The sequence below is a fragment of the Rhipicephalus microplus genome, chromosome 3 (genome assembly GCF_043290135.1).
Source record: "Rhipicephalus microplus isolate Deutch F79 chromosome 3, USDA_Rmic, whole genome shotgun sequence".
Taxonomy (NCBI): domain Eukaryota; kingdom Metazoa; phylum Arthropoda; class Arachnida; order Ixodida; family Ixodidae; genus Rhipicephalus; species Rhipicephalus microplus.
This window is the reverse complement of record NC_134702.1, coordinates 10,167,254-10,280,976: the sequence shown is the minus strand read 5'-3', so window position 1 is coordinate 10,280,976 and position 113,723 is coordinate 10,167,254. Positions and strand designations below refer to the sequence as shown.

The 113,723-nt window shown below is 46.3% G+C and overlaps 2 protein-coding genes and 1 long non-coding RNA gene across 8 annotated transcripts; 1 reads left to right on the top strand and 2 right to left on the bottom strand.

Annotated features, from left to right (window-relative positions):
* Nucleotides 1-220: 220 nt before the first annotated feature.
* Naa35 (N-alpha-acetyltransferase 35) lies at nucleotides 221-4,746 on the bottom strand. The gene is made up of 3 exons (XM_037433433.2): nucleotides 3,603-4,746; nucleotides 1,879-2,635; nucleotides 221-1,087 (listed from the first exon to the last, which is right to left on the bottom strand). The coding sequence occupies exons 1-3, from the start codon at nucleotides 4,715-4,717 to the stop codon at nucleotides 752-754; spliced, it is 2,208 nt and encodes a 735-aa protein (XP_037289330.2). The 5' UTR covers nucleotides 4,718-4,746; the 3' UTR covers nucleotides 221-751.
* Nucleotides 4,747-5,496: 750 nt separating this feature from the next.
* LOC119160109 (uncharacterized) lies at nucleotides 5,497-10,189 on the top strand. Its single transcript, XR_005108244.2, has 2 exons — nucleotides 5,497-6,054; nucleotides 8,239-10,189. It is a non-coding gene; the product is annotated as an uncharacterized LOC119160109 (long non-coding RNA).
* Nucleotides 10,190-15,945: 5,756 nt separating this feature from the next.
* LOC119182738 (solute carrier family 35 member G1) lies at nucleotides 15,946-98,098 on the bottom strand. Of its 6 annotated transcripts, none has more exons than XM_075888858.1 (4): nucleotides 97,944-98,089; nucleotides 64,532-64,827; nucleotides 22,381-22,721; nucleotides 15,946-18,074 (listed from the first exon to the last, which is right to left on the bottom strand). In XM_075888858.1, the coding sequence occupies exons 3-4, from the start codon at nucleotides 22,635-22,637 to the stop codon at nucleotides 17,228-17,230; spliced, it is 1,104 nt and encodes a 367-aa protein (XP_075744973.1). In that variant the 5' UTR covers nucleotides 22,638-22,721; nucleotides 64,532-64,827; nucleotides 97,944-98,089; the 3' UTR covers nucleotides 15,946-17,227. The 6 variants fall into 6 exon arrangements, with proteins under 6 accessions (XP_075744973.1, XP_075744974.1, XP_037289332.2 ...); XM_075888859.1 differs by lacking the exon at nucleotides 97,944-98,089 and adding an exon at nucleotides 97,538-97,882; XM_037433435.2 differs by lacking the exon at nucleotides 64,532-64,827 and having other exon boundaries at nucleotides 97,944-98,098.
* Nucleotides 98,099-113,723: the final 15,625 nt, after the last annotated feature.

Genomic DNA, 113,723 nt, shown 5'->3' with positions numbered 1-113,723 from the left:
AGATATGAAAGATGACGGTCATGTGTGAGCAGGTCATTGCAGCATACTAGCAACTCTCTGGGTTGCCTCGTACCATGCTAATTTTTGCACAGACTAATACGACAGCACATCAAGCGTCTTCTCTGCTCACACTTGGAAACACTACTAAAAACCTAGGAAAACACCCCTATAAACCCTGAAACCAACAGACAAAAGAACCTGCAAATTACTGACAATGCTCTAAAGCTATTGAATATATTTATTTTTCCTTAGTGTTTTGTGATAGGATCTTCTTTCAATAGAATAAAAAATTATAAGAAAGATATATCACATTATTAATCATTTAAGATACAACTCAGATAATGCCAAATACCTTACATGACTGCAAAAATATGAACAAATATTTGACTATGTTGGTATGTACATGGAAACCTTAGTTTTACCTTATGACAGTTTAGACAACTTAAATTTTGTTCATGTTTTTCTTGAATAGTTCAACTGTAACAAAGCAATTCTGTTGCAACTGCTTTTAAATTAGGTATTGCTTAGTGCACAAAATCACTTTTACGATAATGGCCTGAAAATACTCACAATGTCACCATGATGGCCATTTTTTAAACATAAGAATGACAGTACCGCTGCAAACAACATTCCTATTTTTGCTCAATCCTCTACAAACCTGAGCAATTTTGACGACGTGCAGCAACCCTTTAGAATGTAAGAGTTGTGAACTGCACTAATATAAAAAATGCAGTGTGTATAATGCTATCATTCAAATTCTGATAATGGGAAAGTTCTTGTGCTGGCTGAAGTCAAACTCTGGCAGCATTGTAGAATCCTTCTTGTGGCCACTGAGCAGAAGTTTGACCACAACAAAGTTTGTCTTGGCCACTTTCATAACACTAGTCAGTTCACTGCTGAGGTCAGGCAAACTGTCGAGCAACATACGTGCATTCTGGAAGCACTTGCATGCTGCCATATACATGTCCTCAGGTGTTGGATCTAGCTGATATTTGTATGGGTCAGTCATCTCCTTGTACTGGCCATACTGTACAGGAGGTGGTGTCAGGATGCTGTTGAAGGGTGCAAAGCGATGTTCATAACGCACCTGGAAAATACATGCTCCGAATCAAAAACACTGCTGTAACTGTGCAAGTCAGTGTCCTCCATTCGCACCCTTGTTAGCATGCTATAAATCAAGTCCTGAAACCCAACAAGACAACATACTTCACCAAAAGTCAGGACTAAAATACGCAAGGAGTTTTACCATATTCACAAACTTCACTTCAGTGGACAGAACTTCAAAGATGACTCGCCAGATATGATCATCAATGCTTCCATGCTCATTTCAACAAACTTGGCCAAGTTCGAAATCACAGAGGCGGACTTGACTAGGCTAGTGCATGACACTTTCGAGCTCGAGCCGATCCAGGAAAATTGCTTCATCCTGTACTTCAGCTCCAGCTGTACTGCTCCAAGCAGATACATGATTTGTTACATACTTTGAACTCTCCGATTATCATTACCTGCCTTGGACTTTCCCACCTTTTCCTTCAGAGCAGCAGTATCATATTACCGTTTTGCCACTACAATAAACACACTACCATACACCTCAAAGTGTTAAGACTGAGGACAACAGCTCATTGAAACACAGGGATCAGATCATATTCACCGTTTATATTCATACACTGCCTTTTCATGGAAGGCAGCAAGAGTGCTAAGGTTTTGACTACAATAATATGTGGACCATTCGACCATATGAAAGTACACGTCTAAGCATACAAGTACATACCTAAGAGGCCAAGACACTTTGCAAAAACATGCACAAGAGGATTGGCTTTTGTTGAGTTCTGTAACTTAAAAAGCCTTGCCCAATTTACCCTGAATTATAGTGCATACCTTTTCCTTGTCGAACTCTGGGCATGGCCTACGCAGCTTGCCGTCCAGTGTAAAGCCTGCCAGAGTCTTGTAATAGCCACCACACAGATTTTGGTATGCCTGGCTTATCACAATCTCACGGCTGTGGGGGCAGGGCTTTTTGCGACGTTTGCCTTTCTTCACAGGGCGCCCAGTACGTTGCTGTTCAGCACGTGCCTCCTGTTCCATCAGGAATGCATCAGCGCGTGAAAGTGCCGAGATCATCCAGCCATATAGGAACTCATACAAGTACCAGTAGATGTAGCCGTATTCATGAGCAGAGTACAGTTCAAGCTCAAAGCCTGAGAGAAGATAGCGAATCATGGTGCGCAAAACGTGGTGCAACACCCAAGTGGTGAAGCATGCCAGCTGCTGTTGTGGCTGGTGGGGTAATGATGACTCCATCTTAAGTGAGATGCTATGCAACACTGTGTCCAGGCGATCCGCTTCGTCCTGTAGCACAGCAAGCTCCTCTAGAAGGTGTGTCAACTTGTCTCGCTGACGTGCCCTGTTGTGGCCACTGATGTGCACCATGGAGGTGAAGGGCCGCACGCAGTGGTTGAGGAAAGCATCTACAAGCTCTCGAGCATGCGGATGGTTGCCAAGGGCATTGTTGCCACGCTGTGACAGCACAGGTGGTCGTATGAAAGCACGGACTGACTCCTTGAGGACGTCCACCATAGTCAGGTTGCCAAGAACCTTGCCTGGGCAGGGCAAGTACAAAAGCTGGACCACAGACCTGCGTGCACACAGAAAATGCCAGGTCACGAACACCACCTTACACATTGTTGGTGCAAATATTGGAATAAAATGCCAGAGGCCTGTAAACGACAACACCAGCACAATCCGGGTGGTCAGCATTAAACACTTTTAAAGGAGCATTGCAAGTAAAAGTTTGGTATGCTACATTTTTACTGGACATAATCTGATAATGCCAAAATTGAATTGTAAATGCTATAATGTATTGTATAATTAGTGCTAACATCATTACTTCTGACCAAGTTCAGCATCACTTCAAAATGCCTGCTTAGAACTAAGGAACTAGCGCTCCACAGCAGAGGAGTGCCTGAGACCACGTGCGGTCAAGCTTACTTTATGCTGAATGTGCAGTTTTCAAATTGGGGGTATCCGCACACGGTGAAAAATGAAACGATGTAGGTGCTTCGAGTGTGTCTTCCTCAAAAAAAAGAAAGGCATTCCTAGCGTAAGCAGCCCAAACCACCTTGAGAGCAGCCTGGCAACCGAGCAAGAGGGGTGCGAAACAAGAGCCCACATTGGATGCCAGTCATAGTTTCATGTGCACCCCATCAATGTTCTGCAACATTGACAATGCTCACATTTCTCTGTGTGTGTGGCACGTCAGAAGGGGCCTCTGTCTACGTCCTACTAGTGGTGATGTTATGAAGAGCTGAAAACTCAGATGAGCACTCACGCTTACTTCAAACCCAATTTAACATCGCTTACAGGCAATGCTCATTAATATTAATTTGGGGAAAGTGCCGGCACATGCAAGACTATCAAACAAAACAGGCATTCTGAGTTTCTAAATTTGGTGTCAGGGGTCCCTCAAGTGAAACAACATAAAGAGTTTCTAGTCACCATGTTGCTGGTCACCAATTTCTGTTGAATAGCTAGTACACGTTTCAAGTTGTTCAGCATTGCTAGCAGCCACAAACTGTGGGAATGAGTCAATATGATTAGCGTACCTAGAGAGAACACACGGCCAGGTCTTGCTGAACTCTCCAAGGAAGTCGATGGCCGAGTGAAAAGATGAGCAATTCACGATTCGGCAAACATGACGCAGCCGACCTATCAATGCTTCCATGTATTCCATGGTGTCCTCGCGTGGCTTTATTTTCGTGTAACGGGGAAAAGTCGGGGGAAGTAGCCTCTGGTTAACCAATGGCTCGAATCCCATCACCGTTGGGTAGTCGGCACGATTGGTTCCTTCCGCATTGGGGTCCGGCTGCACGCCCAAGGCAATGGTGCGCCTCAGAACGGGAAGCACCTCGAGGCACTGTTGAAGAAGGCGCTCCACTTCCTCGACGCCATCGCTTCCCTTCTTGTTGAAAACAACCAGTGCCTGCTGGAAGAAGCGACAAAATTTGATTCTTGAGTACACAGCCACGGCTTCTTCGTGGCAGGCCAGTTGCGCCGAGTCGAGCTCTTCCCCGAGCTTTGCCCTGGTAGCCTTGACTTTTTTGGAGAGTTCGTCTTCGATCTCCTTCATCATTCCTGCAGCCCGGACTTCGGTGACATCCCAGGCTAATTTAAAACCGTACACAACTGGTTGGAAGTCTTCTTCCTCGAATACGGCAGCCTTGGTGACGAAGTTTTTAATCATGTCTACCATTTTGAGGACACAGACAGAAAAAGCCTTTATCACCTTGTCTTCAACTTGGTGTGGTTTGTGTAGGTAAAGGTTAGTGAACACGGTCTGTGCCAAAGAGTGGCCCTCCAGCCAAGTGACGAGGCAGGCGAGGGTCGAGTCGATTATGCCGATGTGTTCTGCCGGGCTTAGATCGGCTATCTTGAGGGCACCCGCACTCACAGCTTGGTCAAAATTCATCACTTTCTTGTTGCCAAAGTTACACATCATTCCAGCGTCCATTTTTGGATCCATCATCTCGATCGCCGACATGGCCTCGAATAGCGTGAACGAATCGTCGTGGACGAGCTCACCAAGTTCAAGCTCCCTCGTAGCTTCTCTGAACTCCTTCGTGATGTCTTTCCAGCAGTAGGTTGGTGCTGGCGGCTCATTTTTGCACAAAAGTGTGTTCTCTCTGCCACTGTTGAGAAACGAATTCTCCTCGTCAGCCATTTTAGATGATAACACTCTCGATGGCGCTGTCGAGATGCCCCTCTAATGCTGAAAACTGCCCAAAATATTGTCAGTTAGTTTCGCTTTCATGACACGTGAACAATACTGAAACATATGGCATATCTGTATAAACTCCGCAGTGAGAACTTAAGTCGCTGAATTTCATCGCTTTACTGTGGCCTCACTGCATTCTTGAGTTGAGTAACAAGAAAAATAAAACGCATCCTGTTTTGTTTCGCAAAAAAACGTTGCGTTTATTAGTTTATGTGTTTTTAATGCAGTACCGCGTGTGTGAAATGGTCATCAAAAATTCTTGTCAAAACTAAAAAAATAAAGTGCTGTAAAAAACAAAACCAACGCCTCCTAGATATCTTGTGCCTGCCGGATAAGCGCGAAACGCCGGTCATTTTGGCGGCGCTGCCTACGTAGGAATAAAAGTCAACGTACTTGGCCTTTGAGATCGGCAATTTGGGCTTTTGCTACTAACTTTAGAGGATGCCTTGTATTAAAAAAGTTGCTTGCCAAATGACGGCGTCACTTACGTAGGGTTAATTATAATTACGCTTACGCCTTTTTAAAAGTTTTTACGTTATTTTTGTTGCCTATAAGCTCCAAAACGTAAAAACCTATTTGAAGACACCCCTACTTGAGTAGCGCCACCAACGTAGTTCTGACGACCGCCGATAATCCGGCAGGCACGGTAAATCTAGGAGGCGTTGACAAAACAAACAATATTCTCAGCTACGACGACGACTGTTGTCGCTGCTGAAAGATTTCTGTTGCCGCTCTGCGGCAAAAGTGAGAGGCACTTCACATAACACATAGCCTTTGTGATTTGTGCGGCGTGATAAAGCTCGAAGGCCATGTATGCGAAAGCCGATGAGCGCGAAACTTCAAATAACGCCCCCAGCTAACGTAATGTCAAGCATCCGGGCAAGAATGTGTGTATATTGTAATGTTTTCCTTTGCATAACATGTTTCAGGGCACTGTGTTATGGTCTTTTGGCGACATGACAGAATTTTGCTGTCGAGAATCGAACTATCGTACGATAGGAGGCCGAGAAGCTTCCACTGCACCGTGTCACAGAGACTGTGTTTGCTGTGATAACAACTATCGTTATAAGACTGGCAGCCGAGCTGTGCGTATTGCACCTCCAGCCACGGCGTCTCTGCGGTAGCAACTTGTTTAAGCTTCATCATATATCCCCAAACGAAGACCAGGGACGGCTGTGGATTTACAGAAAGAACTTTGTGCCATCTGCTTGGACTCGCGTCTGCTCCGACCATGTTGTTCCCAGTAGACGTTCGGTATGCCAAGCCTGGGATACCCGCGAAAGGTGCGTGCGTGTGTCCTGACTTGTGGAATTTTTTTGCCCTTGTGCTGTCTTCGTGTGGGGTGTTCAAAGTATGTGTGGCAGAAAGGCCCGCGTGGCTTAATAATGGATGTTTGAGCGCTGGTTGGTCAGGCATCAGTAACCCTTTCGTACACATTGTCAACAAAAACATTTTCTATATTTCAGATGCGGGTCATTCCTGAAGAACATTTGGGGGCAAAGATTACACCCAAAAATACGGTTTTTCGTTTTACGGTTACGCTTTCAATGCACGGTGACCACACGGGTGCCTTGTGAAAGCAATGCTTTAGAGCAGTCATATGGCTGTGCTCCTCGCGCACTAGCTATTTTTGCAAAAAAAAATATATATATATACATATGGCGAGGATAGTTGCGTGCAGGCCGCGCGCCGCAAGCAAGGTGGTCGCGAACCGCGTGTTTTAGCCAGCTGTGTGGCGTACGTAATCTTACCGCTGTGTGGCGCAAGTAACGCCATTCTTTTAACCGAGCCGCCGCACATTCTTCTCTCTCGCCTCTCGGGCCGCGACGAGCGTCGCGCGTGTTATCAGCGTGACGTAGCATTCTTGGCAGGAAAGTGGCACGACCCCGGTAATAGGGCCGGCGCTCGCACGGTGGCTGTTCGGGAGAGGATATAGATTAGGTCTGGACGCTTGGGAGAGGTGGGTTGGACACTTTGGAGAGGATATGGAGGAGAGTGTCGCTACTTTCTCTATATTAAAGGGCTTTATGCCAATCTAGAGTTACTGTATATGCTACCTTTAGGTAGCAGAGTTGTGCCAAGGTACGCCATTTTGGGTTCAAATGTCTTGCGAGAAAGCCACTCACCACCCACGTAGGAGCAGCGCTTGCACTTAGAGCGTTGCTTTATTTATTTTTTTTGCTGTCTTTTCTTCCTGTTTTTTATGAAGGTACGAGACAAACTCAGTTGCTCTGGTGACGCCTGGAAGCCTTGATTTTATGTTTACGTTTTTGGTAGGTAATAATGAAAAAAACGTACTTCAGCTCATTGAACAAGTGATACATATGTATATTCATAGTAGGCCACACATTAGCTTCGGCTTCTTTTGCACTCTTTTTCCCATGTACATGTATAAAATTATTTTTCACTCTTGATCGCTATGAGGGAGTTAGAGATGAAATATTTTCACTGCGTTGGGCTCGTTTGTTAACTGTGTGAGCTAACCAGCTAAAGCTTTTTAGTCTTCAACTGAATCGAGCTGGATAGCCATCGAGAGTGGCCGTGCGACGCCCGCGTTACGAGCGACTCTCGTATTACGTTCGTATTACGATCGCGGATCATGACAGTTGATGTGAATCGTTGTTCAACAACGCTGTCGTGTCCAACATTCCTTTCGCTTAAGTTTTCAAAGCTTCATTCAATTCACGACCTAGCAGCAACACCTTGCCAATTCTAATAGCTATAGTTTAAGTTCTCCCTTTAATTTTAGCGTTTTAACCGCCACACTGATTTGGACGTATGCAGCTGACGCGCGCTTGCCAAGTCTGCATGTGTAACGTATTCACTTCTGCATTTGTGGTTAATACAAATAGAGCAAGTTTTGCGGTGCCGTGGACAGAAAAAAAAAAAAAAACGAAGCCCATGGGCGTCAGCAGAGAAGTGGAAAATGGGCACTTGCCCACCTCAAGCCACAACAGCCACACCGAAGCTAGACCAGCGCTCTCGCTCTCCTTAAACCGCGATGCAACAATGGTTTGCATTCCCCAAGAGAAAATCCTGCAGACGACAATGGCCAAGCATTTATTCCTTCCGACTGAACACTAATCTTTCTATAGCAACACCCGCGTCTAATCGCATGGGCTCTACGTAGTACAATTCAACACAGAATGCATTTGCTGCCGAATTTATCGTGACCAACAGGCAACATGGCTACATTACCGAATAAGCGCGGCGAGAATGACGGCAGCCGTTGTCAACCCCGCTTGATCTGCCCGGAATCTGCGTAGCATTGGCTTCTTCTCAGTGTAAATGAACCACCTATGACCACGTGATGGCGCTCGGCGAATAGGGGCGCTGAACTCCTGCAGGCGGAGCGAGCGGCGGCCGGAAAACAGTGGCGCAACTCTGCTACCTAAATGTAGCATATACAGTGCCAAACTAGAGTTGCTGAAAAAAAATTATTTTCCCCCTTTTCCCTCTTTTTCCAGTGACTATGCCAAACTGCTTGTATGCGCCACCTGGCGGTGCGCCATCTACCGTCGACCGCAGTGCCAGGCCGGAAACGGTCCTTCTTGTTACTTACTGGCCTTTCAATTTTCTATAGATACTGACACTTAGCTAATGGCTAAGTCACTTTGTGATAAAGATTGCGACTGATAACTGTTATGTTCGTGAAGTGTTGTAGGGACATACGCACGTAGACGCAAATACCAAGAAGGATGTCGCGTTAAAAAGTGCTAGGAAAAAAATAATTTGTACCGAGACAGAAAAGAGACAGGCCATAGAATAAGCGAGGGATGCTAATCGGACACTGCGGGGCTGTCGACCGCCGTTGACGTAGCGGATGTGTTGCGAAGAAGCTTTTGATTACGTGCTCGCGTAGTCTGTAAATTTCTGTGGTTGGCTGTACATGAAAAAAAAAAATACAGAATACTCACTACCAGAATCTTAAATAAACGTAGGAAGGACTCACCCTCGAAATTCGTAAACGGATGTGCAAGCTGGGGTGGTAAAGGGTCATTGGTTTGATTTTTTGATTCCTTGTTTGATTCCTTGTTAGATATTGTGTAAGCATTGTCATTTACACATTGTTCTCGAGTGTTGTACGCATGTACTGAATGTGATTTGTTTTTCACGTTTCAATTGTATTTTTTGTCTTCTAAACCCACTCCCCTCTATAATGCTGTATGCCCTGAGGGTACAATAAATAAATAAATAAATAAATAAATAAATAAATAAATAAATTGGTCTTGCGGCGCATCATCATCAGCCTGACTACGCCCACTGCATGCAGGACAAAGGCCTCTCGCATGTTCCTCCATTCAGCTCAGTGCTGTGCTTGCTGTTGCCACTTAATACCCGCAAAGTTCCTAATCTCATCTGTCCACCTAACCTTCTGTCTTCCCCTAACCCGCTTGCATTCTCTAAGAATCCAGTTAGTTACCCTTCAATGAATGACGAGCGGTTATCCTGTCTACGTGCTACATGCCCGGCCCACGTCCATTTCTTCTTGCTTTCATTTATTATATCCTTAACAACGGTTTGTTCCCTAATCCACTCTGCTCTCTTCTTGTCTCTTAAGGTTACACCTACCATTTTTCTTTCCATTTCTCGCTGCGTTGTTCTCAATTTAAGCTGAACCCTCTTTGTAAGCCTCCAGGTTTCTGCTCCGTTGCTAAGTACCAGCAAGATGCAGCTGTTATATACCTTTCTTTTGAGGGATAATGGCAATCTACCAGTCATTATTTGAGAATGCTTGCTGAATGTTCCCCTTACCGATCTTATTCTTCTATAGTTACTTGAATCTCGTGGTTCGGCTCCGCAGTTATTACCCGTTCTATAAGTAGACGTAGTTATTTACAACTTCAAGTGCACTAGTATACCTATCTCGAAGCGCTGCTCCCTTTTGAGGTTGTTGTACATTACTTTCGTTTTCTTCAGATTAGTTGTAGGACCTACGTTTTTGCTTTCATTGTCTAATTTAGTAATTATGAGTTGAAATTCGTCCCCTGAGTTACTCAGCAATGCAATGTCATCTGCGAAGCGCAGGTTACTATAGGGTATTCTTCATTACTTTTTATCCTTAACTCTTCGCACTCTAGGCCTCTGAGCGACTGCCACCACAGTGATTCATAAAGAAAGCGACAGAATACCAATGAAGAAGGGTGTAAGACAAGGGGATACGATCTCTCCAATACTATTTACCGCGTGCTTACAGGAGCTGTTCAGAGGGGTACACATTGGAAGATGAATGTCATTTACAAAGCGGCATCCTTAGCCGCTGAGTGTGACGCTGTTGTGCCGATATCTGAATCCTATCACTTGAATAAATAGCTCGTGTTATCTTGTGTGTGTGTGTGTGTGTGTGAGAGAGAGAAAGAGAGAGTGTGTGTGTCATCAGATTTTGATGCAAATTTAAATAAAGCGGACAAACAGCCACCCTTTCCACCGGGGGATTCCATGCACTTCGATTCCTTTTAGTATTAGACGAAGTCGTTACGCTACAGTTCAAAATCAGATTATGCCCCTTAAGACGTGACCACACGCCCTACGTGGCGCTGTGCCCTCTCCCTATTGAGAGAGTGGGCGTGCAGCTTCGTGCAGCCAAGCCACTCTCTCTCTCTCTCTCCAATAGGGAGCGGGCGTGGCGCCGCGTCAGAAAGCGTGCACGCGCTGCAACGGATACGTGTGGCCTTTATGCTTTTCTTGAATAAATAGCCTGCGCAAGTATTTCTTGAACATGTCCTAACACTTCAGCTACAGTTAGCTGAAACAGTAAGAGTAGGAGCTGAATTTTCAATACGAAGCTAAAATAGGTACTCGTAAATAAATAAAACTTTTGATAGTTATCCGAGTTCAAAAATATCTAGATCTAGCTACGAGATAGCAAAATCGGCAGCACTGCGCGCCGGTACATTTTCGTCGAAACTACGTTCATTCTCACTTGTCGGTATACTGTCATCATGGTGACAGCCGCACTCCCCCCTTTTTTTCTTCTTCTTTTCTCTCCCCTGCGGCCACCTGAGTGTCGTGAATGATCGCCCTGCGTTCGGTAAAGCTAGCTCGTCGCGTGCGCTGTTCGTAATGGTTCTGAAGTACTCGTAGCAAGAAAGAAAAAAATAAACTGCAATGTTGCCGGAAACGGGCACGGTTTCGACGCATCGCGAGTGGCGAGCCTAACCCCCGTATTCTAGAACTTCCCTTCACTCAACGCTTCGCCTTCACTTGAGAAAGCCGATGGGAGCGCCATCTCTAGGTACGGTAAGTCACTGCATATCAGCAAAAGTCTGCTGCGATTCTTAAGTAGCGCAGCGTCATTTTCAGCCGAGCGGTGGCGCAGTGCTCAACTGTGTCAAATGAAGGGTGAAAACCGAGTCGAGGAGCGTTTGTGAATACGGGGGTAAGTATAGTATACACGCCGTGCCGCGTTTCCCCTTGTCCAGCACGCTTTTTTTCTATTTTATCTATTTGTTCGAGTGCTGAAGCCAGCTGAAGTCCTTGCATGGGCCGTAGCCAGGAATCGCTTCTTATGAAGGCGGAGGCCCTAGGCCAAGCGACGATACGTTACGCCCAGCGACGACGACAGCATTCGACAGCCTGTCTCCCTAGGGTTCCTTCTCGTCCTTCTTGTTATCGCGCTGTTTTTTTTTTTTACTATGAATGTGCACCGACAAGCTCATCAAGTTCACACGATTCTGAAACTAAGCGTTATGCGCGAGAACTGCATTGAAATCGTATTCACCTCCGATATATCGATATCCTCGGTGCACCTGTACGGAAGTCTCGTGCGGCCCGCTGCCGCCCGTTGTTTAATTGCGAAGCTGACAGCTTAACAATGGCTTGCCACTGCCTTCCCACAGGCGAAGCGTTGTGGTTTCGCCCGTGTACCGCGAGGAAACACCCATCGGTCGTGACAAACCGGCACGGAGGTGAAACTTCGAAGGTGGTGTACGGCGCTGCCGCGGCGAAATGACAGCGTGCTCGTAAAGTTGGCGTGTAAGTGAGAAACGCGTCAAATTTAGCTGAGGCCTCGAATTCTGATAGTAGTGGAACCAGAGGAGTTATGTTTTGCGTAGACTCTCACATGTGTTGGATTTGCAGGCGACGATGCCTGCGCATGCAAGAATAACTATATTTGTATCTTGTCTATCGCAGTATTGTGTTCTGTTCTGCCCGTGTTTGCATACTTTAACTACTTTTTTTTTCGAAAAGTATCTGCAGCTCTTGGTTACTACTAATATGAAAACCCGCAATCTAGGCAGTATTGTTCGGTATGTATTCTTCTGCTCCTCAAAATTTATAATAAGAATAATTGTTTAATTAGTCATTCATGTTTCAAAAGCGCTCATACATCAATGTGAAGCCAGTATCATTGCAGCCAAAGAGCTTAAAGTGGCCCTGCAACACACTTTAGCACGCCCAGAAAACACAGCCGATTGAGCCTCTTGAGAACACGCGAATGGCTCGTAATTTGCAATATTTCTCAGTCAGCTATAAATAGCTCTCTCTTCTTCCAACAAATGATACCATATACCAAAATTCAGGGCCATTGGAAAGCTTGAGCGTCGCGAGCACGGCCTCCGAGATGGCGGGCGGGCGCGTAGGGTTCTTGCCGTGCGCCCGTTATCTCGGAGGTCATGGTCGTGAGCATAGCCTACTATAAGTGAGCTGCATAGTTAGCACAGCCGCCACGGGAAGCCGCCTTGTGCCTGCGAGCTCACTCGTGATCCCAGTGATAACAAACAGCGCGTTCGAGAGAGAGAGAGAGAAACAACTTTATTCAAAACGACAAGTTTCCGAGGAATTAAATCCTCGCCCCTAGATGGCAGCTAAGAGTTCCTGGGCCTTAGCGGCATCTTCGACTTGCCTGACAACTTGTAGCTGGTCCTGGACGTTTAAACTAAGCAGCGCGTTCGAAAGAAAAAAAAAAGTAAAAGGATCAAGTTTATGACGTGAACGTGACGTAGTTTCCTGGGGCGTAGCCAGAATTATTTTTCGCGAGTAGAGGGGGCACCTTCGTGATATCGGGGGGGGGGGGGGGGAGGGAGGGGGGTCCTTTTTGAAATGGTGATTTTTCGTCTCCTAAACTGTGGCAAAACATTTTCGACGGGGAGGTGGGGGCACGGACCCGGTATGCCACCCCTTGGCTGCGCCCCTGGTATTTTCCCTCGGTGCTTAGATTTCAGCAGGCTCGCATGGACGAGGGAAGAGCGTGGGACAAATCTCGGTAACTCCCCTCGTACTTGTCGGGTTGTAAAAGCTTTTGCCATGGTAGGTTCGGGCACGAGGCAGTGGACTCCTTCAGCGAAGTCATTAGTTGGTTACACAACCAGATATAAGTACAAGATATACTTGTATCGTGCCAACACCAACTATAGCTCTCTCAGATGATCGCCGCGTGTGTCGCAACGCCCTTGACGCTGAGAGACAGTCAGTCTTACCTTTTTCGTGGCCATCGTCCTCGTGAATTCGATGACAAAACGAGAGAATAGCATCACATATTTCAGAGCGTCGAAAAAGGGTTCCCTTGAAAAAAACGACGACAGATCTGTGTCGCCGCGTTAGATGACGCATCGCGTTCGTAAATTCACTGCTCTTTCTCGGCCTTGACACTGTGGCAATCTTTTTTTTTTTAAACTAAGTCGTGAATGCCAATTATTAGGATCACGAGCGTGGTAACAGTTTCCTCGGGTTCATGAAGACCGCAACAACGCTAGGTTACGACTAGCGTCATTGTTGGGGACTACGGTCTAAATTTGACCCCGTTGGGTTCTTCGACATGCGCATGAATCAAGTACGTCATTGTTTTCTCATATCGCCGTCATTAGAATACCGGAGCCTGTGAGCTCATACTTATCAGCGGAACGCCGTAACCCCCATATATGTGTATATGCATAGACCGGGGGGGGGGGGGGAGCATGAGGGCGGCCGTTTTTTTCCCTTGTCGCCTGAGATGAAGGGGGGCGCACTCTACCACTAGTATGACTCATAAGGAGTGGGGCAAACTTCGCCCTCCCCCCTGACCTGCGCACACTTATGTGCACATAGCTCTAAACTGTGAACCTGGGCTGGGAGATGCATGCATCCTGCAAGAATTGGGTAGAGAGAGAACACAAAGCGTTTATTCTTTACGTACCTGACGCCTTCTCTTGGCGGCAGCGACTGCGTCCTGTCATAACTTAATGGGAAAAGCGAAAACAAAAATATGACGCGCAGTGTCTGCCCTGAGTATTCTCTGAACATTAATAAAGTTTTCATCATCATTATCATCATCACATCTTTTGAAAACTGGTAGTTATCAAGAACGACTCCCGGAAACCCTACCGGTACTTCTTGGTAAAATCGCAGCATCGCACTTTTAACGCGCCTTTTAGAAACACATGGTGCCACAACTGTAAAACGGACGTTTTATTAGATATTACCCGCTCAATAACATCAAAATGTGGTTACAAGGAAAGTGAACATAACAGCGCTACAAGTGTGTTAAGTAAGCACCGGTAACAAAAAAAGGGGCTAAAGTAATGTTAGTAACAATGAAACTGTAAAGCTTAAAAGCATGGTATCACTTCTCGGGTTGAAAACAACTATTTACAAAACACGTATGTGGCTTCTATAAATATAGCTTCTAAACCATGGCAAGCAACGTGGTTTGTAGTGCGACACGGTAGATTTCACACAATGCTCAAATGAGTCGTTCTTGAGAATTATATCTTTTTTTCGTCAGGTATGATTTTTTCCCCACTAATTTCCCATTCAGTTTGGGCAGGCCACCGCTGACACCAACGAGGGATATGCCAATCCTGGTCATGGAGCGGAATAGACTCAGACAGACACGTTCAGTCAAAAGGTGATTAAGTGCTGCGAACTGATTCGCCAGAATTGAAATGTTTCATATTGCCTATTAGCTTGCTCCTCCTATGCGTTCTGAAATCCTTCAAAGTATAGCAGACATATATTATTCTTTCATTCTGTCTGCTCCTTTCTCTGTGCACTCGTTCCCTCTCTTTCTCTCCCTCTCTCGCCTGCTATCTTTCTCTCTCTTTCCATCTTCACCTTTCCCCTCTTCTCTCTCCCGTCAGAGCTATCACATCCCACGGCCGACTATTCGGCGCAGGTGTTCTGGAAGCGATGCAGTAGATGGAGAGGAGGACGAAGTGTGTGCGTGTCGTCTCGATTTCCAGGTCGGGTCACGTGGCGTACCCAAAAGCTTATTACAGTTCCGCCGTAATACTCGCGACAAATGCAGGATCACAAATTTCCGTGCATTTCGTTAACACTCGCTAATACACAATTTACCCAATAATGTCGACCAAATATGTAAATGTTATAGGATACTGTATAAATCTGGCCCTGCGTTAATTTGTCCTATTAAATTTTTTTTTCTATCGTTTCGGCAAAATCTTTTGTTCTTTCTCATATTCTGCAGCCTATAGTTCTTGTGAAGTGCTGGCAAACTTGGTGAAGAAAAAGAAATGAAAAGTAACATCTTTCTTTTTCTTTCAGAAACGTGCGTTCCAATCTTCAGCGAGACTGTTTCACAAACTGTGCGCGATATTCTAAGATTACACGTGAATTTTTTGTGCTTTGATACTGCCACACTAAATACTGAATAGGTTTGTGTTCTAGTTCCGTCTTTATTTTCGTAGAATCGTGTGTCTTATCTATTACGAATTTATGTTCATGTGGTGCACAATTACGTTCCATGCGCCGAAGTCGAATTGCTCCATAAAGCTAATCTTTCAGCCCAAATTGGCGCTCCAGTGGTTCTGTTCACTGCTAACCAACAAAAATGACTGATCAATTGATTGATTGATTCTAAGATCGCAGACAATAGGAACCCACGCTTGTAGTCATCTTTCAACCTGCGTGTAGCTTTAGGCCGGTATATGCGAAGTGCTCTGCTGCAAACATTCGTGGCACAACAAGAATATTTCGAGGGGAAGGGTTCAACCACACTTGGTGTTTGTATGTGTATACATGTATACACACGCTTGCAAGATTGAAAAATAGGAGGGTATACAATGTCTCCCTCCCCTTCTGGCTACGCTAGTGACAGATAGCGTTCCTTTGTGACGTGCACTCATTTATTATTTCTACACGGACACGTGTGACACGTGTACCAAACAGTGTGTAACGAAAGCACCGGGGGCAATGCTGCGGAAATGAGATGGTTGAACAAGCAATAAAGCACGGCGTTTCTAACAAGCGTCAATAATTCTTTATTTTGTTCTCATCCGCGGACACAAGCATATCTTCTCAATATTATCACAGCTAGATCTGTACGGAACGTACAAGCACGATATGTGAGGCGCTGACTACAAGAGGCGAGAGCGCGTATCCAGTACCGCGAGGAACGTCGTACTAAGGTCGACCCGGGTCGCGGATGCAACTTCTACACACACCACGCTACCAACACTGCCGAAAGGCGCTAGAGAGGTTCGTCACTTTCAGCGGCGACATCGTACTTATATTGACGTTATCCAGAAAGTAAACTCCGCTTACGAGAGTCCGAGGAACGCCGACCATGACAAGAGATGGCGGCACTTGTCCACCGATACACACAACACTGAAGTTGACTCGACCAGAAAAGGAAACGCTTCTGCTTCTCTGTTTAGAAGCCATCATTTTTGCGTCTTGATGCATCGTGGCAGCCTCACGAATACAGCGCGATTATATTGACGGTATCGCCAGCAGACGTTGACTAGTTGCGGAACGTGCAGTAGAGCAGCTTTAAGCACCAAGGAGATCTTGCTCTCCTGACCACATGCACATGTTGCAGCGCGTCAGCGTGTGGAATTTTGACGCCGCGCCCTTTCCCTATGGAGAGAGTGGGCGCGTAGTAGCCACGTGCCCTCTCTACAGGAAGAAGGCGCCACGCCAGGAAGCCCCGCGCTGACGCGCTGCAACAGGTACGTGTGGTCAGGCCTTTATTCTAGAGCGTCGATGGGCGTGGGCATTTCAAGACAGCTGTGACAAAAAACAAAACGTAGCCTGTAATCGCGTAGCCCCAAGTCAGACCATTGAGAACCTACATCTTGAGTGCACACACCCAAGAGAAAAGCATGCCCAGCTCTACGTATCTGGTAGCAAGCTCTCCGACGCGATAAAACAGCAACAACCGCGCGCCAACGGATCGACGGGAGTGCGCAGGGCATGTGTGTCTTGAAATCCGTTACTCGTGCAAAATGTTAGCGCCGGACCGACATTCTTGTCTTCGCTCTCATGAACGCTATCGCGCGGCAAGCAGCCACCATTTTGTAGAAGGATCGATAGGCGGCGATCGCATGTTGTGCACATGTTGGTGACACTGATGGTTTGTCTAGTCACTCTTGTTTGCCCGATCTTTTGGAAACATCTGCGTGGTCTGAGTGAATCGTTGCAGCACAGTGGTTTGCCTGATAGTGCCCGGAGTAAGCTTTTCTGACACTCGCGAGCTTGCGTTGCTCTTCAGCCAACATGGCGATGCGCCGCGTGTGATCAAGAGATGAGCCAGGCGAGCCTGGCTCTGGTGGCCGAGCTCTCGGGCAGCGTGAGCGCCCACTTGCGCAGGCCAGTGAGGAGCACGCAGGCGGTGACGAGCACGGCGCCGGACATGGTGTACCGGTCGGGCACCTCGCCGAAGAACGCCACCTGCCAGACGAACACGAACACAATGTCGGCCGCCGACCGCACCACGGACACGGGGCCCGCCTGCTCGAGCTGCAGGGCCCGCGTGAGCAGCACCTGGCCGCCGAAGCTGAATGCGCCGAGCACCACGAGAAGCCACCGGTCGACGCCGCAGCGGGGCAGCTCCAGCTGGCCGACGGTAAGCAGCGAGATGGTGGCCGTCTCCAGGATGGCGACCCAGCCGAAGTTGAACATGATGACCGAGTGGTGGACGCCCTTGACCTTGCGCACCACGATGTACACGCTGGCACCGAACACGGTGGACGACAGCGCGGCGATCACGCCGCGCGCCTGCACGGGCCCCTGGTCGCCCCCGAACAGCAGCGGCACCTTGGTGATGAGCGCGAGCCCGACGAGCGTGACCATGACGGCGGCCACGTGAAAGAAGCCGCACGGCTCCTTGAGGAAGAGCTTGGCCAGAGCCGACACGAACACGGGCACGCTGAAGATGATGACGGACGCGTCGGCGATGGGCATGTAGTGGATGGCGTAGAAGCGCAGGAACAGGCTGGTGGCGCCCAGCAGTCCTCGCAGCACCAGCAGCCGGCGGACGCCCCGCGGCCCGAGCGCCGACTCGCGGCTCAGCACCACCAGTGGCGCCGTGAACACCAGGATGCCTAGGAAGCGCACCACAGCCAGCTCGGCCGCCGATATGTAACTGCGGCCGACACCAGGTTATGAGGACAATGTTTACGAAATCGAATCGTTATGCTAGTCATAACACGATGCTGCACGCGTGGGATGGTAATATATAAAACTCCCCCCTCCCACACAGAAAAAGAAAATGCAGCACTTTTCGCACAGTGTTCCGACTTCTCAGACTGTAATCTTGACGTAGCTTTGCATGGCACTTATGTCATAATATAGGTATTTCAGTGCTTAATTGCATAGCCATATTCCCTGGTGCACCAATAGAGGCATCTGCCTGGTTCTGCTAGAAAAAACAAAACAAAAAAAGGTTTTGCCCAATGAATGCGATCGAAACAAACTTGAATGTTCTATGAAGTGAAGATATATTATATATATATATATATATATATATATATATAAACGAAAGAACATGTTGCATGTTATAGACGGTTTCGCCAGAGCCTGCCGGTTTCTTGCAACATTGTGCGTTCAGCGGAAACCACCCCTGAAAACTTCCGTTTTAGCTTGTTCTTACGTGGTTTTAGCGTTTGTTGCTGGCCGCGGCTGCTTGTGTTGAGACGTTTTATGCACATAAAATTATTCCGGTGAAGCGCTTGCAACTCGAGCACAGCTGTGTCAAGACAGGATGCAGTCTGCACCCCTGAATTAATTTTATATGCCAGTCAAAACGTTGTTTTCTGACCGATGACGATAGAAAGAGTGCCTGCATTGCAGCGATCACGCAAAAAAAAAAAAAAACTGGAATCTCGCTAAGGGCACGTAGGTTTGTTCTGCCCACTTCGTCAAAGGCAGCGTAAAGCTGAGCGCATACTAATGGCACAGAGGCGATACTCAGACGTTAGACTATAGTCGAAGGCCCCCGGTTACCGGGAACACACCGGTCGCTGTCCTCTTCCACCCGTGGCAAACAAGCGTACTGACGCCTCAAATAGGTAGCGAAACGTGAAAGCTAACACTGAAAATTCATCGCAAAGCTGTTCATCTTATAGTTTGAGCGATATCAATGATGTGTACTGTTCGACACAACACGGGACGCAAAGTAACCGCGCCTATAACACGAATCGCCGCACAACATGTACGCCGTGGTGTCCACGTTTCGTTGTCGTTGCATTTGATTATTTTTCAAGTGATGCCGCGTCGAGTGGGCTCTCATCAGTGCGAGCACATATGGCTCATCGCCTGTCTTTCTGCCGCTATGGAACATCGCCGCATTCAAGCTAATTTATATTTTGGGTATGAACATAGACTGTAGATTTACGTAGGTTCGACTTGAAAGTTTGATTCATGAATAGCTTACTCGCGAGTAAACCAAAATAGTTATTGTGACCCTGCAGCCGCAGTTGACTTGTCACATCAGCACATTTTATAATTTTTCAGTCACACGTACACTTCAGATTGCGAGCGATTTTGATCGCCGCTGATCTCTTTAAAAGTGCTGTAACGGTGGTCTAGTGGCTAAGGTACTCGGCTGCTGACCCGTACGTCGTGGGTTCGAATCCCGGCTGCGGCGGCTGCATTTCCAATGGAGGAGAAAATGCTGTAGGCCCGCGTGCTCAGATTTGGGTGCACGTTAAAGAACCCCAGGTGGTCGAAATTTCCGGAGCCCTCCACAACGGCGTCTCTCATAATCATATGGTGGTTTTGGGACGTTAAACACCTCAAATCTATCTATCTATCTATCTATCTATCTATCTATCTATCTATCTATCTATCTATCTATCTATCTATCTATCTATCTATCTATCTATCTATCTATCTATCTATCTATCTATCTATCTCTTTAAAAAGTGTGGTGTGACAGAGACGCAGAAAAAAAGCGTTTTATCCTGAGGTTGCGTGCTCAGACGAAAACACAAATATGTTCGGGGTTCAAAAGAAGGAAGACTTGAAGTTCTAGTCGAAAAGCTGAATTGAACAACTTTACTATGAATCGAGCAAGTCTTCTCCTGCATGTCGACGGTGCGGGTGCGCTTTGAAGACGCGGACAGGAAAAAGACAGGTGTGCGCTGTCAATTCCCGGTATGCATCTTCAAAGCGCATCCACATTGTCGGCATGCAGAACCAACTGGCTCAATTAAGCTCGCTGACAAACGTCTCCTGAAATTTATGCATTTTCTGTTTGTATAGGCGCGACCACTCTCAGAGCAGGCCACACGGAGCAGGCGGAACGTCACGACGTGTATTTTGCAAGGCGCCCGTCGGCCATGCGCTACGTCAAGTCCCTTCATGTAGCCGCCAGACGTTGCTTTCCAAACACATCCTAAGGAATGCGCGAGAAATATTAGCCCAGGAAACTGAAACACACCACGAAAACCCCAGCGGGACCTTTCCAAACCACCATGCCTGCCTATATATATATATATATATATATATATATATATATATATATATATATATATATATATATATATATAGGCAGGCGTGGTGGTTGAGTGGCCGTAGCGTTGCATATAGTCTAGTAGATCCTCCGTGAGCGGTCACAACGTGGTTTATTTCGACGTTTCGGCCTAGAGTCTGGCCTTCATCAGGAATATATATATATATATATATATATATATATATATATATATATATATATATATATATAGTGGTTCAGCGGCCGTAGCGTTGCAAGTAGTCAAGTAGATGCTCCGTGAGCAACGTGGTTTATTTCGACGTTTCAGCCGGACTCTGGCTGAAACGTCGAAATAAACTTCGATCTACTATATATATATATATATATATATATATATATATATATATATATATATATGTGTGTGTGTGTGTGTGTGTGTGTGTGTGTGTGTGTGTGTGTGTGTGGTGTTTTCAGAAATATGTCCAATCCTGTTAAAAAATCAACAAAAGACGCTATTTGTTCGCTGTCTTCACAGTTGCTTATTCACATCATTTGGAACAGTAATTAGGAAATGTAAATTAATTTTTAATTAGTGGAAAGCAATTAAGTCAAACGAGAGAATTGAAGTTCTTGATGCAAAGAACCCATTGCCGCATTGAGGTTTCGGGAAAGCGGCCTCTAGTAATAACTACGAAACAATGAAATTCTCGTAAATTTTGCGGTGAAACCGAAACCAAAGGACAGATTAGCGCGACAAGCAGATGACTACAATGACGTCACTGTTCAGTAGAACAGCTGTAAAAGAGGTGCAGTTTTTCCCCGTTCGTTAAGGTAAGTGCGTCATGCATGCTGTACTTGCGAGCGCTGCCTACACAACGATCGATGTTGGTTGATGGTTGATATAACAGCGTCCCTCATTTCAGTTGCGCTCTTTCGCGTGTTGGTTTAGTTTTCACCGTAGGATTCGGGAGAATTTCATTGATTCGCAGTTATTATTAGAGGGTATTTTCCAAAAAAAATCAAAGCGGCAATCGCTTCTTCGAATGAGGGACTTCAATTCTTTCATTGGACTTAACTCTCTAACCACGCTAATTAAAGTATAAATAATTTCGCTTTCCTAATTACTGTTACGAAGGATGTCTTCAACCCTCTTGAGATGCTTGCTGCTACAGAAAAGGCAGCGGTGAAGACAGCAAATAACTATTGAGTATAGTCGCTGATTTTTAAACAATATTGGACACATTTCTTGAAACAACATGTACATATACCATCGTGCAGGCGATCGCTTCACCGCTGAGTGATGAGAACAAAGTACGTACAATGGCATGATATATGCTGTAGATGAATCGGGCTATTTCAGCAATATATTCCATACCGTTCAAGTATACTTGAACGTACTTGAAAAACAGCGCACACAACGCGCTCACAGAACGGACAAACCATGGCGCTGTCCCTTCTTTCCTCTGTGCCCGCGTCCTGTTTGCGCTGTTTTTTGGAGTATATTCAACACAAAAGTATAAGCCGTTTGCTGATTTCCGTCAAGACCGCGCCCGGCTGCTCAAAGTACGCTGCCTGCCAGAATTACGCAGCTTCCCTCCCTCCGGGACCCTTCTTACCTTTCGCGCGATGGATACGGCTGGCACGTCTTCTCTCCGCCCAAGCCGCTTTTGTCGGCTGCCCTGACATTTCACTCGCACATATAGAACATGGGACGCGAGGGCGCCTCCACATAAATGCGCCTCCCTACTATTGCTATATCGTACTATTCAAATACACCGTTTTCCTGGCGGATCGCTTTCGTTGAGATAAAAGACGAAATGCCTTATTGGACCTGTTTATCCTGCTACGTAGCGTTTCGGGATCAGTTTCCAAACAGAAATGGCATAACAGGTCTGTCAGGCGATGACTTAACAGGTGGTGTTTTCAGCAAGGTGCAACGCATAGGTAACACGGAGGCGAAAAAGCGTGCGGCACGTACTTGAGTCTCTTAACGATGACGGTGCATATGGAGAAGAAGAAGCTTGACAGTGAGGAGAAGGCGAGGCCCTTGTACAGCTCCCACGAGTGGCCGGACGAAGAAGAGGTGGTGCCGTCTTCGTCTTCTTCGTCGACCACTCCGTTCGAGTACGTCTTGCCGCCGTCCGCGGTGGCAGTGGCGGTGCAGTAGCCATCCTGCTCGTCGTCGGCCGTCTGCAACAGCGGCAGGGCCAGCGAACACGACGAGGAGGTCGGCATGGGCCGCCGCCGCCGCCGGCTGTTGGGGGAAGAAGCCTCCGACTGGCCCGACGCTGCTCAGGACGCCTCATCGCCGCAGGCCATCTGCATCAATCAATCAATCAATCAATCAATCAATCAATCAATCGATCGATCGATCGATCGATCGATCAATCAATCAATCAAACAAACAAACAAACAAACAATCAAACAAACAAACAAACAATCAAACAATCAAACAAACAATCAACAAGCAAACAAACCTTCAATTTTCTGGGAAGAGACAGGGAGCACGAAAATTGGAACCGTTCATATGACCCTCGCATAATGAACAAAAGGAGGGAAAGGGTTCATATTTTCTTTGTTAGACAGAACAATGATTTTGATATTCGCAAGCTACCACGAGTGTGGAAGCTACACCGTGCATTTTGTTTCTTTTGCGGCGTGATTGATTTAGCTGACCTTACTTATTCCTCTTTGGAGCACTGCACAATGGCCACCACTAGAGTTACTGTCATTTATTTATGTATTCATTCATTCAGAATAACCCTAAGGGCCCTCCTCTTAGGAGGGTATTACATAGGGGGTGTTATAACACATACAGGTACATGAAATGATTAATAGGACCAGAAAACACGCAAACTAAACACCATACAGCTGCTAAATAGATTAGAGTAAATATAAGGTCAATATTCTTACCGCCTAGTCTTAAATAATCAGAATAAATAATATTAGTCAAACAATAACGAAACTATAAAGATACTTCAAAATTGATCTAAACAAGGAAGGAAATAGAATCACAAGAGTAAAATAAAACACAATCTAGCTTACTACAAGCACACGCGCCATTAAAGCATAAAATAACGATAACATCACCAATAGCACGTGTGAAATACTGAATTAGGCAAACACAGCAAAAAAATGACACGAACCATGAACATACGCAGTTCATACAGAAAGCACGGTTTGCAGAAGAAAGGGGGGGGGGGGATACCGCAAAAGGTTCACACGTTTGCACTCATGTTTAGTAGGTTCTGAAATACAGTGATATCGGTGACGGTTGCAATGTTTGATGGTAAGTCATTCCATTCGGTTATTGTGCGTGGTATGAAGGATCTAGCGTAATGAAATGTGCGACAAGGGAAGCGTTCGATTTTAAAGAGATGATCGCGGCGCGGAAAGATGGCAGGGGGTGGCCTGAAGAAGTCCTCGCGAAGTGATGTGTGATGGTAGAGCTTATGAAGTAGTGATAAGCGAGCAATTTTACGGCGACATGATAAGAGTTTCAGTTCGGCACAAAGTTTCAAAGAAGTGACGCTGGTGTGACGTGAATAATCAGAAAAAAATAAGACGTACAGCACAGTTCTGCGGGGCTTCGATGTTTTGAATAATGTAGTCTTGATCGGGATCCCAAATGGCCAATGCATTTTCTATTTTAGGACGGATTAGGGTGATAGAAGCCAGTTTACGCAAGTGCGAGGGGATGTGTTGCAAGTTATTATCATCATCAGGCACTGCAGTGCAATTTGCCTTCTTGTCCTGAGCTGGCTAGCTCTAGCCTAATTCCCTATGCGCCATAAAAAAAAAACAACCTGTCTCATAGCTTCAACTCACCATAACATTTATTAGCAAAGTGATGGCCAAATGTTGCACCATGGTGGCGTCATTGCCTGTTAGGCCTCTCCCATGATCCACCAATTATCCGCCAATCAACTATTGGGATTCTGTCTCGTGCTTTCTGCTGCCACGTTACACCTGCCAACTTTTTAATCTTATCGTCCCATCCAACTTTCTGTCTCCCCCTCTTGCGTTGGCTTCTCCGGGGATCCAGTCAGTTAACCACCGATTTTCCTGCCGACAAGCTCAGCCCATGTCTGTTTCTTTTTCTTGATTTCAACTATGATATCCTTTACCCCGGTTTGTTCCCTGACCCACTCTGCTCTCTTCTTGTCTCTTAAGGTTACACCTACCATTTTCCTTTCCATCACTCGCTGCGTCGTCCTCAATTTAAGCTAAACTCTCTTTGTAAGCCTTCAGGTTGTTGCTCCGTAGGTAAGTACTGGCAAGATGCAGTTGTTATAGTATACCTATTTTTGAGGGTTAGTGGTAAATTACCATTTGTGATTTATAGGCTTGTGTGCATAGTGAAATTTAGTTTTGAAACGAATTTGAAGCGAATAGTGATTTTGGCCGAATAATTTCGGATCTAATGCAAATACTATATATGACATATAAAGAAAAATAGGTATATTTATCATGACCTAACAAACCTACAAAATATTTTTTTAAATTGAACTAAGATCTCTATGCAAATGCTTTTTTTTTTCATTAAAAGGAAGTCGAAACAACTTCGAGTAGTAGGAGAATAAGTGATAACCTGTAAAACACGTAACATTTTAAAATTTATTATTCATAGATTATAAGCCGGTATAACAATCTTTAAGGCTTGAAAAAAATGATAAATTGATCTGAGGGCAATATGTTCATTTACAGGGGCCTTGCAGCTCTTAGTTTCAAGTAGCAACGTAATTGATTCACTAAAGAAGCTTGTTGGCTCACGAAATCACCGCTGCAAAAATTTTTAGAATACATCTAGCATGAGCAGAGTTGCAAAGATTTGTCACACACTTCAATTGCATTTTCTATTGTCTTGTCCCACCGAAAATGCTGGAAGCAAAGCACGGAGAAATGGCATTGTGAAAGAAAAAACGTCACGTGTGCGTCGGTCACGCGTGCCTCGTACGACCTTGAGCACTTTTTCTCTCATTTTTTTTTTCTTCGAACACGCAGATTTTCAGTGCGATCGCGCACGTATGCACGGACAAGTCACGGCCTCCCCTGGCGACCTCAGTAACGACCGAGCGTGTCATGCTCATGTCAGCCAATGGCTGATACAGTGGCTGTGACGAGTGATTTTTGAGCTTCATTAGTCATTTGTTGAAAGAAGAGAAAGCAATTTTTAGCTGACTTTGAGAATTGACTCTCAATTCCAGGCCGTGTGCTGCGCTATAATATTTGGCTCACGTGTTTTCGGTAGCCTCGACTGGCAGCGTTTTCTGACCAGGTTCAATAAGTGTTGCAGGGCCTCTTTAAATTTGTAGTGGGGCTTCATGGCAGAGCGGAATTCTCTTGGCTAGGTGCGTTCAGGGCTTAGCATTCATACACTAAAAAAAAAAACAACATTTACAGGCAATTACATGCGGACTAATACACACCTTTTTGTTCATTGCGAATACTTCGAAATTTTCTATATTTTAAATTCAAATCGAAGCGAATTTGAATACTGTACTATTCATTCAAATATTCGCACAAGCCTAGCACTGATTTGAGAATGGTTGCCAATTGTGATCCGCCCCATCCTTATTTTCCAAGTTACTTCACCCTCATGGTTCGGCTCCGAGGGTGCTCCCTGTCCTCAGCAGATAGTTCACTTTCATCTCTCCACCTACCGCGAAGCGCTGTCTTCTGCCGAGACTGCTGCACATTACTTTTAGCTTTGTGCATAATAATTTTAAAACCTACCTTTCTGTCCTCCATGTCTAATTCAGTAATCGTGAATTGGAATTCGTCTCGTGAGTTACTCAGCAATGCGATGTCATCGGCGAACCACAGGTTACTAAGATACTCTTCATTAGCTCTTATTCTTAACTTTTCCAAATCTAGGCCGCTGAAAACCTTCCGCAAACATGCAGTAAATAGCATTAGAGAGATTGTGTCTCCCTGCCGTACACCCTTCTTTATTGGGATTCCGTCGCTTTCTTTTTGAGAACTGTGGTGGCTGTGGATTCATTGTAAATTTCCTCCAGTGTGTTTATGTAGGTTTCTTCGATGCTTTGATTCTGTAGTGCTTGCATTACTGCTGATGTCTCGACTGAGTCAAATGCCTTCTTGTAGTCTATGAAGGCTATGTAAAAAAGTTGGTTGTATTCCACACATTTCTCTATCACCTGATCGATAGTATAAATATGGTCTATTGTCTGTGTGAAATCTTTTGGTTGATTGAACTCTAATGTTGTTGTTATTCTCCACATCTGGCACCACTTAACGTAGCGGCAAATATTATTCGGCATAATGCTTTGCCTTTGTGTTACCGGATGAACTAAAACTGCTTGTGTACTCGTGTGACAGAGCCCTAAGTGCAGGTGTTTCTTCTTTCATCGCCGGTCGTTGACATGTCAACTGGCGACACGCTTTGTCGATCGCAGCAGGCTTACGCAAGCTGCCTGGAAAAACAGCTATGGCTCCTAGCCTGGCAAGATGGCAGAACTATGTGCAACTTTGCTTCTGATATACAGTGACTCTATCCACCACCAGGCCAGCACAAGGCGAGTTGTACAGGTGCACAGTGATAAGAGACTGCCTTTGACATCAGTGGGACAGTGAAATGCGAAAGGGAATTTTTTTTTTTTTGTCGTCTGCTGGTGTTTTCAAGTTCAAAGGCTAAGAACTTCTGTTACCGTGTGCCAAGTTCGATAATTCTTTTAGATGCGGAGCATCTAATACTCGAGGCTTGTAGTGCGGCGCCGTCCGCAAGCTTCCTCCTCCTTCTTCCTCCATCTGTGCATCCCTTCCTCCTCTACACACCGCGCGCTTCACTCCTCCACCATCTGTGCACCCTTCCTCCTCTACACACCGCGTGCGCTTCTCCTCTTCACGAACATTCGCTAGCTGTATAATGTAGCGCGCATGCGCCGTCACGCTTCGAGAACATCGGCAGCTGACGCGCGCGCATGCGCCGTCGCGCTTCGAGAACATCGGCAGCTGACGCGCGCGCATGCGCCGTTGCACTTCTCCCCCTTCTCGAACATTCGACAGCTGACAGTGCATGCGCCGTCGCGCTGTATATATACTCAAGGTCGGCGCTCGCTCGCTCAGTTGCCGCTCGTCGGTTGGTTTGTACGGCGCGCCGACGTCCAAGGTCGCGGTGAAATGAATTCCAACGAATCCACAAACACAATGATCGACGTCCCTTCGACCAGCGCCGCCCTTTCGCATACGTGTGTACGTGTTCACTCATTTAACACCCCCTCCTACAACCACGTTAACCAATTTAGCCATCGACCGAAGTAAGTCGCAATTTAACACCCCATTTCACAACCACGTTAACCAATTTAGCCATCGACCCAAGTAAGTCGCACTTTAACACCCCGTTAACCAATTATATGCTCCGCATCCTCCTCTGTGTTCCCCCGAGGGAAGCTGCGGGCAATTTTTTTTTTAATTCATCACAGTATTCGGCATTATATGAGCGTTAGTGCTGCAGAAAGCAGATAAAGAAGTGTTGCAGGGCCCCTTTAACATACGTTCAGCCCACTTTAGAGTGTGGAAGCATAATTTGGCACCAGTAAAGGTTAATTAAGAGAGTGGGAAGAGTTCAACGTTGAGCAGCATGATTTTTCCTATCTTGATACTCTTGTACAGATTCTAGCTGTCAGTTTCCTGAACTTGCCATCTTTGCTGTATGCAGGTGCATAGCAAGGTTAAAGTATTTACCTAAAAAGAAAAAGGAAATTTACAATAATACTAATCATTACTTTGCAGCACTATGTGCAATATTTCTTTTCACTTTTGTTGTATTCAGTTCTTCGCCACAAAGACTGTCAGCAATGCCCAGTGCAAACCACGCCTCATTGGTCGAGGAACTTCTCGATTATTGCAGATTATTCTGTCAAGATTCGAACACCTGAGCTTATTGCAGAGCTTGCACGTCAATCAGCGATAAGGCTGGAATATTCTGTGACACGTTTGTTGCGGCGATGGCGTAGTGGTTAGAGCATCCGCCTCGCATGCAAGAGGTCCGTGGTTCAAATTCCGGTGCCGCGCAGTTCCCAACCAGATTGAAAAAAAAAAAAATCCGCGTGTTGATGGAACTGCATTAGGAGGCCTGGGGTGCGGCCTCACCGGTAACCACCGCCGGGAATGCACTCCCTCACCAGAGAAGGATTGGCCACCATGGTGCAGTGTCTGGCCACTACCTCCCACTTGCATACGTCAAATAACTCACGGCCCTCAGTCCACAGCAGCTGCGAAGCAACTGACCACGGCGGCGGTCAGATCTGCAACGCAGCAGAGGGTGCTAAAAATCTCTGGATCCGGACAGGCCGCCATTGGCACCTGAACTTGGCAACGTTTAACGCTAGAACGTTATCTAGGGAGGGAAGTCTAGCTGTACTATTCGAGGAGCTAGAGGGTGTTAAATGGGATATAATAGGGCTCAGTGAGGTTAGGAGGACAGATGAGGCCCATACTGTGCCACAGAATGGGCACGTCCTTTGCTATCGGGGCTTGGCAGACAGAAGAGAACTGGGGGTGGGGCTCCTAATTCACAGAAACATAGCTGGCAACACAGAGGAATACTATAGCATTAATGAAAGGGTGGTAGGTATTATAGTTAAACGGAATAAAAGATACAAGATGAAGGTAGTACAGGCTTACGCGCCTACATCCAGCCATGATGACGATTCAGTTGAAAGCTTCTATGACGACGTGGAATCGGCAATGAGTAAGGTAAAAACACAGTATACTATACTGATGGGAGACTTTAATGCAAAGGTAGGGAAGAAGCAGGCTAGAGACCAGGCAGTAGGAGATTATGGCATTGGCACTAAAAACGCCAGAGGAGAGCTACTAGTAGAATTCGCAGAACGCAATAATTTGCGGATTTTGAATACCTTCTACCGAAAACGAGAAAACCGCAAGTGGACATGGAGGAGCCCTAATGGCGAAAATAAAAACGAAATAGACTTTATAATGAATGCACACCCAGGAATCGTGCAGGATGTGGAAGTGGTTGGCAAGGTACGATGCAGTGACCATAGAATGGTACGGTCTCGAATTCGCCTAGATTTGAAGAAGGAACGACAGAAACTGATACGCAAGAAGCCAATCAATGAGCTAGCACTGAGAGGGAAAGTACAGGAATTCAGAGTGTCGCTGCAGAACAGGTACTCGGCTCTTAGTGAGGAAACCAACCTTAGCGTAGATACAATGAATGATAATCTGACGAATATCATTACGGAGTGTGCAGTGGAAGTTGGAGGCAGGGTAGTTAGTATGCACTAAGGGACAAAGAAGGCAAAATAAATACCAATATGGATAGGATAGTTAAAATGGCGGAGGAGTTTTACAGATATCTGTACAGTAGCCGTGACAACCACGACCTTAATATATAAGAACTAGCAGTAACCCAGATGACACCCCACCAGTAATGATAGAAGAAGTCAGAAAAGCTTTGGAGAGCATGCAAAGAGGCAAAGCTGCTGGTGAGGATCAGGCAACATCAGATCTGCTGAAAGATGGAGGACAGATTGTGTTAAAAAAACTAGCCACCCTGTTTACGAGGTGTCTCCTGACGGCAGGGGCGGCGCCAGGGGGGGCAAGGGTGGGCTGGAGCCCCCCCAAAATTCTCGCCTGCCCCCCCTATGCCCACCCAAGTGCCCGGAAGCATATATTGAAAACCTAGTAGGAGCAGAGCTAGCTTGCCCCCCCGGAGGAACTCACTTTTCGTGGTTGCCCCCCCAGTAAAAACATCCTGGCGCCGCCCCTGCCTGACGGGAAGGGTACCGGAGTCTTGGAAGAACGCTAACATCATCTTAATACATAAAAAAGGAGATGACAAGGACTTGAAGAATTACAGGCCGATCAGCTTGCTCTCTGTAGCGTACAAGCTATTTACAAAGGTAATTGCTAACAGAGTAAAGAAAACATTAGAATTCTATCAATCAAAGGAACAAGCAGGATTTCGAACAGGCTACTCAACAATTGACCACATTCATACTATCAATCAGGTAATAGAGAAATGCTCAGAGTATAACCAACCACTATACATAGCCTTCATAGATTACGAGAAGGCGTTTGATTCAGTAGAAGTATCAGCCGTCATGCAGACACTGCGGAATCAGGGCGTAGATGAAGTATATATAAACATTCTGGAAGAAATCTACAGGTGATCAACTGCTACCATAGTGCTTCATAAAGAAAGCAACAGAATACCAATCAAGAAGGGTGTAAGGCAGGGGGACACGATCTCCCCAATGCTATTTACCACGTGCTTACAGGAGGTTTTCAGAAGCCTAGAATGGGAACAGTTAGGGATAAGAGTTAATGGAGAATACCTTAGTAACCTGCGCTTCGTCGATGACATTGCATTGCTGAGTAACTCAGGGGACGAATTGCAACTCATGATTACGGAGTTACACAAAGAGAGCAGAAAGGTGGGTCTTAAAATTAATCTACAGAAAATGAAAGTAATGTACAACAACCTCGGAAAGGAGCAGCGCTTCGAGATAGGTAATAGTGCACTTGAAGTTGTAAAAGACTATGTCTACTTAGGGCATGTAATAACCGCAGAGCCTAACCACGAGATTGAAGTAACTAGAAGAATAAGAATGGGGTGGAGCACATTCGGCAAGCACTCTCAAATTATGACAGGTAGATTGCCACTATCCCTCAAGAGGAAGGTATATATCAGCTGTATTTTGCCGGTAATTAACTACGGAGCAGAAACCTGGAGACTTACAAAGAGGGTTCAGCTTAAATTGAGGACGACGCAGCGAACAATGGAAAGAAAAATGGTAGGTGTAACCTGAAGAGACAAGAAGAGAGCAGGGTGAATTCGCGGACAAACGAGGGTTAAGGATATCATAGTTGAAATAAAGAAGAGGAAATGGACATGGGCCGGGCATGTAGCGCGTAGACAGGATAACCGCTGGTCATTAAGGGTAACTAACTGGATTCCCAGAGAAGGGAAGCGGGTTAGGGGGAGACAGAAGGTTAGGTGGGCAGATGAGATTAAGAAGTTTGCGGGTATAAATTGGCAGCAGCAAGCACAGGACCGGGTTAACTGGCGGAACATGGGAGAGGCCTTTGTCCTGCAGTGGACGTAGTCAGGCTGCTGCTGCTGCTGCTGCTGATGATGATGATGATGATGATGATGATTTATATGAATGCAAACGCCTAGCAGTGGATGCAAGTAGATTGTGCATATATTTGCAGATATATTTATGCGAACAATACATGGAAACAGATTTAGCGGCTCATTTAAGAACTTCGGGTGGTAAAAATTCGTGACTTCCACATTGCAGCGGGCCCCATGGCCGTATTGTGGTTCCGTCACGTAAAACGCCATAAATTATTAGGTAGTGTCTATATTGCCGGCTGCCGGCAGATTATATCAGTCGACCGAATACCGGCAGTTCTGTCCTATATAGGAGGGTTGCAAGTAACGAGGCTAGGTTTGGTTCACGTCATTTACGTCAGAAACATAACCTACTCAAGGTTTCTCACGCCACCGCCAGCGGCTACGTCGGCAAATGCTTATAGAGGCCGGGTCGACTCCATCGACTTGCCTTGGCCAACAGATGGGAAGCTCGGGTCGGCTCCCTGGATTTCGTGCCGACCGGTTGTGCGCCCGCGCGCTCGCGACCTTCGGCGTCATCGTAGCTCTGGCCGACTGGGCTGGCCCTACGTCACCTCCTGTCGCCGGCTGTCTTCGGTGACAGCGCAGCTCTGACCTACTGGACCTGCTCTACGCCATCTACAGACGCCGACAACATCTCTCGCAAGTGTACCCCGTCCTCGGACTCCAGTGACCGTTCTTCCATCTTTCCTGTCTCTCCTATCCCCTCAGTTTGTTGTTGCTTCTTCTTCCTCTTTCCTATACCTTTACTTCTACCCTTTTATCCCTCCTTACCCCCATCCCTTTGTGAGCTCTGTGGCGGTGTCGCTCACTGAAGCAGACAATAACGGGGCTCACTTTTCTCTTCCTTTCTCTTAAGAACCACTCCGGAAGCTTGGGTCCTTGACTGTCTTTGACCATGGTGATCAGTGTTGCTAAATGTCGGAGAGCAAAAATAACTAAATGGCAGCTTAAAATCTAAAAATATAGCAAGGGGCTAATGTCGCTGGTTTCTGGTGTATTGTGCCAGCTGCTGGCACTACACGTGCAGCCCCTATTCCGCCCGCACATGTATCGCCGACGTGACAAGCTCGCCAGAAACGGGCGGCATATAAGTCTCATGGTCAATGGCAGCCAATAAGGAGGAACTGGCGGCAACTTTTTTTCGGGGATAATTTGGCGGCTGCCGGCACTATAGGCGCGGGCAAATTATTAATTAGTACAGCCGGTGCCACAAATAAGCTATATAAAGGAGCTAGTCGATCGCCACACCTAGCAATGTAACCTGCGTCAGACGCACGTTCCGTTGCTGACTTTTCTCTGATTGACATTTGATACATGCCGCGTTGTCACTCGCCGCTATGGCCTTCGCGGTGTTATATAGGACACTGATTGATTGATTTGTGGGGTTTAACGTCCCAAAACCACCATATGATTATGAGAGACGCCGTAGTGGAGGGCTCCGGAAATTTCGACCACCTGGAGTTATTTAACGTGCACCCAAATCTGAGCACACGGGCCTACAAAATTTCCGCCTTCATCGGAAATGCAGCCGCCGCAGCCGGGATTTGAACCCGCGACCTGCGGGTCAGCAGCCGAGTACCTTACCACCGCGGCGGGGTTATATAGGACACTGGTGGATTGGCTTTCCCTCGCATCCGCTACGCCAGAGGCGCAATATCCTAATGAAACGTGTACCAACAGCTGCGTGCATGGCATGCGTGCCGTGAGTTTTTATATACGTGTAAACCCAATACTGAAGGCATGTCGATATGACCATAACTTGGCCGACTAGCTGGTGCTTCACAATGTGTAAGGGTTATAGCACCAAGCACATATAGGACAGTGAATGAGGGACGAATCAGCACTGCGTGCCATCATAATGTCGCTGCAGTGTAGCCCTGGAAACGTGCATTTAAAATATAATAAAGAACCGTTTCATGCTTACATCTTGGTCCGCATATGGAAGACCCAACCAACGGGAGGTTTAATAGTCGACTTGTCGACGGAATCGAACACGTGAACATCAACAAATGAGCTCCTGCGCTATTAAATGTGGGTTCATAATGGTGATGATGACGATGTTTTCTTACTTGCAACAGCTCCCAGGTCAGTGGTGTCTACCCACTACATTGATCGGCCACCAAAACGGCGTTCAATGGAAGTCTATAACAATTATAACACTCGAAGGCAAGGTAAGAAAATGCTGGTTGAATTTTGCGACGCCGCAGTAAAACATTCTAACCTTGGTATCTGTGTGTGTGTGTGTGTGTGTGTGTGTGTGTGTGTGTGTGTGTGTGTGTGTGTGTGTGTGTGTGTGTGTGTGTGTGTGTGTGTGTGTGTGTGTTACAGCGAAAGAAAGAAAAATAAAGACGTTGATCTCAAGAACGTCTTTTCTCCCTGGCGTAGCAACGACAACATGCTTTTTCTGAATTTATAGAACTCAAGTAATTTAGATACTATAATTTTCGTTGACAGCACATGTATGCAGAGCTCGCTCATTGGAAAACGCTTTCGTCTGCAGAGTTAACGAATGTGATGTGATGCCAGCCGCTCGCTGCTTTCTATGCAGAAGTGACGGAATTCGCGCCGGTAAAAAAAAAAAAAAAAAACGTAGAGCGCAGAGCGGCAAAATGAACCGCCGCCAAATGCAATTTGCACTGACAGCGTTCGTCAGAGCACGGTGCGCGATGACAGGGAGTTAGCGTCCGAGCTCTTTACGACCACGACTCGTCGATTCGACGCGGACGCGCAGCTGGGGTTTGCGCGAGCGACAATCACCCCCCCCCGGTTCAATCAATGCGCGCGAATAGCTCCGCGATGGGGGCGACACGTGCCGCTGATTCCTTTTCAGGCGTGACAAGAACTCGTGGAGAGAAGTCATGCAGCTGAACGAGTGTGCGAAGGCGGCAGCACAGTGCGCCGATGTCCATCAGCCGCCGGTTGTTGCCGTTCCGTGAAAGACAGATTTAGCTCTACGTACACAGTCGTCGTCGTCGTCGTCGTCATCATCATCATCATCATCATCATCATCATCATCATCATCATCATCAGCCTGACTACGTCCACTGCAGGACAAAGGCCTCTCCCATGTTCCGCCAGTTAACCCGGTCCTGTGCTTGCTGCTGCCAATTTATACCCGCAAACTTCTTAATCTCATCTGCCCACCTAACCTTCTATCTGCCCCTAACTCGCTTCCCTTCTCTTGGGAATCCAGTCAGTTACCCTTAATGACCAGCGGTTATCCTGTCTACGCGCTACATGCCCGGCCCATGTCCATTTCCTCTTCTTTATTTCAACTATGATATCCTTAACCCCCATTTGTCCCCTAATCCACTCTGCTCTCTTCTTGTCTCTTAAGGTTACGCCTACCATTTTTCGTACACAGTACAATCGTTTAATTATTATTGCCATGCTGTGGACACTGTAGCAGCGAGAGGATCGATCGCGACCAGTCGTTCGTTTCGACGTTTTGCAGAGAAAGCCGTTATGCGATCGCAACTACAATCGATTTTAGAGGCGTATAGTTGTCCGCCGACGCCGACTGTGTCAGAAACCGCTATGGCGCAAGTGGATGAAAAAAAAAAAGAATAATCCGAAATGAAGAGGTGTTGAAACCCAGGCCCCTACGTCACAGTATAGGGAACTCTATATACACAAAGCCGCAGCGGTGCTTTGAACTGATTCGTAAAAAAAGACACGGGCATCACGACGGGCAAGGATTCGCGTTAACAGCTGGTCCGCCACGGTGTATCTGTGGTTACTGTGCTTGGCTACTGATCCGAAGGTCGTGGGTTCGATTTCGACAGCGGTGGGCGCATTTATTTGCAGGCGAATGGTATACAGACTCATGTATTGTGCGATGTAGACGCACGTATAAAGAACACAAGGTGGTCGAAATATCCGGAGCACCATTGCGGCGTCCCTCGTAATCATATCGTGGTTATGGGACTTAAAGTCTCCGACGTTAACGGGTGTAATGTAGAGTGGTAGAAGACCAACATAACAGTAAGGAGTCACACAGCGCTAATTGCGTAACAAGAGGCTGGTTTAAAGCTTTCCCCTTTTTTAAAATTGGCTCAGCCGTAGTTCTTCATCGGCAGAGTACACTTAATAACATCATAGTGGGCAGCACCTCGCAACTGAACTTGTAGTATAGTCGGCCCACGAGAGTTTAATCAGTACTCCTGAATTCCTGGTTTCCAAATTACTTTATATTTTTTTCCAGATTATCCGCTTTTTTTAATGTCCGTAGTTTCTATTTGTCAATTTCCAATATTTGTTTTGTTTTCCTTCATCGCTCTCATCATTTTAACAGAGCCCGGCCGCGGTGGTCTAGTGGCCAAGGTACTCGGCTGCTGACCCGCAGGTCACGGGTTCAATTGCCGGCTGCGGCGGCTGCATTTCCGATGGAGGCGGAAATGTTGTAGGCCCGTGTGCTGAGATTTGGGTGCACGTTAAAGAACCCTAGGAGGCCGAAATTCCCGGAGCCCTCCACTACGGCGTCTCTCATCATCATAAGGTGGTTTTGGGACGTTAAACCCCACGTATTCAGCAATCAATCAATCAATCAATGAATCAATCAATCAATCAATCAATTTAACAGACGTAAGCTGACGGTGTTCTAGTGTTACCATGGTTGTCCTTGTGCTTTCACACGTATCCGTTGATCTGTATTTGGTGCATTTATATTCTTCCCTTCTCAATAAGTCCTTTACTTTCGAGTAAGCGCCTGTCCTGTGTTTCTGTGTGTCTTTCCTCGTGCGCTTGAGACCACAGCTATAGCATACAAAATCAAAGTATTTCGTTAGCACTACCCAGCTCTTGGCCGATCTCCCAGCGTGGGTGCCGCAGATTCGAGGCTTTACTTAAACCTACAACGGGCGCTAGAAAGGCCTCTCCTTAATTAAGAGCTTCCGCTGTGACTGTGCTGCATAAGCCACTGTTGTCTAGACGTTATAGAGTTCGCTGTCGCGGTGTCGGAATATCGGAGCCGCATTTTCGATGGGGACGCACACGTATAATGAGGTGTTTACTATTATTATTATTATTATTATTATTATTATTATTATTATTATTATTATTATTATTATTATTATTATTATTATGTGGCTGTGCATGTCCGACGCGCATGCCCGACGTTTTCTTTTTTTTTTTACGAAGACAGTATACTCTCACCTAGGCTTCCTAGCAGCAACAAAATATAACGCGAGGAGAAATCAGATTATGAATACCACTAGTGAAAAGGCCGCAATATTCATATATAAGTAAGTATAGATTATCAAATAATATAATTATATAATTCAGTAAGCCACGACGTGCCTGAATTACATCGGACGGCCTATCCGCGGTCCATGAAAAATGAATGAACCGATTATCTCAACAGCCAATCAGCATTACCACCCGACGTCGCGATTCCGAAAGCGTCGGCATAAGTGACGGCTTCTTCCTTTTGGGCTTCCTGTCATGAGAAGCGAGCTTTCCCGCAGCTTACGTGAGCTCACACGTGCAAGGTGAAGCCTGCCTGCTTTTTTTCCGAGAGGAAGACACGATGGCGATGGTGCGCTATCGACTGATGGACGCGCTTCGTCGAACGATGGGAATGATTATGAGATCCCAGCGGCCGGTACTTCTCATGCTGCTCACGAAAGCCGTGGGGAGAAGCAGCAAAGAAATACATGTAAAAGTTATAAGGGTCACGTGGTAGGCGTACAAAACTTGTACAGATATTTGCTGTAATGGAGCGATGATCTCCGTGGTCATATGTAGAAGAGAAAGAAAACAGTACGGGCTTAGAGAGCCACTAAAAAGTCACTCATGAACCTTATTCAGACGCCCTGAGGAGATTAAGCCGCCAGAGGGTCCTCGCACAAACATTATTCGGGTTCACTACTTCCGAGTCCAACAGCCAGCCAGCGTGGCAAATGTTTCGTCACACGGTTTCTCATGAATGGCGACGGCAAGTTATTTTTTCCGCCACATTTTCTTCCCTTACATTTACATTACAATTACTTCCAAATACATCCCTTATATTTCCCTTGAAATCATTACCTGTTAGTTCTCATTAATATTGCGTCTAACAAAGAGAAACGAGCCCTCAAATTTACACTTCTTACCTATATGTTCTGCGACACATACGACAACTGATCTTGCAACAATAAGATGAATATAGAGAATGAAAAACTAAACAAAAAAAATTACGGCATATTCACGGGGTGAATGATGATGAATGGGCGAGGCTCCGGAGGGATTCATCGGTAAACTGTGAATCTTCTGTGTAATTCGCCCAGTCGATCATCATGTAAAGACGTGAGAAACGCTGTGTGTGTATATACACAAATCAACTTTTATTTGTTCTTAGACGATGGATGGCTTGCGATGTCCCTTCATTATGACGGCTTTATGGTCTGTGCCTTGCGCTCTCTCCGCTGTGCAGCCTTATCCATCCGGCGACTCCGAGCGCGCGCCAACAGCGAACGGATTTTATTACAACGCTCCCCCTAGCGTACGTCGCCGCACTAAATCGAACGATTGCCTTCAACCAATGACACGCGCCATGTGTGACATCATTCATATTTTATAAGATCTCGCGTCTTTCATCAACTACAAGTACCGCTTTCTAGTTTATAACATCTTGCATCTTTTCATCATCAGCTACAAGTACCACCATCTAGTAAACACTACAAGAACTAAACGAGAGGTGGCTACATACAGGAGACGGTACCGCCATCTAGTGAACACTGCAAGAACTAAACTAGAGGTGGCTACATACAGGCTACAGGGGACGCACAGCCCACGCCCTAAGGAGCTTCGCCCCTAAAACGGACCCCAAACACCGCGGTACCGTATACCACGCCGAAACAGCAGCGGGCGTGCTCTGCCAACCAGCCCCTGTCGCACGTGCGCCGGTGGCGTCACACTGTGGCCTACCCCGGAAGAGATCAGGGACTTACCGACATTGCGTCCTGATAGTTTGCCCCTTCAGCGTGAGGGATTAATTGATGAACCAATACCGCAGATTGACCGCTTCACGCGGGTTATCGACGGCCAGTGCACAGCTGCGCGAAGGCTTCTCTGTCTCAGTCGACCGATTTCCCTCCCTCCCTCCCTCTTTTGTCCACTCCCTCGGGCGACGTCTCGGCTGGGCGCCTCGCGTGCGACACTCGGCGCGTGACGTCAGCGCGCGTCATCGCTCTCGCCCAGCGACTGTGCGGCGGATCGGCGAGTCGCTCATGCTTCTAGAGCGCCGCGTAAGCAATTACTGCTACGCATGCGCAGAAAAGTTTGCGGCAGTATTCGTATTACCGGGAAAAACAATTGCTTCTACGCAGGTGCAGGAGAGTTTGCGGCAGTGAGTGAGTGAGAATTTATTAGAAGGCAGAGAGGTCGGCCTGAGCTAGTTCGCTCTAGCCTGCTACTCTACACAGGGGATAAGGGAAAGGGGAAGGAAAGAGGGATGAAGGGTGATGATGGGGACAATGAGAGGTGGTGCGTATGTACAGTAGCCACTTAGCATAGTACCCTAAAGTCTAGTTTCTAGTCCAGTGCTTTTTATAAAGTCTAGAACAGCCTTTGTAGCAGTTTTTGACACTGTTTGGGCGCGCGTTCATTGCTGACAATATGCGGCTTTCACTTAATGGTGTTCGTCCAATGCTAGCCAACGTTGCAGTTAGCATTTTTCTTTGCGCCACGTATAATGCACAGTCACAAAATATGTGAGCTATCGTTTCGCGCACTTGGCAGCGTTCACAATTCGGAATGTCCACACGGCCGATTAGGTGGGTGTAGTGGCGAGTGAAGGCGACGCACAGGCGAATTCGGTGCAGTATATATATTGCGGCAGTATTTGTATTACCGGTATTACCGGTAATACAAATACTGCCGCAAACTCTTCTGCACATGCACCGGTTCTTCTTCTGCACCGATTCGTCGCGTCATAAGACATGTTTTAGGTTATGTTACGTGCCAGAACCACGATATGAATATGAGAGAAGCTGTAGCGGGGGTCTCCGGAAATTTCGACCTTCTTTTACTTGCGCTGACAACGCACAACACAGTGGCCTTTACCGTTTCACCTGCGACCGCTGTGGCATCATCATCATCATCATCGTCGTCGTCGTCGTCAGCCTGATTACGCCTTTGCCGTTACTACGCGTATTCTCCTGTGGCCCGTAGCGCGTGCATAGCAAGTTAAAAAAAGATTTTACGTGCCTAATTGCTCGTGGTTTAAAGCATGCTTCTCGTTACAGAGTGCAGCCATATATGCGAAAGCTTCACTTACACAAGCCAATTTCAACTTTATCGCTTCCACTGTATAGAAATCCACAATTCGAACTTCTCGAATAAGACCTTACAGTATCACCCGCAGGGCGCGGGTTCGAATACCGGCTGCGGCGGCTGCATTTCCGATGGAGGCGGAAATGTTGTAGACCCGTGTGCTCAGATTTGGGTGCACGTTAAGGAACCCCAGGTGGTCTAAATTTCCGGAGCCCTCCACTACGGTGTCTCTCATAATCATATAGTGGTATTGGGACGTTAAACCCACATATCAATCAATCAAGACCTCACAGTAAAAAACATGAACTAAGAGGTGGAAGTACGCACGAACAGGATATCGTCATCCCGTTCAACTCTTAAACGAAGCTTAGGAGTCCACTAATTTTTATTCTTCGCCATCTGATCATGTGAATTTTCTCGACGTATACTTTTCGAGACTGAAATACGTTTATCTTGGTATAGGAAGCGCAGCCACTATTACACAGAACACACAACACAAGCGCTTGTGTTGTGTGTTTTGTGTAATAGTGGCGACGCTTCCTACCAAGACGAATTCATGCGAACTGGCCCGATACAAGTGTTTATTAAAATACGTTACTGAACTTTTGGTCGACCCCGGCATAAAACACTTTCATGTTTAAAAAAAAAGATGTTCGTGGTCTGTAAAAAGTGGAGGCGTCTGCCATAATGGCTTTGGTGCATGCAGAAGCGACGGAGTCCTTGTTATATCATCAGGGGTCAACATACAAGTACGTCTGCACAAGCAGAGGCCGTGCACATTACGATGACGTCACCGTGCACATTACGATGACGTCAACGTTAATGTAGAGGCCGCATCAGACTGTTGCGGAAGATTTGCCGGTGCTTTGCGTCCAACGGAAAGCAGTACTTGCCGTTAACATCCGCCGTTGAGTGGTGAGCGAATCCGGCTGCATTGTCATGGATCAGCGAGATCAAGTTACACGAACTCCTGTGCCCCTTTTAAAGACTCGGCCGCTCCAAGGAGGCGCACCCGCGAACCCACACGTACGGGTGGTTCTAAGTGTTCGTTGCTCAGCAGATGACAGTCGGGTCTTGTAATACAAGCTTACGTTGCGATACAACGCCCCGTTTTATTCGCCCGCGCGACTACAAAAGCGCGTCGCATGTATTCGTCTCGCCTGACGCAAATGCCGCTCCTCGAAGCATTGTTCCTGTTGCTATTACAACACGCTGTGCAGGCTTGCTCCGTTGATTTATTGAGCCCCTACATGCATACCTTGCTGCGTACATTTAATAATTGTGTATTTGATGCGAGTTTTGAATCGCGCAAAAGGCGAGCCAGAGGGCACACGATCTCATATATGCCATGCCTAATAAGTGCCGTTCATAGAAAAAAAAGTTGAAAAATTCTCGCATCCATTTTTTTTATCTGCATATACGCCGTAATCCGTGGGTAAGTTCTCCACTGTTTTCATTACTTAACCTTTATGACAAGACTAGGTCGTAATGAATCACGTATAATTACTTGTGATCAATTATTGTTCTTTCTCTTATTTGCTGTCTTTCAAGGTAATAAAGTCAGTTTTTCAGTAATCAATTGTATGTAATAAGTTTAATTAATGGCAGAACAATATATAATGATCGAATTCGTCTAAGTAGTTATGAGCTACATCTGGTAGGTTATATAATCTTCTTTCGATATAATCATTTGTGGTCGTGGTAACGATTCCCAGCCATGGCGACCACGTTTGTATGGGGGGCAAAATGCAATGACACTCGTGTATTTCGATTCAGGTGCGCGTCGAAAAACCCCTTGCTGTTCAAAGTTAAAACGGGGAACCCCACTATGGCGTGCATCATAACCGTATGTACCGTAGTTTCTGCCCAGAAAAGCCTATACAAGTTGAAAAGCAAAGAACGATCGAAAAGGTTAGTTCTACTTTATCCAAAGCGACACAGTCTAAAGGTGGAATTTTCCGATAACAAACGCCTTGTACTTACGCATTGGTCACCTCAACATGCCCGCTTGCAGTTTAACGTCCCACAACCACCATGTGATTATGAGAGACGCCGCACTGGAGGGCTCTGAAAATTCTGACCACCCGGGGTTCTCTAACATGCACCTAAACACAAGAAACAATTATTTGAGCGCAGACACACAAATTTGAGTGCAAACACAGAACTGGACCAACAACAAGCTTTTTCATTTAAACATAAGTATATTCGATCCCGCCTCCTGCAGTCGAGCAAGTACCGTAATAACCGTGAAGGGTATAGGCGTTAGTGTGTGACACCGGGAGTCAATACAGGGACAATGAAAAATAGAAGATTCGATTACAAAAGCAAATATGAAGAAAACATAGCCTTTATGCTAGACTGGCGACAGGTGTTGGAAAGCTGATTGCGTAAATCAGGCTAGGCGTCTAATTAATCGTCGCTACTCGTTTCGAAGGAGATGCTATAAGGAAACACCATAAATAATCGTCAACAGATGTCAGATATATCGCAGAGCGTTTGTACTCGTGGATGATGAGCTAATGATCCGCGAAACACGCTAGCGTTCCATCACTGCACTTCAGCCCGCCATCATGTGGGACCTCATCGTAATTAGGCTGTCATTAGGCCTATATAGCCCCATCGGCGATTCTGCGTTGAACAGCTGCTGCTAAAGTCCCTTGAGGCGAAGGTCGAAGCCAGGCTTTACGTTTACGTGCTCTTACAGCTAAATCTTCCGCCTGTACTGATTATCTCAATTTTGCGTATGCGAACAATTACTCAGAAACGCATCCGCGATTAAGAAAGAATGAAACTTCAGCAAACGAAACATAACAAAATTGCTAAGCACGCTTAATGACGTGCACCCCTCAGCGTAACCTATACATAACATTATCTCGTACAACTGCCTTTTAAATTACCAATGTCTTTTTTTTTTTGAGGACTGCATGTAAACGTTGCCACTTTCCCTCTGCAAGCAGCTTGATATACACAAAGTCCTCTTAACAACAGGCAAAGTAACGCGGACAAAGAAGAAAAAGAAACGTGGCTGATTCGCCTATATAGGAATCACTGTAACACAAAAGTGGAACGTATCTTTGCAGAGGTATAGTTGAGCGTTTATTGTGCATTGTTCCAGCAACGCCAACAAATCGCAAAGTCATGGTAGGAACGGCAGGCAGCTCGAAAATTGTAGTGCACATCTCAAGCAGAAAGCACGTAACAAAATTAGCATACGCAGGACGAGCACGGACTAACAACTGTCACAGCTTAAAAAGCGCGCTGTTCAAACAGAAAGGAAGACGCACGAAACGAGCACACAAGTAGAGTGTACTAGAAGGGGACAGTGCATGGGTCCACACAGGGCTCCGTGCTGAGGCAACTTTATTTTTTTTTTGAAAATCCAAGCACACCGGTACGTGCTTGTGACTTGTTGGCAAACTTGCCTTCGGCAGGCTTGATGTCGGGAAAGCAATCGCATTAATATGACTTATGAAGTGTTTTAAAACAGCGAAAGAGCAACCGGTCGTCGCACAATGCGAATAGCGTGACGAGCGGGCCATCCAATGCTCCAACACATTACAAAAGCTTGTTCTTGTTTCCCTATAAACTGTGGCGCATATCCACTTCAGCCTTAATTCCTCATCGCCGTCAGCCTCTGCACGAACAATTGGCACGGAATTCCTCGCAAGCGTTTAGAAGATACCGCACTTCTCAGAAGAATGACGAAAGATAGCATAGCGAATGTCGGCCTACTATTCCAAAAAATTTAATATTAATACCCTAGTGGGTATCAAGCAAGTGAGCTTGCAGTATAGTTACTCAATGAGTGTTTTGAATTTTTTTCCTTTTTGTTTGTGCATGATAATTCTGTAGGCAATCCAACACCACCTGCAGGCTTACGCATAAAAGAACTCTCGTCCCTTCTGGCTGATTTTCAAGCAATTTACCCATGCTTGTGTGTCATGCGCATTCACTGTCATTCACGCATCAAATAAAAACATACCACGAAAGTTATTGCTTATGTTGTTTTCATTTCCTTCCATATCTTTACGTTTCCGCTTTTCCGTTGATGCTATGATAATCTGTGTATAACGCCTATAATTATAACGTTTAATTCATGTATAGCGCTTTGAGCGAGTCTAGATATCAAACCCCCCTCTTGCTTTTCTTTCTTTATTATTATTATTTTTTTTTTTGTAGTCTACCGATGTCAAGCATGTCCGGCCACCACTGGTGGTCCCCTCGGTGCAGGAGTACTCAGAAGCGTCCGTATTTAATTCCTTGCCCCATGAGTGCGAATTTACGATAGGTTAGCTGACTTTTGGTCACAACTCGGCGAGACGGCGCGCTCCGAGGCAGCCGCTTGCCTGCGCCCACAGCGCAAGCGGCTGCCTTCAATATAAATTGGGGATTCTTGTATTTAAGTGTCTTAATGGTACCATAACAGTCAACGTTTTAGAGAAATTTCAATTGTTAAACTCTAATCCTACCAGGTTTGCCTCAAACAACAACTTTTCACTACCACATGCACGCACTAACTACGGCAAGCATACTACCATATTTGCAGCTATCCAATTTTGGAATTCAGTACCACTAAGCACTAAACAATTGTCATTAGCTGCTTTTAAAAAAGAACTTAAACATCTCATCTCGCAATCATAACTCATCTTCATTTTTATATCGGCGTTCTCTTACATTTACAGCTATTACTGTGTGCGTTATTTTCACATTTATTACCCATGCACATTGGAGTTCTTTTAATAGCTGTATATCATTAATTAACGTCATTTCGTTCCCGATTCTACTGTCATTTTTATTGTATGTTTCGTTGTTTTCATAGTTATGCACAATTACTGAACATTGTTTTGTTACCATTTTTACTGGCATGTTTTATTGCATGTTTGCGTTGTTTTTGTTACCATCAATAATTACTTAATCGCTTTTTTGTTGCCATTTTGTTGTACTTATCAACATGTCATTTTCTAACAGGAGGTCCCCTTTCAGCCTTGTGCTATGGGACCTCCTTCTGTATATTCTACCTCAATGCGTGTATATTTTTTGCGACAAATAAAAATATCTTCTTCTTCGCAACACCTCACAAAACATCACGATCGAGCTCCTCAACGGAACGCTTGGCGCGCGCTGTTCTTTCATCCGGTGACAGTTTTCCACGCGAGCTCCCAACTTGGCTTAATGATTCGTATTCGGTTCTATTCCCCAAGGTAGCTTGACGGATTTGACGTTGATGGACTACATAAGCTAGAGGTCACGGCTTCAATCGAAATCCTGCATCACGCCCGCATTTCGCCGAAGGTGATATCCAAAGAAGCTGGTACAGTTTTTATCATTTTCACGTTGAAGCACGGACTTTTAAGCGAATTGTATACGATCAGGACGTAATTCTAGTTAGAACATACATGGGGCTGAAATACGGAGGATAACAAATCATCACACGACAAGAAGTCCGAGTCCCTGAGGAACCGAGATCTCTAAAGGGCCCTCCCATCACCCTCCTCCCTGATGCCCGGTGAAGCGTGCAACAGAACGTGAAATGAAATTGGAGTCACATTGAGAGATCGGAGGAGGCATTAATTGGTCAAGGAGCAAACCGGTGTTGCAGATGCGCTAATCAGCATCAAGCGAAAGAAATGGACCCCTAGGCTGGCCACGTAACGCGTAGAACAGACAACCGTTGGACAGTAAGAGCAACAGAATGATTAACGATGAATGGAAATCGTAGTCACGGAAGGCAGAGAGTTAGATGGAGTGGTTTGAGAAGTTCGCAGGGATACAATGGAATCGGCTTGCACAGGATAGGGTAAACTGGAAATCACTGAAAGGTTGCCGTCCTGCAGTGAGATAACACAGGCTGAGAATGATGATGGTTTGGCGAGAGATGCCTTCGTTCTGCAGGGGACTAAAACAGGCAGAGAATGATGATGATGATGATGATGACGATGATGATGATGACGAAGATGACGACGACGACGACGACGACGACAAATAAAGAATTTTCATCCACTCCATTGCAGCATGGTTGGTGACTGTAGTCGGGTCCGGAAAAGGATCAGCAGGAACGGCATAGGGAGGTTGAGCGTGAATGTAGTTAGAGGCTGTAGCATATAGCGCATGCGGCTGAACGTGTGAGGCCCCTGCTCTGTCATGAAGAGGAAAAGGTGTGGTGGCAGTGGCGAGCCACGTGACCTGGAATGTCACAAAAGAAATATATAGGCCGATTATCCTGCGTGCTGCATGGTTTGAGGGCAGGGGCACCGTTTGGTGAATAAGGAACTGAAGGTGGTCGTGTCGGTAGTGGCTGAGACTTGTCAATTCTGTCAGTAACTTGTGGGGCCGTGGATCACACGCTCGAGCCGCGACGGCAGCGTATAGGAGAGGGGGGCAGCATCATGCAACAGAGGCGCACTAGAGGACAATGCTTCGGGAACTTGCGTCTCGATGACTGGACGAAGGGAAGGCATCAAGGACGCCATCGGCTCTGATCTGGTGGTAATGATGGAGAGTTGCCGTGCAACTTCCTCGCGAACAAACTGCTTTATCTGCGGAAGCAAAGCTGTATGATCGGCGCTGTCACTGCGTAAGGTACCTTGAACATGCAGCGCCATGGGTGGAAGCGCACTGTCTGCGCAGCTCATCATAACTCTGGGAGAGCTGGATGACATCTGCGACCATTTGAGGACTTTTCGCAGCAAGTATCTGCAATGCATCGTCATCAATGCCTTCCAGGGTGCACCCGCTTCGTCTAGGGATGATTCGACGAACTTACAAAGTGAGAGCACATCCTCAATGTAGCTCATGAACGTTTCGCCCTGTCTTTCAAGCAAGCGCTGTTCAGCTGGAAACCGGCGTACAGCAGGGCGTCCAAAGATTTCCGCGAACGTTATCGTGAAATCCGACCCGGTGGTGCAATCGGTGTGGTGATTCTTGTACCAGAGTTTTGCAATGTCGGTAAAGCAGTTCAGATGAGTCTGCTTGTCGCTGGCATCCCACTCATTGCAAACGGCCACCAGCTCATACTCGGCAAGCCAGTCTTCCACGTCGTGCTCATCTGCACCACTGAACATGCATGGGAGGATCACGCTGCTTGAGTGCGCCAGGACAGAAAACCGGCGTTGGTGCGGAATCGGGAGCGCCCTGAGGCGTTCCAGCATCAGCCATCGTGACAGGTCGCGGTAGTGTCCAGCAACGCAGTTCCAGCAGTTCCAGGATGAAGACCAGGCGTACTCGGCACATCCACCAATTCAAACGAGGGCGTGTTAAAGGCAGGAGTTGCGACAACTGGACACAGATTTTAATACCACAAGGGTCTACTAGCAGCGCGGGTGATGGTGATGATGGCCTAAATGCATTGCTCACACCATAGCAAAGTATATAGGAGGCTATGCTCACACTCACTCTGAGGAATTGGCCAAGAAAAGAGTAATTAGATTGAGGGATCACACATTACCTGTAAATCTATTGAATTATAAAATAGTGAAGAAATAAAATTTTACTAATTGAAAGATTTGCAATCAAAACCGCCTTGATTCGATTAAGAATCTTTCTACAGCAGAATAGATATCCCGGTGACAATAACTTAATGAAGAGGCCGCCAAGGAGAAAATATTGGAAATAATAAAATTGAATCTAATTCGATTAAAAGCCACTTCGCTCGCTCGTCGTCGTCCTTCTCCCATGGTCAAACCACATGTCCACTATGTTCATTACAAGCCTTACTTTCTTTCTTGAACCTTTCTCGACCGCCCCGCTGCGGTGGTCTAGTGGCTAAGGTACTCGGCTGCTGACACGCGGGTCGCGGGATCGAATCCCGGCAGCGGCGGCTGCATTTTCTATGGAGGCGGAAATGTTGTAGGCCCGTGTGCTCAGATTTGGGTGCACGTTAAAGAACCCCAGGTGGTCGAAATTTCCGGAGCTCTCCACTACGGCGGCATCTCTCATAATCATTTGGTGGTTGTCCGTTACCTCACATATCAATCAAATCAACCTTTCTGGACTTTGCTGCGTTCCGCAGAACTGATCTCCCCCGAAGAATTTGTAGTGGTCAGAATACGGCGCCACGCAGAACGTCGTATTTCAAGACAACAAGTTTCATTCCTTCTTGAGCTCGGTCAAAGGTCTCAAATGAGCGACGCGAAGCGAACTTATTCCAAGGCGTCGGCGTTTCGCCAACATTGGTATATACACGAAAAGAAGCAAAATGAAAAAAAAGTGTAGACGATATAAACCCGAATTTCTTGCGCGGTGCAACAGACGATCCCACCGCAACGTCTGAAATGTCATTGCCACCGAAAACACAATGACGACCGCACCTGTGAGGCCGATGGAGAATGTCCCCACTGAAAATAGAATAGGAGAGAACGGAACAAAAATAAAAAAGCATATTCGCGAAGGAAACTGCCTGCCGCGCTCCGTGTAAATGAGACAACGCTGCGCTAACATTCACGTGCGGGATTTCTTCGCGTACTCGGTCACGACCTTCTGATATGGCTTTGTAGTGTTTCTCTTCTTTAACGACATGCTAATATAATGAACATAACAAAACAACACGTTATCACTTTACCATGAACATATATACCTGCTGCGCTATATTTATTAACGAAAAATGTGTCTTGTCAGGATTCTAAAATGCATCGCACAGTAATATGTTTCCATGATTACAGGGAACCAGACAGCTATAGGGTCCCTGCGTTTCTAACTTCTTTTTTTGGATGCAGTGATACAAACCAACACCAATGAAGTGCTGGATGCAACACGTTAATTGTAGTTACCCCTGAGATTGAAACATAGTTTAAAGCAGTGAAATTGTCGTGTCACTGGATTTAGGCCCAATGAACTGAATACCTGTTCGAAACCAGGAGAAGAGAACGCTTCTGGTTTGCGACACAATGTCCTCATTTGGAAACGCGATATAATTTTTCTATTTCTGTGCACTGCTGGCAAGGAAGAGACCACAAACACTGAGCTGAAGGTAGATTATCCGTTCGTGTTGCCTAAAAGTTCTTTATGTAGCTTCTGGTTGAAATGTTTTGCTACGCACAATCGCTTTGGTAGAGGCAGTAACGTGGGCCGCTTCAAGCTGTAAATGCAGCTTTTCGCTTTAAGGACCCCAACAAACTCGTTGAAAAAAAAAATGTCTTGCTCTGTTATGTTCTCTTGGTAGGTATTTCAAGATATGTGTCTATTTGTCTCTTTCTAAAAATACTTACTGTCGATGGACAACTTTCGCATTTGATTTAGGTAAGCCATGAAATTTGGTTTATGAATAAATGTAGTGTGACCGACTGCACAATATTCAGGTGATTATTTACGTTGTAATTACACCTAATTGTTGTAAAGTACACTATACAGCTTATCCGACGCTTCAACGTGCCTTAAAAGTGGCATCCAGAACCTTGGTATCGAATTGTGTAAATTTCACGCATATGAAGGCGTATTTATAGTCTCGATTACCGATTGGCAGCATTATCTGAACCAAGCTAAAAAAAGTGTTTCAGGGCCCCTTTAATGGAAGGTATTATCGTCACATCAACCTGACTACGCCCACAGCAGAGCAAAGGCCTCTCCCATGTTCCGCCATTCAACCAGGTCTTGTGCTTTCTGCTGTAATGTTATACCTGCGTACTTTTTATTCTCATCAAGCCACGCAATTTTCTGCTTCTCCCTCGTGCGTTTGCTTTCTCTGGGAATCCAGTCAGTTATACTCTTGGTGACCAGTGGTCATCCTGCCTACGCGCTACGTGCCCGGAAGCTGCAAGGAAGACGAAAGGCATAGCTGTCGTCGAAGGCTTCAGAGCGATATAGCTATACTTCACGGGCATAGGAATCGGAGATTGTCGACTTATTGAGGGGAAAAAAAAAAGACTCGGACACCTAATCGAACAGGAAAACCGACCATCGGCGTCGACGCGAGTGTTGCAACGAATTGTCACGTGACGACTTCGCCATAGGACGCCATAACGGCATCACGCATGGCTAAAATTTGTGACGTCATCATGACATCTTCACATGACGTCGTTTGGGCAATCGTGAGCCGATCACGGAGGCAGTGCGAAACTAGGTGAGTTGCAGGAAGATGCCTCCGATCATGGAGGCGAAGCACAATACTGGTTCGAAGGCTTTCATGGGTTGGTGCTGGGGGAGACTCAACAGAACGAACGAGAGAAAGAAGACGGCTTTCGCTTTCGAGTACTCTTAGGCGAATACATGAGAGACTCTGCGAGTTTACTTATTTATTTGTTTGTTGGTTGGGTTGCTCACAAATTATGTAATTCAGCTTGGTCAGGAGTAAAATGTGCTGTGTTCGATTAGGCGTACGGGAGTTGTTTTTCAAGAATATTCTTATTCAATTTTATCAGGAGTAGATATACTCGAACACAGCTAAATTTATTGTCCGTATTGTTTTACAGAAGTAAAACTTCTTTTGGGCCTAGTTGGTTCATAGCCATAGAATATACTTTTACAGCGCAAACATAAAACGATCCACAAAGAAAGCGACGGTGTGTGTCGTCGCTTTCTTTGTGGATCGTTTTATGTTTGCGCTGTAAAAGTATATTCTATGTTTTACAGAAGTCGCATTGCAAGAAAATCATCACTTTCGGCGTGACGCAAATAGCATGCGAACGTAAGCAGCGTCTTTATTTTTTTCTTATCACTATGGGGGTGTTTCAGTAAAGTCGCATCGTACCAAGGATAAATTATCCATGATATGTTCCCCGAGCAGTTTTACTGTTCTCAGAGTGGCTTTCTCTTTTAAGCTCAAGGACTTTGAAAGCGACGGTCTTCGATCCCTTATAAAACTGTTTCGAGGAATCTGAACTATACTCCAGCTGGTGCGCGGAATCCCAGAATTTTTTCAAGTCGACCTAATTAAACGGATGGTTCTATTTCCAAGATGTATAGAATTTTCCCCTCGTTTACAGCTTTATGCCGCGCTCGCTTCCAGCGAAATATTGCAGCAGCACTGGCCAGACAATCAGCGGCGCTTGTATCGCACGCACTTGTATCCTACGAACTTATATATAACAAAAAAAGCTTATATATAACAGCGCTGAACAGCTTGAGAATGACGCATTGGCGCAGGCGCGGAGTGAACCTTTCTTTCTTTCTTTTTTTGCCCCTTTATGTCCCAACGCCTTCAGAAACTCGGCAAAGATTGCCCAGCGATTGTTGGAAAACAAAGGCGAGGGAAGAGATGCTTTGTTTACAACGGGTACTTGCGACTTTATACGAAGTATCGTGACGCCAACATGCATGGATGCCGCATATTGTGCAAAATTGCAGCCTGGTGTTCTTGTAGCAAAATGACGAAGACAACTGTCGTGGTATACACCTTTTCGCAGGAAAAAAAAAAAACACCGCCATGATGGGCTATGCGCGAGAGTACAAAGACTAAGGGCGCAGCGTTGTCAGTGCATTTTCGAGGGGACGCGCCAATTTGCACAGCCCAAGGAGGGCTATGGTGGCGCCAAGGGAGGGGTTTATGAAAAGGTGAATAGGCACCGTTCAGTCGAGTTTTCCCGTCTGACTGCAGCGTCACAATACATAGCCTAGCGGATAACAAAAGCAACCTTGAGACGGCGTCGGTGAAAAGTGGAACGCGACGCGCGCGTCTCGCGCCCTCTACCTGTCGGCGGATTGTGGCCCATATACATGGGGGACGCGCGCACGCGTCTACTTTCTGCGTGCCCCTAACGGCGAAAGCCAAAGACTTTGAGACCGGGCCGTGTGAGCAACGCAGCTCCCTCTGGTCAGCGTGCGGTGCCCATAGTGGACGTCGATTACTGCTGTGTGAATGTTAATGCAAGAATCATTAAACATAGGAGCTAAGTGGGCAGTCTACATAATGGTATGTGCCGCCCGCGTGCTTCACTCTCCAAACAACATGGCAAGCGTTTTGATTCATGCCGAAATTCATAGCTCTAAAGCACAACACCGAGATATGCCACCTCATGCAGCGTACTCAGCACAGAAATAATAATTATTGTTAGCGTCCCTGCAGAGCCACGACATGGTTGAGAGCCGCCGTAGTAGAGGGTTCCGGAAATTTAGACTACTTGGTTTTTTTTTTTTAACGTAAACCTAAATATACGCATGCACACAGGTTTCAAGCATATCCGCCTCCATCGAAAATATGGCCGTCTCAGCCGGGGTTTTAGGGTATATATGATCACTGTATACAGAGTATTGGATCAGGTTGGTTTCAATATGCTGCAATTAGACCATCAGACTCAAGAGTTTGATTGCAATTGTGTACACCTCTCGAAGAACGCAAAGAGCGCGCGAGTCGGAAAGAGCGGCATTTGACTCGCAACTAAATTTTTTTGTTTTTTTTTTTTGCGTGCGAGCTCAGAATTGTGTCGTTGCTTATGCGTTCTTCGAACATAATAAACATTTCGGTTGAGAGTGAAGCGCAGTCCTTTGTGTTTCATTTGCAGGAGATTTAGCATTCTCTTTCGTGCTATGGTATGTAAAGGCACAGTGATCCTATATTCGAGTACAATAGAAAAAATGAAACAGTGAGAGAAGTCACTGTTTCCACACAAAGGAGAAACAACGAATGCGATAGCGAGAAATTGCAATGTGTCACACGAAGAACGACAAGCAGCTCCGTACTTGTATATGTATACGAAAGAAGTCAGTTTTGACACAAAGGAGAAACAATGAATGCGAAGCGAGAAATCGCAATTCCACACAAAGAAAGACAAGCAGCTCCGTACTTGTATATGTAGGGCGTCGCTGAAGCACAAAGAACGACGCTGGACAAAAAAGCGCAGGTATAAACAGCGCTGCGGGGATTACGGGTGACTCAAATAGCAGCTTGACGCCATTCCTGAGCCTGACATTTTGGCGCACATTGTCGGCAAACAATGCAATGCAAGGAATTGATAGATGCGCACATCGCAAACGATGGAGAATAAGGGAAAGTGAAAGTCAGCATAATATATATATATATATATATATATATATATATATATATATATATATATATATATATATATATATATATATATATATATATATATATATATATATATATGTATATATATTAAAGATTACACCATTTCCCACTAAATAGAACCGTGAGTAACGTGCAAAGCAGCATATGGGTTGACTGACTTAAAGTTACGTTCATCACGGGCACCTTGCCCGATGTTAACGCGTCTTTGCAAGTGGAGCACACCATGAATTCACTGTGCCCCGCCGCGGTATGGTATTGTATGGTATGGATAACTTTATTCAAGTCCTGAGGATCAGTCTAGGACTGATGCTGGCTGCTCCCACGTCGGGACAGAAAGGCCAAGCCCCTCTGCCGCCCTATGGGCCCTCTGGACAGCCCTGAGTTGGTCCGCCAGCGCGTCACTGTGCAGCATTCGCTGCCACCACTGTTCACCGTGAGAAACCGCACCGGCCATTGCCGAGCAGCTCCAGAGCATGTGTTCGAAATTGAGCAGGCCCCCACACTTACTACACTAAATTGAAACCCCGCATTCCGGGTTAATTTTATTCATTACGACCGGGTTGGGGTACGTCCGCGTCTGCAGAAGTCTTAATGTAACCGCCTGTGGCCTGTTAAGTCTATAGAATGTGGCAAGGGGAATTCCTGCGCTCTAAGTAATAATGTTTGGTTATATCATTGTACGTCAAGGTCTGGTGGCTAAAGCATGCTCAGCTACTGACCCGCAGGTCGCGGCATCGAATGTCGGCTGCAGCTGCTGCATTTTTGATGGATGCGAAAATACTGTAGGCCCGTGTGCTCAGATTTGGGTGTACGTTCAAGAACCCCAAGTGCTCGGAATTTCCGGAGCCCTCCACTACAGCGTCCCTCGTAATCATATGGTGGTTTCGGGACGTTAAACCCCCCGTATCGATCAAAATGAAATCATCTTGAAAAGCTCATAAAGTGCGATGTCATATACAGTGTGATGCACTGGCAGCGCGCCTACCTCTTCTGCAATCTGGCAGATGCTTTCAGCTCATTATTCGTACGGACTGGGCCCAAGCTATTCACTATATACGCCGAGTGTACCGCTTTACGTCACTCTCGGATAGTATATGTTCAAAGGGTGCTACGGGCCGCCTTGCCGGACCTTGTCAAAGCCGGCAGCCCACCCTCAAGTTGCACCGCACCCTCTGCCACCTTTTCCTGAGGACGCTCGAAGACATATGCTCCGAGAAAAAGAAAGCCTCCGACATGCCTCACGAGCTCTTATACCTCCGTATGGATCAGACCTCCCAGCTGGTTTAACCCGCCGAGAGAAGGTTACGTTGCGAGGGTTGCGATTACTCCATCCGTGACCACCCTTTAGGCGCAAAAGTACCGAGGCCCGTATGGCAAATCGTGCCCATGTTGTGACGTCCCAATCCAGGACTGCCTCACACTTACCGTAGACATGCATTGGTCTACAATTAAGCCACCTTCGTCACCTTTGTGCAACAGGCCTCAGGCCTGGCCGACCACCTTGGCTTTGACCGCTAGATTCGTAGACTTCACCACCGTTATCTGCTGGACTTGGTACTCGAAGCAAAGCTGTATGCGCCTTTTTCAATCAAAAGTTAGCATGCCTAAGGGCAGACTTTCGAAATAAATAAAATAGCTCAAGCGTCCCCCAAGCCTTTTGCCTCCCCGTTTTCTGATGCACAGCATCAGCTCGCCCTCGCATTCAGCCTAAATAAACAATGCATTCATTGCCCTTTGGACATAACGGCAGTTTTCGGGCGATTGCATCTCTCCTAAGAACTTTCAAGCGACAAATTTAAGCCATTTGGTGCGACATGTCAAAGGACTCTTGATCTGTGCGACTTCGCCAAAGCGGCCCCGCTGCGGTGGTCTAGTGGCTAAGGTACTCGGCTGCTGACCTGCAGGTCACGGGATCGAATCCCGGCTGCGGCGGCTGTATTTCTTATGGAGGCGGAAATGTTGTAGGCCCGTGTGCTCAGATTTGGGTGCACGTTAAATAACTCCAGGTGGTCGAAATTTCCGGAGCTCTCCACTACGGCGTCTCTCGTAATCATATGGTGGTTTTGGGACGTTAAACCTTGCATATCAATCAAATCAATCAAGATTTCGCCAAGACGTTCCTTCGTACATTGAGCGAAATCCTCCTCCTCTCTCTTTTACTCCGTTTCGCGCAATATTCTCACTAAGCGATGTCGGAACTTTAGATGCGCTGTGAACCGCATCTTTGACTGCGGTGAAAGAATCACGACCGTTCTGGAGGAATATATAATCGCCTCCGGTTTCAAGCAATAGCATAAGTGAAACTCAACGTAGCACTTCTCAAAAACGTACGCAAAAAGAAAAAGTGTTTACAAATATTTTCGTTGTTTTTCCTGGGTTACTAAGGTGAGATACAAGAGAAAGTATAATTAACGACCTTTGTAAACGTGAAGCGTTTTGTTACCCGTTTCAATATTTATTTATAAACGAAAGACATGCGAACGCAGGCTACGTTAAAGCTGGTTACCCATAAACATGATAGCATTAAATAAACAAGCAAAAATAAGAAAAACTAGAAATAATAGGAAAAAAAGGCGATCAGGAACACAGAACACTATGAGGAAATACATCTGACAAATAAAGAATTGCCGGAGTTGTGGGGTGACACCTCCTGTAAAGTTATTTGCGCCGCATGGTGCATTTGTTTTGCACAAAAGCCGTAATTCGGGGGTGACAACTATTCAGCGATAGGTAGCGTAATGTTCGCGAGCGGTGGTCACCACTATCATCATCATGGTTGGTAGAGAGGTAGCGCTGGTGGTGACCCCTGGCGGAAGGCAAGCCTTGGCGGCGGATGAGAGAGTTGAGCGAGTCTCTTTTGGCGTGGGGCGGTCATAGAGAAGTATGTTTCTCTATGGGGCGGTGGCGTGGACGGTTGCCTCCAGCTGTGCCTGCGTGGACGGCGCCGCAGGCTGTCTGCGGTGGGCTCACGTGGTGAGTCAGGCGTTAGCGACACAGCCTTGTTTGTCATGTTATTTACTATTAAAGACGATAGTCTTTCTTGGGAACCTTCGACGCAAAAGTTCTGGTCTGTCTGTCTGTCTGTCTGTCTGTCTGTCTGTCTGTCTGTCTGTCTGTCTGTCTGTCTGTCTGTCTGTCTGTCTGTCTGTGCGTGTGTACATTTGTCTGTTTGTCCACTCTTAACGGCACCGGGTATTTGAAACGGCCCACCCCATCCGCAGCGTCCACCAGTGTTGCTCAAGATTTAGCGTTCATACTTGTGCGATTGTCAATTAAAAAGAAATTATTGGGCATGTCTGGGGCACCATAACAACACGTATATATTCTGCATGTGCGTCTTTTACTACAAAAGGCATGCATAAATAATTTTAAGGACCGTATAGCGCTTATCACGCTGCGCTGACCATGCAACGCTCGCATGGAAAGGCGAGTTTTTCCAACGCTTTGCTAAGACGAGACGGTGGTGGCACCTACTCGTCGCCTTGCGTTCTGCACCTTATCCGCTCTGAGACGGGCGCGCACACTTGTCTCAGAGCCAAGCGCTTCGTTTTCCAAGAAAACTGCCAGATGGCGCTCATGTCTCACGTGTGACGTGACATGACGCGCTTGTTCGCCTCCACTGCACGCTCTAGGCACTCTAACGCATCACCTCCAGAATACCATTCACCAATTTTCTTGCGCAGAACATCAAATAAATATCTTTTTCACTCTCTCTACACGCCAAATTATTGTCTCTCGACGACATTTGCAGATTAACATGCAGATACGGAGCAATTTTTTATGTAAGGATGTCCTAGCGTGTTGATCACGATTGATGTTATAATAATTCGGCTGATGATATCGTCGTTCTAGAAGTAATTAAATAAATGTGTGTTCTTGTTAGGTTCGGTCCGACCGTGTCTGCTGTGTCCGTTCACTCCAAGAGCATGGTGCAATCGCTCGCCATTTCGAGACCCCACAGAGTCTAAGGTCACAGTTCAACTCATACAGAGCCGTCGCATAGATTACACCGGATAGATAACATGAAGATTGTTTTTTGCGCACTTACATAGTCGCTTTTGTTTCAAGACGAACACACATAGAAGACAGCCAGGGTTACCAGATGGCACAAACCTCAAGTAGATGTAGTAGCCCAAACATAGCCAAATGTGCAAATTTGAAGTAGCCCGTAAATTGCCGAAATCATTTGTTTCATTGGGAATTTATTTTGCACTTTTGGAATTACTTTTCCATGAAATATCTGCCTGTTAGTTTTTTGGTGAGCAAAGAAGGGCATTGACCGCTAAAATGGCACCTTTTTTTTTTCTTTTTTTTTGTTGTCCCATGAGTATCAGTTCTATTGCGTATATATTTTGTTTTTGCCATTCGAAACGACGGTGTGGTTACTGTAGGATACAGAAAATGTTTATTGTCATCTTACAACACGAAAACTTCCACGAAAAACAGAGCAAAGCTCTATGCTGTGGGACTTGCAGAACGCTTCGCGTCGTTTAGGTCTGTGTCTTGTTTACTGACGTTTCAGGCCCTGAACGTGGGGTAGCAGTTCTTATCACATTCCAAAAGATTAGGCGTAGGAAGCCTCTAGAGTATATATTATAAGCTGGTGCAAAAGCTAAGACTGTGACCACATAGAACTGTAGTCTATAGCGAGAGGTAAAAGGTTATTTACAAGTGCACAGTAAGGTACCATAGCTGTATAAAAAAAGAACAAAAGAACAAACCATTGAAATAAAAACAAACAAATATAGAAGTATACAAGAGCAATAATTTGGTCAGAATCGGCTGCTTTGGAAGAAGATGCCCTTTCATATCGCTGAAGCACCTACATACCACAGGTGCCAGGTAGTTAGCAGTCAAACGCTTTCGTGGACTGGACTATGAGCATCCAGGCCCAACTTTACAACTTGAGCTCATCAGAGGACCTGGAACATGGCTTCCTCAGAAGAAACAATGACGCAAGTAGGATGTACAAGAGCGCTTCTAGTACACTCTCCACAGGCCCCGCTGTGGGACTCGCTAAATGCTTCGCGTTGTTTGGATGTGCGTCTTGTTCAGTGAAGTTGCAGGCCCTGAACGTGGGGTGGCAATTTTACTTTGCAAGCTAGGCATTTCTCCACACCGTCCGAAGGGAATGGAGATCTATAGAGGTAGTCTATGCGTACAAAATAGCGGCGGAGCTGTTCATCCGGTACATTTATTTACTGTGCACTTATGTAGCCTTACATTACAATTTTACGCATAAATGGAACTTTTTTCTAAAGAAGCAACTATTGTGGGGCGACTATATCGAAACAGCAAACTATGTAAAGTCCAGCGTAAGCGAAAGAATCGATGCCGGAGATAGAAAACACATTTCAAGTCTGGCTTCTTTTCCCATTGCACCGCCGCGGTGGTCTAGTGGCTAAGGTACTCGGCTGCTGACCCGCAGGTCGCGGGTTCGAATCCTGGCTGCGGCGGCTGCATTTCCGATGGAGGCGGAAATGTTGTAGGCCCGTGTGCTCAGATTTGGGTGCACGTTAAAGAACCCCAGGTGGTCGAAATTTCCGGAGCCCTCCACTACGGCGTCTCTCATAATCATGTGGTGGTTTTGGGACGTTAAACCCCACATGTCAACCAATAATGCTTTTCCCATTCTTTCTTGTATAGTTCCGAGTGTGCTCCGCCCTCTGCCCACTCCTTGGTGCGGAAGTTAGGTTTGTGATTATTTAGGAGGCTGCAGAGCTCCGTTGTCTAGGAGGTGTTGCGGACGCCGGACTGTACCCCACGCCCACGAGTACGGTCTGTCTGGTAGCGTGACTGGAGATCAGCTTGCCCCGTCACGACGACGACGAGCCAAAAGCCGAGCTTGAACAGTTTATTTCATGGCCAGCTGAGACTGTTCTACAGCACTGGGCTGTGATAACGAATAGTAAGACTTACAGCCACCACTCGCAAAGCACAAGCAAGTACACCCAAATGCAATGTTGAAACAGCACCGGACGCGTCATGGCATGAACAGCTTTCAAAGTAGAATCAAGCACAGAAAAGCAAAACAGAAACTCCCCCTCCCCCTCCCCCATCAACACAAGGTGAAGACGGTTCTTCCCCGCACTCGCGCAGTGCTCGAATCTGCTGCTGTTTCGGAGGTGCTTTGAGGTGCTGATGTAGTCCCCATAAATTTAGGGAATACCACATCTAAAAGCACAAGCGGTTTTTTCAGTCTTGCCGTCGCCTTCATGTAACCGCGTGAAGTTTCTTGTAGACTCGACGGCGGTGTAGCCCAAAAATAGCCACATATATCCAAAGAGAAAAATTCGTCGCTAACTCGAACACAAAGTCACTCAATTCGGCTATTAATAGACCATCTTGGTAACTCTGTCCGGCAGTTTAGAAGACTGAACAACACTCCCAGTTCTCTTTACAGCTTCTGGTCGACATTTAACTGCCTTTTTCGAACGTGTGCTAAGACGCTCAATATTTTACGAGAGGGATGGTCTAATGTCGTGCCACTGCGCAGCGCACCTGATCAAGACCTTGTGGATGATCGTAGGCGCAAGCTTACACCGTGATTCTTCCCGTGTGCACACGCCACTGGAATAACAAGTTCTAGTGAACAAAAATTCATGTTCGCCATTTTTTTTTTACAACACAACCTCATATTTCGTCGCGCACCTTGATTACGTACGCGCTACGCTCACGCAATGGAAAATATGTTCGTGGTAGGGAAGGCAGTGACGTGCCTTTTAGGGACGCGCGCTGAATGCGAAGTACTAGGTCGAGCCTTCTACACTACAGCATGCTTTGTGGTGCAGCCTTATGACCCCCCTCCCCACCTAAAAAAAATACAAACACAAAAGATGCAAAACGCGTGTATATGAATTATCACTCACGTGACCACCACTCCTCCGCACTAAGAATAATTTTCACAGGTGTAGTTGGCACATACTCTACCCTTGATGGGTTTTATATTGTTGAATCTGATAATAAAAATCAGTCGCATAAATACGTGCAGCCTGACCGGCAACATATATTGAGGGGAAAGACGGTTCGCGTCACTACGCGATGCTGTACTCGTTAGAAATATGTCTGGGAAAGTGGACGACTCCTATAGCCGTGGTGGAAACTGTGCCGTGTTCACAGAGCCGAGGGTACGATTACTCATAAATGATAGATATTTAAAATCATACTTCGGCTCACGGAGCTTCCTATTCCCATTTCTATGAGGCAGAGGGGCCAACAGCGCCACAGTCATGTGTTTATATCTACTGAAGTGAATCTATAGGACAGAGCTGTAGGGGGTAACGTAAAGATGAGTGTGCCTCTCATAATCATATGGTGGTTTTGGGACGTTAAACCCCACATATCAATCAAACGTGAAGATGAGTGCGTGTACGACCTAAGCGATAAGTGAAAAATAAAATTTTTGAACAATAAGGAAACGTTCTCAGAGAGCTTGCGACCGCGATAAATCAAAAGTAGAAGAGTAGGTTTCTTCCATACGTCGTTGTTCCTTCATAGCGCACACAAACAAACATAGATAGCATGACAAACTCGTACACACCTCACACGTATATGCTGGAGTATTGGAAGCAAGCGCTCTGCCCACGTTTTTTTTTTTAGTTTTGTACACTAAACAGATAAATGAACGGAAACATCATAGCGAAGATATACTTGCTCGGCCTTCGGGTCTCGGCGGTCGGAGTTCACCGTAACGGTCGAAGATGACGACGGGAGAGGAGCGCTTCTCACGGAGCTATCGGAGACAGCTGGCACGCTCTGCCAGTCACACCGGGCATGGACGAATCCGGTGCAGTTCGATCCGGCCCACCGAGTGACGATATCTGTTACAGCAACGGCTGCGACCCCTACAAAGCTTTGCAGCGCGTCCCGCAGCCATCAGGGTATCCCATCGTTAAGTCACTCGACAGCGCAAGAGGAGGAAGTTGGCGGGGAGATGTGTCAGGCGGCAAAGCCGATAGAGCACGCAAGATCGCCGGCCCCGCGGACTGAACTGCGGAACACGAGTCGCGCGCAGGCTCGAGCTGCGCGCAGCTGGCGCCCTTTTCGATGCGTGCAGCGAATGCTAGATAGGCGCACTGAACGCGCCGCTATACTGGAAAGGAAAAGCCGAAATGGGAATCCACGTCGAGCTACGTGGCTTTGTTTTGCGATCACAGTCGAGGAGGTGAACGAGCCTCAGCTTCGAGGTCACCGAAGGAAGCTTCGGCTCCAAGGCCTCGTACAAGAAAACCTTTAACGGTCGCTCGGTCGGCGTAGAGAAAACGATGCGTTCGAATATCACGCCTTCTCCGTTTGTATTAAACGGCTATCGTTTAATATCAGCGAATTTTTTGAAATGCCTAAGTAAGCACTTTTATGTTTCCCCGCCGAAAAAACGGGCAGGAGAAAAGAAACAAGATGGAGAAAAGTTAGCCAGAGAAACGTCCGGTCGGCTACCCTACATGGAGATTGAGGAAGGTCAGTATAGATGAGATATATAAAGAGATGGGGGATGTTGGGAGCGAAAAAAAAATGCGGAAAGCTTGCAGTAAATCATCGCACAGGTCATCAAGTCTTTTGGCTAATTACAGTTACTTTCTCTCTCTGTGTGTGTTCTTTCCTCTCTCTGTCAATATTTCATCTTATATGTTTATTTACTCTTGCCCTCCTCCTATACCTGACTTCAATTTCCCGTCACTTACTGTACTGTGCTATACAAGTCTATTATGCTCTGCGAGCGTGGCTGGATAGCGGAGTGGTTACGGCGATATACCAGCAGTTTATTTTCAAAATTTTTCGGAATTGCTCACTCCGTCTGCCTAGAAATCTTCTTTTTTTTTCTGAAAGTCAGTCCTTATCCATGAAATCCCCATTGGTGTTTGCCGCCTGTCTTTTAATTTTCATTGGTCTAGCGGTGAGCGGCGAGACTTACCCGATTTTCGTGGCACATATATCCGTTCGTGATGATGGTCGTTTTTTGTGGCCACCCGCTTTATCTCGAACAGCCTTGGGACGCACGCACCAACCGCGCGTTCGCGCAAGCCGGTCGTTCTCGAGAAGCACGTCGGTGACTTCACTGTCTTCTCTACTGACCATGGAGTTTCTCAAAATTAACTAGAGGTCACTCTGGCGCTGCGATCGTTCAGCGACCATGGGAATTATGGGTAGTACACACACTTGCCTATAGTCTTCGTACTTGCGGGCGGCGAGTCGTACTTGCGGCTTCGTTTACTGCTGTGTTTCGGTTTTGTTTTGAAAGAGGGAACGAACCCTTTTGAACTTAGGGACTTGATTCGAAATAGTAAACTTAAAAGGTTGTGAAGCGTGAACGGTGAACATTCGCTAATTTATGTTTTCGTGAAAAAACAGCTCCAAGCCACTTGAACACACACCGAGCCAGAAGCAGGCCAGAAGTGCGAAAATTCGACAATTGTGTGTGCTACCCATCATTCCCATGCTCGCTGAAGCGTCGTGTGTTGCAACTCCCATAGACACTAGCGCCAGAGTTCCCTCTATAGTAAGTATTGTGGGAAACTCTATGGTACCGACGACAAAATGGGACGGTAAAATAACCGTATGCACAGCGAGCGAGATTTTCCGTAATGAACAGACAAATAAAGGCGCGTTATATAAAAAGCGAAGCCGTCCAGCAAATCGTCTCTTGTTCACCCTGTATACCATAAGAACTATCGTCATCATAAACGGGAGTGTGCCACATAAATCGGATTAAACACACCATTCACCACTCGTATGAAGAAAGCAACAGTCGGCCCGAATGACCAAGGTGGGTGTGAGCCAAAAAAAAATTAAGATCTACAAATGGCTGGGAAGCGACGGCAGCGATCCGAGCGTATACGTACGACGAGAGAATACCGGGAAGGACGAAGTCGACTACGAGAGGCCTATATATACGCCAGCGAAAACGTGCCCTTGTCGTATCTATCCGAGTGCCTTTGCTTTAACTTGAACCACTCAACGCTGAGAATCAGCGCTGGAGCATCACCTACTTAAAGCCTATAGCTACGACACGGAAGCAACTCAGAACAAACTGCGTCACCTAGCTATAAAGGACTAACCATGGTACAGTCTTTAGAATTGTCTATAGTTTCGCTGTTTGAAAGCTCGCACAGCTTAGTGCTAGCCTAGCTTTTCTTTTTTTCATTAGTGCTCACTCCAGTCCTGTTTGTCCGAGGCCTTCGTCGCGCAACCTTCAATCGGATCGCTTGACAAACAGCGTCAGGCTTTGTTCGTTTGAAGCTTTTCTCACCGGCACGCGGTGTGTGGCAGATGTCGCTTATAGCATGCATAAGCGTGGCTCAGCGCTATGGATGTTTCAGCTGGCAGCCATCGCTGGTCTCCGCTGTCTCGGTTTCCTTTCGTGCTTTCCGCTATTTTTATATGCGGTCGTATCAGCTCGCCGCGTTGTCCACCCTATACTGGGCGTATTATTGTCGCAAAGGACGCGTATCAACGAAACGAACACGCGCTTATTCCCCTTGCATGTCTTATTCTGAACGGATGTTGTTGCAAAGTGGAAAGAACAGGAAACAAGGCTTCGTTACTGTATTTGCACACAATAACATGATGATGATGATGATGATGATTATGATGATGATGATGATCTTTGTTACCCCTGGCGCACACCCACAAAGGGGGATCGGCCAAGAACTGGGCGGCAGGATGTTAAGTAAAAGGCTTATGGTTTTTCTGACACAAAGTAACTTTGGACTGAAAAAAAAATGATATAGAAAGAAAAGCCAAAAATCGAAAAAGGAGTATATCTGAGCAGGGATCAATGCAGGCTATCAGATGCGATGGTGGGTCTAAAACGAATGATATATATATATATATATATATATATATATATATATATATATATATATATATATATATATATATATATATATATATATATATATATATATATATATATATATATATATATATATATATACGCAGTTTAACATGGTAATCGCTTTGTTTGAATTATGTAATAAATAGGCAGTACATAAAACCTTCATGAACAAATATATATGCCTTTACTGGTCATTTTTTTAAGCTTCACAAGCATTTGCTATGGTAATACGTTTGCGCATGGGCATTGCGTGCGTCGATAAAGGGTACTGAAATTTAGCAGTGCTGCAGGTGCTGCTATGTCACTTCGGGCGTTGTTAAGGCAGACGGAAATTACGAGCAAACTATCTATCATCGACAGATTTTCGTGAAGCTTGGAATGAAGCGATGGACTGGCTGATTTATTCAAACGCCGGTAACGCTATCATAAAATCAGTATCATAACGCGGAGACACTTGTCATTCACTCTAGAAGACGCACAAGGTTAGTTTCGTCTAGACGTATAATTATGTAACGGCGTTTTTTTTTTCTTTGAATTACTCGCCGGGCTTTTTAAAGTAAGGCTATGTTCTTCTTCTGCGATCAACTTAGCTCGAGGCTTTTCGAATAGAAGACAACTGTTCGACCGTATACGTCTCTGAGCGAGGCATTCCATCTGGTCGCGCACAGCTACTTGTTTTTGTGGACATACGCAGATTCGAACGGCAGTGGCTTTCCATAACGCGGCTCCATTGTTTATTCTCAGGACGCGCGCTTAGGGCCACATGTGTTCCGAACTGCGGGCGCATATACAGAAATCGGAACGAAGCATAAAACGAAGGCTTCTATATACTTGTCCGGGTACGCCGCAATAAAGGCTGAACGCATCCCGGCCGGGCTCACGTTGCAGGTGTGGCCAAACTCCCCCCCCCCCCCCCCTTTTTTTTTTTAACGCAAACGGTCGTTTTTATTTACCTGCGGGCTCGTGCAGTGAACAGGTATACAGCGGTGGCCGTGCGTGACGCTGGCCCAGCTGCGGTCTTCGTCTCGATACGTGTTCGATTTGCTCCGCCAAAAGGGAGCTGCTGCTGCTTGTGAGGTATACCGCGCGGCTCACGGCCGCCTGTATACGCTCGCTTATTCGCCTCGGTTTGCGGGCTTTCTTTACGAGACTGACTTCAGCACGCCTCCATGCGTATGGAGCGATTCCCGGAAGGCTCTGCAGCTCCATCCGCTCCTCTTTTACCTCGTTCAGTAACTTCTTTTCAGCTCTGAAAATGCAAGGGCGAAAGAGTGAGGGAAGGGAAGGTGGTGCACGTGCGACTCTTGAGTTTACTGGTGTTCACTCAAGGCGCATTCAACGCGATTCACTGCAGCCTACCAGAAGCTCTAGTCCGAATAGCCGGACACATAGTGACACGACAGCTCGGCCCGCATGAAGACGCACCAAATGATTTACTGACGAGACGGTTCGTGCTTGTTATATATGCTTAGCTTGTAAGTCGCATCCCACATATGCGTGCAGCGTGAACGCCCCAGCTTTGTTCATGTGGGTGTTGAATGTATACCGTGTCCTCGTATGCAATGAATATTGTCACCGTTGAGCACCGACACGCGTTCAACCACCGTGCAAGCACTCGGTACACGTGTATGGTTAATGATTGATTGATTTGTGGGGTTTAACGTCCCAAAACCACCATTTGATTATGAGAGACGCCGTAGTGGAGGGCTCCGGAAATTTTGACCACCTGGGGTTCTTTAACGTGCATCCAAATCTGAGTACACGGGCCTACAACACTTCCGCCTCCATCGGAAATGCAGCCGCCGCAGCTGGGAATCGAACCCGCGACCTGCGGGTCAGCAGCCGAGTACCTTAGCCACTAGACCACCGCGGCGGGGCCACGTGTATGGTTAGCCAGTGCGTCGTGAGAGACCCTAATCGGTGTTTACAGCTCGCGTGTTCCCTTAATTTTCACTGCGCCAGCGTGGTGGGTACACTAGAATCTGCCCCATTTCTAAGGCACATTGAGAAAGAAAGCGCAGCCATACGTCGTATCGTATAAAGTACACATTGAGGTGTGGGAAAGAGATAGGTGAGAAGGTATACAGCCTATAAAGTAAGAGAGAGATATGTATATATAATAAATTTCGAGAAAAGCAGCGAGGTCAACCAGAAAATGTAGCATCTGGTTAGCTACCCGGCACTAGGGGGGGGGGGGGGAAGAGAAGGAAAGCGACAAGATAAGTAGACTTGCGAAAAAAGAGAAAAAAAGAAGAGCGGATGTGCTATAGCCTTTTCAATAGGCCACTACACGCAAAAAGTTCAATACTTATAGGGTACCATGGAGTAAGAAGCAGCTATACGTTGCCAGCTGCTCTGCCCTTAATCAGCCTAGCGCGACTAAGAGTCGGATGCTGATTTTATGGCAGAAAGTCATTGCCGAATAACATCCGCGGGATCTAATCCCGGCTGCGGCGGCTGCATTTTCGATGGAGGCGAAAATGCTGTGGGCCAATGTGCTCAGATTCGGGTGCACGTTAAAGAACCCCAGGTGGTCGAAATTTCCGCAGCCCTCCACTGCGGCATCTCTCATAATAAAATTGTGGTTTTGGGTCGTTAAACCCGACATATCATCATAACTAAAGGACAAAGTACCTCATTTTTACATTAGGAACAGCGTATGCCCGATAGTATAAACGCCGTCAAAATTTATGACGTCACGATAATTTGTGCTGGAAGTTCAGTGTGGCGTCACCCTCTGCCCTTCTCGATCAGCGCAGAAAAAGGACAAAAACACTAGAAAGTGCACGACACAAGCGCTGTCTAACAACTGAAAGCTTAATGAAAAAAAAACAAAACAACGTGTCATATATATACAGACATGAAGGCGCATACGCCATCTGCAAACAAGCCACCATCCGCATTTTCTTTTTGCGCGTTTTCTCTCTTGACAAGCGTTCCCTCGCGGCATAGTGGTGATTTCTCCCCCCCCCCTTTCCCTCATCGCCGGCTGTGGCGCAGTCTTATAAAACTGTCACACGGGGGCAACTCAAGTGCACTTCGAGCGAGAGCACTTCGCCGTGAGTATCGCTCGCGCGCTGTCGCATGGGAAGCGCACTTGCCGGCGAGTATACGTTCGCCGAAATCACTTCGCTGCGACGGAGTGCCTTGATAGCAGTGGCTCAATAATATTACGTTGAATGAAAATACTAAATAAATATTATCTGAAGTCGAATACTTGGTATGTTCTGAGCTCTCGTTTTTGTTTGTTTTTAGGAATATTCTTATGCATTAAGACATACTATGCGCACAAAGGACTACTCTGCTGTTCTCGCTTTCAGGCAGTTTATTGTTGCCACGAAGTCCGGGTGCATGTCCAGCACTCGCAGTGCAATGCCCGCAGCCGCCGACTTTGTACGGAAAGACTATACCAACTTTGTGCGGAAAGACTACTTTAACGGCTGCTTACGGCTGTAACACATCATTAGTTCGGAGAGATTGCCTGAAATAACAAGTAACTGCTCTGCTGCTAAGTAACCACTGCCACTACCATCATTCACACTTCATTTTCTCGAGTAGCAGCGGGCCGTCAAAGTGACGTTATGAAGGCGTAAATGCACTTGCTCAAAATGGCACTAAGTTTGCCAGTATGGAGACCGTCATCATCAGCACTTCTGCTTTCGATCAGCACCGAATCATCTTCTGCGTGATTAAGAGGATTGCATGGGGTTCGTTTTGCAAGGGCGTCGGCCAGGGGCTCCGGAAGCATATGGGAAGTCTGGGCCATTTTTTTTTATTGATATGATATATAAGGAGATGTTGGCGCACCATTATGGCGCCGGCTACTCCTTAGCCGTTGATTGAAACTTGAACACGTATCTTGAAGCAAAACATACAAAGCAGTGCATGGAAAATAGAAAACTCGGGCACAGATATGCAAAGACACACTTATACGCACATATCACAACATAATGGTAAGTAAATGTTCGAAAGTCAATGAAAGAAGTCTCTGGAAATATCCCTCGTTAATATTCGGTCCACCAGCACAAAACAGCAGAGCACACGTCTGGTCCTTATAAAGATGCATTCGCTCGTATGTACATAATAGTCAACCCGTCATTCATTTCACAACACACACGTGATGGGTGTCACATGATACTGTACATAATAAGTGCATGTGTTACAAATGAAAGTTTGTTCTTTCTTAATACTTGTCAGCAATCCCGCTGTCTTGTAAAAAGCGTGTTAATGCTTTTAAAGCGCGTGACTGTAAAACTCCAGTTGGCCACGGGCCCAGAAGTTTTTTCATGCTAAATGGTCTGCGGTCCAATGCGAACAGTTCGTACTTAAGACGGCGTCTCGGCGTGTCATGATGTGGACAGTCTATGAGAAGGTGACATACGTCTTCATCTATAAATCCACATTCGCAATCGGGAGTTTCAGCTCTGCCGATTCTGTGCAAAAAATGTTTTGTGTATGCGGTGCCTAGCCTCGATCGGTGAATTAGAGTTTCCATACTTCTATCTAAAGCCAGCGTAATTTTGAATTCAATAAATGGATCGATGTGATATAAATCGCAGCTCTTTGTACTTTGGTCAAACCAAGCAGTTTTGCTCATTCTGAAAGTTGTATTCTTTACAATCTGCGCAATTCATTTTTCGAAATTGGTAAAGAAACAGTAACGTCTTTACGATGTGCTTGTCGTGCTGCTTCATCGGCAGCTGTGTTTCCAGGAATGTTGCAATGGCCAGGTATCCATTGGAATTTGATCTCATGTTGCGCCTTCTTTGCTTTGATGAGCTCTTTCAGCGTTTCGTATGTCATACTATCACTTATTACTGTCCTGTTTGTACTGGGGAGTGATCTTAATGCGGCCTGTGAGTCACTGAAAAGTACCCATTTTCTAGCGTCTGCTACCGAGTTTATAAACTTTAGAGCATACAGAATAGCGAAGAGCTCAGATGTAGTAGATGACGTCATGCGACATAATTTAAACGATTCCTGAATATTGAGCTGTGGTATGATAAATGCCGATGTTGAAGACGTTGTAGTACTTGAGCCATCTGTGTAAATGTGTATGTACCCTGGATACCACATGTGTATCTGATAAAGCGCTAGTTGTTGCTGAGCAGCTTGGATGAACATGTCTCTCTTTCTGATAATGCCATCCACTGAGAAGAATTCAATGCTTAGTATTGCAAGCAGCCATGGAGGATAGTCCATTTCGGAGCTCCAAAATTCATTTCTGGGTAATATATGTACATTACTCTGTACATCGTTATGAGCATTGCTTTTATCTCTTAGTAAAATCTCCAGTGCCAATGGGTGGTCCTTGTGTTGCGTCTGTAAGCGAAAAAAATGGCGGCATGTTTCAATTGTTCTCATGACTGGAAAGGGTGGTTGTCGAGTCTCTGCTATGACAAGGCTGCTGGAAGTCGCTCGTGGAACACCTATGCAGACGCGCAGTCCCCTAGCTAATAGTCTTTGAAGTCGCTCCTCTGAAGTGCGGGAAAGGTCGTGTAAGACTGCTGCAGAATATGCAACTTTTTGTCGTATTAAAGCATTGTGAACAGCGAGCATGGATGATACAGATCCGCCCCATGATCTCCCAGCAATTCTGCGGAGTATATTCACTAGCGTATTCACCTCGTTTTCGAGTTTCTTTATGTGGGGTGCCCATGGTAGCTGCCTATCAAGTATTACTCCGAGAAATTGATGCTGTGTTACAATCATTAGTGGTTCTCCTTTTAAACTGAGATTGAAGTTCTTTAACTTCTTACGGGTGAAGGGCAATACAGCTGTCTTTGCGTGCGATAGAATCATTCCTCTTTCTTTTAAAAAGTTGTTGATAATATTTATTCCGTCTTGCAATGCAATCTGAATTAACCGTATGTCCGTGCCAGATGCCCAAATGCACACATCATCTGCATATAAGGAGTATTTCAACCTGGAAGGCAGTCTTTTAGCTAAATCAGCCATAACACAGTTGAAAGGAAAAGGGCTGAGTACGCTTCCTTGTGGCACTCCCTGTCTGACGTCGTGTTCTGCACTTTTTCCTTCGCTCGTCTGAATGAATATTTTGCGACCTGATAAAAATTTGGATACCCACCGCAAAGACCTGCCGGACAGTCCGAGTTCCAACATACTCAGCAGTACATGAGTGTGACTGACAGTGTCAAATGCCCTTTTGATGTCCAAGAACACTGCGACCGTCAAACTACCACAGGCGCGTTCATGCTCCACATACGTTACTAAGTCCAGTATTGCATCCATTGTGCATCTCTGTTTCCTAAAACCTGTTAAGTAGTTGGAGAATACACCAGTTCTGTTGCACCACCATTGAAGTCGCGCATCAATCATTTTTTCCATTACCTTACATAGACAGCTTGTCAGACTGGTTGGACGGAAGGATTCAGGGTTCAAGGGCGTCTTAGCCGGTTTTAAGATCGGAATGATGCGAGCAGACTTCCAAGACTCGGGTACAATTTCTTGCATCCATAGATTGTTGTAAATATCTAAGAGAATAGTTGTGCCTGTGGGCCCAAGGTTCTTTAGCATATTGTACGTAATGCCGTCCGGTCCAGAGGCCGATTTTTGACGACATGATGCTATAGCACAATGCAGCTCCCTTAACGTAAATACAGGGTCTATAGTTGAGGATGCCGGGCCCAAAAAGCATTAATTTTCTGGCTGGCTAACGCGACAGAATTATCAAATAAGGCACATTGTGATGCGGCGGGCCTACTGATAAGTTGACAAAATTCATCTGCTACCACAGCTTCCGGTTTGTCCAAGGCTACAGCAAGAGCACGAAATGGGAAGCTCTGTGATACAGGGCCACTAAGTGCTCGAATTACAAGCCAAATTCTTGGAACAGGTGTGTGGGTAGAGAGCGTGCCACAAAAATCACGCCAGCGTCGTTTACCAAAATTTTTCTAGCCATCTGCGCCATTGATTATATATATATATATATATATATATATATATATATATATATATATATATATATATATATATATATATATATATATATATATATATATATATATATATATGGCACAACGGGAACGTTGTCAACAAGGATAAATATATTTATTTCCCAACAGTTTCGGGAGGGGTCCTCCCTTCATCAGGGGATGAGTTATACTGACATGAATTTCCTAACTTCGTTGCTGCCGCATCCCTCTCGCCTTGAAAGATGTTTGCGAGAGTGAGAGGGAACTAAAAAAAGGAAAAAAAACAAAAAGGGGGGAGAAAAAAGACGAAAAAAAAAGACAGAAAGTAAAAAAGAGGAAAAACCACTGTCAACACTGAGAACGAAACCAACTGTCCGTTCTCAGTGTTGACAGTGGTTCTTCCTCTTTTTTACTTTTTTTCCTTTCTTTCTTTTTCTTTTACGTCTTTTTTCTCCCCCTTTTTGTTTTTTCTTTCTTTTTTAGTTCCTTCTCACTCTCGCAAACATCTTTCAAGGCGAGAGGGACGCGGCAGCAACGAAGTTTGGAAATTCATGTCAGTATAACTCATCCCCTGATGAAGAGAGGACCCCTCCCGAAACTGTTGGGAAATAAATATATTTATCCTTGTTAGACCAATATATATATATATATATATATATATATATATACATATATAGGCGCTAGTAGACATCTCTGTTATTGCTAAGGCAAGAAAAGGAGGGGGAGGGGTCGCAGCAGCTGCTAGTAAAGGCATGCCCCCCCCCCCCCCGGTTCCGAAGCCCCTGGTGTCGGCACACAGTGAGGGAGCACTGGTGGTGTCGGGGCTGTCAACTACTATTGTATAGTCTCTACACTGATGGCTCCTCATGCATCCACCGACGTAGTTATGATAGCTCACTTCGTTCGCACTTACGGCTTGTCGTTTTAGACGTTACATAGTGACACCAGTTAGCACATTTTATACAATTCTACCAGTTTAAAAAGGGCAATAACACTGCGCACGTGCATTATCGCAGCGAAGTCTGCATATGAAATGGAGTGCATTTTAGGGGACCGCATTGTCGTCGTCTCGCGCTGACGTCATGCAGGTCCCACGTTTGACACTGCGTATTTGGAGCGACAGCGAACCCTTGCCCGAAAACGCCGCCGTCGCCTGGCGAAATCAGTGAAGTGAAACGCCACCGTCGGGAGTTTGGCGCACCACACTTGGAGGAGCGACCAGTAGAACAACAGTAGAACGTCGATTCTAAATCAGAAAACAGATAGTCGCGAAAAAAATCAGATCAGCACAAGAAAAGAACACCAAAATATTTGTAAAACCACCTTATCACAGCAACAGAAAACAACAGATAAACACTAGAAAAGAACATGAAAAGAGCATACGAACACAGGATGCGAACAAGGAAAAAACGGGTAAATGAATCCTACTCAGTTTGTACAGCTTTCACTTGGGGTGGAACTGTCTTCGATTTCATTTTTAACTGCTATAGTTGGCAAAGTGACAAACATTTTGAAACAAGTAGAGCGCAGTTTAGGTAAATCAAGGTATACCAATTAATTATTCCCGGACATAACGCTAACGCAACGCTTACAGATCAAGCAAACTGCGGGGAACTATGCACGCTGGGAAATATGCGCGCTCCGACTCCCCTGGCGGCTTCCACGACGGGCGGCCGTGAGCCCGACGGCGCGATCATTCCCTGCGAGCGGACTTGGCGCCTCCGGCCGCGCTGATGAGCGTCGTAATTAGGGCGGCAGCTTTCGCCAGCGCTGCCTGCCCGCTTGACACGCGCACATTCACACGCGTAAACGACGACGTCTGGCTCGCTCGTGCGTCCGCGTCGAACGACCGGGCGACGCCCCAAGTTGAGAATTATCATCCGACACAGGCGAGGCGATGTCTGCTGACAAAAAGAAGCAGGAATGATGGCTCGCATAGTTCAGAAAACGAATTTGGGACGATTATGAAGATAAGACCATAGGCTATACTGCAATTTACATTCAGACAATTCAGGAATGGCTGACGCTGCTGCATGCGACCATTGTGGCAGTAATGAAACAACTTGGCACATTCTGTGTGAATGCCCACAATACTGCTCGCAGAGACAGTCACTCTGCAATGCACTAGATGAACTGGACAACCAGCCTCTTTCGGAAGAAGGAATCCTGCGCTGCCGACAGGACTTTATGTCGCAGAAGAAGGCTGTGAAGGTGCTCCTGCTCTTCTTGCGTTCAACCGGCCTGTCCAAACGACTGTGATCGGAACTCCCTGAATGTGTGCGCATGTGGTTTTTTTTCTAATTTATTTTTATCTCTCTATTTCTATCCTCTTTCCGACCCTTTTCCCCACCCCGTACAGGGTAGCAAACCAGTTCGTCTAGGTTAACCTCTCTGTCTCTTCCTTTTATTTATTTCTCTTTCTACATTCAGACAAAACGCTAGCTTCAGTATGTATACATATCTTGTAGTCAACCAACTTTCCATTCTCGACCCGCCATGGTAGATTAAGACGTCGCCAACAGATATATGCGCCGCATACGTCACTTCATCTACGTTTCGCCAAGGTTGCAGCGTCGCCGCTGCTGTCGCGTAAGTCGCGAGTTCGATTCCAGTCAGTGGAGGTCGCATTTCAATGGAGGCGAAATGTTGGAGGTCAGTGCACTGTGCGATCTCAGTGCACGTAAGGCCATAACCGCGCGTATACGCGCGTGAGCGCGTGGCGTGCCCTTTCACTATGCAACGCGACGCGGCGCTGAATCGCGCCGACGCGCTGTAACGCGTACATACAGTTAGGCCTTTAAGAGATACCAGTTGAACAGCGCGGGCTTTCCTTTCAGGGGGCGCCACCCACCTCCATATTATAATATAGGTCAATGTAAAGGCATAGCTATGGCGCAGAATTTTGCACCCACCTCTCAAGTTACTAACATAAGCAGCCGCCCCCTTGCCCCCAAAAAGCAACCACAGAGGACGAGGTTCCTCTGTGGTTGCTTGTCCCGGATGTTTGACGAGAATATAGGCTGCCCGCTTGCACCACGCGAAAAATGCTCGCGACTTCCTCCATGCATCTTCGGCGCCCAAATCTCGAGATTCGCGGTGTGGAGATAAGACGTGCTGTAAAAGGAGGAGCGCGCAATCTCTGCGCATTCTCGGCATTCTGCGGCTAGGCTCACCGACGAAAGGTCCAGACGCTCGCAGGAACGCGTTCGTGTCAAGTGCCTTGACTGCGTATACAGGTGAGTGCGGGTGATTGTGTCGATGACCGATGGCGAAGGACGTACGCTTCACGCCTGAACAATGATCGCAAGGTATACAGTGGGATGAAAGCTGTAGAAAAAAAGTGTATATACATAAAGGTTGGCAAGAAAGTGAAAGCAGTCGGCGTGCATATCAGGAGTGGGCAGCGTGTCTCGCCTTATATAGATCAACAATGCTCTTTCACGGAGCATCCGCGATATCTGTGCTATAGCCGGTTGCCGAGCACAGGCTTCGTGGTGTTCCGATATGTGAACTTCTGTGCAATAGTGGAAGAATCGCAGATGCGTTAACGTAATCCACCAACACTATAATAATAATAATAATAATAATAATAATAATAATAATAATAATAATAATAATAATAATAATAATAATAATAAACGCGAGGCCTGCGCGGAAGGCGCAGCACAGTGCAGCGATAGCTAGAAGAGCGGCCTTTCAGAGCCTTTTCGAAACACTCATTGGGTAACTACTGCAAGCACGCTTGTTTGGTACCCGCTAGGGCATTAATAATAAACTTTTGGGTAGTAAGCCGGTATTCGCTATGCTATTTTTGGTCATTCTTCTGACAAGCGTGGTATACGCTGCAAACTTGCTAAGAATTTTTGTTCAGCTCCTCATTTATCATGCATGGTACGTGGGTTTAGGAAATACTGCCATGGATTCAAAGCGCCACCAAAATTTACCTTCTGCATATATTAAACCTAAACGATGGCTCCCGTGTGACAACAATTCAGTATCGAGCGGATACCATATTGATCTAATTTTCAACAGAATCATCGCTGGATCATATTTTCAGTGGATTATCACTTCTCAGCGGAATCATCAGTGGATCGAAACTCGAGCGTGCTTTAAAATTTCTTTGGCCACACCCATAGAAGGTGCAAATGCGCGCGGCGTATGACACAAAAGAACGCACAAATGTTTGTTTACAAAGCGCAAGATCTATACAGGAGAGATGTGTAAGCATGCCGCAGGACGTCGGGCGTTGGTGCTCAGGTTGTCGCCGCGGTGGTGCAACGGTGACGGTGCTCGGCCGCTGACCCGAAAGACGCGGGTTCGAATCCCGGCCATGAAGATCGCGTTTCGATTCAGCCGAAGTGTTAGATGCCCGTATACACAGTGTAGCTGCCCCAGGTGGTCGAAATCCCTGGAGCCTTTCACTACTGCGTGCCTCATAATTATACGATGATTTCGAACGCAATACCACAGAAATTATTATTATTATTATTATTATTATTATTATTATTATTATTATTATTATTATTATTATTATTATTATTAAAGCTGAATCCGATATTCGTGATAATGGTTGAAAACAGGCCTTTATAGTATTCCTCGCTTCGCTGAGATATAAGTGTCAACATAAATGATTGCTGGCGAAGTCAATGACAGTTAGACCAACCAATCCATACATACGAACAACAAGCAAATCGAGTTCTTTCGTTCCTCTTCGGAGATCGCCGCTTTAGCTGGTCGTTTTAGCAGCACAGACGAATGCAGTAAATTGAAAGAGAAATAACCGAGTTGCTTTTGAAAGCAGTGTATTAGTAGTACAGCAAAAACCGTATGGCAGGGCGAACAGAAATGCCAGCGATGCTTGGCACTACTTTTACCACTCGCAAGACAGTCATACACGTTGCTGTAATTCCCTTCTATCTGGTCTATTCTTGGCGAAAAGGTAAAAAAAAAAGAAATGGCGCCGTACAGTTTGGCAGTATACTCCTACACTACGCCAGGGGTCCTCTCGAAGCTTCGACTCTTAAAAGCTCTTCTGGCTTGCCGACATAAAGCGTCCAAGCTTTCCTACAGACCGAGCCATTTTGCGGGAGTGGCTGAAGACGCTAACTTGGAGGAAAGCGCAAATCCAGACAGAGCAAGACAGAAAAGACATCAAAGGAGAAAAAAAAAAAAGACCAGCAAGCTATGGCGCTTACATACAGCTCTTACGTATCCGTGCCTCGGTTTAAGAACCCATTCCGGCAACGAAACATCGAAGCGGTCTCTCTTTTAGTAATTTATTTTTTGTATTTTCTCTGGCTTGGTGTGTCTCCTTTCGCTGAAAGAATTTCGTCGCCAGTTTTGGTGTTCGTTCTTATGGGAATGTCACAGGTGCACTTACGGGAATGTAAGCAACATAAAACGCCACGCCGTATGTTGCAGTGTGCGCCAAAGTACCGTTAGTCTCGCGGAACATCGCGAGAGGCAATTGCACACAGATAAAAAAGAAAAAAGGAGAAAGAGGAATGTCGTCGAGAGGCTATCTCCGGTCGAATATGGTAAACTCGGGATGAGAAAACGATTACAGAAAAAGAAAGACAATATTGAACAATAAAACTCGGTTGGTTTTCGGCACGCAGTCACGCGGTAAATGATGGAGCCACGTTTAGTCACGCACGCAATGTTGGTGACTTCCACCACTAAGTAGTGAACTCATATAATGACTCTAAAAGCTGAATCGACAAACCTTTCGATTGGACAAGTGTCATTCACCATGAGTGATCGACTTCAGTGTGACTCAACGACCTACCTAACTTGTGACTTGACTCCCTCGTTTTCACGAACTACACCGTGCGAACAACTCAAGCCTCGGATACTCATTTTAAATGCGAAGTATCTTATGGTCGAGCTCAAGCCGGTGTGCAGCGTGGCCACTCTTACTGCGCATGCGCGTCCCCTCTCTCTCCTCTCTTATGCTCTCCCTCTCTTTCGAACTTATCATATCCCTGCGGCGTTCGCACCCTCATTGCGCGTGTGCGCCCTCTCCCTTTCCTCTCCCATGCTACCCCGTTTCTCGCCTCGCAACACCGACGCAGACTTTCGCTGCCCTCTCTCTCTCTCCTAAACATCCCTCTCTTTCCGCGGCGTTTACACGCTCATTGCCAATGCCTCCTATATATGGGCACAGGATTTTGACTTCCAAGGTAATGCCGGTGAGAGACTTCTCCTGCGCGTTGTTGAACAAAAAAAGTTAGCGGTGTGCGCGTTAGCTTAAAACCAAACTGCGGGTTTTTGTGTCCAATCGGAGTCTTCTGTCTATCATTACCCATTTACAGCGATTGGCATGTTCCAGTAGGAAACATCGGTCCATCGCTGCGTGAAATGCACCGCCCCAGGTTTCTCTGCTGCACAACGCCACCGCTAGTATTAACGTTAGCGCCCGCTGCTTTGCATCTATACATCGTTCCCTTTAGCGGGAGATGGTGTAATTTTTTTAAATACGGACCGAAGCCTTCCAAGTCGTCAGTAGGCGACAATGCTTCCTGTTAAGACGAAGGCCTCAGATGCCTCATCAAACTCGGAAATCGACAAGCGCCCTTCATTGATGCCGTAAACACAAGGGATACAAATAAAATAATCACAACATTACGTCACCGTATCACGTCATTATGACGTCACGGATCGTCTGATTTCGTGGCTTCGTCAAAACATCGTGACGTCAGAAATTCTTGTGACGGTGCACGTTCAAGGTGAAAGGGAGGGATTCAAACTATACCGCAACCCAGGGCTTTCGAATACATGTCAGGCGGCGAGGCCGCAGTTGCAGAATTTAGCCCTGCAAGGACCGGGGGAAAAGGTAAAATCCGAAAGGGGGAGGGGGGAGGGCAGGGGGTTTGCACACATTGTCAGCTATCCGTACCATTGAAGAGAAAGCATTTTTCATATTTCAAATACGGGTCGTTTATGAAGAAGATTTGGGGCCATGCCATGATCACATCCAGCAACGTGTCGATACCGATCTCCAAAATGTTACAGTAAATTATGGACGCCGATATTGAGATACCCTTGGTTACCCTTCAACACATGGCGACCTTATGTGGTGCTTCACGAGAACTTGCTTTAGGCCAGTCATGCCTGTGTAGCTCACGCACATAGCTTAATTATGAAAAGAATAAAGTAGTTTGTGGGTGAAGACAGTCATGTGCAGGCCGTGGGCCGCAAGAGAGAAGATCGCGGCCGCATTTTGAGACCCCTGCTGTAACCGTAAGAACATAAGAAGTAGGAGATTCGAACGTATCAAGAATGTCTCCCTAATAAAAGAAATAGACGGAAGCCAGTACCAGCGAATTAACAACTTCGAACAATGCGGTACAAACAATTCCAGTATATATACGGCCGCCAGCCAATAATAAAATTACTTTCCTAATGGCCGCACCTCAGAACAACGACACTTGGCAGCCGTGATCGAAGACTCACGTATCCGGTCAAAAAGTGTCGACCTTCAAGTTCAAACCAGCCTACGTACTTCCCGCATTGGTCATTCTGCCATTGTCTTATATAGCTGCTCGTCACTTCATATTTACGATTGTTATAGCGTGAGCTCAGAACGATGACAATAGGACAAAAAGACGAGGGATATAGCAATCGTTATGACCTTCTATAACTAGCCCAAACCGCTACACTTCTAAGTTAGATATTTACACTGCATTCACTTTAACTAAGTATAAACCAAAGAAGCAACTAGCCAAGGATTCCCGCAGTGCTATATCCTTGGCCAATGAAGCGAGCATCAACTTTGCCCTGCCGCTGCTGACTCGCAGGTCACAGGATCGAATCCAGGCTGCGGCGGCTGCATTTTCGATGGAGGCGAAAGTGATGTAGGCCCGTGTGCTCAGATTTGGGCGTACGTTCAAGAACCCCAGGTGGTCGAAATTTCCGGAGCCCTACACTACGGCGTCTCTCATAATCATGTAGTGGTTTTGAGACGTTACACCCCACATATCATCATCAACTGTCACGAACGTAAATAACGATGCTATTCAAAGCACGTGGCAAAGATTAACGAAACAGAAAAAGAAAAGACAAAGAATAACCCGACAGAAACAGTAAATGTTGCCGTCTCCATTTCCCCGCAGTCGATGCGTGCAGTTGCGATGGCAACGCCTATCGCTGCTGCCTTTATTGTTCTGCCACCGAGCGATGCCGGAAATTGCTTTAGTGTCGTGCGCGCTTTACGCGTGTAGTATACACGCAGATGTACGCGAACACGCCTGTCTGCGTGCATGTCGGCACTCAGAATGCACGTCGTCTTCAACAGGCGATGCAGCGAATAAGGCTGTTGCCCGGTTTGCATAAATGAACCGCTAAGCTTGTCCCCGCCGAGGGAAACAGGGCGCACAAGCGAATCAGGTCGTAGCGCGCCAACTATAAATAAACAAACCTGCCAACAAATACAAGCGCGCCAACAAATAAATAATCAAAAAACAAAACGAGTGGCGTGATATGTATTGATTGATTGATATGTAGGGTTTAACGGCCCAAAACCACCATATGATTATGAGAGACGCCGTAGATGGAGGGCTCCGCAAAGTTCGACCACCTGGGGTTCTTTTAACGTGCACCCAAATCTGAGCACACGGGCCCACAACATTTCCGCCTCCATCGGAAATGCAGCCGCCGCAGCTGGGATTCGATCCCGTGATCTGCGGGTTAGCAGCCGAGTACCTTATAGCCAATAGGCCACCGTGGCGGGGCTGGCGTGATATATATTAATGTTGCTTGCGTTCGCGCACGTGCCCTCGAATAACGCCATTAAATGAAACCATTCGACGCTGAGAGTCATTAGCGCGACAACAAACGCACTGATTTGCTTCCAGAGCACGGGAAATATGGATCATAAACACATTAAAAATGCCGCCATATCCACGAAGTGAATGATGATGAGTGGGCGAAGCTCCGGAGGTAAACCTGGTAAACCATGAATCCTCCGTACATTTTGCCCACTCGATTTTATTGCAACGCTCCCCCTAGCGTACGTCGCCGCACTATATCGAACGATGACACGCGCCATATGTGGCATCATTCCTATTTTATAACACCTCGCATCTTTCATAATCAACTACACGTACCGCCGTCTAGTTTATAACATCTTGCATCTTTTGGACGGACGGACGGACGGACGGAGGGATGGATGGATGGATGGATGGATGGATGGATGGATGGATGGATGGATGGATGGATGGATGGACGGACGGATGGACGGATGGACGGATGGATATGGCTGTACCCTTTAGATCGGGCGGTGGCTAGCGTAATACTTAGAACTGAACGAGAGGTGGCTACATACAGGGGACGCACAGCCCACGCCTTAAGGAGCTTCGCTCCTAAAAACTGGGCAGTGGTGGAGCACGTAGGAAAGTGTGTTTCAGCTCCACTGACGTGGAACCTTCGGAGGGGCGGAGCATGCAGCGTTTTGAGAGATTTCTTTGATGAGGCATATGTAAAAGCGTGAGACTGGACATGTAGGTAAGAGTGTTTCCACATCGTCAGAAGACTGCGTCGTAATTTTGTTCCTCCCTACAAGCTCGATTAATGTTTCCTTTGGCATGTGGAATGCTGCTCCATGCACTGAGGCTATTTGTTGGACTAACTGTTGCCTTTTTTTTTTTTCATATTTAGTGAACCACTGGCGAGTATAGAGGTGTGTAGCGATTGTGGCGCGTACCTGTTTTTATGACTGACCGTGACACCTCGGCGACAGGAGACGCCCGCAAGCCCGTGAGATGCGTCAAGCCTAAAATATCATAGGCAGCGTTATAGCTCTCGGTTTTAACTATGCCTATGTCTGTCGTCGAAATTTTCTCCTCTCCTTTTTTTTTAATTTTAATCTACGGACTCAAAGCTCGCGGGATTGAGTCCCAGCCGCGGAAACCGTGTTTTGATGGAGGCGAGATAATCTAGGCCCGCGTGCTTAGATTTAGGTGCCCGTTAAAAGAGCACCACATGGTCTAAACTTTCGGAGCCCTCCACTGTGGCGTCCCTGACAAATAAACTGCGGTTTTGGGACGTAGAATCTGAGTGAAACACCAAACACTTATAATCCTTTCTACACCAACGCCTGTATAAAATTCTTTACAGCAACTATTCACCTGAACATTCATCGTAGTGGTGATATTGTGATGATACTGTCTCGGCGTTCGCCTCCGAGTCTCTGTTTCTGTCGTACGAGTCAATGTAAAAAAACAAGGAAGAAAAAGAGGGGGGGGGGGAGGGGGTCATTCAAAAGGAGTACTGCGTTTCGCTGAACAATCGCACGGCATATACTCTGCTGCTGCGCTACAAGTGCGAAATAAAACGCAACAGTGAGCTATGGACAAGTGTCGACTACCTCTCGCCTATATATAACTAGAGCAAGCACTTGGCTATTTTCACTTCAACGCCATTTTGTTGTCTGCGTATATATTTAATGTTTCTAATTAAAAAAAAGCTGCTTTATTGGTTGTTTTTTAATAATATTAGGTGATTTATTTAAGACACAGAGTGAGTCTTGGATCGTAAGGCAAAAGGTAGAACATCGTCTGCCTGACTAAGGCCTTGCCACCCGTACATTTCTCCAACAGTGCGGCAGCATGCGGTGGAATAGAACACAAAGCATACACAAAGTTTGTGCAATAGATAAGTTAAAGACATGCAGTTTTGTGCAATACTGATTATACTGGGATGTGCATTTCTAAATGATAGGATTAAGTAGGAAAGCTGTTTAGCATATCGTATAATGTTCTACAAAAGGGAACTCTAAACTGATCGTGCCTAAAATTGTATTGAGTGTCAGTTGAAAGATACCATTGAAAAAAAAAAAAGGTTGCATTTTTCCCAAGTTCACCTCATATGTATATTGCGAGCCTATTCTTGTGCCCCTGACCTACGTCAAAGGGCCTAATTTTTGATGATTGAAGAGACAAAATCCTTGGTTGGTTTCTACTCTGTGTCTGTTGACTATATTTTTCGAGCCTGTTTTGCGACAAAATTTTGCGGTTAACTTTATAGCTACTTTTTGGATACTTTTGAACTCCCGATTTGTGGCACATGAGGAATAATGTTTTTCATTCTTTGCTCCTGAAATGCTTTGTAAGCTTTTCCGTCGTTGTAGTCGATGCGCTAGCGCGTCCTCTATACCTAAACCAGCAAACTGGCGCGCGTTGAGGCACCCTTACACGTCGCTTATTAAGTGGCCATGTTTCGTGCACGTCGGTTGACGTGTGGCTAGCACACTTCTCATGCTGCCCGCCACCTATGCTGATGCGCAGTGCATGTTCTCGAGTAAACAAAAAACGACAATGAAATGAAGCTGCTGCAGATTTCACTATTTGATGTTGGACCTTTATGCAAAGCTCGTTTATCGAATTTGGTCTGCAGCTTCAAGGAAAAACTGAGAAAGTGCCTGACAGCGCAAACGACAGGATGGGATAGAAGAGACGAGAACAGAGCGCTGATCAGCGCTCTGTTCTCGTCTCTTCTATCCCCTCCTGTCGTTTGCGCTGTAAAGCACTTTCTTTGTCTACCATAGAGCACCAACCAGCCCAATCAAGAACCTTGTTAAAGGAAAAACTGTTTTACATACAATGTTCCTGCCGACCCGCAGATACTCTGTATCTGGCAATAGCACTATCTCTCCTACACAAACTATACTATTAATGTAGGTGTTTACCGGCCCAAAACCTCAAAACCACGATCTGATTATGAGACACCGTATTGGAGGGTTCCTGAAATTTCGATCACCAGCAGGTTCTGAAGCGCATACCGGAATCTAAGTACCCGACGGACCTCAAAACCTTCGTCTCCATCGAAAAAGCGGCCGTCGCGCCGCGGGATTTCATGTCGTAACCTGCGGGTCAGCAGTCAAACACTAGAGAAACTGTATGAATGGGCAACGAACTTATTGTATTATTTTTATTCGGTACATATGGGTGGCTTGAAAACCAAGCGATGGCCGAGAGGAAAGGGGGGGGGGGGGTTGACATGGTTTTGCTAAATTAAGATATTAGTATTCATTGATAAATGCCCAAGACTACTGATAATCTTACGTCTGTTCTATCTCGTCACAAATATGGCAAAAAAAGGAAACGGCATGGCTACTTCGACTACATTTGGCCTGAGGTTCTGGCTCCTTCTCAAGTGTGATGCGATTGCGCGCGTTTAAAAAGTGCGCCACTCCATCAGCCAGAAGAAGATGAAGATAACGCTTGGTTGCGGCACGTGTGGGCGTGAACATTTTGGTCCAATGAGGTCCTTCCACGGAGATTTCAAGGCTCAATGGCTGGGTACCACGAAAGTACAGAATCTCCAATCGGGACGAGGCAAGTGGACCAGAGCGGCAGCAGAAGCCTGAGCAGAGCAGATCAAGGGGAGTTTGAAGAAGACGGGGCAAGCGGAAGGTCGTCACCGGACCGGGCGCTGAAGATGGGCCGTCGGGCGTCAGACCCGAGCCTGCAGGACTTCAACCGGCCGGGCTGCCGTCGTGTTCCCGCTCGAGAGGACCGTGACCATCCGGTCCTGCACTCCTACCCAGGGCCTGCGGACTCTGGTTCCAACAGGTGAGCAACAGCCATCGGGCTACGGGCCCGAGCTGTGCGCCCAGCTGCTTGGCCAGGTTGACCCTGGTTCCCTCACGCGTCGCCACCAGCTTGCGTTCTCTCGTCACCGACGGTTCCACAGTCCTAAAGCCAGGCAGACGTGGCCGAGTCGGGACAGAGTGAAGAAGGTGGCCAGGGCGCGGGAGTGGTGGCCAGCAGAGCTCCTGCATCGAGGTCCCAGCGGGCTCCCACCTGGACACTGAGCTTCTTCTCGTCACCTGACTTGGGCCAGGCTTGTCCTGGTCTTCTGGCGTTGGCCAAGAAACGTCTCCGGCTTCGTGTGCGAGCTGCGGCTGCCGAACGCCGAAAGGTCACTGACTTCGACCAGCCCGACGCTTCCTGCCGTGCCAGTCAACCACGTGAGCGTCTCAAGCTAATCACCATTCTTTCCCTACTGCACAAGTGCGTCTTCACCATTACTCGGTCGCATCAGTTGCAAGCCCCGCATCCCCGCTGCCGTCGTTTACGTGAGTGCGTCCATGGATTGGTAGCACAGCTTTCGCTGCAAGCACCTCTTCCAGCTATGTCGTGACAAAGTTTATTTTCAACTGAACATTTATGTAATGCACTGTTCACGTCTTTAGCCGTTTGTTCTTCTTGCCAACCTCTTTGTAGTTATGTATGCTGTGTTCTTTGTCTGCTATTTGTTTTTTTGGGGTTTGTAAATATATTGACTGTTGGAGATTTGGGTGGGAGCAAATGGTCTCGTCAGCTCATTTCCCGATGATGGTTATGTCATCGGTGGTTTTTGCTTTTACACGAACCTACACGAGTGCATGCCCGTTAAACGGCCTCGTGACATCAAGTCCACCCCGCGGCGACCCTGACAAAACAAGAGTCGATGCTCCTACAAGGTACCGAAAGAATCATGCCCTAACGAAAAACGTCAGCCGGGTGGAGACTCTCGGCACTTTTCATAACTCAGCGGCAGCCCAAGCAGTACCCAAGCTGCCGCAGAAGTATGACACGTGCACAAGCTGATACATAAAACAAAGCCGTCGCAGTGGTGCAGCGGTTGCGGTGCTCGGCTGCTGACCCAACAAAGGTCGCGGGCTCGATACCGGCCGTGGCAGCCGTGTTTCGATGGGGGAGAAATGGTTGAGGCCCGTGTATATTGTGCGATGGCACTACACATTAAAACAACACCAGATGGTCAAAACTTTCGGAGCCCTCCGCCACGGCGTCCCTCATTATTATGTCGTGATTTTAGGACGTAAAACCACAGATAATATTACTACTATAGCCACAAAACAATGCACGCTGCTACATAAAAAGCATACTTTTACAATGTATATCATTAATTTGTGGCCTAGTGTCGAGCCATAACGTCACTGGTCCCATTAATTAAGAAGGCGATTGTCGAGCCTCATTTCAAGGGTTGACGTATCGGCCGCCCGAATCGCACCACGAAAGCGCGGACAATTTAGTATTGGTCCCTTTCGTGCGTCATCGAACGCCGGCTGTTGCCCAATGAACGAAGCGGAGCCGAGAGTTGATAACAAAAAAAATGTATTTTCAAATATGGCAGAACAAATAACACACAAACATGCACACGCGGCAATAATTCAATACAATACGTCACCAATCACAAGGTACTCAAAACAACGGGCACGAAGAACAACGCGCGCTACAATGTAATCTCATGCATTAACTAACCAAGACACTTATACACTAAAATGTTCGTCAAACGTAGTCAGTCCAAAGTTCTTAGAACAAAGTTGAATTCTCTCTTCAAGGAAACATTCACTCAAAGTCCAGAGCCGGTTGGCGTCCCGCTGCGCCCGATGTTTCTCTTCTAGGAAACTCTTGCGTAGTGAAGTGTCCGCACAAAACTTCTTCGCTGGTAACACGTCGGCCGCTCACGCGCTGCGACTGCAGAACACGTCTTCGCCCAAAAGTGATAAACACACACTCTTCTCCTCCTTGTAAGACAAGCCTTTACCAGCAGATGGAAAACACACTTCGTCTCTGCTAGGTCACTGTAGAACAAGCCTTCGCCTGACGGCAGCAAACTCTCTTCATCTTCTCCTACGACTCCCTCCCCTGCTGCCTTATATACGTTCGCACTGTGTTCTCGAAGTTTCGTCGGCGCATTCAACAGCCAAAGCTGGGGAAGGGGCGGGATCTTTCTCGAACTCTCCGTGACCCGTCACGCAACCAGGGAGTGGCTCACTCCTTCCTTCTCGATGTTTCTAGATTTCGCTGGGTGTTAGATCGGGGTTGGTCGGCGTGGCTACGGCGCTTCCGAGGGGGAGAGGTGGCGCGCGCGAAGCGTCTTCTGATGCTTGTTTCTTCTTTACGCCGGCTTCTGTCGCGTCTGCTCGCCGCCTCGACATCACGTAGCGGTTAGGATTTGGAGGCGCGCGCTTTGTTGAGCGCTCGTTTGTAACAAACGTGTGGGCATAGCCGCTTATAACTATATATCATCGAGGAGGTAAACGCTGCTCGGGAAAAGATGGGCGGTCCCCGCTGAAGCAGTTTCCGCCATGTACATAAACGATAACGAGTTCGACTTTGACACGAAGGAAAGAACGTTGTTCGGGCGATAATGATTACGAATGTGCATAGTTGGGAAATTAAGCCACACAACACTGACAGCCCAGACAAGAGCGGGTGACGAGTTTTTACTTTCCGCATTCAACACGAGAACTGCATACGATGGCGTGTCAGCTTGCTCAAATGAAAACGCGGCCCGAAAGCAGTTCATATACACATTTTTTTTTATTTTTTTTTACTAGAAAGGGTGACACACACATGCTCACACCGAAGAACGAACGAATTTTGACGAAAGCTTTCGCACTGGAAGGAGCATAATCCTGACACATCTATTCTGGGAATGAATCACCGAATGTGGCAACACTCGACAGCTATTTCGGTGACACGTTTCCGACTACAATAACACGTGTGTTTTCAGACCTTACAGGGAAAAAAAGTGCAGTGAGCGCAATAATGACAAACAGAAACGCGCGAAAAAAGTTTGTGGGATGTACGTGGCGCCTTGTGTCTGCAGTATCATTTCTTTTTTTCCGCAAGTTTGAGCGAAATCGGATCTCGATCAGCGCGACGCGACGTTTTTCTAGTGATCGGAACATCAATGGTAAATTGAATATCGATCTCATGCGGCACTTTTTCCAATGAGTGACGGAATGTACGTTACCAAACACACTTTGTGATCGCGCTTTTTTTTTTTCAGAACTATTATTCATTATAGGTCGCGTCACCAGCCAGACATATCGTTCATTCCGAACTAGTGGAGCTATCTAATAATGTCTAGGTTTTTTCGATATGGTTTCGAAGGACGCCGTACGCCGTGGCTTCGGAGATTTCCGCCATCTGGCGGTATTTAACTGACGTCGTGCAGTACATGGGCCTCTGACATTTTGGCCTTCACCGAAATGCAGCCGTCGCGGAAGTGATCGAAGTCGTGGCCTTCGATCGGGTCAGCAGCCGAGCATCGTAACTACTGTTCCACCGAGGCGGGCCTCGCCGTGCTATCTAAAGAAACCTTCCTTGCAATTGAGAATATATGGGGTCGCACATTATGCATATATTCTTTGGCGTGCGTCGTCCTTTTTCTTCTTCACAGCGAGTTCACCGATGTCTACCTTTAATAGCATGTTTTTTTCATGATTGTCGATTTCTTTTTGCCCACGTCCCCGTTCCATTTAACCCAGCGAAGGGGGACAAAGAAACGTGTACGGAATACAATTGAAAGGCTATGGAGGTGACGAAGGAAGCAATCAGTGAGTGCTGCTCCAATTGCTCCAAAGTGCCCCAAGAGAGAAACGCTGCTCCGGGTTGCTCCAAAGTGTCATATTTGCCAGTAACTGCTCCGAAACTGCTGCAAAATGTTATTGGGAAACGGAAAACAGAGAACTTGAACTGTGTGATCGTTCAGCAAGCCTACACGAAACCAAAACCAAGGTTGTATACTATCACCTATAGTATGCAGCTTGATCTCAAACTCCATACTAGCTGCACACTAGCGTATTAGCAATGTCAGAAGATTTGTATTTATATGTGTCTGATTCGGCTGTATGTTTAGACCTGACAAGCAGGTTATTTTGGTGAAATGTACGTAATGATAGTTAGATATCATAGAGGTTACTAACTTCTGCTGTGATGACTTTGATGTGTGATTGATTACATTTCCTATTGTATCAGTATTGACCTCACTTATGCCACAAAAACTGGCATTTTATGTAAATAGCTTCATTCCTTTAATTTTTGATGCTGGCTCTTTTTTGGACATGTGAGACTTGCATATTTCTCTAATCTCGTACCAATTTTTAATTGCTGGTTTGGCGATAGTTTCATGTGATTGTGCCTAGTTTTTTTTTTTAATTTGGTGGTGAGCTGTATGTCATCTATGACAAAAGTAACGCCGTTTTAAATGTACGAAGCTCGTCTTACTCAGTGATCAGTGATCATCCATCTGCTTAATCATTTGTTTCTTGCAATTTCTTATGGTTATCGTACGTGCAATATGTTTATTAAATATGTAATAATATTCATTACACATTTCAATGATGCTTTAGCCTCCAGAAGTCGTTCGGAATACTTTGCCATGTGCTCCAGAAGCACTTAAGGCTGCTCCAAAGCACCCCTTTTTTTGCTCCAGAATCTGGTTTAAAAAGTAAAACGTCACTTCCGTCACTGAGCAATAGTGTGGCAGCGATATAAGCCGCACGCAGTGTTTTCTCGCGTCACAGGCATTACTTGGAAGAATACAGCTCTGAAATTGGGATCTCGCCACTCAGCTAATTCGACTACAAAGGAACAGTGCTGCTCCGTCGAAAGAAGAGAATATAAAGTGAGGTGTCTTGTGTGATTTGCACGACACTACGTGCGAACCTGCATGAACGAACCTGTAGTAGCACGAGTACAAGAGCAAGCATAGAGCACATAGACAAATCAGTATCTAGGCGATCACACATAGATTTGAAGTGTTGAGAAGTGTGTTTTGGCGCCAAGAGCGCATAAGTGCGTCGAAGCTATCTGCACTGGTTGAACGTGATAACACGGCGTATAGGTTTATCTGCGATGCATGAACAGTTACGTCACGTAGCGTGCAATACAGCGCTACGGCCCTCAGTGGACAGCAATTCATTTGATTGATTGATTTGTGGGGTTTAACGTCCCAAAACCACCATTTGATTATGAGAGACGCCGTAGTGGAGGGCTCCGGAAATTTTGACCACCTGGGGTTCTTTAACGTGCACCTAAATCTGAGTACACGGGCCTACAACATTTCCGCCTCCATCGGAAATGCAGCCGCCACAGCTCAGTGCACAGCAAGCAGAAGAAAGCAACGGAGGAAAGCCCTGTTCATACAACGTTGTACAAGTAATCCTATGCAACGATGTTTATTACGTGTGGTATCGGTCCATATAAAATGTAGAATAAGCAATTGTATGCACAAGGAAGACCCTTGCGCAAGCATTTCCATTTCTATTGCGTAAGTTGTTACGTGTGCTGGTATAGGTAGCTCTAGGCACGCTTATAATACCCCGGAAGGGTGTGCATTTTGCACTGACATGCCTTCAGCAAAGCGACAAATTATACGCAGTTGTGATCACCGTCGTCTTCGTCGTCGCCGATGCCGCCGCAGTGGCCTATAGTGAATATACGATGCTCGACCCTAAAATCGCGCGCGATCTAATTTCGACTGCGGCGATCGCATTTTGATGGAGAAGCAATGCTATAAAATCCCATGTGCTTACATTTAGGTGTACTTTAAATAATCCTGGACGGTAAGAATTTCCGAAACCTTCTACTACGGCTTCTCTAATCACATCGTAGTTCTGGGATGCACAACCTCAATAATTATTCGATGGAGAGCTTGTTTCGTCGTGAAAACGGGGCGACGTTTTCCAGGGTTATGAAATGGAGTTCACACATCCAAAACGGTTCTCTGGCACTAATTTTCCTTTCTTTCTTTTCTTTTTCGTGGCTGCGCGCATTGTGTCATTAACTTGGGCCTCCGTTCCTGAAATACCAATCGAAGCGAAATTTCTTACTTCGCAAAGAACCTCGTTTCAGCACAATCAATATACAATGAAGTCTATAAAGCTAGGCTATTTAAAAAAAATGTCACAATACAGCATCTGGATTTTTTTTTTTTTGTCGCTGGAGCTCGAAAAAACGCCGCTCACCTGAAGTTACATGAAGAGGCAACGTTGAGTAAGCCTAAACGCTCGCGCTGACGACGAGATTAGCGTGACGCTAATCTACGTGACGGCGAGATTAGCGCCATAGAATTCTCATGATTAGACATTGGCAGCAGTCCCATCTGCACGTCATGAGACAGCCAAGTCGTATGAGGAAGTCTCAATGGCAGAATATGCGCATATATAAGTTCGCCGGAACCGATAAACCGCTTTTGTTCTCTCTATACGACTATACTGCAGTGCTGAAGTTGTTACACTTAAATGCAGAAAAAAAGTACATTTTATTACTGAGGAGGCCAGCTTGAATTAAGGTCAGCATTTTTTTTTCTTAGTGCTGAAATTTCATATACACGGCTGTCAAATTTAGCGCTATGACTCGGCAGTGAAAGAAAGATACCACACTTATGTGAACACCCAAGAATACATCTAAGACAGACAGAATAGACGTGTTAAACACCACTATTTAGGGTACCACTTAATTTTGAGCAAGGAAATTACATAACCGTCCTAAATATTGACCTAAATGTGCGCATATTATGTGGTCTAGTGACTAAGCTACTCGGCTACTGACTCCCAGGTCATGGGATCGAATAACGGCTGAGGCGGCTGTGCTTTCGATGGAGGCGAAAATGCTGCAGGCCTGTTTGCTCAGACTTGGGTGAACGTTAAGGAACACCAGGTGGTACGAATTTCCGGAGCCCTTTACTACGGCGTCTCTCATATTCATATGATGGTCTTGGGACGATAAACCCTACATATTAATCAATCATGTTCGCACACATTATGAACTTTATGAATAAAGTTTCTTATCTTCGTCGGAAACAAACTTTCTTTCTAGAGTGCAACTAATGTCAGTGAAACCGGTCCGGTTATTGTCTCATAAAATTATTTACTCATGTTACAGATCATTCGAACAGCTATAGGCGTCATCGCAGCTAGGTGCCTTCTAGATAAAGTCAACTCCGTTTTCTTTATCCGAATATATATCGCCGCCTGCCTGGCTGATATTTGTAACATGGGCTCATTAAGGTCAGCATTCTAGTTCTCCACTGAATCGTTCATCTTCTTTTCATTAGAACAACGAACATGTCAACAACTATACGCATCGTGGGTCCTTCGTACAATTTCATTTCACAGAATATACAGGGCCAAGCAGAGATGTAAAAGGCCTCGTAAGCCGTCACTATACCGTCACTGTTGAAATTCTCCTTCGTCCATTGCCACACCTCATCTGCTGCCATTTCAGAAAGGGTGACTGAGGCATGAAGTTTTCTAGTGATACTCCATAGAAGGAAATTTGGCGCTAGTGTCTATGGGAGCTCCCACGCACTGCGCTTCAGCTAGCGTGGAAATGATGGACACTACATGGATCTGTCTAAGCTTCGTTATTCCGACTTCGTTTGGCTAGTTTGGCTCCGTGTTAACCGTAGCCGCTTTGTCGTAAAACAAAGTTCGGCACTTTCACTCCACGACCTTAATCTTTTTAGTCGTTCAGCGAACTGGCAGCGCGGGGGAACACACACAAGAAGCAAAGAGCACGCTGTGTGCCTCTTTGACTTTTTTTGTGTGTTCTTCCGCGCTGCCAGTTCGCACCGTTCTCGCACAGTTCTCACCATTCCCGCATGATTGCATATTGAATTTAGGTTGTTTCGTTCGACGTCGTCAAACTCCTACCCATGTCTTATGCAAGCGATGAACAGCTTGGTAGAACTATACCGTTGGCTGCCACGGATTCACGCTATCGTTTACATACGAACCAGCAAAATTGAACAATTTCTTGGGTCGTAGCCAGGAAACGTGTGTGTGAGGGGGGTGGGGGTGAGGGGGGCTGAAACCCCCCTCTCACGCGCATAACAATAGAGATGACGGAAATCCATGAGGCGATGTGAAAAGGTATCTTGAATTTGATGGTGAACATTACACTGCTATCATTACCCTTTTTTTTTGTCGCGGAATTAGCAAACTTGTTTGGAATTGTTAAGCATACATTGAGTAGACTGGTATGTATCTACAGTCGAAGAGTTAGCGAAACAACAGCAAAGGTAGAAGCAGCTGTCAGCTTCTTATGCGACAGGCGTCAACGGCGCGAACAAACGAGCTGCTTCTTTATGGCAGCTTGACAACTTGGGCGGGCCGCCGAACTTGTTGATGCGACGGCCGCATCTGCGAGCGTGTTGTTAACTATGCAGCAGCTCTGATTGCTGTGACGAGAACTCGCTGAGCTGTCCGCGCACCACGTCGCACAATTCGCGCGCACTTCTTTTTTTTTCTTTCCGGTCGGCAAACGCGGTGACGCACGGCTGTTCTGACTCTGGAGTTGTGTTACCACAAATCCATGCAGCGCTGTGAAAGCGGACGCCTGGCTTCGTCACGAGACAACGGCATCGTCACGCGATCCAACCGCGCACGCGTTTCCCCTTTCAAGCAGTCACAAGAAGCGAAGCGCACACAGTGTTTTACTTCCGTGCTATAGTGGATACATGTTGCACGGACTCGACTATTCTTGCAACGTCCACATGTAATCTATTACAGTATAGGCAGTGTCAGCATAGCGTTCGCAATGATAGCGTTCGTTGTGGTGCGTAGGAAGGCTGTAGGAAAACTGAATTCTCTATAGAGATTCTACAAACGCAGCCGAGAGAACGAAGACCACGCATGAAAGCACGTTTAGTGTACGCAGAAAAAAAATGTAGCATGCTATCAAAAAGAACACCAAGGTTACTGAATTCATGAACTTTAGATAATAGAGAGTTTTAGTACAGCGTACGCTGCGTACGTGGCGGCGTTGCGTACGTAAGGACGCCACGTTCTGCGTAGTGCGCATGCGCAGACCGCAACGCGCACGTATCGCGTTACGTACGCAGCCGCTACGTACGCACGCATGAGATGCGTGCGTGCGTACGTATGAGCTGATCGCGCCGCTCTCGAACAAGTTCGCGACAGCGCGAGACTTCGTTTTGCAAAATGACGGCATCAAAGGAAAGCACCGACCGGCTCTGTGGCTTAAAATATGGTTATAATCTGGCTATAACACTTGGATTGGCTCACATTGGCTGTTAACAACACGTGCTTCTATTTTGATCTACCAGATGACGCAACACGCTTCACGCTCGTTACGTACGCGGGTACTAAGGCGTACTAAATGCCGATTAGTGGCAAACGACGCCACGTAACGCAAGGCGCTTGCGTAATGCGTACGTAGCACCATTCCGCAGCACTAAAACTCTCTAATGACATGGTATTGACATGATTTGAAAATGACACGATGGATGTTTTGAGAGATATACCCATGACTATGGTTTTGCGCTATTCACACAAAGTTTATTGTTACCACACCATTCAGATAAAGAACACAAATCTGACTGCAGCAAGCGACAATTGTTAACTGAATTTTTTTTAAATATCTTGATGTCATCGGCATACAAGAAAAAGGAGAGGAACTAATTGCAAAAAAAGAACATCGTTAACGTAACTTAAAAATAAGAGTGGGTCTAATACCGACCCTTGAGGGATTCCACCAGTGTCTTTGTACAAGGAAGACATTTGGTCATATACGGCAACATAACAGGATCTATTAAGCAGATAGATGTGCAGGAGATTCACAACAGAGGAGACAGCATCAATGTTTGCAAGTTTAACCAAAAACATTGAGTAGCTGACTTCGTCAAAAGCCTTGCTCAGGTCACAGTAAACTGCGTCAACTGTCCTCTCTGAGAATTAGCTAAAGAGATTTGCGTCGTGAAACTGACAATGTGTGTGAAGGTTGAGCGGCCAGGAAGACATCCGTGTTGATTAGGAATCAATTATTATTCATCCTATACATAAAGTATTGAAGAGCCAGCTCAAAAATCTTCGATGTGGCACACAGTAGAGAAATCGGGTGATAATTAGAAACATCAGTTTTATATAATGGAATAAAGCACACAGTTTTACACATGCTGGGAAATGTGGAAGTGTTCAGACAGTTGTTAAATATTGTAGTCAGTACTAGGACAAATATACTACCATAAGCCTGTAGTATGATGGAAGGAATGTCATCTGGGCCACACCATAAGGGCGGTTTCAAGTGCTTAATGCATGCGCAGATGACCTTTTCATCCGGCGATAGACTACTAGATGTGCTAAGTGTGAGCTGTAGTACTATCTGAGTCCTGGAGTCTGAGGCGTTATAAACGGATGGAAAATGCTTGCTAAACAGTCAGCGACGGCATGCACTTCGACACCGTTCGAAATCAGCAGCATAAAGGTCTCACCACTTTTGCTAGACCGTTTGCGTACATCCAAAACTCAGCTGCAGCGTGTCAGAAAGACTTTTTTTTTCTAATAATTTAATACAAGAGCCGTGTTCCCGTTTATATAGGCGTTTGGAGAGAGCTCGGAAAAAGCTGAACTCATCCTTCCACATGTTGAATGGAGAACATTTAGCCTTCTTGTGCGCGCGGTCATTATGCTTTAGTTCACTACTACTACTACTACTACTACTACTACTACTACTACTACTACTACTTATTATTATTATTATTATTATTATTATTATTATTATTATTATTATTATTATTATTATTATTATTATTATTATTATTATTATTATTATTATTATTATTATTATTATTAACTGGAAACGAAAACACACGGATTTTAGCTTTCTATCGATGAATGCGGAAGTCACTGGCGCGCACGATACCGTGCAGAAAAGTGAGCTGATTTTCATTTTATTTAAAAAGCACATTTAAAGTACGGCTTCATGGCGGGGTCGATCTGCAGGACGAGGTGACGTCACGTCGGGCAGCGACGAGTCCCAAGCGAGATTTCGCGGAATAATCTGCGCAGCGCCACACCGCAACCCCGTTCCCTCGCGTGCGTTTCACAACGGCGCCGTCAAAGGGACCTTTTTTTGCAGGCGAACGCATCCCGCCACGATAGGTGGTCCCTCGTTTAATAACGGCCAAGTCGGACGCGTGAAAAGCTTCAGACAGATGGCGGCACAGGTCGCGTTAATCCTTCGCGCGCATTCAACGTCACCGCATGCACAGTGCGATATATACCCCACCTCCCCGAGGACCGCTGTCACCTCCATGCGCTATATCCTCCCGACGTTCCGTGCGTTTTATTGAAACCGCGGGGGATCTGTCGGGAGCGCGCGCACCACCCTTTCCCTCGTACGCGTAGATTACGACTTCGGACGTCGAGGTTCCCGAAGTGAAGGCGCTCGCGAGGAGGACACATATCCCCTTCGACCTTTTTTACTGGATCCCCTCCCTCTTTTTCTCTGCGTCGTCGCGACAGAGTTACCGGGGCAACGAACGATTGCTGGCACGACGAAAACATACGGCACGTATACCGGCGGACAGCCGTATGATTGCGGTGCCCTTGCGCTGCTCGCCAGAGAGCAAAAAAGGTAAAAGGCAAAAAGGCGCTCCAAACTAACGCTTGGTTTGCGGCCCTTTGACACGCTGTGTGCACAATTGTGTACACTATATACTCGTATTTACTATTAGTATCGAATAGGGGCCAAGAAGAAAATACATTGAGCTTTGAATGGGTGGAACCTAATGCGCAATAAATTTCGCTTCATTTAACTTCAATTTGAGGCGCACTGTTGCACATGATCGCATTGCCGAAGGCATATTTCGACGAGTCGTGTGACGTGCCGCTTCCCGCGATTTACGTCAATTTTCGTTTTTTTTTTATCAGCGTGGACATAACCAAAAACAAATTAGTGTTATGTTTCCAGCTCGGTATTAGCTCGATTGCATTTTATTCATGCAAAGGCAGAGCATGAAGGGCTTCATAACAAATAAATATTTAAGTACAAGGTAACTAAGAATGACAACTCTAACACATAATTTAACGTAGTACGGCATTATTTATTGTCGCAATATAACATAGAGTGCCTTGAAATAACATCCTATCCATTCGACACATTTACGGACAGTTTTACACGCACAGGTGACGTTTGAAGGGGCTAAACTAAGGCTAAATGAATGAGGGACAAAGCACCGAAGCTCACAGAAGGTCTAAAAATAGTCAGTGTGGTCGGTTTGTGTTTCTTTGACGCGCAGCGACCAAGCATCAGACATTGAAGTAGGCACCAAAAATTTGTATACAGTGACGGCACTCTTAAAATTGAGAGTCCACAGATCGTGGACATTGAAACACTGACATCTCCCATGACACCGGCTGAAATAAACAGATTGAAATGAACGTGTTCAGTATAGGGTGTTCCGATACTTCATGTGAAGGCTGCGCGCACAAATTTTGAGGGTGAAGTTGATCACGAGGAAATAAGCGTGCCGCCCGTTGTTGTAGAATATTTTGCAACTGGCAATATTCGTGTTTCCCTCCTAGGCCGGTTAACGTGGAATATAAGTCTGAAATCTCGAGCTGAGGAGACTCTTCTATGCCGCCTGTGGCTTGGAGTGGCTTTCACGAACGCATACTCTTATCTCATCGGGATGGCCAGCTCTCCTACATGCACTTACTGCACTTGCGAAGAAACCATCGCGCACCTTCTATGTGAGTGCACCTATTTCAACGTGCAAAGACAAGAACTCACTGCAGCTCTGGATAGACTAGACAATCGGCCTTTGTCGGAACAAAGGATTCTGGGTCATTGGCCGAGCCCATCCTCAGCCCAGAAGGCTTTGAAAGCTTTGCTGCGCTTTTTGCGGACAACTGGCCTCAGAGACAGACTTTAGTGTCTTATACTCATTGATGTTGCCTTTCCTCTATCGCAATTTTTTTTTTGTAATTTCTCCCTCTCTTCGCAACATTTCTTTTTAACATCTTTCATTCCCCTCACCCCTTTCCCCAGCACAGGGTAGCCAGCCGGTCTAAGAACTGGCTAACCTCCCTGTCTTTCCGCTTAAACTTTCCTCCTCCTCCTCCATAAGTCTGAAACTTTTGCTCGTAGTCCAATGTACAGAACTACCTTGTAAACCCTCTTTTGACGAATGTGCTCAGAAAGCAGCGCTAAAAATGACCTCAATGAACCAGTGGTATATTCGGTATATTATAGCACGTACACTGTATGAAGCCACAGGCCGAATAAACGAGTGCCCTCCCATTGTCACACTTATAGATTACAGGCTTAAAATGGGAGAAAGACTCACCATATTAAAGAATAATGAAAAAAAATTACAAGACTTTGACAACGCGTGTGAAAGTCAGTGTGCTGCTGTCACTCAGAGGGGGCGCACACAGACGGATAAAGTTACACATTCACTGACTGCGTGGCAAAGTGGTGTCGCACTCTTCCATCTGCGTTTGGACATAGGCTACGTTCATGACGACAACTTCCAACTGCACGCATGCCGGCTTCCCTAAAGGTCACCAGAGCGCGACTCTACACGGTCAAGTGCCTTGTTTTGGCGTCCAGGAGTGCGCTATAGGGTCAAGTTTCTTTCTCTTTATCGAGGGTCGCACGTCGGGTAACCTAATTTGCGCCAAGTCGTATGCACATAAACTTTCGCTACAAATGTGCGTTCATCAAATAAATAACTTTATTCGCGTGTCCTAGCTCTGTATAGAAACACAAAGCCATCATGAATCACAGCGAAAAAAAGAAAAGAAGCGACAGTTAAACCGCTATAATAGAACGTATTCACCCGCGTTTCTGACGGCTCGGTCAACATTTTCTTTAATATTTTTTTTCACGAACCGCAAATATTTTGTAGTCCCAAGCAGCAAAATACTTACAGTTATGTTGTTGCAATCGAAGACAATGCAGCAACTGAATACAGTTCACTTCAAAAGAAACTACGACAAATTATTCGGTTAGCTAGCTTTTAAAGGCTTTTTGTCAGCAACGGCTCGAAAATACTCTTAGGTCACTGAAGTCGGCAGAGCAAAATTTTTCGAACGGTAATGAACCTGTAAATAACGGATTGTTTGCGACAGTTTGTCACAGACAGCCAGTCTATCCTTCATTCATTGAAGGAATGTGTGCGCATCCGGTTCGAAGTCCTTCGCAATGGGCTGCGAACGGATGCTGACAAATACGTACGATTGGGTGCTTTAAAACTCAGCCAAGAATAAGGCTAACTCAAGCGGGTTTGCTACGATGACGCGTCATGCTTTGTCAGCGAACCATGTGTGAACCGATCAAACAGCTCAACCCGTATTCTCTCAGTGACATGCGCCGTTTATCACGCGCCTCCCAACTCGGCGATTATACGGAAGCAACCGCCACTAAAACGACGGGGTATACACCGTGGCGCTGGCAATAAGAAGCGTGTACTTACGTAAACCCCTTCGGTCCCGTTCGAGACGACGTACAACACGCGTAGCATCACGACTTGAGACGCGACCCGCTCTCGCGAAGTCATTGTTCTCCAAAAGCGACGTCACAGAAAACGAGCAGAGAACGGTTCTCGACTATACCGCGGAAGGAAGCCGCAACACAGCAGCACAATTCGAACAGAGCGGCTGTCGCGCACACAAATGATTCGCTCAATGAATCAGACTCCCAGGGTCGACACCAACGTAGCACGCACATCCCACCTCTGTGCACGCAACGCTGGCGATGAGCCACGCTATTTTTGAGCCTCCGCGGGGAAGCCGGGAGTTCGCTGCTGTGTCTGTGCGAGTGACCGTCCCATGTTTCTAGAGTAGAAATAATTTCGCCTCGACGTCTCGAGACGTACTCACGTGAGCTCGCTTCGACTGAGGATCGTGGTTCTGCAAGCGACCGCCGTCGTCCGCCTAGCGTCGCCGTCATGTTGGTTGCGATCGATCCCACGACGAGGGGAGCTTTTCGGCCGGTCGTCTGCTAGGCACTCCTCCGCAAGAGCGAGGAAAACGCGTGCAGTGCGAGAGTTCGGACAACTTTTGGCTGGCTGGAGCGCTGTGGCGTTCCGGGGTTTGAATGCGGTTGGCTGGCTGCTCTTTTGCAGGCGACGTCCGTCACAGCGTCGATACTAGAAACCAGGGGCATAGCCAGGGGATGGCACACTTGGCCCGTGCCCCCCCCCCCCCTCCCCGAATTTTTTTTTTCACTATGACGTAAAGAGAAGAAATTGACCATTTCAAGGAGGTGCCCTTCCCCGAAATAATAAAGGTGCCCCCCCCCCCCAAAAAAAAAAAAATTCCTGCTGGAAACGAGGCCACTGTTCTATTGTTTAAAACAAAATAAGCCTGACCTTTCGGGCTATAAAGAAACAATTAGGTTGTGATTGAAGCGACCGCATCGCTGTCACGGGGCAACTCCTTTGTGGCGGCTAAACTATACAAGCCGCTCTTATTTTTGTACTTCTCCGTCCTTAATATAGGGCTACGTGACCGCTAAACTAAATGAGGTAACTGCAGAACCTGGAGCGGGTCAATTCCACAAAAGTGGAAGTAATCAATGAGGGTATTCTGCACTGAGCGCGTGGTTGGCGCGGCGCCATTGTCTGAGCGACTAGCGCGATCGACGGCGGCGCTCTTTGATCGACACTTTAAGTGCTACCTAACTCGCACCTCGAAGCTCTTTGCCACTGGTGCAGCATTTTCTCAGGTCGGATTCATGAGGTGGTCTCGTAAATCGTTGCAAGACTAGGCGTTGCTCTTTGGCTTAGAAATCAAAAATCGAAGCCGGAGATTTCGGGTTTCGCAATGGGTGCTAGGTGATAAGGTTGATCGACGAGGATGTGCTTATGAGTGAAGAACTTATAAGAGCGTTCTCGGACGCGTCCATGTGGTCCTGAATGTCAGTGAGCGTTTCAATCAAGTCAGTCGTCTCACGGCGCGAGATAAGTTGTATATAGCGGGCCGAAGTTACACCACATGCATGGTGACAAGACTTGCCCTTCAGTGCCCCGTACTCAGAAAACCTCAAGATATTAACTAATATATATAATGACCGATGTTCTCTGCAAATTGAAATGGAGACCCATTTAAATGGCGCGTGGTGCAAATACATTTGCGTTGCTGACAATGTCATACATTTTAATTATGTAACTTTCAAACACAGTTGGAATTGCTATCGTTGGGGCACCAAGCGGAGAGGCAGAAGGCTACCATTTCCATGCATGACATAACTCCCTTCAGCCCCGATTGTAGAAGTCTGCTGTAGATGTATTCGTTGAGTTCTACTGCAGGCATTATTTCGTGAAAAGCAACTTTGAATGACTGAAAGGGGAATAGGTCGGTTCATGTGACTAAAAATGCAAGCTTGGAAACGAGGGTACAAGCACGCAATAAAAGAACTACACAAGCGCCGACTATTCGCTGGATGGTCGCACCGTGTAGGCGCGGAAAAGAAAACAAACATTCGCAGAAATTATCCGTATTTGCTGAAGCAAAAGCCGTGTCAGCGTGTAAATTTTGACTCGGGGACGTGACCTGTGAGCAGACCTTTTCTTGGGCCCACAGAGAAAAAGTTTTGTCACCTCTTTTTTTTCTTTTTTTTTTTTGATGAGACATTTCAGATGTTTAGAGTTGATTGTCAGTGTTTGCGTTATCCTTTTCAATCCAACTTGTGCCCGTGTTTGTGCAGTTTGCCTTTGTTGCAGCTGCCCTGTTTAAGGGAGTCATTGCTTAGTATTCAGTCCGCGACACTTCTTTTTTTTATTTTCGTACTGGCTGTTTTCTTTTTGTGGACTTTATATGACGTTAATGTTGACTAAATAAACTGAGTGGTTAACCACTACTGACTCGCTTTATTTTGATTGTCATCATATACATGCACGCGCAATCAACCTTTTACTCGGAACTAATTTTTTTAGGGTAGGGGGGGATATTGAGTATATCACCCATACAAGTGAAGGTGTCGTCTTGAAAATATATTGTTACGAGTGACTGTGTTTATTTAAAGATGAGGTGAAATGGCGTTGTGAAAGAGCAGAGTACCTCTGAGACAGGCCTAGAACGCTTCACCCAACCACACTGTCTAAGCGCTGCTCCACTACTCTTTTTTTCTTCCGCGCCCCGTAGGCTCGCGCATCTTCGTTTCATTTTCCCCGGCGGCAGACGAAGCTCGCCGAGCGAGTTAAATAGGCCTATGATGGTACTGTTTGAGGCGGGCTACGTGAACAATTTGCGTAGTGTGCGAACGCCGGTTATTGGCTGTGACTCGGGCGACAACGTAATTCACGTCACTGAGACGAGTGGCTATCACGAATGGGCCAGAATAGTTTGCTAGAAACTTCCGGTACAATCCTTTTCTAAGAACAGGAGTCCACAGCCACACGTAGTCACCAGGAAAAAACTCTACGGGGATATGCTTGGCATTGTAGCGACTCTTGCTGTGTTCTTGCGAAGACAATGTTCAAGGGCGTGCTAGTTGACGGGCTTCTTCAGCGCGACACAACGTCTGAGCGATGGACAGATCTTTCTGATGCGAGAAAGGTAATAGAGTGTCCAGAAAACTCTGTGGATTTTGTGCGTAAAGCAGAAAGAAGGGCGAATGTCCAGTAACTTCATGCTTGGCGGTATTATACGCGTAAGTAACAAATGGTAAGACGGCGTCCCAGTTCCTGTGGTCAGCATCGTCGTACATCGATAGCATATTCGTGAGAGTTCGATTTGTTCTCTCAGTGAGACCGTTAGTTTGCGGAGTGGAGTGGCGATAAGAGGAGCCACCGAGGCGCGAAATTCCTTCAACCACATCGGCGATAAATTGTCGTCCACGGTCACTGATGACAACCCGTGGAGCACCGTGACGCAGTATGACCCGTTGTAACAGAAAAGAAGAAACAGCGGCTGCTGTGGCCGATGTCAGTGCGTCCGTTTCCGTATAACGCGTTAAATAATCCACGCACACTATAACATATCGGTGGCCCGATGGGGTCTTAGGAAGGGGTCCGAGCAAGTCGATGCCGACTTTTTCAAAAGGAGATGTCGGTGGAGGGATGGGCTGCAAATAACCTGCCGGGGCAATGGTGGATCGCTTGAGGCGCTGACATATAGCGCAGCTGGCGACGTACTGTTTTGTGGTCTTCCACATTTTCGGCCAGTAGAATCTCTCACGTAGTCGATGTAGCGTACGTGTGAAACCGAGATGACCGGATGTTATGGCATCGTGCATAGAACGAAGGACGACCTGGCGCAGGCTTTCCGGCACCACTAGAAGCAACGGGAGGCCATCGGCTGAATAGTTTCTTTTACACAGCAAGCCATTTGAAAGTTTAAAGTGCTTGTCGACGAAGTTATGTGCAGCTTCGAGCAAGGGTTTCAGAGTAGGGTCGCGCTGCTGCTCACGTTTGAAGCTGCTGGTATTGGGAAGTCGGACGAGACAGAAACTAGTCATCAATGTCATCGTCGTCAGCGTTGGTATGTACTGAAGGAAGGCGGGATAAGCAGTCGGCATCTGTGTGATATCGTCCGCTCTTATAGGTAACAGAAAAGCTGTACTCTTGGAGGCGCAACGCCCGACGAGCCAGCCGGCCAGACGGGTCACGAAGTCCCACAAGCCAGCATAGTGAGTGGTGATCGGTCACTATTGTGAACTCGCGGCCATGTAGATACGGTCGGAACTTCTGAATGGCGAAGACGACTGCTAAGCACTCGAGCTTGGTGACGGTGTAGTTCTTCTCTGCTCGGGTCAGTGTCCGACTGGCATATGCTACGACGTGCTGACGGCTGTTGCAGAGTTGGACCAGCACAGCACCAACACCTAGCCCACAAGCATCAGTATGAAGTTCAGTCAAAGCATCTGGATCAAAATGCTTTAGGATGGGTCCTGAAGTCAATAAAAACTTCAGCTGTTAAAATGCAGCCTCTCATTTATCATCCCACAAGTACGGTGTGTCTTTATGAAGAAGGGACGTCAGTGGGGAGGCAAGTAGTGCGAAGTTCTTAATAAATCGGCGGAAATATAAGCACACACCCAGAAAACTTCGCAGGTCCTTCACTGTTCGTGGTGGTTCAAAGTTGCGAACCACTGTGGTCTTCTGTGGGTCTGGTCGCACGCCTTCTTCATCCACGAGAAAGCCTAATACGAGGGCTTGACGTTCTCCAAAATGACACTTCTTTGAGTTTAAAACAAGGCCAGCTTCGCGTAAGCATTCAAACACAAGCGACAAGCGGTGGTTATGCTCTTGAAAAGTCTTGCCGTAGATAATCATGTCATCTAAATAGCACATGCAAATTTCCCATTTTAGTCCACGGAGTACTGTATCCATAAATCTCTCGAATGTCGCTGGAGCATTGCACAAACCAAAGGGCATAACGTTAAACTCAAAGAGACCGTCTGGTGTTACAAAGGCCGTCTTCTCTTTATCTGAGGGATGCATAGGAATTCGCCAATACCCAGAACGCAAGTCAACAGAAGAAAAATAGAAGGCCGAATGCAGGCAGTCCACGGCGTCATCTATACGTGGCAAAGGGTAGACGTCTTTTTTTGTGATATCATTTAGGCGACGATAGTCTACGCAGAATCTCCATGAATTATCTTTTTTCCAGACTAGAATGACAGGAGCTGCCCATGGACTACATGATTCTTGTATGACGCCCTTCTTTAGCATGTCTTCAACTTGCTCAGCGATGGCTTTCCTTTCGGAAGGCGATACACGATAGGGCTTCTGGCGTGTTGGTGGTGCTTGGCCTGTATAGATGCGGTGTTGCGTACGTGAAGACGGTGGCGTAATGGTATGCGTCTCGTCTTGGGCAAAGTCAAAGACTGAGGCGTATCGCGCGATCACCTCCTGCAGCAGCGACCGTTCAGTTGATGGAAGTGACTTGTTAATCATACGGTCAATGCTGGCAGAATAGTCGGGGTACGAGTTGGCGTGGGGTTTCTTTACATCCACCGACAGTTGGAGTGACCGTATGGTAAGAGTACTTTGCTCTTGAAAGCTTGCCAATTTAAGTCCTGCAGGCAGATATATGGGCTGCGCGGAAACGTTCACAGTCCACAAATCGGCACAACCATCGACGGTGAGCACGAAGCAACGAGGCACAATAACGTTATCTTAAGTGCGTTATTGAAGTTCGGCTCGGCTAAACCATAGTAAGAACCCGCACAAGAACGCGAAGAGTTTACACGCACAAACATTGCGGTATGTGGGGCCAAGCAGACGTCTTCAGACACGGAAAACACTTCCAAGCAGTCATCAACGGTATCTTTCGTCAATGGAGACGGCAACATGGGACGAAAAATAATCCCACCACTACCACAATCTAGAGTTGCACCACATTCCCGCAAAAAATCTATACCTAGAATGACGTCGTGGGTCGCTCGTGCAAGCACCGTTAGTTCAGCTCGAAACGTTTGATTTCCTACAGAAAGTAAAACAGTACAAACTCCAACCGGGCTCAACGTTTCTACCCCTACGCCGCGGAATGTAGCACTCCGATTCCAAGCAAACATTACTTTCGTCCCAAGGCGATTTTTAAAAGACATGCTCATTATGGAAACGGCAGCACCGGTATCAACTAGTGCAACAGTGCTCACATTGTCTACAAAAACACTCACTTTCTTCTCAACCATTACAACACAAGGGGGTCTTGCGGACGATGATTTTGCGGCCTCGCCCCCTTTGGTCGCACCAGTTAGTTTCCCAGTGGTGGTGGCGTCCCCGAGCGGCGACGCGGAGACGGGGATTGCTGTTGGCGTGCGGGTGGTGGGGTAGCGCTGCGGTCGGAGCAAGGCGAGTCAGCACGTGCTACGTGTTGCCGTTGGAAAGAGCTCTGAAATGGTCGAGACTCGCCAGCAGGTACGTAGGGCGTGTACACGTTGAATCGTGGAGCTCACTCCTGGCGATGGTAGCAGTACCTAGCGATGTGTCCAGGTAGCCCACAGTTGTAGCAAGTACGGGTGTCGCGTCTAGTCGTCCCGGACGAAGTAGACCTCGTCGGTTGATAAAAGCCGGGCGATGGTGGCCGAGGAGTAAATCGCTGTGATGCAGCTTGCCTGCGTTCCTGGTTTTCGAGTGGTCGTTCACTCCTTCGTTCGAACCGATCGGTGTAATTCGGGCGAGGCTCAATGTTGCTCTGTCGCATCCGAGGTACCAGTGGTTCACGGGGCCGTTGGTCGAATGCACACTGATGGCAGACACCAGCGGTGTCCACAGCTTGCAGTTGAGCAAGTTCTTCCTTAACCGCTCGTCTAATAAGAGAAGAGATGTCGTCCTGCGATGGAAGGTTGAAACTTGCAATCGTGGGCACATTCTCAAGACGTCCAAACTTTGGTAGGACTCTCCTCCTCTTCAGCGCTTCAATTGCTCGGCAGTGTCTCCTTAGGTCGGAAGGTGTGTGTAAGTCTTCCTTAGTGATAAGAAAATTGTACACGTCTTCCGCGATTCCCTTGAGCAGATGGTCTACCTTATCTTCGTCACACATGGTCGCACTCACGATTCCGCAAAGCTTCAAGACGGTCTCGATGTAGGTGGTGCATGTTTCGCCAGGTAACTGAGCTCTGCGTGAAAGCGTTTGCTCCACCTGCTTGACCTTAGCTGTTGAGTCACCAAAACACCTCTTCAGCTCGTCCACGAAAATGTCCCATGTGGTCAATGCACTCTCATGGTTGTCGAACCAAAGAGACGCGGTGCCGACGAGAAAAAACACCACGTTCTCGAGCTGCTTAGCAGTGCTCCAGCGGTTGCTGCGACTCACTCTTTGGTAGTGCTTGAGCCAGTCGTCAACATCGTCATCCGGCTGCCCCGAAAAGGTCCTCGGCTGACGTTCCGGCATGCCGCAGCGAGCTTGTCCTGGCGGGTGAGCGTGTTGCTCATCAGCAACGAGGTTGTTAAGGCCTGCTCCCGCGTCCTCCATGTCTGGTAGCTGCGATGGCAAGCCTGCCAAGCGTCTGCTCCGTCGCAAAATCGGTAGAGCTGGGTCGCCCAGATCGATGTACCCGGCACCTTCCACCAAACTGTTACGAGTGACTGTGTTTATTTAAAGATGAGGTGAAATGGCGTTGTGAAAGAGCAGCGTACTTCTGAGACAGGCCTAGAACGCTTCACCCAACCACACAGTCCAAGCGCCGCTCCACTACTCTTCTTCTTCACCCATACAAGTGAAGGTGTCGTCTTGAAAATATATTTAACACCTTTGGCCAACAACGAGTTCTCTTACGTGAATGCTTCGACTAGTTTTTGCGTAGTTTTCGGTCCCATTGACGTCACGTAATGTTTTTTTTTTGCATTTCTCTTACTCTGGCTTCTCGCTCAAGGCCACGTTTGCTCGAGACACGTACGGCTTTTGCCTCAATAAGAAGCTTCTTGTACGCAAGCAAAGCAGCGTAGGGCAATGCACGTTGCGTACACATATCTCGTAGGCGTGTGCTGAGCCATCATAGTTGCATTCCTCGGCTGACAGACGCAGGGCGACGATTAGCTTCCAGAATCACGCTTAGGTTAGAGCTTACGTGAGTTTGCCTTGCTGCGCTAGACTGCAGTGTGTAATATATCACATCGACGTCCTGACAAAAGAGCGAGGGAGTGCGGAAGAAGAGTGAGCTCACTTTGCATGCTCAGATGCGAGTAGAGACGCTAGCTCCATAAAAAGCTTACCTCGGTCTGTCAGAAGCCCATTACAACCTCGGTGTCCGTTGGCTACGAACGTAACGAAGACACTGCCAGCGTACGTAAGCCGTATTTGCTTCTTTTATGCTCCGCACGCAACTCGTAGCCCTGTTAAAAACAAATGTGGGCTGTGTCGTTAAGCTCAGGAGGGTGAGCATCGCGAATTGGGGTAAACATTGATATCTCTACATGCGCATGCACGCGTGCGTGTCCCAGTACCGGGAATATCAATAGACTTATCTCGAGTGGTGTAGCATATAGGAGTGGTTCGTGAAATATCTGTGCCCCATGCGAAACTTCGTTGTAATTGTAATTTGTAATTGTTGAGGTTTGATGTCCCAAAACCGCCACCTGATAATGAGAGACGTTGTAGTGGATGGCTCTGAAATTATTAACCACCTGTTTTTTTTTTACATCTACCTAAATCAAAGTGCGTGGGCCTCGAGCATTCATGGCTCCATCAAAAATGCCGCCGCTGTGGCCGGGATTCGAACCCGCTACCTGCGGGTCAACAGCCGAGCTCCATAAGCGACAGACCACCGTAGCAGGTCTTCGTAGGAAATGAAGACATATACAATATATCGGGCAGTACGCAGACCATATATAGTGTGCACTCTGCATTATTTCGCTCATCCCTCTCTCAACTTTCCTCTCCTTTTTTTTTCTTTTCCCCCGGCGTAGGTTAGCCAATTAAACTGAAGCCTGGTTGACCTCCCTGTGTTCTTTATTTTGCGTTTGTTACTTACTGTATTTCTTGTAGCACCTTTATTTCCTAAAATTATTTCGCGTACTTTTAATAAAAGATATTGTTTTCCGTCCTGAAATATTGATGCGGGAAAAGCTCTTTCTACTGCAACAGTTCGTGGTCACGTGTCCTTACCAGAATATGGCGTAACGTACAGAGTACCGAGTACGGAATCTAACGTGATGAGCATGACGTAATCGTGACGTAATCGGCAGATCGGCACGTCGCCCCTATTTCTTCCAGCGTTGATGCTGACAATACAGTGAGGACCGCGAAGCGGCATCGCAAGGGTTGCCGGTGTCTTTCAGTGAAACGGGCCAACCACTGGCACAGGAAGAATAGTGGTACCTATCCAACGCCCACCAAACCACGCCCACCAAACCACGCGTAGACAGGATAACCGCTGGTCGTGCAGGGTAACTAACTGGATTCCCAGAAAAGGCAAGCGGGTTAGGGGGAGACAGAAGGTTAGGTGGGCAGATGAGATTAAGAAGTTTGCGGGTACAAATTGGCAGCAGCCAGCACAGGACCTAGTTGACCGGCGGAACATGGGAGAGGCCTTTGTCCTGCAGTGGACGTAGTCAGGCTGACGACGACGACGACGACGACGACGACGATGATGATGATGATGATGATGATGATGATGTATACGGTGGTGGTTTGGCGTCATGCGTGACGTTCCTGCTGCGCTCACGGGGGCCTGCGCTTTCAGTGCGCAAATGGGCTCCCATGAATCACTGTATAATTTCCTGTTTCTGCATCGTATGTGTTTCACAAGTGGTTGCTTTGTTTGCTCAATCGATCTCGTCAGGTTAGTGCATGTTTACTGCGTCTTTTGGAACGTCGAGCCGTGGTCCCACTGCCGCGCGTGTGTCACATTCCTGTGCACCGGTGACACGCCGTGTGTATTTAGTTAATCTCGATTTTTTTTTTTTGCGCTATCCTGATTCTCTGAGAACTGTGTAATAAATGCTGTGCCTTTTGTAAGTCCTGATTATAACGCTCCGAATCAGTAGAATTTTACCGCTTTATGCACGCTTTGCTCTTATACAGTACTCCGCCCTCCAGGCGACATTACCGTTCTTTGTCAGCTTGTGCTGTATTGCATGCACGGGCCGCTCATGCTAGATGTGGAAGTTTTCAAGGAGCTGAATAATCTGTGCTACATTATTTTTACTACAACCAGCCCCCGACACACAATCATTGCATTACATTGTAGTTTGCAGTAAAATAAAATAATAATTCGTATGAACGATAGCCAGAGTGCGGTTATATCGGCCTTAAATACTTCGTCAAAAAAATCTACATGAACAAAGAAAAAATAAATAGAATAAAATCTCTCTAGAATTTCTGTTTTTGTATATGAATTGATTGGTAAATGTTACTTTTCAACTGAGATCTTGCTTACTTTAACAATCTAGAAGCTGGAAAGGTTGCAACCGTTCTATCTTTCGCGCGACGCAAGAAAAAAAGAACTGAAAGTTTAAACGCATGACTAGTTAACGGCTCAATGAAAGAGAGGAACTTACAACTGTGTATCCATAATCGTGGTTCGACGCGATAAAAAACGCGTGATAACATGCATGGACACACCCAAAAGCCAGAGAACAGCTTTCGATCACAAGTACGTACATGACGATCTCGCGGTTTTGTTGTAGGAGGAGAACGAGGCTTGAACAGTTTATCCAAATACTGAATTTATTCCGCCTGTTCTCCCTCACTTTTGACTTCTCTAAGCGAAATCTCCCCACTCTTCATTTTCATCTGAGCAACAGAGTTTTCCCGTTTAATTTAATTTTTATTTTTTCATTGAACACGTGTGGTGCAGAGGAACACATGAAGGTGACGCGCCTAATTGGTAGAGAGCGTGGCGGTAAAGTGCAACGACGCACAGAGGTTTCCATTTGAAGTGAACACTTCGAAATCGAATGCGATTAGCTCTGATTAGCGTACAATAGATAATTTGCAGCACAAAAAAATAAAAGAGAAGGTTTCGGCACGCATTCACAAAAGGCTGGGGCACCTAAATGGATTGCTCGCAAGTTGTATTCGATTTTGACGCTGGGCAAGTTGTCGGGGAAACTCGTTAGCCGACGACATAAACACGAAGGAAAGTATATGCACGATTGGGTCCTTGCTGTGAACCGACTTTGCGGCATATTGCTTCACTCTTGCTTTCATTTCAGCCTTGTTCGAAAATAGCAATGCATAACTACAACAGTATACAAGCACAATAACTCTCGGAAGCTCACCTCTGAAAGCGTTACACTAACGCATTTGTTATCACTCGCCTCTCCGTGGCTGCTTTGTCAGCTTTTCTGACTCGGCGCCGAGAAAGAGCTGAAACAACATTTGTTTATTTATAGATCACGCGAAAGCCTTTCCCGTTATTCTATCGTGCGTCATACCGTTTCGCCAAAGCCGCGCAAGCATATTTTATTTTTAAAGCCGCGTCAGCATTTTTACACAAAGCGACAAACGTACGTCGAGCATGCATATAGTTTCAGAATTTGCGCTCCCTGAATATTTATTAGTTTGAAATCGTGGCTAAGATTGTCTCTTAAAACCGTTTCAGCTTTCTTTTCTTTTGTTTTCAGAAGAAAGCATCTTTTGTTTTTCAGAATTTCCACGTTTATCAAATCGATTACATTTTACAGCGAAAGAAAAAGTACGAGCTTCGCTCCCGTAAAGGTCGGTGTGCCTGGCACATATATCTGTGCTATACAGGGCCAGAGTTTGAAAATACGCTGACACACGCAATTACGACGTGGCCAAATGCACGTTGCTGACCATTGCCTGGAGTTAGTGACACCTTTTTTGTGTTTTAAAATATTGTTTATTAGATCTGTTTAATTAACTAACTTTCGAAGGAACGAAAATGCATACAAAAATTAAATGAGGAAGTTGTAGATCAGTTTGCAAAACGTCTGATTAGACAGTTTGGAACCTTATATCTGTTAATTATTAGTGTTTTTACGCTAACTACAATTGCCCGCGAAATGCAAAAAAAAATACCACGTGACAAACCCACTGGCGCGCCAGTGTCCACGATGATTCTAATGCTCCCTGACGTTTCGCCACGAACGACCCTATAGCATTTACCCAATCGTGCTGTCTCGACAGGGCCTCAATGATAGTGGTGGCTTTGCGACAAACACGTTTTCCTATCGGCCACAAGAGCGATAACCGCTCTGACTGCTTATCGCTGTCATGAACCGGTGCGAGAGAAGCGTAGCGTTCGTACGCGGACCGTTAGAGAGTACCAGAATCATGGCGCGCGCGTTGGCGCGCCAGTGGGTTTGTAACGTGCCATTTTTATAATGATTTATGATTGATTGATATGTGGAGTTTAACGTCCCAAAACCACCATATGATTATGAGACATGCCGTAGTGGAGGGCTCCGGAAATTCCGACCACCTGGGGTTCTTTAACATGCACCCAAATCTGAGCACACGGGCCTACAACATTTCCGCCTCCATCGGAAATGCAGCCGCCGCAGTCGGGATTATCCAGCGACCTGCGGGTCAGCAGCCGAGTACCTTATAGCCACTAGACCACCGCGGCGGGGCTGCTATTTTTTATATTTAGCGGACTTTTGTATTTAGCAGAAAAACACTGATAATTAACAGATATAACGTTCGAAACTGTCTAATCGGACGTTTTGGTAAGTGATCTACAACTTTCGAATTGATTTTTTACCCAACTTCATTCCTTCAAAAGTTAGTTAATTAAGCAGTTCTAATTAAACAGTATTTTAGAACACAAAAAGTAGTCTGACGAACTCCAGGCAATGATCCAGGTCGCGTCGAATCCAGGTCGCGTCGTAATTGCGTGTGTCAGCATAATTTTAAACTCTGGCTAAACATAGCTGGGGCATCCTGTAGAGGGCCGTTCTATAGATGGTGGTCGTTGTAACCACGAATAGTTGCCCTTGTAACCCCGAATACAATGCTGATAATGCTCGGCGCCTCGTGGCAAAAAAATGTTCGTCACCCCTAGTTAAAGCATCTCGTTTGCCAGGAAGTGGGAGTGTTCGTCCGAAAACCAGATACATGAACTTGCGCATGTATCGGTAAGTCACCCAGTAGAAGTATGCTAGGGGTGCTTATGAGCAAGTGTGATTGGATGGCCCATTTATGCTAACTCTCTCCAGGTGCGTCTCGGAAGGCTGAGAGTGAATGTTACATTGAATGGATGAATGAATGAATGAATGAATGAATGAATGAATCAATGAATGAATTATATACAGGACGCGTGCTGCAAAGAGCAGAGTGCGGCTGTAGGCCCTCTATCGATGGCCAGTTATCAAATGTAACTACAATATCACACGGCACACAGGAGACATCACAGCAGTGGAGTAAACAAAACAAGCCACAGTGTCTTCAGAACCCGCCTGACAACACTCATGAAAATCCCAGCAACAAGGACAAGTTATGGCAAGCAACACGTTCAGTATCAAATACCCACAATGTTAAATCGTTTACACGGTCTCATGGATTTCAAGTCCGCACCTTCGAACACCATTATCAAGTCCATCCTAATGAACCATGATATTTAGTATGCCTATTAAAGTTTCTGTACTTGGTTTGTTACATCCTATCTATCAATTTCAGTTATGTGTTGTGGTTTCTTTTCTTATGCTTTATTTTACATTCTGTATTGATGAAGTTTCTTTTCAGATGACGCTTTTGTGATGAAGTGATTTTCTAATGTTTTCCCTGAAATTGTGTAACAAGTTCACATAAAACATGTAACAAGACCATGCTAAATTTTGTTGTGTTATGGTTTATTTGTTGTGTTATTTATTTATTTCTCTGTGTGATTTTTTCTGTCATATACTTATTTCTGTAAACATATGCGACAGATTGAGCGGCCTGCGTGCCAAACTGTATTTAGGAGCAGAGGCCCCATGTCAGGCTATATAGCCTTTAGCCTCTGCTCCCGATCCTGTAAGAATTTCAGGACAAATAAACTTCAATTCAATTCAATTCATATAGTACTAGTATCGCTTCGTGTTGGCTCCTTCTGTTCCCCATGTGCTTCTGCAGTTACCTTTGCTAATCATATGTACCACAGCAAGTTGCTGTCTCTATACAAGTTACTATAATTACGCGAGTGCACTTTGGTACACACACAAAACTAAAGCAGCTTCGCACTATAGTGATGACAGGCCTGAAAGAAGCACGGATCCCTCTCTGCTTCTCTTTGTTTTTTTTTGTTTTTTTCCCTGCCAGTTTTTGTTTCTTTTCTTCTTTTTCTATCATTGTTGGCTCTTTATTTTTACTTATTTATATTTGTCTTGCTGTTTTCACATTTCTTTCTTTCTCTTCTTTTCAATTTCTCGCTTGGTTCTCTTTTTCCATTTTTATGTGTGGTTTTATTTAGGAGGCTCCGGGGCATAATCATTAAGGCGCTCGAAGAGACTTCTATTCGCGAGCGTGCGTTCAATACAGCTGGCTATGCTTTATGTGGTTCGGACTGCGTTACGCCAAGCGATGACGACAGCGTACGACAGTCTGGCTCCCTCAAGCGCTCCGAACTTGGAAATACATACGCACGAGCGAATTCCTCAATTACGGAGATCCCCTTGTCTTCATTCATTCGTTCTCTGTTTATTCAGACAAAAAAAAATTGCATAGGTTGAAGGGACTACAGGCAGATCACCTCTGCTTGACTAAGGTCCCTCCACCCATACGTTTGCTCAAAGATGAAGTGAAACGGAAAGACGCTCCTTTCCTTTTTTTTTTTTTTTTTGAAGGAGAGGACACAAAAATAAAATACAGGAAATATTACAAATGTCGAAACACACTTTAAAATGTCGCGTTGCTGTCAACATCAATTTGCCCATAGGAAGATAAAAAATGTGTAAAAAACTGAAATCTTAAGAAATTTTAGACAGAAGACTAAGCACTATACATAAGTACATTTGTAAAAAAAAAAGAAAATGAGCGACTTCTATATACAAATGTACATAAGTACAGAAAAACACTAAAAGGAATATTTATAACTGATAGTATAATTAGAAAACGGTACAAGTAAGGAAGTATATCTTGATTTTTTTCTTCCCGATACTAGCTTTGCTTTTGATCATCTGCTCTGGTCCAGTAGCGGATTGCCTGTACAACTGTCTTGGCATTGCGTTGTTATTTTCATTAGTTTATCCAGTCGTATAATTAAGAATATGTGCGAATCATCAGGGATCACATGTATATACTACATATACCTGATTCCGACGACATATTAAATCTTTACAATTTGGAAGGCACAGAGCGCATGAGAAGAAACGTGAACAGGGTGGCGCGCTGTTTTCATAGCGATCCGGCATCACTGTCTATGAAAACATGCTATATGGTTTTTGATTGTATCATAGATGAGTGCAATGACTTTTTTTCGCCATCCAGGCTACATCCGCTTGATGTATGGGAAACAGCATGGTATATAGCTGCCGCGTGTTCGTGTTCTTGCATTCCTTATGCATACGGTTCGTGAAGCCAAGTATCGATATATGGTGTCATTGAAATGTATGAGGACCCGCTGTTTTGAGGCAGCGGAAGCTGTACTGACGAATGTCAAGACACGAACAAATGAGCTGCTTTGTGATAGATGTCATTGCGGAAGGGAATGGCCGACGGTGATCTTACCCTGTCGCCATTTGGATAAATGTTGCTCTCGTTCACTGCGACTGCTATAGTTGCTCGATAGGCCTCTCTGCGGTTGACCCCATCGTTCATCAATAACTATTACTGAGGTTTAACGTCCCAAAACCACGATATGAATATGAGAGATGCCGTAGTGGAGGGCACCGGAAATTTTGACCATGTGGAGTTCTTTAACGTGCACCTAAAGCTAAGTACACGGACGACTAGCGATTCACCTTCATCGTAATGAGGCCGCTGCATCCGGGATTCGAATCCGTGACCTTCAGGTCAGCAGTCGAGTGCCATGACCACTATAGACCACCGTGGCTGGTATGGTTAGTCAATGGAAAGCCGGCACGGTTTGCTTGGCCTTAAGCTGTGTGTGTAACCCACCACGGTGGTCTAGTGACGATTATGGCGCTCGATTGCTGAGCCAAAGGTCGCGGAATTGAATCCCAACCGCGGTGGCCACAACTCAATGGAGGTGAATCGCTAGACGTCCATGCACTTGGATTTAGGTGCATGTTAAAGAACTCCATATGATCAAAATCATTCTGGTGCCCTTCACTACAGCATCTCTAATGTTCATATTGTGGTTTT

Bases quoted from the DNA above. Each gene is read 5' to 3' on its own strand.
- Naa35 (XM_037433433.2), bottom strand. From the start codon at position 4,717: ATGGCTGACGAGGAGAATTCGTTTCTCAACAGTGGCAGAGAGAACACA. The intron at 2,636-3,602 runs GTACGCTAATCA...GTGTGCACGCAG, and splicing joins TGGCCGTGTGTTCTCTCTAG to GTCTGTGGTCCAGCTTTTGT. The intron at 1,088-1,878 runs GTATGCACTATA...TGTATTTTCCAG, and splicing joins CAGAGTTCGACAAGGAAAAG to GTGCGTTATGAACATCGCTT.
- LOC119182738 (XM_037433435.2), bottom strand. From the start codon at position 22,637: ATGCCGACCTCCTCGTCGTGTTCGCTGGCCCTGCCGCTGTTGCAGACG. The intron at 18,075-22,380 runs GTACGTGCCGCA...TGTCGGCCGCAG, and splicing joins GTCATCGTTAAGAGACTCAA to TTACATATCGGCGGCCGAGC.